Source organism: Amblyomma mixtum, chromosome 5 (assembly GCF_055824585.1).
Source record: "Amblyomma mixtum isolate Tamu chromosome 5, ASM5582458v1, whole genome shotgun sequence".
NCBI lineage: Eukaryota > Metazoa > Arthropoda > Arachnida > Ixodida > Ixodidae > Amblyomma > Amblyomma mixtum.
Window position 1 is genome coordinate 151796343 of NC_143016.1, and position 144179 is coordinate 151940521.

Sequence of the window (144179 nt, forward strand, 5' to 3'; positions counted from 1 at the left end):
GTCCACTGAAAAGCTTGCATTTTGCTGCGGCTCGGTAGTGTAGTCCCAGTCGACTTTTGTGCGCTGCAGCACAACCGAGAAAAAGGGAACCCTTGTAGCAACGTCTTCGAGGCCCCCAGCTTCGAGGAGCAGCACTGTCGATTTGCCATCCGCCGACAGCCGATTGGCCAGGACGCAACCAGCAGAGCCTGCGCCCACTGGAATCAATACCAGATATAACCACATGTCAACATCCACAAAAACCGCAAAAAAATATAATGCGAACAACCGAGTGTTCGTTTTCGGTTTATCGGAAGTTGTGATTAGACAGAGCTGTTCTTCCACCATTTGAAGAGGAAAACCTTTACAGTCACTTTGACTGGTAATCTATCCCAATTCTATAGAGAGTAGACACTACACTGTTCTGTGAAAAGCGAAACCAAGGATGGGTGGCGGCTTTGTCGATCTCAGAGGCTTGATGAAGAATTGAACGAATTTCAATACTGAAAGTCAATAACTACCTTATGGAGCAGCTCAAATAAAAATAAAGTAGGCACGACGACAGGTACAGAGTAAAAACAGCGCAGACTTTGAAATGTTTACTTTGCTGAAGAAGCAACGCACATATGTACAAATAAGAAGGGCCAGCAGTACATATGCATTTCATCTTCAGTAAAATAAACAGTTGGAAGTGAGCGCTCCTTTCACTCTATCTCTGTCGTGGTCCCTTTCTTACTTTTATTCGCGCTGTCTCACAAGGTACAATGAACCAGTTAGCCCAGCAAACAACAATTCTGTAATAACTGTGTTTCGCAGAAAAGCACCTTTCTTAAACGATCTTGCTTAGGTGAAAAACAACTGCTTATTCAGGAAAGATTGCTAATTTATAAAATTCGCTATGTCGTCATCGAGAGTAGATGTAGGCACGAAATGCACCGCATGAAAGACGTACAGGGTTGGTAAAAAGTTCCCAGGCCACACGGTCTGCTTTTCATCGGTATATCCTGGCCCTTCAGGTGCCGATAAAGTTATCAAGGTTCTGAGAGGTTAGAAAGGTGCTTCTTCTGCCCTCTGAAAATATTTTGAGCTTCGCGGGTGCCGTAACTGCCTGACTATACGGATCGAAAGCATATCGTGTGGCCTGGGAACTCTTTACCGACCCTGTACGTTAGACTGAGACGGCTCGCAAGACACTCATAGCTTTACACAAGTATTCTAACGTCCCTCATGAGCCAGCGTTCTTCCTTGACCTGCTCTTCGCGAGCGACAGTGTGCCCTGCTTTCTATGCAGCTTATCAAATATCGTGACGAGCGCGACCAGCGTTTGCCACGTTACATATAAGTGGGGATTATCGCTGGAAAGGCTAGACACAACGCTGAGACTTTCGTCTCATCCGGATACCGCTGTCGCCGCCTGCGTCGGCCCCCGCTTCGAATAACAGCAAATTAGAGCTTCTTACTGGCAAATCTGATGGATGGTGCCACGGGACCTGCGCTCTACGGTTCGCACGCATTAAGTAATAGGGAGTTTTAGAATAGGGGGCCCCAACGCTTGGGGGCCCCAAGGAAATAGCGGGCCCCAGCGCTACGTACGAGTGCGCCGGTGAGTTTTAGAATAGGGGTCTCCCCTACGCAGCGGAGCCAGGCTTGCGTTTATCGACTGCAGCGCCACTACGGCAAACCAAAAAGGTACTCTTAAAAAAGATTTTAAAATAGGCGTTCATTTCATCGTCAGAAACTGTTATTATTGCAGACATGCGATTTAATAGTAAAAATTATAAGTGTGTGTTTTTACTTAGTCGAAAAACTCCATTTGAACGTCCCACCAAGTCATCTCTACGGCAACCAAACGATGCGTACTCGCTTAGCCTAGCAGCTTTGTAAACACAGAAGCAATCTGAAAATATAGGGCATTTCATCGCTAAAATTTTGCGGTGAGGCCATCATCAGACAAAGCGATAGCTTCGTGTGACTTTTGTTTGCCGTTAACTTAGTACACAGAGTAGCGGCGACAACGAATCGGTGGTGAAGCGGAAGGCCCCGCTTCGACGGGTGCCGCCATGTTGCCTGTACGTAGAGCGGCGTTGGGGCTCACGCCTGTTTGAACCTCGCGCGCTCTCTGACGTCAAACGACGTATACTCGCTAAGCCTAGCAGCAATGTAAACACAGAAGCAATCTGAAAATCTGGGGTGTTTTGTCGCTAAAACTTTGTGGTGAATGGGCATCATCAGACAAAGCGATAGCTTCGTGTGCATTTCGTTTGCCGTGAACGTGGGGCACAGCGCAGCGACAACAACGAATCGGTGGTGTAGTGAGAGGCTCCGCTTCGACGGGCGCCGCCATGTTGCCTGAACGCAGAGCAGCGTTGGGGCGCACGCTATTTTGGCGAAATAGCGTTCGCCGCTAACGTTAACCCAAGACGCAGGGCGGGGCTTGCGTTCTGCGCATGCGCACTTCGACGCCCCAAACTTCTTGGGGCCCCCAAAGCTTGGGGCCCCCTATTCTAAAACTCCCTATTGACTACAGCTCACTCGGCGCATTCGGCTCGGTTATCAAGTGCCACCTGGACTGCACGTGCCCCTATCGGGCTACAGGGCACGACATAGGCTCTTTCGCGGCACCAAGTGGCTTTTACCACCACTATGAATACGCTGATGTTGACGCTAACCCCGCGCCGACGGTAGCGCAGCAAGTAGGCAGTAAGCAGTGAAGTGAAAGTTTCACCAAAGCTGGTTCAGGTTCGCCTCCGTGTTCTCCCTATTTCTTTGCCCCATGGTCAGCCAGGGTGCGCCGAAAACGGCAGCTTTAACCCTTTCGGCCCTGGTGTCCAAAAAAAAAAAGACACGAAGCAAAACGGCTATAAGTCATGATAAAAATGCCCGATAATCTGAAACAAGAACTGAGCCGACTCCCAATACATCCCAAAAACACAGCCATCACTTTCTGCTTCGTCTTCATCATCGTAGCGCCGAGAGTAAACAAACAAAATGGTGGAAGATGGGTACGGCGGCTGCAGTGCTAAGTGCTATTTTTGACATTTTTTCACTCCGTATTTAACAGAGTTTTCGTGATTAAAATTTTGCAGGCTTTTTCAAAGACACTCAAGGCTTCAACAGTTGCAGAACATTTTCTGTGTGGTTAGTACATTTGTCGCAGCACGCCGCGATGTGTGTGTCCTATATATAGGACGCCAGGCCTCAGTGGCTTAAGCGCCATGAACCACCACCTAACCCCGACGTGGTTTTCACGACTACGGCAGCTCTTTCCAAGAATCAGTCAACACAGCGTGGCAAAGCAGGTGACAAGACCTACGCAGATGCTGTAAAAAAGAAGCGTGGGAAGTCCGTTGGTTCTTCTCCTTCATTAAAGCTGCTGCAACGCACTGCACAAGACCCGACTAACAGCGTCGCTCGCTCTGAGCCTATGGCGCCACAACATGACAGGAAGATCAGCGACAGGCAGCAAACCGGAAGCTCTGAACAATATATCACATGCCTACTGATTCCAATGCTGTTTGCAGCCATCAAGGCTCGTATCCGTGCAAACCCCTCATCAGGAGGACTGCTAGAAGTAGAAGCTGTCCTTGCAATGGAGCCGTTGGTGTTGGTCTCCCACGCAGCGCAGGGACGTAATACCACACTTAAGTAATCATGGCTTCAACAGCGAGAACTTCGCCACAGCTGACAATCCACAACATCTTTCGTACATGCACCATTTTCCAGTGGAACGCTCGCGGGCTACGCTCTAAACTCTCTGATTTCTGACAGCTCGTGCGAGCGTACCGCTTCCCCTTCATAATCATCTGTGAATCACGCGTTGAGGAAACTTTCCGACTCCACGGATACCATTTCCATCATTCACAACGACCAGATAACCTCAGCAGATTGCTATTGGGCGTTCGCAAGGATATCCCGGCCTCATCGGTTGATGTCCCGCCTCACAGCGACAATGAATACGTGTGCGCTGTCACAGTTACTGCCGGATAACAGTACACTCTGATTGGAGTATATCTTAAGCCAGGCACGCAATTTGATGCTTTCAGACTTGATAACTTAATAGCAAGGACGCCCTCACCGCATATTATTTGCGCAGACTTCAATGCTCATAATGAAATTTGGAGCAGCTCACATACATGTGCCCGAGGTGCCAAGCTTGCAAAACTTCCCTCCAAGCATTCAGTTCAGCCATTAAATGACGGCAGCATCACCTACCTCCGAGGCCCGACGACTACCAGCAGCATCGACGTGACATTTGTCACAAGTTCATTCGCCCACAACTTTGGCTGGTGCACTGATTAGGAGACACGCGGAAGCGACCATTACCCAATCCTCACATCGGCTTTTCATGCGCAGAGGAACCCAAAGAAATTACTCATAAAACCTACAGACTGGGACGCATACAAGGACGCTCTAAGCAGAGGAGTTGCTGCAGCTACTCGCAATGAGGAATTAGCATCGACAATGGGGTATTGCCTGAGAGCGAGTACACAAATTACAGCTAAAAATGATAGTCTACCTTCAAATGATGACAAATTTCAAAGGCTCTGCTCTATACGCAGGCGAGCCGAAAGGAAAGCTCTGCGCAGTGACCTACGTGCATGCCGACGTGCACAACGTCACATTCGACGTTACATGGATAAACTCAGTCGGAAAAAGTGGCGTTACTTTTGTTCTACGCTGGATGTGCGCCAACCAGTAACCAATATTTGGCGGATAGTTAGAGGTATGCGCACGCCACTTCAACAACTCCACCCCTTCGCTGCACTCTCCCTTCACGAACAAAAATCTATAAAAGAAGTCTCAGAAGAATACTGCAGGCTACTGTCGACAGGGTCAGGGCATTCGACACTCTTCGCAGATTGGCAAACAGGCATCCCAAAGGCGGCAGTGCCAGCGTTAGACCTGCCTTTCAGAATGGACGAACTATCCACAGCTATCGCGGAGACAAACAGACACACGTCTCCGGGTCATGATGAGGTGACCTATGACGCCATGGCAAAGCGACCCCACACTTCCCGTCTTCGACTCCTGGAGTATTACAATTCTTCTTGGATGACTGGTGAGGTCCCCGGGGAATGGAAGCTGGCGAAAATTGTGCCCGTTTTGAAACCCTGTAAGCAGCCAACAAGCTACGCATCATTCCGGCCCATTGCCCTACTGAGCTGCGTAGGTAAGCTCATGGAGCCCATGATCTCCAAACGCATAACTTGGTTCCTAGAAAGCCGAAATGAGTTCCTCCAAGAAATGAACGGCTTCCGTCAAAACAGGTCTGCGAGTGGAAAATATCATCGCCCTCGTCTCATCACTTGAGGAGTACCTTCATGCTGGGTACATTCCGACAGCCGTTTTCCTAGACATGAAGGCCGCCTTTGACTCTGTCTTTCACCATGCAATTCTCGCAGCCTTTGCCAGTCTTGGCCTTGGAGGAAAGCTATACAAATGGATTGGGCATTATTTAAAAGAGCGGCAAATTTTGCGTCCACTCCAAACGGTCCAACACGCTTTCACGCAGTGGAGAGGGGCTTGCCGCAGGGTGCGGTGCTCAGCCCTCTCCTGTTTAATATTGTCCTTATACACATAAGAAGAAACCTTCCGCGAGGGGTCCGCATAACAATTTATGCTGATGATATCTGCATCTGGATCGCATCACGTTCGCGCTATATTACCCAGCAACGTCTTCAGAGAGCGCTATTGCACATTTCGATGTACCTGGCTTCCAGAGGTCTTCGTCTCTCACCAGAAAAGAGTGTTGCAATGGCGTTTACAGAAAAACGATGACCCGATATCCGCTGCTCCTAGGCGGACGATCGCTACCATATGTACAATCTCAGCGATTCCTGGGTGTTGTAATAGACTATAATCTGTCATTAGATCAAAAAACTCAGATCAAAAAACTCCGCGAGAGGATCACTGCAGCATCGCAAGTGTTCAGGTTCATGGCGGGAACAAGGTGGGGTAGCAACTGCCGGTCAATGCTTCTGCTTGAAAAATCATACGTTGAAGGAACCTTGCGCTACTGTCTACCAGTGCTTCAAAGATTATCTACATCAAGCAATAAGACTCTCGTTGCTGTACGGAACAACTGCCTGCGAATATGCCTTGGCCTCCAAAAGGGTTCCTCTGCATTAGGAACAGTAGCGGAGGCGGGATGTCTCCCTCTAGAGGTGATTGCGGCCCAGGAAACTATGCGTACCCATCTCCGCCATGTCCTGCAAGCGAAGAAGCACTTCTTGCACCGTGTCCACCTAACTCAGAGCAACTCTAGCTTTGGCCAGGCAGTGCAGCTCCTGCCCCTTCCTACTATTAATCAGCCACAGAAACTACTACCTCTGGCCTTTCCTCCATGGACACTCTCTCCTCTAGAGGTGAAGAAGTTTGTTCCAGGTGTGAATGCAAAGAGCCGCATGCCACAGGCAGCGCTTCTGCAAGCTACTCTCGCCTACTTAACGGAGGAATATAGGCAGCAAACCCATATCTTCACCGATGATTCAACTACTAAAGAAACCTCTTCTTGTGGCCTTTATGTGCCCTCAACAGGCCATGCCCTTTCTTACCGGCTGCAGCGGAGGACATCCTCTACGATAGCTGAGCTTCACGGCATTAAGGACGCTGTTCCTTACATCCTGCGCCGAACCGCCGGCTGTTGGGCTATCTTCACCGATTCAGAAGCATCTCTGCAGATCCTGGCCAACCTGCTCAAGAAAACGAATCACCAGCCGGTTTCCCTGGACATCGGGTATCTACATCATTTAGCTATTGCGCAGGCTACTACATAACATTTCAGTGGATACCTGCTCACTGTGGCATTGAGGATAATGAAAAAGCAGATTAAGCGGCTCGTAAGGGCCATCAACATCGGAGACACATTCCAACTTTTTTCACGAAATCTGATGCGTCCCAAATGGCTAAAAGTTTTGCTTCCGAACAAACGCATCGGCTTTGGAGTTTGCCAATACATCAGTACCAATTTCTTCACTCCTTCGACTCACATCTTAGATCAAGACTCTCACCCAGAATTCCTCGACATCTGGAAACACTTTATCATCGACGTCGTCTGAATGCTGCATATACAAACGGCTTGCGATACCGTTTGCACAAATGAACAGTCCGCATTGTGGCAACTGTACCTCGATAGAAACTGTGGAACATATCAGGCTTGAGTGCCCTGCGTATGCTAACGAGCGTGCGTACTATGAACATTGCATGCATAAGCTCTGCCCAGTGTCCCTAACAATGGACAACGTTTTAGGTCCCTTAGCCTGCCTTAGGCAACAGAGACTTGCAATGAACTTTCTATTTACATATTTAAAGACATTGGACATCTCGATCAGCTTTAAATTCACTTGCATGCTACCTTCATGCATTCTTCATGCAGTGAACTTCGTCAGCCCATTTGTCGGACTATGCACTCCATCATTCCATAGGTTACATCAATACTCGCCACTGCATCCTTAGTACCCATTTCATGGCCACATTTTGTCTTCCTTCTTTTTTTACCTCTTCCACACTGCTCTCCTTCTGTCTTTATCTCCCAAATTCCCGTCCCTACGCAGAGTAGCATGCCAGCGATTTTTAAACGCCAGGTAAATTCTCTGTATCTCATTAAAGAGTCTCTCTCTCTCTGAGTCGTTATAAACACCGGCGCGTGTTGCACTCAGGGCAGAACATTTTTTTGGTAATGCCTAATTTTTTTTTGTTTTTTTTATTGCAGAGGAAAAATTCCAACCAGAATGTTTTATTCAACGGCAAACCGGCCTCGATTAAGACATCTGCGTCTCGAGGATCCAGATATTTTTGCTGCACTGAAGGATGGTTGCGTGCCGGAGGTTGAAGACGCTGACGACGACGTGGATGTGAGCTCTCGGCTGCCTCCACCGATGAAGAAGTTTTCAAAGCAACATTGGAGGGCAGGTCGTGGTGCAGGAGAGCTTTCAATAAGCTAGCAGCCGCGTATCACTCTCAATAACCTGATAACGAGAATGAGAACGATCTTGATGGTCTGCTGACCCCGTATGCTGTTTTTCTCGGTACGTGCCGAAGAGTGTTTTTGCTGATCTTCCCGAGGAAAAAAACATGTATTCTGTTTATCAAGTGGGAAAATCCGCTGTGACAAACGAAAAAGAAATCAGAAAGCGGATTTCACTGCATTTAGCTACGGGTGTCTTTCGCTAGCCACGGCTGCGCATGAACTGGAAGCCGTCGCTCAAAACTGAGCTTTTCTCGACTGTGAAAATGTCATGAAACCAGTTCGAGAAGCTGAGAAACTGCTTGCACATTGTTGCAGCAATCACCCTCTCTGGAATGCCAGGACAGTTTTGGACACATTTCGTGAAAGATTTCTAAACCTCTCTTTGGAAGAGGATCTTTGCATCGATGAGCAAATCATTCCATTCAATGGACAGCTAGACATAAACCAATACATCAAACGGAAACCAAATACGTGGGGAGTGAAAGTTTTCATGTTGCGCGGCCCCTCAGGGACTACCTACGACTTCCTCGTTTATCAAGGTTCAACCACTGAACTCATTCCAGCAGACAAGAAGGACTTTGGAGCAACCGGAGCATTTGTCCTCCATCTTGCGAGACGAATACAGGATGCTGCTGGGCAAAAGCTTTTTTTGACAATTATTTTACATCTTCGCCAGTTTTGCGGGTGTTCATGAGAACACTTTATACGCTGCTGAAACAATCCGATCAAGCCGGACCGAGAAATTCCTGCTGAAGCCAGAAGGCCAAATCAAGAAAGAGGGAAGAGGGTCATCTGACTGCATAGTAAGCAGCGATGAGAAAATCCTCATCACGAGATGGCTGCACAACAGGGCGGTGACCCTAGCCTCAAATTTCATTTGAATTGATGACGAGGATGAAGTGTCTAGGAGTAAAGCAGGTGGGAAATCCGTAAATGTGAAACGTACCCCAGTTCTCCGCGAGTACAACCGAAGTATGGGAGGCGTTGACAAGACAGACTTTCTGACAAGCCTGTACCGAACGTTCATTCGCTGCCGAAAATGGACACTGCAAGTTATCACATATTTTATCAACCTCTTCGTGACTAACTCGTGGCTCGAGTACAGGCGTGACGCTGAAATTCAAGGGCTAAGAAAAGAGAAGATAGATTTGCTCTGATTTACTCTAAATGTCGTGGAATGTCCAGCAAAAGCTGATTCTGCTGATCTGCCACGGAAACTTGGAAGACCATCATCTTCTCCCCTTCAGTCACTCAAAAGGCAAAATTGCACAGCCCAGCGACCAGCGTACGGCGCAAGATATGATCAAATTGGGCATTAGCTGCTCATGACCGAAGACTAACAGCGATGAAAGTTGCAAGGATGCAAAGTGAAGCCAAAAACCAAGTGCGAAAAGTGCAACGTCCCACTGTGCAGATCAAGCACAAAGAACTGTTTCAAAACATTTCACACGCATTAATCAATGTCCAGTATTAATTACACCTCAAGGCAAGCAGCATGTTTGTTTTCAATATCTGAATTTTTGTGAAAGTTTGAAAATAAAGAGTAACGCCAAACCTTGCTTTTTTTGTTCTTGCAACCACTGAGCCCTGGTGTCCTATTGTATAGGACACGGCGCCATCTTTAAAACCAAGGGAGTCCTAGAGAAATTGTTTGCCTTAGTGTGTTCCTTGGGTGGCAGTGAAGCAAAATAACACTTTAGAAAAATTCCCGATGCGATAAAAAAAATTCAGGGCTGAAAGGTTAAGCATTTCATGGTTAATAAATATCGGTTTTGCTTTCGGCTTTGCCTAAAAATTTATGTTCTTCATTGAATTCGCTGGAGAGAGAGAGAGAAATAGACAGAAAGGCAGGGAGGTTAACCAGGCGATGCCCAGTTGGCTACCCTACACTTGGGGAGGGGAACAAAGGGGAAAAAAGAAAAAAGAGCGGCAAGGAAATGAAAATTTCAAGTCCATCGACCACTATGTGGAGGTGACAGAGGGCGCGCACTAAAAACTTATAGACGCGAAAGATTATAGACGGGAATACAAGCCCGAGTAATTTAAAAATCTCAGGTGCGCTTTCACCGCTTTCCTTTGTGAAGACGATTGTGTCCAAGGCCCCAGAACATTGGACTCTGTTAGAGGACGCGAGTCCAAGCGGTAGAGAGTAGCTTAAAGAAACCTCGAAACGAGGGCAGTCACAGAGGAGGTGTCCGATCGTTTCATCACATCCGCACTGCTCACACGCTAGAGAGTCTGCCATTGCGATTAGATTGGAAGAGGCGTTTGTGAACGCCACTCCCAGCCACAGGTGGCGCAGCAGCGTAGTATAATTGCGGGGGAGGCTAGTGAATTATATGCGGTGATAATAAAAGGGTGAGTACTTATCACCACGTATATAGATTATAATGAATTTAGACAGTTTAGGTTTGTCACGCGTATATCCGCTTTCATGCAATTATCCGAAATACTTTAGTAAGGGGATTGCACACCACACTATAGTATTCTTCTAAACATTTGGGTCAGTGTTGTCAGGCCAAAAAGAGGCGGATATTTTCAAATTGTCAAATATATTGGTGATACCGCCGTAATTAAACCTTATCCGATCCATTGCAATGTTTAAGTTAGGTGCACAGTTTGTAATTAATCTGAATGATGTCAGTTATGTCACTTGAAAGTCCTTACCTACTGTTTCTTTAAAGTTGTCAACGCTGTCAGAGCTTGGAATAGGGTTTGACTGCGAGTCAACAAGATGTATGATTAACTGGTTTCGTTCGCTATCAGTGCTTCAAAACTTTCTTCTGAAGAAATTTAAGTTAATTCCGCAAAAACAAAAGAATGTTACGGAGAGCCTATGTAAAACCTGCTAGGACAGCTTGAAGAGCTCAGACCCCCATGCGCACAGGGTAATACAGCTGCGTCCGGCTAACGTAGCCTAAACACTCATTTGACAACATAGCAGTGTTACTGCATCACTTTAGAAGCTAATAAACACAGAGGAGGTGTATGCGAAAGTGTCAACCATAGCACGAGGGATTTTGAAATAACAGACATTGTAGCACCGAGTTCTGAAGAAAAGAGGCTGGCTTCGGCTTAGTTCAGTCGTCATACCGCGTACGCCAACGCGGTTTCTGCGTTGCATTTACCCTTGCCACACTACGCCGACGCCGACGCTCAGCGGACATCTTTGTCGGGGGCCCATGGCTGACAGCCCGTCAGTCAGCCAATCCGCTGGTTACATACAGGGACACGATGCCTCACTGCTCATATGGACCAATACCTGGCACTGTCTTCACTTTGCTCGACCCGCGGGGCCGCGCTGCGGTGCTGCTACGGTCCTATGTCTGCTCATTACGATATCTGTTGCTTGCTTAGCCAGTCGGCGCATTCACTCAATAAATGCTACAAGAAAATTCTAAACGATCGAGCATTTACCACGCGTGTACCTAAATCCCCCAGGAATGCGCCCATGACGATTGCATCTCAGCGCTACTTTTCTTTCGTAGGGTGGACGTATGAACTGTAGTCGCCCGTGTCACTTATTCGTAATACGGAGAACGTGTAGACGAGAACAACTACAGTCATCGTCTTATCGAAGCGAAGGTCTCGCTCGGCCGCCCATGCTGGTGCCGCCTGGTGCATCAGCAAAAGTATATTCGCCGATCAGCACAACGAGCGACCGCCAAGTCGCCGATGTGGCGCCTGGCCGATGTCGCCGTTCGCCGTTCATAGTACGTCACATTATGGGGCTGTGATGTCACTACAGCTCTGCGTCAAGAACTACCCCGCTAGCGATGGGTCTCGACCGCGAGAGAGAGCATTTAAGGTCTCTTTGTACCTGAATTAAAATATAATTTAAGCGTTGTTCCCATCCAATATTTGGCAGTGGGAGACCTCACATGCAAAGGAACCGCATAAAGAGCTTGTTATATAAGCTCAAAATTTGGTGTACCAGCACCATATAATTCCGTCGCATTTTAGTTACTGTTTTCGATCGAGTACCAATAGCAGCGTTAAGAGGCTTCCAAACTTTTCCGCGTGTCCTTCTGTGTAATTAAACAGGTTGAATAGTATTGCCTCAAAGTATGAAAGTCTTTGCTGACTAAATTTAGATATTTTTGAATGCTTTCACAGTTTCAGGAGCCTTATTTTTTATGCATATCTAGTAGTAGGAGTAGTTCAATGCGCGTTCACCTCCTTGAAATGCAATACTACAAATATTACTGCCAGTGTGTTGTACCGACAACCGGACCTCAATGATGCGTTTGCTGATAACTTTCAAGCCTAATGACCGATGTGTGTACATGTTTTCCTGATCCTTTCCTCATTATCTTTGATGATTTTAATTTTGCTAGTATCAATTGGGGCATTATCTGTCCGAGCAAGTGATAATCTTGCGTGCGCTTTCCTGCAGACTTATCTTGGTTTTCACCTACTTTAGCTCACTGCTAAGCCTGCGCAAAAAGTAGGTGCCACTGCTAACATTCTCGACTTGATATCCCGATGCTTCTTCATAAATAACTCACCTTAATAGTCTTACTGACCATGACTTCATCGCTGGGTGCATCAATAACCACATTCTCGAAAGAAAAACCACCTCCAAGCTGATCAGGTGTTATAACAGAGCTAAATTTGAGCAGATTAATCTCCAATTACCTCTTTTTCTGGACGTTCTTAGCTGAATATTTTTCCCGTTCCATTGAACCGAGCTATACACTGTTTAACAAAACCCGAATTAACCTGATTATCAGATTCATACGGGTTACCACAGTCAAGTGGCGTAAAAGTGCATCTCGATTCAATGAGCGGCACTACAGAGGCAACAAAAAGAAAAAAAGACAGTTACATAGACAGGCGATTGCTATCAGCCTATTAACTACATAAGAAACCTACGGGAAAAGTGATAAAGATTTCCAAGGGATGCTTAAAGCTACCCACCACCAATTTTACAGTGACGCCTTGCAAATATGCTTTCTAATAAGACCCGAAGATTTTGGAGCGTATTTAACCCATATTGAGTCCTGATTACTCCCTGACAAATTCTAATATTCACTAGCTGAGCGACGTCCACTCTGCTCAACTTTTAAACACGCTTTCACATCTGCTTACACTCACGAAGTAATTACCTGCTCTCGAGTTAGCAATTCATTTCATGATTATGATATCCCTCCAATAGTTATAACCGGAGCTGGTATCCTTTGTTTGCTAACTAATATTAAAGTAACTACAAGCATTTATCCACTAGACTTCAACAACACAATACTTAAAAGCATGTCTGAAAGTATTATTCAAGCTGTATCTGCACTTTTTCTGTCCTTATCATCTGGCTCTATCCTCAAGAATTGCGTGTAGCTCAAGTCATAGCAAATTTCAAATCTGGTGTCCGCTCGGGCCCATTTGATTTACGTTGCACATTCCCCAAGCTCCTTAAACACGTCATACACACTCAAGTAATTAATTATTTCGAAAATCACAACATTATATTTCAATACCAGCATGGTTTTCAATTTGGATGACAGTGGCATTCTGGAGGTATATCTACTGTGCGATTTCAGTGCACGTTAAAGAACCCCAGGGGGTGGAAATTTCCGCAGCCCTTCACTACGGCGTCCCTCATAGCCTGAGTTGCTTTGGGACGTTAAATCCCACAAACCAAACCAATTTACTTCAATCGACGCCGTAATTCGGGTCGACGCTTTGTCTCTCGATTTTTTCACCCATTTGGTCAGGTCCGCCACCATAAACGACTTCCCAATTTATCGCATCTCAATAATCGCCCTTAGCTTTTAGCATTGATTAAAGACTTTCTGACATCTCGCGTTCAGTTCACCTCTGACAACGGTTTTAACTCTGCAGTGGCTCAAGTGGCATCTGGTGCACCGCAGGAGATTGCGCTTGGCCCTGTCTTGTTTCTGATATGTAATAATGATTTATCAAATCTCGTTTCTGCCCAAATTACACTGTTCGCAGACGATTCCGTTGTGTATAGAGACATTGAAACCGACACTGACTTCGACTCAAACAACATTTCCTCTTCATCCCGGCCAATGACCCTAAATCCACTCTAAGACAAAGCTCGTCTTCTTCACAAGAAATTCTTGCCGCATCCCTACCAAATACTCTTTTCATGACATAACTGCGGCGACATCTTCCACTTGCAAGTATTTAAGAATGAAACTACAGTGCGACTTAACCTGGAGCTATCACACTGACTTGATTCTAGCAGCCGTTAAGTGTTCTCATGGCCTCCTAAAACATGACCTTCGACATCCTCCTGCACAGTTGCAAAAATTTGCCCATACTTCGGCAATGAGCTGGCTCACCAGCTTGCCTGCGAAACTATACACCGGATGCCGGGGATCCCATGGACGAGCCCACCGACGGAGCAGACGGTCAGGGCTTACAAACGCACCGTCGACGAATACTACACGCAGCAAAAATTGCACTTAGCTGATTTACCACAGCCACACCCATCGTTATCGATCCGTGAATGTCGCATTATTCGCCGAATAGAGTTTAATCTCCTATATACACCAGCCAAACTTTATCTGTACCGGTACACTTCTACACCTCAGTGCCCAAACTGTCCACACACATATGCAGACATAGAACACTGCCTTACACAATGCCACGTAGCCTTCCAGTCCCCCGCCTATTCTTTCCCCCCACCCCCACCGTGGCCCATCTGACTTGCCTCCCTGGATCTGAAACTGCAACGCGCCCTCGTCACCTTGGCCCAGAACCTATCGAACGCCTAACATAAAGGCTGTTGATAAAAAGTGTCACACCACCTCCACCTTAATTCAACCTTAAATTAAATCTGCTACACCCATTAGGGACCCGGACCAAGCCTACCTCATTGATAGCGTCGATTCCGGCAAAGCCTTGCTGTTCGTTTCATTTTTTCCAGATTACTCACGTTTCACTTATTTCGGGGCAATAAAAGCTCGTACTGGACATGATAACTTTTGCCATCGTGGAAAACATGCTCGCTTAAGAATTTTTCGCCCAATTTACTGCCATTTGTTGCCTAATGACGATTTCTTTCACTCACCGCCAGCAGTTTTCCCACGCAGCTACAAATCTTTCAAAACCAAACGCATCACATGCCTTACTTCAGGTTTCGCTAAATCTTTCATTCCCACAACTATTATTGACTGCAACAGGCTGCCTTCTACAATCGCCACTGAAATTAATCCGATAGTGTTTCACGAACCTTTAAAAAGTGAAAGGGGTGTGTAATTCTTCTAGTTCTTTTAAGTTTACCGTACTGCGTTTGATGATTACGTTTCGCACTGCTAATTTTTATCATTACGCTCTCTTTGCCTGGTCAGGCTGGTGATGATGATGATCTATGGACCTTTAGTCGAAGTTTGCCTGATATTCGTGATGAGGTTGTCAAGTTCATCATTGATCGAACCATCATTGCCCTCAGCACAATCATATATTTTCTCGTGGCTACCCGATGCCTCGGGCAGGCAAGTTTCACGAAGCATATAAAAAGGATGATCACTTGTACCTAATCAATAGGTTTATGATACAGTATCAGAGTCTGTTGTTTCGTTTAAAATACTAGATGTTGAGCAGGTAACTCTCGAGGGCTGTATTCTGCGTGGGTCGATTAAAAGCTGAAACAAATATATGCGAAATTACAGGATTCAGAGGTACAGGTCACTGTGCGAAGCGAAGCGTTAAATCAGTTAACATCTGGAAAGCACTTGGCGTATTATAAGTTGGCTGCTAAATATAGGAGCCGTAGCGTAGAAGACGAACGATAACAAGTACAAAAGTAAAGTACAAAAGGTTTAGGTGTCCAATCCTGCTTTGCAACCAAAGAAACTCGAGCGAAGTGTGGATTTCAGTGTAAAGGTTGTTCAGATGTTCCAAGATAGTGATAAGAAAATCGTCATCCCCATGGTCTACGCGATGGGGTGATAATGCGCAGCACTTTTCTACGTGGCGAAAATTTCTGCGGCTCCTACAGTATCATTCATCCAGGCTTCTGTCCGCAGTTGTGTCGGCGGAATAGGAAAGGTCGACGCAATTGCGAGCTCTGCGTGTATTGGTGAAGAGAACTGAGGTATCATAGATAGGCTGCGCACATGGACACATGCGTTCGGTGAGCTCGCTCGAAACAAAGAACTATTCTTGGCGCTGAAATCAACACGCGAGGTAGTAGTATGCACACTAGTTTTTTCACATATGATATCACACGCAGCTCAGTTGGCTTAACATTTTTAACCCGGTAGCGTTAAGGTTACGATGTTGCAGAAAAGCCGGCGGCGCAGATGTCGGTGCGGGTGTGGGCATCGTTGGCCTTGAGTGAAAAATCCCGATGGATGCAAGAAATTTTAAAAAATGAGCTGAAAATAGCTTGAGTGGGAGTGCACCCAGGCTCTTCGGTTTGAGAGCCGAAGACGTCAACTACAGACCACGAACGATTTTTATTCCTTTATTTTACAAGACGCAATACCACGAAGACACTTTGGTTCTGGGTGATTATAGGTGGACCTAGTCAAGGCGTTGTGGACTTTAACCTACCCAAGTGGTCAAAAAAAAAGAACTGATGCGTATATTTACAGTCGTAACTATACTAATTAAAATTAGGTAATTAAGCAGTTGGTTCGAACATGACCCAATAACACTACTGCTTAAGCGTCCCCCAAGTTTTTGTTGATGAAAAATATTGCAAGCCTCGTACTAAACGTCTGTCAGGCGTATTTCCTTCACAAATTCCGTTGGCTTTTTACTGAATTAGTTGTTTTGTACGCGGCTTGCAGCCCTCAGACATCAAAGCATTTGCACTTTTAAGCTTAGACATAACGTTTAACACCATCTCCTTTGTTTTATAGTGTGAAAGCTTCAACAATTATTGGTTCTGTTTTGGTAGTGCTTGCAAACTATTCGGCGTACCCGGACAATACCATTACTTGAGACGGTTATTGAAAGCTTTCACTATAATATATTCCTATTGTTTTCTTCGCACTGGGACCATGTCTAGAACATATCTTATGGATCCTTTTTTCAGATTTTATTGAATAATCTTGTTTGGCTACTGACCGACCAGTTGACTTGACAGCAACAAGGTCCTGGTGAAAAAGTTAAAAACCGGCAAGTTCGGTATCACCAGCGATAAACCAGTTTTCCATGACAGTACCTTTCGCGTCTAGTTTCTGTCGACTGCATATAATAGTTTATGAGATCAGTAGTTTAACCTGCTGATGTTCAGTATTTGTTGAGCGGTTCTTTAGATGCTCAAGAAGGGCTAGTATAAAACCACTGCGAAGTGTTAGCATGGTTCCTCCACTACTGCGTTATGTTTGAACCATGTTTCAGTAGTGCAGCTTCATGGTAGGACATCGGTGTGTGCGGGTCAAATGCTATGATACAACAGCTTTGCGGCATTAAACGTTCAACTCACCTACGATGTAGTCGTACTCCTTCTCCAAGATGACAGTGTTGTACAGGATGGGGTCCGGTAATTCAAAGAAAACTAGCACTGTTACAATATTCAGGAGGAGGAGAAAGAAATTTGGGACTAGGCCCATTGCTACTGGCTCTAACCTTGATAGGTGCCTGTGCGGCTGAATCGCAGCTGTGACAGTTTTATAGAGGTGTGGAGGAAATGGTTTCGTTGTCTGTAGTAGTAAGCTCTAATTGCGGCCCTGACCTTAGTGGCAGCGCCGGAAACCAAACATCCTGTGCCGCGCCGCTAACAGCCAGGTGGAAAACTGTGTCGGTTAGTATTTTATGTTTTATTGGATTTAGATGTTTTAACCACTGCAGGCGTCATTCGAAGGACCTCTTTTATGAGACGCGTGGTTTAGGTCAGGACGTTTATGCAACGTCCCACTTTCAATGATATACAAGAAGGTTTCTCCAAATGCTTTACACAGTTTTTGAAAATAGTCTTTTTGAGTTAGGAGACCGCTTTTTGGCGATAGCAATGTCAGTTGTGTAGTACATCCCAAAAAAGATGAGACGTGCAGTCTAGCAGGCTGGTTAAGCAATACTGAATAGTTAACTTTATATTTATTACTGTTTGGATCCTGAGTTATTGAGAGATACGTAGCCCACTATAAATAATATACATATCAGTTTCTAGACGTTCAAAAACGCGGATACTCTCGGAGCAGTGGCCCAAAAATTTTGGCCATTTCGACGGGTTACATGGACTCGAGGGGTTGCTTTGCCTGCAAGCTTCTCGAAAGCACATGTATTTTGGCGCGATGTAGCCATAATTTGTTGGACTGCAGCATCCGCGGTGTCCGCGTTTTGCGGTTCGGTTTTGATGTGAAGGGCCCTCATAGTTTTGCGACTGGATGAGGACACAACATAATGACTCTATGATAGTCGAGATGTCTTCATAGACTACACCAAAGCATTCGATAACATTAATCATTGTGTACTTTTTCTAAACTTGAAAGCCATGTATTTATAGGTCTGGAGATAACTCTGGTCAAAAGTTATTTATCTTATAGCAACAGAGGGTGTGTATTGAAGGTTATCGTCTCATAGACTAATTTTAAATGATTGCCCCAAAATTCAATTCATAGGCCTCTCTTTTTTTTAACGTATCTTATTGACCTTACGTCCTATATAAAAACAGCCAAATGTCTCTTGTACGCCAACGACGCAACCGTCATTGGATCTGGTAACACGTCTTCTGAATTGATTGCTAGCCTTGACTCACGGCTACGATCCCGAGAAAACTGTAGTAGCGTTAACTACATTAAAGTTAATCCGTCTAAAACCCATTTTGTGGTGTTGCACGCGCCTCAAAGAAAATTTACTTCGGACCTATAAATACATATCAGTGATGCTTCCATACCACAATCACATTGTGCTATATTTCTAGGCGTGATTGTTGACACAAATTTAAAGTTTGATCATGATGTTGCCTGTGCTGTTATTTAAGTTGGGTTTTGAACAAGGGCTCTGGTCAGATCACGACCATATTTCAGTTTAGATACATAGCTTTTCATTTATTACGCATTTATACACTGCCATATCAATTACTGTATCATTTCAAAGGGTAGCACATACAGAATTCATCTATCTAGACTTATTTATACAACAAGTGTTTAGAATCATCACTTTTTCTTCTTTTACTCAACCATCGGCGCCTTTGTTCCAGTCAATGAATAATCCTGCCCCTTATCAGGTCCCAGTTGTTCTTTTTAAATTCATCGATAAGTAAACTTGTGTTAATTTTTTCCTTTCAGTTTAATTACTGAGAACAATATAACACGTTTTGCTTTGTCGAACAGCTTCCTATAGCCAAAATACGGACTAATTATGGCAAGCAAACGACATCTTTCTTTTTGCCATCTCCACTTGCGGCCTTCATTGAAATCCCCAACGTCAACGTAAAAATTTAAGCGAATGTAAAAAAACCACATGTTTGAATCCTCAGGTATTTAACACGTTTTGGTCCTTAGAAATTCTCTACCTTATTCATCTGATGTACATTTGTTTGTCGTTTGTTGTTTGTTTCTTCCCTTTCTCTTTTTCATCTCGGATAGCTGTGCATGCATACTCTGTTCATGAAGCTATAGGAAGCCCTATTTCCGGTTTAGACTTTGGGCCTCGTGCTGTATATACCCCCTATAACCATGTACAGTACCACAAATCTGAAATAAAAAATGGTCAAAAATCTGTAAAAAAAATTGCAATCTTCACCGAAGCGGAGGCGCCAGTAACTTTTCACTAAATAATGACCAATCTGTGAGAGGTAAGGAAAATTTCATTGCTCTGTATCAAACGGTTTGTCATGCCGGAATTTATTTTACACTTCTGTGCGAAGACAGGTGCTGCCTCAGCCGTGCATCGCTAAGTGCCCCAGCGTAAGCAAGTTGACATATCCTCATCATGCAAAAGCGTTGGCTTTTAAACCAGAAGAATCACGCATGCATTTGGCGCTTACTAATGAACGCTCTAACGCGTCGCGTAGATTAACGAGTACAGGGCCACAGCTTCCAGTGAGCTTTCGGAAATTCGGAAAACGACGCTGTTGTTTAAAGTGGAATGTTTTCGTAACCCCAAGATGTCTCGTTTGTTTTTTGTTAATTACAGATAAAGTCAAGCTTTAAACACTGACTTAATTATTGCATTGGAAGAGAAGAACACTGTATATACCCAATTTTTCGCTACGGCTGTTATTTGCGGCGTCTCGCAGTTAGATGCTGCCTCGCGGCGGAGGGGAGGGGGGTGGGGATCCAACTCCTTTCTGCTTCTTCTTGGGGTGAAGCTTTCTAGTTCCCAGTGGTCGAGGCTGTTCAGAAAGGGGAAAATGGGCCCATTGTGAATAGAAACCTTTCCGACTGGAGAGTAGAGAGCACGCCGTTCGTGCCATTCAGGAGAAGGTGTGGCTTCTCACACCGTCTGCCCGTGAATGTCCGTGTTCCCTATATTTTTTTGTTTTCCCTCTATTAGTCCTTTTCCAGCATTCCAAGGTTTACCGTACCATTCTTCTTCCTTTGTTCCCGTCAGTCACGTTCGTTTATTGATCCGAGCTTAGCCAAGCACTGTATACGTGTTACTGGCGGCGGGCGTTACTGGCGGCGGAGGTGGTAAATGCTGGCGTACGTCAGCCATTGCGCCGCCTTCGTCGTTTTAGTCTGCACCTCACGCGCATCCTGATGCACCCTGAGCTCTTTTCGAGGGCAAACTTGCCCCGGAGAACGCTTCACATCGTCTCCTGTAGTGGCCCGAGTGGCCTTCTCTCTGCCATGTGTCCTCGGGCTGCTGCCCAACTCTACGACGACCATAACGGTGCGTCTCTCGAAGTGCTTTCCTCCCTCCCCACGACTCTGCAGTGGTTCTTAGCGCACCGTTCTGCTGCTTTGGATTTTGCCCGCGCTGTGCTTCGCGCGCACCTTAGTCTGCCAGCTCGAGGTTCAGCCGGCTTCCGCCATCGTCACCGGGATCATCGCCTTGCGGCATGGTTCCAGGCATTGTTCGGGCTCCTTTCCGTTTCTTGTGCTCCTCAGTGCGCCCGTTGCCAAAATCTTAGTTTCTTTTGGAATGTTGCCTGTGCTTGACTTCATCTGCTTTTCGCACACTTGGATACGCTTCTCGCTTGTGTTTTTTTTTTCAGCATCGCGCACTTTCTCAAAGCTGTACGAGATCTAACAGTTCACATTGACTGGCGGCCCAGAACAGAGCGCCCGAGAATCGTTTATGTTAAAATGATGACGTGTAACCTAACACTTCGCATCTTTGCCATTCGAGCCCCAGTGTGCTTGCTTCTTTCTACTGGGAGGAAAAAATTTTTGTGGAAGTCGTAGGATGAGACTCACCTTTGATTGGATCAGCGGCAAAGGTTGACCGCTGCTTCGCAGTAAAGCACTATCACATATCGCGCACGAAAGCATTTAGACGGGCTTTACAATACCACTTTCAATGATCGAGCCACTGTTGAGTCACATGTCTGGTGTTCGGGCTTTCAGGTCTTGCACTGTCACCAAAGGTTAGCTTCAATGCAGCTGTATTTCTGTTCAATGTAAAAATAATCTGTGATTATGCTAGGTAAGCAGCTTAATGTGGGTGTGAATAGTATTTGTCACTTCAACAAGATGATGCTGCAAGATGAACACAAGCCACAAGTGAATGCTGCTAAAGCCTTGGCTTCTATAAACAGGTGTGAAGTGAATGCTATTATGGCAGGGAGTCTTGCACTCCACCTCTCAAATGCCGTCATCTCATGAAGAATAACAAGCGGCTGTATCAGTGACATCTCTATTTCTTTGCTCGCTCAGAGAAAGCGTTTATCTCAAATAGCCGCAATTTTTTATTGTTGTCCACGGCGTTGCCATCATTTTTTTCTTGGTGTTTGGGCAGCACACATTCTTCTGCCTATAGACTGCACTCTAGCAAGTTGTTTTTTCTTCCAAGTAAACTTTAGGTGACAAAATTCAAAAGGCACCGTGTGTGGACTTTAAATGGTCACTATTATTGTAGAAGTATTTATTTACCATGTAAAATTTCAAATCTCAAATTTCAAAGTGTGCTCAGAATATTGTCTGCAAAGGCTCTTGCCTTCATTGAGTGTTTGGAACTTTCACATATATTCTTGGTGTTGGAAGTAGACAGCCTTCATAGATAGTAATATTCATTGAAACGCTGTACATATAGTCAGGCCGGAATGGAACGCGAAAACACATGGTGCACTTTTCTACTTTACAGCGACATATTCATTTAGAAAGCGTTTATAAACGCGTACTTCGAAATATCCTTTACCCTGTGAATGAGAATAGCTGCATACTGCAGCTGCAAGCATTCAGGTAAAATATTTTTTGTTCAAAGGCGCTGTCCGTTTTTCCTTGCTGTCTGACTCTACACTACGGCCCCAGCAGGTACCCAAATTGAAGCAGACATTCTCTTGTGGCAAATCATGGACACGTGCTTGACACAATGTGCATGACACAATTAGACACGTGTGCATGACACATGTGCATGACACAATTAGACACATGCGTGAAACAATGTGCAGCTGCTAGCTTTGCGTACTTGTTTTCCTACATCTATTTTTCTGAGACCTCATGTTGAACTGAATTATCAATGTGCTTCCCACAACAAAGAAACAAGCATCACGCCCAGGGCCAATAGACTGCACCTCATCCTTGTTTTGGTTTCACTTGGTCAGTTATAGTATTCATTGTCAATTTCAGCAGAAGTATGCGTGAGAACGCATTTTATGCTAAATAAAATTAACAAGAGTTTTCCACTCTGCACAAATCATGTGACTGGCCCTGTAATCTTTACTGGTGTTCTTTATTCTTTATGCAAGTCTTTGCTGCTTATTGTATCTTATGTCCTTCTACGCCTAGCTTCCTTCCAGCTGGCTCTCTCTCTCTCTCTCTCTAGTCGTTCTTCCAGTTTCCTTTACACTGGCCACTGGTCTGCTGCCTGCTGTAAGAACAGCCCGCACTGGGCCCCTTCGCTTGTTTTCATGAAATTTCCACTGCTACTAATAATACTAATAGTACTATATCAGTATATTCGTGAGAATGCATTTACTGTGATGCTAGACTGGTATTGCATAGTGAAGACATTGGCAGGGGTGCACTCAAAAGTGTCTGTAATTAGATGGCGCGAGAACTGGCAGACAACGATTCAGAGTATTGGTGAGTACCTTCGTGCTGCGCTTCTGGCGTTGCTTATGTGACCAACTTTTGTTTTCCATCTAATAAGAGCCGTATCTCTGAAAATATAAGTAAAAAGTGAGGGGAATTTTGATATTCTTGCGTGAGATACCACTGTGAGCATTACAAAAGAATGACGTGTGTCTCACATGTACACACTTAACTGCTGAATACAGTCAGCGTGGTTTGATAGCTAAGTGCCTCTCATGTATGGTGTAGCTTTACTTTTGCGTTCTTATCTTAGATTTTCTATATTTCCTGCTCCTTGCAACACTGAGTCAGTTTGGTGGAAACTTTATTTAGAAAAACAGACTGTTATTATTGGCGTTTTTTACCGACCCCCCGGAACCTCTGCTGATGTTTTGCACTCTGTTGGTCAGTTCATACACAGCTTTTCAGTATCAAACATCATCTTTATGGGTGATTTCAACGCACCTGGTATTCACTGCCCATCGATGTGTTATTCTGGCCGTGACGATTCTCTAGCAAAAGAGTTGATTGATCTATTGCTCTCTCTTGGACTCACTCAAATAGGTACGCTTCCCACCATCAGAATTCCCTGCTAGACTTAATCTTCTAAGCCCCAACTTAATAGAGACTGGGTTTCAGTGTATAGTTGTCGATGGTATTTCTGACCATGAAGCAGTTCTCCTTACCTTGTCCCGCTTCTCTAGTAACCCACAGTACACCTTCAAGTCATTTCCGGATTTCCATCGCTCTGACGACAACTCCGTAATGGACAAACTAGCCGAGTGCTTCGACGCCTTCTGCGCGCTCAGCCGTGACGGCGACGTTTATGACCTTGTTGAATATTTTGAAAAAATTGTTAGACTGTGCATTAAACTGTTTGTTCTCGTCCAAACAAAAAGAAATCCTACCCTCCCTTGGATTAATCGCGATGTTTTGCAGATGTCACGTCGTGTGGCCCGGTGAGGCGCATGACACGTAACAATAACCCTGATGTTGTTGCTCGATTTCAAGCTGCGAAAAAATAACTTCGAAATAAAATGCACTCTGCTAAACATTTCTATTTCCGCGTACAGCTCCAAGAACTGCTAATAGATAACCGTCGTAAATTTTCGCGCTCTGTTCTACCCTCAAACACTTCATCCACCTCATTCGTTATTAATGAAGAAATTGTGACTGACACTGTTCAAATATCTGATGCATTTAATGCCTACTTTCATTCTGCCTTTGCACGTGATAATAACATGATTCCATCTTTCAATCTTCCTAATCATGATCATTATATATCAGATATCACGGTTAGCACTCCGGGCATTTGAAATCTAATCTTGTGCCTTGACACAAAAAAATGCGCAGCACAGGACTGTATCTCAAACACCTTCCTTGCACGTTATTCCCTTTGGTCATTTCGATATCCCTCAATTATTTTTAAAAAATCTCTTTCTACTGGCATTGTCCCTTCCTCATGGAAACTCGCCAATGTACTCCCTCTCTATAAAATACGGAAACAAAGAATTTCTTTCAAACTATAGGCCGATCTCTTTAACTGCGCATTCATGTAAGATCCTAGAGCACATTATTTATAAACACATTATAGAATTTCTTGAAGCAAATAATCTTCTGTCTAGAGCTCAACACGGGTTTCTTAAGGGGTTTAGTGCAGTGACTCAGTTAATCGAATTTGCACATGACATTCTTCTCAGCATATATGCCGGTAACCAAATCGATACCATATTCATCGATTTCTCAAAAGCTTTCGACACCGTCCTTCACACTAAATTGTTATGCAAACTAAAGGTAATTCTCAGTAACTCTCAACTCGCTGATTGGATTGTTCATTTCCTCTCACACCGCTCCCAGTCGGTTCGCTTCAATTCCGTCGATTCTTCATTAGCCGATGTAACCTCAGGTGTTCCCCAAGGCTCTGTCCTTAGCCCTTTGCTATTTTTGCTCTACACTCTACACTAATGATTTACCTGACAGTATAATCTCAAAGATCTGTCTATACGCCGTGATTGCGTACTGTACCACACTATCAACTCTGTCAATGATCACCTCCTTCTGAATGAGTCTTTTGGTATGTTCCGTGACTTTAGCAATACGTGGCAGTTGAACATCAATTTCAGCGAAGCAGTGGTCCTGTCTTTCACTAACCGTCTATCACCTTCTAATTAGGACTATGCATCACTGCAAAGGGTACATGAATATAGATATCTTGGCGTCGTTTTTTCTTACAACATGACATGGTCAAAACACATCGATTACATCACAGCAAAAGCTCTTAAAATCTTAGGTTACTTGCGGCGCACAGCACGGGATGCTCCTAAAGAAGCCAAATTGCTCATGTAGAAAACGGTAATTCGCCCCATTCTTGAATACGCTTCTAAAGTTTGGAATCCATACAAGCAATTGAAATCGATCAAATAGAATCTGTACAACGTAAAGCTGTCAGATTTATTTTCCGCCGCTACGACTTTCATTTTTCACCCTCATCTGCGATGTCTTCCCTAAACCTAAGCCCGCTCGCATCCCGCCGGAAAACTGAGTCCTTGAAACTTCTTCACTCAATAGTACATTCTGCTAATTGCCTTTCAGAGGGTAAGCACATCTCTTTTTCAAAACCATCTGCAACCAGGAGCCATCGCGATCTTAATATTGAACCTTTGTTTACCTGCACTAATGTTTTCAAATACAGGTTTTTTCCACGCACTGTGGAGAGTTGGAATTCTTTGCATGGTAACATTCATGCGTTATCAATCTCTGATTTTGCGCCGGAAAATGATTCGTAGCATTGTATGTTGTTGTTTTAAGCGTTTATATTTGTAATGCTTGTATTGTACCCTTGTATGCGTGGAATTGTTCCACATTTTATGTACCCACTCCTGCTATAGCCCCTAAAATGGGGCTGCAGTATTTTGAAATAAATAAATAAATAAATGAGAAAACAGCCAGGTTACTGCGTGACGTGTGGAACAGCCCAGTTTAGCACTTTCAGGCGTCATGAAGTAGAGAATGAAGGTGGTAAATACTTTAAGAATAGAAAACGGCATGAACCACAGGACCAGGAAGAAATTGCTGACACAACACACTGAGCTCGATCAAACCGTGTCGATGAAAAACCTTATGACATTGCCTGTCATTTCACTCAAGAAGGGCAGAACCTTGAGCTTTCCTCCGCAAACAATCTGGAAGCGCAGTCCTGGAAAACGTTTTGTGCTTTCACTCGCAACATGCATTATCGCAGCACGTGGCAAGGAAGGGTGCATATCCTTGATTTTAAGTGACGGTGCACTCACCGGTTCCGGTAACCGCCCATTGAGGTATTCTGATACATCTACAGGGCTTCTCACGAGGAATGAACTCTCAGGCTTCGAAACAGAGTACTCTTCGCAAAAAGTGCCCAAAAGTGCCCCATGCAGCTTCTTGAAAAGAAGACCCAAAAGGCGAGCCTTGCTGACTTTTTTTGCAGTGAATAAAGGCCCAACCCATAGGTCTCTGTGCTTTTCCATGAGTGCTTATATGTCTGTGAGAGAGATTTTTAGCACATGTGGAATGTTTCCACAGAAAGCTTTTTAAAAAGGGACTGTGAGGCTGCGCGAATTAGCGGGAATAACAAACGTTTCACATTTCTTCAATAAGCAAGGAGACCCATATCTTAGGCCCTTTTTCACAACAGACATATGAGGAGACAATCTTTCTGAGTCATCATTTCGAAAGGTCCACATGGCAACTCGTTTAAACTTCCGCAATGAGCGCGTTCTGAAAGCTTGAGAATCCGTTCCTCTCTAGGCGCACCGCGGGGGTATCGGAATAACTTAGTGAGCTGTGACCGGTACCTGTGGCTGCCTTTCCCCTTGTCAAGGGTCTGCACATTTTCTTGCGTATGCTGAGATAATAGAGGCTGTGAGCAAACGCATAAGGATTCGGTTAAGTGCGGCTTTAGACTGCTTGTGTGCAATATGCATGGGTGAAATTTATTTATAATTAGCATTTTTTTTACTACTAAATGAGGTCTCTTTTATTTTTTTCAGATAAATCCCATTTCCACGTGCATTAATACTTCGTATGCAGTTTGTCATGAAAAAAAAAATGTACGTGCCTTTACTCACCCAATCACACTTCTTTCATTCTGAGCTACATGCTTTGTATGTATGCAACACACAACATGTGCCAGGTAGGAAAGAAGGCTGGGCAAGTTGGTTACGACCCATTAAACACAACGGCGCTGAAGACAAGGCACAAAACGAAGACGGCATGAGCACTGTTACTTTTAACTGAATTTTATTACACGCTTGTATACATTTAAACCCCTCCTGACGAGATAAAGTTAAAAAGAACATAACTTACCAACACATATTGCCACCTATGATTCCGCAAAGGCACCCTCCCGCAAAGTCACCCTCCGTCATGAACATTTCCTTATAGCCAACGTCTCATGATTTTCTTGAATACTGGTGTTTTTTACTTCTTCGTGCTTTTCGTGTCTTTGAGAAACAAAGACACCAAAAGCACGAAGAAGTAAAAAACACCAGTGAGAAACAAAGACACCAAAAGCACGAAGAAGTAAAAAACACCAGTATTCAAGAAAATCATGAGACGTTGGCTATAAGGAAATGTTCATGACGGAGGGTGACTTTGCGGGAGGGTGCCTTTGCGGAATCATAGGTGGCAATATGTGTTGGTAAGTTATGTTCTTTTTAACTTTATCTCGTCAGGAGGGGTTTAAATGTACACAAGCGTGTAATAAAATTCAGTTAAAAGTAACAGTGCTCATGCCGTCTTCGTTTTGTGCCTTGTCTTCAGCGCCGTTGTGTTTAATGGATCGTAACCAACTTGCCCAGCCTTCTTTCCTACCTGGCACATGTTTTGTGTTGCATACATACAAAGCATGTAGCTCAGAATGAAAGAAGTGTGATTGGGTGAGTAAAGGCACTCAAATTTACGCACTTGTGACCGTCGATGTTCGCAAGGCCTTTGACGGTGTTTGCCACGATCACATCCTTTCTCAACTCGCCTCTCTAGATTGTGGCTCCCGCATGTACTCCTATATCCGCTCATTCCTCTCTAAACGTGTGGTTCGCTTTCGAGTAGATACCCACTTGTCTAACCCACACCACCTCACCCGTGGCACTCCTCAAGGTGCTGTTCTCTCTCCTACCCTTTTCAATCTCCCTATGGCCTCTCTCGCCTCCCAGCTAGCTGAAATTCCCGACCTGCATCATATATTTTACGCCGATGACATCACACTATGGTATTCATCTGGCTCTCCCGGTCACGTACAGGACACCCTGCAACGTGGCCTAGATCTCATCGACTCCTTTCTCACCACCGCTGGCCTCTCTTCTGCTCCTGAGAAATTCGAGCTTCTCCTTCTCAACCATTCCTCCTACCAGCGCTCACACAACCACTTCGTCTCTCTCCACCTTTCTGGCTCTCCTATTCCTGTCGTCACACAGTGCAAAGTTCTTGGCTTCCCTTTGCATGCGGCTAAGAATGTGCAAGCCCTCCACCGCGCTGTCAACACCTGCCACTCTGTAACTCACCTCCTGCGGCGCGTGGTCACTCGACGCTCAGGTCACCACGAGGCTCACGCGTGCCGAGTTGCCCACGCGCTGGCCCTCAACAAGGTCTTGTACTTTGCACCCTACGCTTCCTTCACTCAGACTCAACTTAACGCTCTCGAGACTGCCCTTGTGGGCCTCTACAAGGCAGCTCTCAACCTCCCTATCACTACCTCTACCACTAAGCTCTTTGCCACAGGCCTCTTCCATCCTCTTCGTTCTCTTCTCAGTCTCCATCGTGACTCGCAGCTTGCCCGGCTTTCCCTTACCCGTCAGGGTCAGTGGTTATTGACTCAAGCGGGTATCTCGCCCATTCCAATCTCCCCGTTTACCTCTCCTATTCCCACCCCCGCTCCCAATCTTCGTATCCTTCCCCTCACGACCAACATGTCCCCCGTCCTGCACGCCGGACGTCGTCATGCGGCCGCACAGCACCATTCCCCTCTCTTTGATACCCAGGGTGTAGCTTACACGGATGCCTCTTTCGTGGCTCCTCGAGGTTCCTGCGGCTACGCCCTGTACCATCCACACCTCCCTGCTCCTGAAACCCACACCAGCGGGCCGTATCTACACCCTCCAGACGAATTGTCCCTCGAGGTTCTCGCCATTGCGCATGCCCTTCAGTCATATGCTCTCCTTCCCTCTCTCCAAGAGCACACAGTCTATTCAGACTCACAAGCCGCTATACACCACATACAGAAACGCACCCTGACCCCTTCTCTGCAACAGGAGGTCGAACGAGCGGTCTCCGCACTGCAGCCTTCCATCGTTTTCCTCCGCTGGGTCCCTGGGCATTCAGGGATTGACGGCAATGAGCTGGCCCATCAGCTCGCCCGCGACACACTTTTCCGGGCACCGTTGATCCCCTGGCCCAAGCCCTCGGAGGACGGTGGGAGACTCACTCTTCGCCGCACCATAAAAGAGGTCTACCTTGAGCTCCGCCTCGACAAACGCCTTTACCCTCCCCCTCATCCATCACTCACGGTGCCGGAGTCTCGCCTTCTTCGGCACATTCAGATGAATGCAGTTATCACCCCGTCCCGCCTCTTCCTCTATCGCTATCGATCGGACCCTTCCTGTCCCAACTGCCCCTGTATCTATGCGGACCTGGCCCATTGCCTCTTCTATTGCCCGGCTGCTCAGCAGTCGGGTTCCTTCCCCCCACCCTCTCTATCCATCACCACCTGGCTCGACTGGCTTGGCGCTGAAGGGGAAGAAGAACAGCGGCTTCTGGTCGCCCAGGCGGTCGAAATGCTCAGCCTATAAATTTTGGTCGAATAAAAGTCTTTTACTACTACTACTACTACTTGGTGTCTTTTATTTTTTATTTGTGCTTTGTTTTTTTATAAAATGCCTTCCAATTCTAATAGCAATGAAGGTTACGTTTTCCAGAATTCTAAAAACTTAAGTTTATTAAACTCGATGTGTTTCAATCTGAATGTGTTTTAAATTTTACTATGTTTAAAACCTGGTGTGTTTAGAATGAGTGTGTATATAATGTACTTCTAACTGGGTGTGCTCTGAATTGTTTTTTTCTCTAAAGTGCTAATTTTAGGTCGGTGAACTGAAAGGCGAATTTAATCTGGTATAATGTGTACTAGCACTACTGCCGAATTGTACATAGTGGGGGCCGGGCTTTGTCAAGCCCCGGTTATGCGGCTTTTACCTCTCACCCCCTTTTCTGCCCGATAGAGAAAAATAAAGTTGATCTGATTTGATTTCTCTGCGCGATAGAGACAAAATAAAGTTGATCTGATTTGATTTCTCTGCCCGATAGAGAAAAATAAAGTCCTGATTTGATTTCTCTTTTCTTTGTTTTGTGCCATGTGTTCTGCGCTGTTGTGTAATGTACCAGGTGTTTCAGGGAAGACAAATTAATTCTCAAAAATAGGTTTTTTGGTGTAAAATATGGCTGTTTCAGCGCAGTATTACCAGTGTTGGCGGACATCAGAAAACCGGTGAGTTGTCTTAAGCAGTAAGATGGCGTAACTAATTTTTAATAATTAACTTTTTGACTATTGGAGAAATAGATTTGCCAGATTTCTAGCAGGCGGCTAGTAATATATTGTGGTTTGACACAATTTGGCTTTTTCGACAAGTTACGTACACTGGAGTGGTTGCTTTGGCTGCATGCTATTTCGAAAGCGCGTGTATTTTGTCACGACGTAGCGAAAATTTATTGGTCCACAGCGCCGAGGATAATAGCGTTTTCGAAATTCGAAAAACTCATATTGCTAGCGACTGGCTACAAATTTGTAATTGCAACCACTTCCCTAACTGTGATAGTTAAAACGTTACCAGGAATTGGTTAACCACCGTACTACTTGAGACGATCCGCCGGATTTCCGGCGGCCGCCAACACTGGTAATGTTATGCCGCAAAAGCTATATAATCCATTTCTCCGGCATCGAGATTGCTGCTGTGCATGCTTGAACGCGTGTCAAGACACGTTGATCACTCACATAAACTGCGAATTTGGGTGGGACTGAAAGCTTATATTCAACATGACGTCCACGTCGTCATTTTGGCTGCACCTTGCATCAGCAGTATCAGTATGACTGAACAGTACTTGCCAGTATGGTCATCTGGGACCACGCACAGCTCTTGTAGCGTTTTCTACAAGGCAATTTCGAAAATGCGCATTACTTGAATACACAAAGAAGACTCGGAGAGAAGTTAAACAGCAGATTACGTGAGCCATTTTTCGCGGTTAGCTTCCTTGCTAAAGTGCACGCAATTTTCGTGATTAGGAACACAGAGTCCGTCTTATGGATTTGCCGTGTTTCTGAAGGTGACGTTTTAAGAATTACAGAAAGTAGATGGCAACGCATTGCCTCGAGGTTTGTACTTAATCTCGAGCAAAATTTTTTACACTTGAATGCAGCCCTAATTGCTTGCGCTAGGCATAAACTTCCCGTAAATTACCGAGAGGAAAAGCTAGCGCCATAGTCTATACGAGTTTTTTAAAGGGCACTTCATCCACTGCGTGCAGGCTAGGAAGCGGAGGTTTCATACTTGGCTTGTGTAGTGTTAGCCCTAAAGCACAGTTACAACTGCAGAAATACACGTTTCTCTCAATAAAATATTGCAAAGAAGCGTTCGTTTACAACCGTTATGTCCTGCATTAAAACATATTTACTGTGCATTGTAATAGACGAGAAGAAAAGCAGGAAGGTATAAACGAGCACCAAAGCTGCCCATAGTGTGAGAGAGGGTTTTCTCTTCATGTCGCCAAATATAGCCCACCGTCGAAAATAATTTTTTTGTTTAACAGGAACACTTTTCAGAGCAAATTTTTATTTAAAAAATTGTTCGCGTTTAAAATAGTACGTTATAGATGCTTCCGTTTTCGCAGTGGAAAAAATAGAAACGTTTCCTCGGTGTCGTTTAGTGTTGCCAGCTCGCGCCCCTCTACGGTGCGTGCCATAAAGAACTTGACTAAACTCTTCTGTGCGAAGCTAGCTTGCCCGCGATAAGGGCCGGATGTCATGATGCCCTTGCACTACACTTACAGATTTTCTTCGGTAAAACATAAATTAATAAAAGGGAACAGGGTGCCGGGGTTTGCTTTCGGGGATGCGGTTCTGTGCTTTAGGGCATAAGCTCTGTCGAGATGACCAGTAAATCAGAGAGCAGTTGGAAGATTAGCACTAGCCGCCCACCGCAAAGCTACAAACGAGACTGTACCGTGGGATATGGGCTCGGCATCGTTCGAAGCCCAGGGAGAGCAAAGTAAAAAATTCAGCGGGAACTTTGGCTCTCTAAAGTGCTGCAAGGCGAAAACCTTTCCTGGCGCACTCTTTGCTTTTATGCGAAGCATACTACTTTAGCTACCACTTCAGCCCTTCGCCGTGGTTATGCGCCTCCAAATCACGTGATACATGACGTCACACCACGTGACACGATGACGTCACGACAGTGGAGAAACGGGGGCCCACCTCGTGCCGTCGCTGTGGTTGTGGGCCTCCAAATCACGTGACACGATGATGCCACACCACGTGACTTGTTGACGTCACGGCAGTGGAGAAACGGGGGCCCACCTCGCGCCGTCGCTGTGGTTGTGCGCCTCCAAATTACGCGACACGACGATGCTTCGCATTCTCCAGGCTTAACCAAGTTAAGCCTCAGCCATTTTTTTATTTACTTTCTACTTTTCAAATTTTATTTTTATTTTAGTTTCTTTTCCTAATTTTCCTGTTTTAATTTTTATTTTTCATTTTATTTTTATTTTCTTATTTTTAATTTTATTTCCTTATTTTATTCTTTTCTTGTTTCCATTTTCTCTAATTTTATTTCTTACTTTTGTTCTCTTTCTTATTTTTCTTTTCTTTTTTTCTCACCTTATTTTTATTTTTACTCCTTTTATTTTACTTATAAAGCCCATGCATTCACTAGATGCTCAAATACTGAGCCTTCGTGGCGGAGTGGTAGCGTCTCCGCTTCAAATGCCAAAGGCCCTGGTTCGATTCCCAGCCTCGACGCAGTTCCTTTTTAAATAGTGACACCGACACGCGGACATATCTGCCGACGCGGCTGCCGACACGGCTGCTAACGGCAGTATGAGGCATTAAAGGCTATCGCCTTAAAATATTGATACATGCCATTGTAGAAGCAGAAGTAGGACATGCACTAGTAGAGGCTGAAGTTTGTTGCCTCTCGCTCGCGTGCTCAGAACACTTAGGGAACGCCGCAGTTTTTCGTCTCGACTCCGGTGGTTCTCCTTCGCGTTGCATGTTAGTGTAGTAAACGAAGAACAACTGCGATAATTGGTTTATGGCAGGTGGACTGCTAAAGTACTTGCTGAAAGGGAAAGAGCGTTGACTCAAAGTGATGGAAAAAAACTAGGAAACTAAACAGTGAGTATGCAGGACACAAGGACGGAGGAATAAAGAGCATTAAATGACGAAACTTGAAAATTTGAATTAACGCAACCGAGAACATGCATGGTGTAGAACTATATCGGTACTGGAAAAGGCGGGTCAGGAAGGAATTCTTCTATAACTAAAGAGGTAGTGCTCTACTCCGAGGCTAGATCAGGATGCGTTGAACGCGCAGCTACAAAAAGAAATTTAACTAAGAAGACGCATTTGTTGTGTGTGGTAAATCTGTAAAAGCAATTGAACACCTCATAGCGGAATAGGGTGGTATCCACCGGGATGTCGATGCAGGGAAAGTCACTCTCCCTGGAGGGGTCTAGTGCTTAGAGATAACAATGGTCATGTAAACAAATGTGCGACAGGATGGTAGCAAAAAGTGATTGGAAGATTGGTGACGCAAAATTACAGAGGTGACATAAGGTAGGAAGAGCAGAATTCAAAACGTATTTAGATACATTTCCGAAATTTGAGACCAATTTATAACCCAGTTAAATGGAACTAAACAGGCGACCATGAGGCAGCTGCCACCATCCAGTATAAAAGGGTATGCTCCCATCTGCCATCCGTCCATCCATCCGTCCGTCCGTCCATCCATCTATCCTTCCGTCCGTCTGTCCATCCAAAGTGCTTGACTGACAGTGCCAGATTGCCTAAAATTGTACTCAGGTCCCAGAAAACCGTCTTCTTTAGCCAGTTATGGAACCGACCGTTCAAGAGTAAATTTTCTGCAGCCGGAGCGGTTCGGAAATGACAACGTTGGTTGCGCCACTTTATTCAACAATATGGGGTAAAGCAACAAGATGTGCATACACCCCTACCATATGGAAATAACCTTCCACATTGTATATTTTTTGCAATCCCAAACGATTATCTGAAGTAGGTTTAAAACCTTGTTGGAAGTTTTTTTGGCCGGATTACCCCGGTGCGAGCCCCACCGTGGAGGCAGTGTTTCGAGGAGCCTAAACTCAAAACGCACCCGTGTGCTGTTCGACGTGAGTGCATGTTAAATACCTTCAAACGGTTGAAATTACTTCGGAGCGCTCCACTACGGTACCTCTTTTTCCCGTTCTTCTTTCTCTCCCACCTTCCTCCCTTTCCTCACGAAGTGGTTCAGGTGTCCACCTAGAAGCGAGACAGTTGCTGCCCCGTTTCCTTTTTTCAATAATCATTAATTGTGATTTCTTTGTTGTTTTTGTTGTCGTTTAAATCAGTGATTTCTTTGCTACGGGAAGGCAAACAGTGCGTGGAATCCTTGAAAACTAAATGCGGAATTTTATCTGTTGTATTTTTAATTTTTCTTCTTGCCTGAAACTTACTACAATTTATTTTTTTTTCGTTTGGCGACGTTGCCGGGCCTAGTCCTGTGAGCCTCACTGACTTTATGAATTCACTGTAATATGGAAATAAATGTTTGTTATTAGTATTACTATACCCGGCTATATTACATTCGATGGCGGATGAAAGACCCAACAACAATCGCATTGGTGTGCTGTGCGCCTTCCGCTGCGAGAGTAATTTACAAGGCGTTGGGAAGGCGAAGCGCCACATCAGCGGTTAATAACGGATGCTGAATGAGTAAGTACAGTCGTACAGTCGTAATGTACAGTCGTTGACACACCTCTTTAGACCGCACGAACGTTGCGCTCTGTTTTGCATTTATGGCAGGCGTCGCTCCCTGGCGGTCGCGAAATAAATTTTAAAGTCATGAGGAGTTAAACACAATTCAAGGGAATATGCATGCACAGTAAGGTCACGTTGTCAGCCTTAGAGGCCCGGCTCGTAAAGTTCTCTATCCCCCCGATGCGTTGTTCGAGCGCTCTAGGCAGGTGCGTGGACACCTGTACACGCTATTATTGCCCACGTGGGGAGTAATTTGGGCAAAAAGAAAACGACGCTGGCAATGCGTGCGGCAACCCACACGTGTCATATCAGGAAAAACAGCAGCTATGCATTTGCATTCAAAAGCCGGAGATGATTTTTTTTTTGCTTTTTCTGTACGCTTCTCTGTTTTGCTTTTCCCGCCGCCACTTACAAGATGCCGCTTGCACCTTTTATAATCAACAACGCATATATTGGTTTATCACTGGCAGTATATTCTTACTGTTCTGAGTACTTGCGCTGTTTCTTACTGCTTAAGTAATAGCAGGTAACAGTATGTGGAATTCACCGCTTCGGACCGACACGTGAACTATGACCGTTGCCATAGTGGAGGGCTTTGGAAACATTTCGGCCACATGGGGTTTCTTTACCTCCACCGAGATGACATAGCACCACAGCATTTTGGCATTTTACCTGTATGAAATATTCGAAAACGCACCGCTCTTAGAACATTGCATCTCCTCAATAAGCTTCGCAAACACGTCTTAAGAGTTTCCCGTAGCTCCTTTTGCTACTAAATAACTGCCAGAAAAAGGACACTCTAAACAATAGCCTTGTAACCCTGTCCTTTGCCATAGGCGGAAAAACCACTCCTTTGAAGTTCTTAATCTCATCCGCCCACCTGATAGTCTTTGGCCAACTTCTACACCTTCCTTCTTTTGGAATTCGCTCTGTAACTATCACAAACCATCTGCTGCTTACCTTCTGCAAATCATGGCCTGCCGATGTCTATTTCCTCTCATTCATCTCAGTTAGGACTTCATACTCTCGCGTTTACTTCTTGGCCGCTGTTTTCCTGTCGCTTAGGGTTAAAAATTAATCATCATGCCTTCCATAGCTCGTTGCGCTGCGCTCAATAGAGAGTTTTAGTATAGCGTTAGCGTGATAGCGGACCTAAGGGAAATTACTTTAGCGTGCCGCAAGCAACTCATCCCCTCAGAGAGCTTTAATACAGCGTTCTGAAAACGTTAAACGTGATATGCATGACATGAAGGCGAAAGGTCCTTCTAAATGGTGGCCACTGCGGCTATATTGCCGAAATATAGTATTTCACGGTCTTTTAATCAATTATTGCACCAGCGCTTATTGTCGCCAGCAAAATGACCCCGAAATTGAAATGAAATGAAATGAAATAAGAAAAGTATCATAGTGGCGCCGTCAAGGATATATCAACTACAAACCGTTCGAGCAAGAATATTTTTCATTACATGGCGTTTAATGCTTAAAAAACTTTTGTAAAATGGTATAAAGTGTTGTGTTACATTATTTAAATACGTAAAACACCGCGACAAAGCTCGAAATTATTTTCTTTCGTTCCGGATGTTTTTGTTATGTTCCAGGCAGTTGCATACGGTTGCAATGCAGCTTGAGGTCCCATTAGGCTTGAGTCCTCCAGATTCGAGAGCCTATCTCAAAAATTGGGCTGAATTGCAGCTTAAACTTTTTCCTCGAAGCAAGGTAAGACATAGCGAAAAGCAACAAAACCAGCAGTTGCCGGTAAACACACCGACCGAAATCGCAATGACTGCTGAATCGGCTAAATATGGTGGCTCTCGCCTGGAAGGAGGGCGCCATATTTTCACGCTAAGGGCGCAAAGGCAGCAACTGCGGCAACGCTAACTTCTGAAACTTTCGTGCATACACTAACGCTATTTCCCCTTGGCGCTGTGCACATGTGCACTCTGGGCTCGCAATTCTCTATGCACACAATTACGCAAAGCCCGCAGTACTAAACCTGTCTAATTTCATTTCAATCCGGTCGGCTAGGTTTCAAGCTTCTGTTTCCATGGGCGCCAGAAAAAATAAAACGAATATGTGCTTGCGCAGTGAGGGATTCACGTAACCTGTTATTTATTCCTTCATTACTTGTGGTGAAGTTCCTCTTAGCCTGAGGGTATTAGTTCGAAAGCATATTACACCAGATGCTTGAACCCCGGGCAAGTTTGCTGTATTCTTCTGTCGTGCTCGGAACTAAGCTGCGCTTACCCGGTTAGTTCAGGTAAGTTCGGAAGAGTATCACTCCAGCTGTAAGCAACGGGAGGCAGATGGAATTTAAATTACTGATTGGCCGCGAAATGCCGCTCGGAAAGAGCAGACTGGGTACCACAAGCCCAACCTGTGGCAGCGTCTGCCATAGTAGGGCAGTGGTGCATTGTTTAACCACTGCACCGTTTTGCCAGGAGTCGTTTGAGAATTCCCAGTGATGTACGAGTATAAAGTAAAGAATCACGTATTACACATATGTGAGCATTTATGCATAAATACTATAGCGTGACACCCTTAAGGCGGAGCTTCACTGACTCCTGATTTCTTGCTTCAAAATAAAGTTGTTGCTACCACCAGTAATCCAAGAAGACAATAAGAAAGACTAAGCGGTCAATTCCAGTCAGGTGTTTTCTTATCCGCACGATCCGCATTTCCCGTTCTGCGGCGAAGGCACTCCAGAGTATAGGCACTCCAGGTAGACCCAGATGTTACGAGAATAAATCGCCCAAAGGCGGAGCACTGGGAGTCGGCGCTGTCGGGCTCAGACCTGAAGGCAAGATTCATATAGTGAACCGGGTAAGAGCGGCGGCAAAAGGCACTCAACTAACCTCGACTGACGCTGTTCGTTAAACCGTTTCGCATACACACTAACTGTCCTTTGCGTTGCTTGCAGTTTAGGTTTTCCTTTTGTGTTTAGCTTTTCCTAAACAGCAAGCAACGCAAAAAACAGACAGTTTAGCTTTTGCTTATCGTTCAGCTGTTTAGTCTCGCTCCTGTCACACCGCCACCAACCATCGTTTGCTCTGGAGTTTTGCGCCAGCGGGATCCCGCTGTCTTCAGCCGTTCCTGAGTACACGACGTCACCGGGGTTGGCTTCATTCGATCGGGTGACAACGAGTAACGAATGAGATGACGCGCTCAAAATTGGGAACGCCATATTATATCTTGAGGGTGCTGCAAACTTGTGGTTTCATAATCACAAGGCCGACATCCCACCGTGGTGAGGCTTCAGGACGAGCTTCGCGGATATATTCTGTTGGACTGCGGTGCGTAAGCTGCGCTCATAGCACAGTCAGCGTGGCCAAGCGCAGATGCCTGGTGAGAACATCCCCAGTTATACCGAAGATATTGTCGACGTCGAGCGCTCACAGCAGGTTTTGGTTGGCCTCACTGACGCCGGCGTGCACTGAATCTGAAGAAGGGCCCGCAATTTACCCTCCTGGGGCACATTCTCTCTAAAGTAATGCATTCTCCCTGATCCGGCCAAGCTCCGCGCTTTGGCGGGGTTTTGTAAAGCGGTTTCGATCCAGGAACTTCTCGGCGTCATAGGTCTTTGCTCCTATTTTTGGCGCTTCTAACACAATTCATATATACCAATGCGCCCCTGACGAAGCCTTTAAAAGCACCACTCACAAGCTTGACTGTCGGCCAAGTGCGGAGAAGAGTTCAGTAACCTGTGCCATTTTCTGACCTCGCCGCCAATACTCCGACACTGTGATCAGACTGCACATACCGATGTGCTTACATACTGCCACGCGCCTAGCTCCGGCGGCTCCGCCGTTATTTGTTACCTTTATTTCAAAATATTGGAAGATATCTATATCGGCTCCACAGCTGCCATAGTCCTTCATAACGTTAGCAATAAAATTCCAATGAGGAGCGGTGTCTTACAAGGAGGCACGATTTCCTGTTCATAAGAAGCATTCAGAGGTTTTGATTCGAAATAGTTTATGATAACAGTTAATGAAGATAAATAGGTCAGTAATCGCAATTCGCTGATGACATTGCCTGCCTAAGTCATTCAGTGGTTCAATGACAAAACATAATCAATAACTTAGATAGGCACAGCAGAACGGCATGTTTGAAAACCACTCAGTAGTACACCAAAGTAATCTCCAATAGCTTCGCGAGAGAACTGCCGTTTACAATTGGTAGCGAGACGCTAGAGGATACCGCAGATCCGGATCGCGATAGGGAAATAACTAGAAGAATAAGAATGCGGTAGAGCGTATTTGGCAGGTTCTGTCAGATCACGAGTGTAAGTTTGCTAATATCCGTCTAGAGAAAATATACAACGGCTGTATCTTACCTGTACTCACCTACGGTGCAGAGACGTGGACGCTAACAAAAAGGGTTCAGCTTAAGTAAAGGACAACGCAGTGAGCTACGAAAAAAAAGGATACATGTAAAATTTGGAGGTCGCTAGCGGGCACAGTGCATTAGGGAACAAAGGAGGGTAAATGACATCCCTGTGAAAATGAAGAAATGGGCATGGGCAGGGCATTGCCATTGTCATCGCACACCATTCCTATAGAATGGAAAATAGCTAAAGTGACACCTATACACAAAACAGGAAGCATATCAGATCCCTCAAATTTCAGACCAATTTCACTAACAAGCACTGTATGCAAGTTACTAGAGCACATTATCTTAAAGCCCATAACAACCTACTTAGAGGAGAATCAAATTTTAACACGGACATGTCAAATTTTAATTTCAGCACGGCTTTCGGAAAGCAGTTTCTACAGTCACACAAATAATCGAACTTACACATGACATATCCTTCCCTATTAATCAACAGAAACAAATTGATCTCATTTTCTTAGACTTTTCGAAAGCTTTCGACCGCGTATCACATTCTAAACTTATTATGAAACTTAATGCAACCCTTGGAGCTGGCCCTATAGTAGATTGGATCGTTGATTATTTGACTGACCGTACTCAATTCGTCGAAATTAACAATGCTAAGTCCGAAACAACTAATGTTACATCCGGCGTGACACAAGAAAGTGTTCTTGGCCCAGTATTATTTTTAATTTTTATAAACGACTTACCTACTAGTATTTCTCACAATATTAAACTGTTTGGCGATGACTGTGTACGTTGCCAGGAAATTAACTGCGTCAATGACCATATAGCTTTAAATAACGATTTAACAGCAGTGACCAAGTGTTGTGAAGAATGGCAGATGACTATTAATGTTAAAAAATCAGTTGCTTTATCCGTAACCAGAAAGATACACCAATCAAATTTCCAGTACACATTAAACAACATTCCTCTTGATTCGGTGTCCGAATATAAATATTTAGACATAACACTGACCTCTGACCTCAAATGGGATTCTCATGTTAACAATGTCACATCAACCGCATTAAAACAGTTATTTTTGATTAACAGACGCCTCAAACTAGCACCATCAGAAACAAAGCTTCTTGCGTATTACACATATGTCAGACCAATTCTAGAGTATGGTAATGTTGTTTGGTTTCCTTTAACTAACAAGCTTACTAAATAAATAGAAGCAGTGCAGAGGAAGGCGGTCAGATGTATATTTTATAAACACAGGTTGACAGACTCACCAACAGACCTACTCAAACAAGCAGGGCTACTAACCCTTCAAAACAGAGCAAAACTAGCGCGCCTTAAAACCATGTACCAACTCATACACAATCAATTAAAAGCCGACAATTCTAGATACATATCACAATCACAAACGCGACAAACACCTATTAAACACATACACACTCTAAACGAGTTTTCATTCCGTACTGACACTTTCAAATATTCATACTTCCCTCGTGCTATACGCGAATGGAACACCTTGAACACATCCATTGTTAGTAATCCATCATTGAATTCCTCTAGCACACGTGTGGAAAATCAACTACTTATATCTTAGTATTTATTGAGTTCGTATATGTCATTACGAACTTATTCCTTCCGTTTGTGTTTTCACTTGTGGTATCATTGTCCGCCAAAATCATGTCACATGCTCCTCATCTCTGGTTTATTTGTTATACGTATCTTCTAATGTATAATGTCGTGTCATATTTTTATGTACTTTGATTAATTACCATTGCTATTTTTTGTGTGCCTCTGTACTTTTGAATGCCCTCCCTGTTACGATCCCTGATGGGATTGAGAGTATCGAATAAATAAATAAATGAATATAATGCGAAGGCTGGATAACCAGTGGTCGTACGGACAAAAGAACGGATACCTAGAGAAGCCAGGTAGAAAGGGGCTACAGAAAGTGGGGGCGGATGAGACAGAGTTTGTGGGGGCAAGGGGGCCACAGCTGGTACAGCATGGGGTTAATTTCAGAGACATGGGAGAGGCCTTTGTCCTGCAGTAGATGTAGTGAGGCTGATGATTGTGATAGATTGACTGGGGCATTTTGTGAGGGCACGAATAATTTTCTTTGAATATTACTGATATTACTGAATGCTACTTTGATGTTGCTGATGTAAACTCATTATCATATATTTCGCATTTTATATTTGGTGCATGTGTTGCCCTTTTTCACGCAGCTTTCACTAAGCTTTGGCTTTGGCTGTGTGTAATATATAAATGTTATGATGTGGATAAAAGATGGTGATAACGAAGACGACCTGACAATGCATGACACGCTTTGAGAAACGTTCTAGCAGATTCGCATTCTTTAATAGGGTCATGTGATTTTGTTTTGAGTTAAATAAATTTTCGAAACAGCACACGTCCTTCCTCCACTACGGCGTCTCTCATAGCCTTAGTCGCTTTGGGACGTTAAACCCAATAAACCAACCATAAAACAACCATTTTTTTAAGGGCATTTGTAAGCATTTGCTATGTTATAGTGTTCAAACAAGTTATAGCGAGTTCTCCTTATAAGAAATGTTTGGTAATATACGGAAAACGTTTTTTTCCTGCATTAGGAACAGTTTCTTTGTGTTTGTGTCAGTTGTGATTCAATAAACACGAAAACCGCAGTACATGTGCGGTAGAAACAGTGCATTGTATACTAATTTTTTGATTGGTGTGGGTAAATTATACATATTACGGTCTAGCACAACAAAGTTTTGAAGTACAAAATTCACATGTTCATCCCATTGTAGTGTGTTTTCAAAAGTAATTCCTCTCACTTTTCTTTTGTTCCCCTCTATTTTCCTTCATGCTGATAATGAGGTGTGGTCAGCGGGAAATATATACCTTTTTGTATGAACAATGTGACTTTAGAATGCTTTCTGTTTACATTTAGGGCATTTTCCCCTCTCCAAACATCATGTTTATGTATAACTTATTTGCTTCGCTGGTCAAGTTCGAGTAACAGTGAGGCAAACGAAATGGGCTAGTACCATCACCACAGATTATAAACTTCGTGTTCAGATTTATAGACACAATATAATTTCCATGAAAAACAAAAACCAGGCGCCCAAGCCTACTGCCCTGAAAGACGCCGGGTACTCTTTCTTTCGAATTGGAGGTTACATTTTGAAAAACAAATTGACACCTTCTCCATAGATACGACTTGAATAAGTGAAAAACGTTTTCTGTTGGGGTTGACGTCCCAAAGTAACTAAGGCTATGAAAGGTGCCGTATTGGAGGGCCCTGGATATTTCGACACCTGGGGCTCTTTAGCGTGTATTGACATCGCGGATTACATGGACCATTTCGCTCACGTCTTAATGCGATCACCACGACGGGATCAAAAACAAGTCTTTCAGGTCAGCAGCCGAGCATGGCAACCTCCCAGCCACCATGGCAGCTGAATAATTGAAAATGTGGGCCTCCATAACCATCAGTATCGTGCTAGAAACCGGTGATTCATATGATCGAAAACCCGACTGCAGTTCACAAGTATACATACAGTAAGCAGCTTCTTTTTCACAATTACGAGGTGTCGATATGTTCTTATTCATCGAATAGGGTGAGATCTGTGGACTTGAAATATGGAACACCGTACTAAGATTTGTCTATCAGTTTGTGGCAGCATGGATATCAAGGAGTCAAAACTGTTTTTTCGAATCCTTAAGTGAGAACACGGAGGCATAATATGAGGCAATAAATTGCAATATACACCCTGTCAGCTTCCTTGAAGCATCCCATCACTCTGGCAGCCTTCATCTGTTTAGGAAGCACACCCGATGTTATGCACAGTGTTATAAATCATAGCTAGATCTGCAGAAAATTCATCAATTACACATTTAACTGGTCTTAACTGTATACCAGGACAGTCAAACCTACTCGAGTTGGGAAAATTTATACATATTGACTGATTTCCCAAGAAGATAACTAAAAAATTGATGTCGCGCTCTAAAGAAAGAAAATAGGGTGAATTATAGTAGTAAGACAAGAAACTCGGAGAACTATATACTCGTTAACGACACCTGCTACGAATCCCTCCCGCTATTTTACAACCACCATATTCAGGTCCACCTACCTTAACCGGCTTTTTTTGTTTTGTCAGTAAATTATTAAAATTCGCCCGGACCATTTCTGGCTGTCTAGTGCATGGAGACGAAATGTGAAAGCAATATCTGTGTTTGAAATTTATAGCGAAGGCATTTACACTATCGTCGTGTAGTTTCCTGCTCCTCCGCAACAAAATTTCATGATTGGCCGATTCCCGGATGGCGTCATCATTGCCATGTGACCCCAATTCACAAAAGAGGAGCGAAAAAGTTGAAATTCCTTACGAAATTTTCTGATTTGTCGAGAGACGTCACATGTCTCTGAGACGTCACCACACCCTACCCACCATTGCCAAATTCCATGCAGTGCCTGCCCATCGTTGCTGTGCGCATGAGCCTTAGGTAGGGTGCCTCGATGCAGCTTCCTTTCCGCTGGATCGAGAAATCCTTGCCTTACAATTGCTCGGGCAGAACAATGTGGGTCCTACTAACCCCACCGATGGCTCTGTGAGTCACCTGTGGGTTAAGTGGCGGACTGGCTCATCGCTGCACCATTGAGTCAGTAGAGGAAAGTAGACTCGCCACGATCTATAAATGCGACAAATATTGTCGTGACATCAGCAACATCCTGCGACAACCAGAGGACCGCGAAATTTGAAAAGGTGAGATCCCCCAAAATTTGAAGTTTGCCCGCCTCCGAAAATTCCTAACCCTATATTCTCTACATTCTCTTCTAAATTCCTCACACTATAGTCTCTATATTCGCTTAAAGAGACACCAGTTCTCGTTTTTTTTCCACGTACAATAACTAAATAGAATCAGATGCCTAAATTGCTCCGCGAGGTCCAACCAAGAAGTGCCAGTCGCGGCTTTTTTTTTTTTTTGCAGTGCTGCTTCTTTCTAATTTTCCTAACTTTTACACCCACCCTGTTTAGACCGCAGTATTTTGTAAAAAAAATAAATAAATATTATTTCTGTTACTGATCCCGCTGTTAACTTTATTTTTGTATTTTTTTCTGTTCTTCGAACTGTCTGCTTTTGCAAAATATGTTTGCCAAACATTCCAGCCATGTGTTTTCTTATTCGCACGATCCGCATTACCCGTTCTGCGGCGAAGGCACTCCAGAGCGTAGGCACTCCAGGTAGACCCAGATGTTACGAGAATAAATCGCCCAAAGGCGCAGCACTGGGAGTCGGCGCTGTCGGGCTCAGACCTGAAGGCAAGATTTATATGGTGAACCGGGTAAGAGCGGCGGCAAAAGGCACTCAACTAACCTCGACTGACGCTGTTCGTTAAACGTTTTCACATACACACTAACTGTCCTTTGTTTTGCTTGCAGTTTAGGTTTTCCTTTTGTGTTTAGCTTTTCTTAAACAGCAAGCAACGCAAAAACCAGACAGTTTAGCTTTTGCTTATGGTTCAGCTGTTTAGTCTCGCTCCTGTCACACCGCCACCAACCATCGCTTGCTCTGGAGTTTTGCGCTAGCGGGATCCCGCTGTCTTCAGCGGTTCCTGAGGACACGACGTCAATGGGGTTGGCTTCATTCGAACGGGTGACAACGAGTAACGAATAAGATGACGCGATCAAAACTAGGAACGCCAGGTTATATCTTGAGGGTGTTGCAAACTTGTGGTTCCATAATCACGAGGCCGACATCCCACCGTGGTGAGGCTTCAGGATGAGCTTCGCGGATATATTCTGTTGGACTGCGGTGCGTAAGCTGCGCTGATAGCACAGTCAGCGTGGCCAGGCGCAGCTGCCTGGTGAGAACATCCCCAGTTATACCGAAGATATTGTCGACCTCGAGCGCTCACAGCAGGTTTTGGTTTGCCTCACTGACGCCGGCGTGCAGCTGAATCTGAAGAAGGGCCCGCAATTTACCCTCCTGGGGCACATTGTCTCTTAAGTAATGCATTCTCCCTGATCTGGCCAAGCTCCGCGCTTTGGCGGGGTTTTGTAAAGCGGTTTCGATCCAGGAACTTCTCGGCGTCATAGGTCTTTGCTCCTATTTTTGGCGCTTCTAACACAATTCATATATACCAATGCGCCCCTGACGAAGCCTTTAAAAGCACCACTCACAAGCTTGACTGTCGGCCAAGTGCGGAGAAGAGTTCAGTAACCTGTGCCATTTTCTGACCTCGCCGCCAATACTCCGACACTGTGATCAGACTGCACATACCGATGTGCTTACATACTGCCACGCGCCTAGCTCCGGCGGCTCCGCCGTTATTTGTTACCTTTGTTTCAAAATATTGGAAGATATCTATATCGGCTCCACAGCTGCCATAGTCCTTCATAACGTTAGCAATAAAATTCCAATGAGGAGCGGTGTCTTACAAGGAGGCACGATTTCCTGTTCATAAGAAGCATTCAGAGGTTTTGATTCGAAATAGTTTATGATAACAGTTAATGAAGATAAATAGGTCAGTAATCGCAATTCGCTGATGACATTGCCTGCCTAAGTCATTCAGTGGTTCAATGACAAAACATAATCAATAACTTAGATAGGCACAGCAGAACGGCATGTTTGAAAACCACTCAGTAGTACACCAAAGTAATCTCCAATAGCTTCGCGAGCGAACTGCCGTTTACAATTGGTAGCGAGCCGCTAGAGGATACCGCAGATCCGGATCGCGATAGGGAAATAACTAGAAGAATAAGAATGCGGTAGAGCGTATTTGGCAGGTTCTGTCAGATCACGAGTGTAAGTTTGCTAATATCCGTCTAGAGAAAATATACAACGGCTGTATCTTACCTGTACTCACCTACGGTGCATAGACGTGGACGCTAACAAAAAGGGTTCAGCTTAAGTAAAGGACAACGCAGTGAGCTACGAAAAAAAAGGATACATGTAAAATTTGGAGGTCGCTAGCGGGCACAGTGCATTAGGGAACAAAGGAGGGTAAATGACATCCCTGTGAAAATGAAGAAATGGGCTTGGGCAGGGCATTGCCATTGTCATCGCACACCATTCCTATAGAATGGAAAATAGCTAAAGTGACACCTATACACAAAACAGGAAGCATATCAGATCCCTCAAATTTCAGACCAATTTCACTAACAAGCACTGTATGCAAGTTACTAGAGCACATTATCTTAAAGCCCACGACAACCTACTTAGAGGAGAATCAAATTTTAACACGGACATGTCAAATTTTAATTTCAGCACGGCTTTCGGAAAGCAGTTTCTACAGTCACACAAATAATCGAACTTACACATGACATATCCTTCCCTATTAATCAAAAGAAACAAATTGATCTCATTTTCTTAGACTTTTCGAAAGCTTTCGACCGCGTATCACATTCTAAACTTATTATGAAACTTAATGCAACCCTTGGAGCTGGCCCTATAGTAGATTGGATCGTTGATTATTTGACTGACCGTACTCAATTCGTCGAAATTAACAATGCTAAGTCCGAAACAACTAATGTTACATCCGGCGTGCCACAAGAAAGTGTTCTTGGCCCAGTATTATTTTTAATTTTTATAAACGACTTACCTACTAGTATTTCTCACAATATTAAACTCTTTGGCGATGACTGTGTACGTTGCCAGGAAATTAACTGCGTCAATGACCATATAGCTTTAAATAACGATTTAACAGCAGTGACCAAGTGGTGTGAAGAATGGCAGATGACTATTAATGTTAAAAAATCAGTTGCTTTATCCGTAACCAGAAAGATACACCAATCAAATTTCCAGTACACATTAAACAACATTCCTCTTGATTCGGTGTCCGAATATAAATATTTAGACATAACACTGACCTCTGACCTCAAATGGGATTCTCATGTTAACAATGTCACATCAACCGCATTAAAACAGTTATTTTTGATTAACAGACGCCTCAAACTAGCACCATCAGAAACAAAGCTTCTTGCGTATTACACATATGTCAGACAAATTCTAGAGTATGGTAATGTTGTTTGGTTTCCTTTAACTAACAAGCTTACTAAATAAATAGAAGCAGTGCAGAGGAAGGCGGTCAGATGTATATTTTATAAACACAGGTTGACAGACTCACCAACAGACCTACTCAAACAAGCAGGGCTACTAACCCTTCAAAACAGAGCAAAACTAGCGCGCCTTAAAACCATGTACCAACTCATACACAATCAATTAAAAGCCGACAATTCTAGATACATATCACAATCACAAACGCGACAAACACCTATTAAACACATACACACTCTAAACGAGTTTTCATTCCGTACTGACACTTTCAAATATTCATACTTCCCTCGTGCTATACGCGAATGGAACACCTTGAACACATCCATTGTTAGTAATCCATCATTGAATTCCTCTAGCACACGTGTGGAAAATCAACTACTTATATCTTAGTATTTATTGAGTTCGTATATGTCATTACGAACTTATTCCTTCCGTTTGTGTTTCCACTTGTGGTATCATTGTCCGCCAAAATCATGTCACATGCTCCTCATCTCTGGTTTATTTGTTATACGTATCTTCTAATGTATAATGTCGTGTCATATTTTTATGTACTTTGATTAATTACCATTGCTATTTTTTTGTGTGCCTCTGTACTTTTGAATGCCCTCCCTGTTACGATCCCTGATGGGATTGAGAGTATCGAATAAATAAATAAATAAATATAATGCGAAGGCTGGATAACCAGTGGTCGTACGGACAAAAGAACGGATACCTAGAGAAGCCAGGTAGAAAGGGGCTACAGAAAGTGGGGGCGGATGAGACAGAGTTTGTGGGGGCAAGGGGGCCACAGCTGGTACAGCATGGGGTTAATTTCAGAGACATGGGAGAGGCCTTTGTCCTGCAGTAGATGTAGTGAGGCTGATGATTGTGATAGATTGACTGGGGCATTTTGTGAGGGCACGAATAATTCTCTTTGAATATTACTGATATTACTGAATGCTACTTTGATGTTGCTGATGTAAACTCATTATCATATATTTCGCATTTTATATTTGGTGCATGTGTTGCACTTTTTTCACGCAGCTTTCACTAAGCTTTGGCTTTGGCTGTGTGTAATATATAAATGTTATGATGTGGATAAAAGATGGTGATAACGAAGACGACCTGACAATGCATGACACGCTTTGAGAAACGTTCTAGCAGATTCGCATTCTTTAATAGGGTCATGTGATTTTGTTTTGAGTTAAATAAATTTTCGAAACAGCACACGTCCTTCCTCCACTACGGCGTCTCTCATAGCCTTAGTCGCTTTGGGACGTTAAACCCAATAAACCAACCATAAAACAACCATTTTTTTAAGGGCATTTGTAAGCATTTGCTATGTTATAGTGTTCAAACAAGTTATAGCGAGTTCTCCTTATAAGAAATGTTTGGTAATATACGGAAAACGTTTTTTTCCTGCATTAGGAACAGTTTCTTTGTGTTTGTGTCAGTTGTGATTCAATAAACACGAAAACCGCAGTACATGTGCGGTAGAAACAGTGCATTGTATACTAATTTTTTGATTGGTGTGGGTAAATTATACATATTACGGTCTAGCACAACAAAGTTTTGAAGTACAAAATTCACATGTTCATCCCATTGTAGTGTGTTTTCAAAAGTAATTCCTCTCACTTTTCTTTTGTTCCCCTCTATTTTCCTTCATGCTGATAATGAGGTGTGGTCAGCGGGAAATATATACCTTTTTGTATGAACAATGTGACTTTAGAATGCTTTCTGTTTACATTTAGGGCATTTTCCTCTCTCCAAACATCATGTTTATGTATAACTTATTTGCTTCGCTGGTCAAGTTCGAGTAACAGTGAGGCAAACGAAATGGGCTAGTACCATCACCACAGATTATAAACTTCGTGTTCAGATTTATAGACACAATATAATTTCCATGAAAAACAAAAACCAGGCGCCCAAGCCTACTGCCCTGAAAGACGCCGGGTACTCTTTCTTTCGAATTGGAGGTTACATTTTGAAAAACAAATTGACACCTTCTCCATAGATACGACTTGAATAAGTGAAAAACGTTTTCTGTTGGGGTTGACGTCCCAAAGTAACTAAGGCTATGAAAGGTGCCGTATTGGAGGGCCCTGGATATTTCGACACCTGGGGCTCTTTAGCGTGTATTGACATCGCGGATTACATGGACCATTTCGCTCACGTCTTAATGCGATCACCACGACGGGATCAAAAACAAGTCTTTCAGGTCAGCAGCCGAGCATGGCAACCTCCCAGCCACCATGGCAGCTGAATAATTGAAAATGTGGGCCTCCATAACCATCAGTATCGTGCTAGAAACCGGTGATTCATATGATCGAAAACCCGACTGCAGTTCACAAGTATACATACAGTAAGCAGCTTCTTTTTCACAATTACGAGGTGTCGATATGTTCTTATTCATCGAATAGGGTGAGATCTGTGGACTTGAAATATGGAACACCGTACTAAGATTTGTCTATCAGTTTGTGGCAGCATGGATATCAAGGAGTCAAAATTGTTTTTTCGAATCCTTAAGTGAGAACACAGAGGCATAATATGAGGCAATAAATTGCAATATACACCCTGTCAGCTTCCTTGAAGCATCCCATCACTCTGGCAGCCTTCATCTGTTTAGGAAGCACACCCGATGTTATGCACAGTGTTATAAATCATAGCTAGATCTGCAGAAAATTCATCAATTACACATTTAACTGGTCTTAACTGTATACCAGGACAGTCAAACCTACTCGAGTTGGGAAAATTTATACATATTGACTGAACTTCCCAAGAAGATAACTAAAAAATTGATGTCGCGCTCTAAAGAAAGAAAATAGGGTGAATTATAGTAGTAAGACAAGAAACTAGGAGAACTATATACTCGTTAACGACACCTGCTACGAATCCCTCCCGCTATTTTACAACCACCATATTCAGGTCCACCTACCTTAACCGGATTTTTTTGTTTTGTCAGTAAATTATTAAAATTCGCCCGGACCATTTCTGGCTGTCTAGTGCATGCAGACGAAATGTGAAAGTAATATTTGTGTTTGAAATTTATAGCGAAGGCATTTACACTATCGTCGTGTAGTTTCCTGCTCCTCCGCAACAAAATTCCATGATTGGCCGATTCCCGGATGGCGTCATCATTGCCATGTGACCCCAATTCACAAAAGAGGAGCGAAAAAGTTGAAATTCCTTACGAAATTTTCTGATTTGTCGAGAGACGTCACATGACCCTGAGACGTCACCATACCCTGCTAACACCCTGCCCACTATTGCCAAATTCAATGCAATACCTGCCCATCGCTGCGCTGTGCTTGAGCCATGCGTAGGGTGCCTCGATGTAGCTTCCTTTCCGCTATATCGAGAAATCCTTGCCTTACAATTGCTCGGGCAGAACAATGTGGGTCCTACTAACCCCACCGATGGCTCTGTTTGAGTCACCTGTGGGTTAAGTGGCGGACTGGCTCATCGCTGCACCATTGAGTCAGTAGAGGAAAGTAGACTCGCCACGATCTATAAATGCGACAAATATTGTCGTGACATCAGCAACATCCTGCGACAACCAGAGGACCGCGAAATTTGAAAAGGTGAGATCCCCCAAAATTTGAAGTTTGTCCGCCTCCGAAAATTCCTAACCCTATATTCTCTACATTCTCTTCTAAATTGCTCACACTATAGTCTCTATATTCGCTTAAAGAGACACAAGTTCTCGTTTTTTTTCCACGTACAATAACTAAATAGAATCAGATGCCTAAATTGCTCCGCGAGGTCCAACCAAGAAGTGCCAGTCGCGGCTTTTTTTTTTTTGCAGTGCTGCTTCTTTCTAATTTTCCTAACTTTTACACCCACCCTGTTTAGACCGCAGTATTTTGTAAAAAAAATAAATAAATATTATTTCTGTTACTGATCCCGCTGTTAACTTTATTTTTGTATTTTTTTCTGTTCTTCGAACTGTCTGCTTTTGCAAAATATGTTTGCCAAACATTCCAGCCATGTGTTTTCTTATTCGCACGATCCGCATTGCCCGTTCTGCGGCGAAGGCACTCCAGAGTGTAGGCACTCCAGGTAGACCCAGATGTTACGAGAATAAATCGCCCAAAGGCGCAGCACTGGGAGTCGGCGCTGTCGGGCTCAGACCTGAAGGCAATATTTATATGGTGAACCGGGTAAGAGCGGCGGCAAAAGGCACTCAACTAAACTCGACTGACGCTGTTCGTTAAACGTTTTCACATACACACTAACTGTCCTTTCTGTTGCTTGCAGTTTAGGTTTTCCTTTGTGTTTAGCTTTTCTTAAACAGCAAGCAACGCAAAAACCAGACAGTTTAGCTTTTGCTTATGGTTCAGCTGTTTAGTCTCGCTCCTGTCACACCGCCACCAACCATCGTTTGCTCTGGAGTTTTGCGCTAGCGGGATCCCGCTGTCTTCAGCGGTTCCTGAGGACACGACGTCACCGGGGTTGGCTTCATTCGAACGGGTGACAACGAGTAACGGATGAGATGACGCGATCAAAACTAGGAACGCCATGTTATATCTTGAGGGTGTTGCAAACTTGTGGTTCCACAATCACGAGGCCGACATCCCACCGTGGTGAGGCTTCAGGACGAGCTTCACGGATATATTCTGTTGGACTGCGGTGCGTAAGCTGCGCTGATAGCACAGTCAGCGTGGCCAGGCGCAGCTGCCTGGTGAGAACATCCCCAGTTATACCGAAGATATTGTCGACCTCGAGCGCTCACAGCAGGTTTTGGTTTGCCTCACTGACGCCGGCGTGCAGCTGAATCTGAAGAAGGGCCCGCAATTTACCCTCGTGGGGCACATTGTCTCTAAAGTAATGCATTCTCCCTGATCTGGCCAAGCTCCGCGCTTTGGCGGGGTTTTGTAAAGCGGTTTCAAGCCAGGAACTTCTCGGCGTCATAGGTCTGTGCTCCTATTTTTTGGCGCTTCTAACACAATTCATATATACCAATGCGCCCCTGACGAAGCCTTTAAAAGTACCACTCACAAGCTTGACTGTCGGCCAAGTGCGGAGAAGAGTTCAGTAACCTGCGCCATTTTCTGACCTCGCCGCCAATACTCCGACACTGTCATCAGACTGCAAAAACCGAGGTGCTTACATACTGCCACGCGCCTAGCTCCGGCGGCTCCGCCGTTAATTGTTACCCTTATTTCAAAATATTGGAAGGTATCTATAACGGCTCCACAGCTGCCATAGTCGTTCATAACGTTAGCAATAAAATTCCAATGAGGAGCGGTGTCTTACAAGGAGGCACGATTTCCTGTTCATCAGAAGCATTCCGAGGCTTTGATTCGAAATATTTTGAGAAAACAGTTAATGAAGAATAGGTCAGTAATCGCAATTCGCTGATGACATTGAATGCCTAAGTCATTCAGTGGTTCAATGACAAAACATAATCAATAACTTAGATAGGCAGAGCAGAACGGCATGTTTGAAAACCAATGAGTAGTACACCAAAGTTATCTCCAATAGCTTCGCGAGCGAACAGGAGTTCACAATTGGTAGCGAGACGCTAGAGGATACCGCAGATCCGGATCGCGATAGGGAAATAACTAGAAGAATAAGAATGCGGTAGAGCGTATTTGGCAGGTTCTGTCATATCACGAGTGTAAGTTTGCTAATATCCGTCTAGCGAAAAATATACAACGGCTGTATCTTACCTGTACTCACCTACGGGGCAGAGACGTGGACGCTAACAAAAAGGGTTCAGCTTAAGTAAAGGACAACGCAGTGAGCTATAAAAAAAAAGGATACATGTAAAATTAGGATGTCGCAAGCGGGCGCAGTGTATTAGGGAACAAAGGAGGGTTAATGACATCCCAGTGCAAATGAAGAAATGGGCTTGGGCAGGGCATTGCCATTGTCATTGCACACCATTCCTAAAGAATGGAAAATAGCTAAAGTGACACCTATACACAAAACAGGAAGCATATCAGATCCCTCAAATTTCAGACCGATTTCACTAACAAGCACTGTATGCAAGTTACTAGAGCACATTATCTTAAAGCACATAACAACCTACTTAGAGGAGAATCTAATTTTAACACGGACATGTCAAATTTTAATTTCAGCGCGGCTTTCGGAAAGGAGTTTCTACAGTCACACAACTAATCGAACTTACACATGACATATCCTTCGCTATTAATCAACAGAAACAAATTGATCTCATTTTCTTAGACTTTTCGAAAGCTTTCGACCGCGTATCACATTCTAAACTTATTATGAAACTTAATGCAACCCTTGGAGCTGGCCCTATAGTAGATTGGATCGTTGATTATTTGACTGACCGTACTCAATTCGTCGAAATTAACAATGTTGAGTCCGAAACAACTAATGTTACACCCGGCGTGCCACAAGAAAGTGTTCTTGGCCCAATATTATTTTTAATTTTTATAAACGACTTACCTACTAGTATTTCTCACAATATTAAACTCATTGGCGATGACTGTGTACGTTACCAGGAAATTAACTGCGTCAATGACCATATAGCTTTAAATAATGCTTTAACAGCAGTGACCAAGTGGTGCGAAGAATGGCAGATGACTATTAATGTTAAAAAATCAGTTGCTTTATACGTAACCAGAAAGATACACTAATCAAATTTCCAGTACACATTAAACAACATTCCTCTTGATTCGGTGTCCGAATATAAATATTTGGGCATAACACTGACCTCTGACCTCAGATGGGATTCTCATGCTAACAATGTCACATCAACCGCCTTAAAACAGTTATTTTTCATTTACAGACGCCTCAAACTAGCACCATCAGAAACAAAGCTTCTTGCGTATTACACATATGTCAGACCAATTCTAGAGTATGGTAATGTTGTTTGGATTCCTTTCACTAACAAGCTTACTAATTAAATAGAAGAAGTGCAGAGGAAGGCGGTCAGATGTATATTTAATAAACAGAGGTTGACAGACTCACCAACAGACCTACTCAAACAAGCAGGACTACTAACCCTTCAAAACAAAGCAAAACTAGCGCGCCTTAAAACCATGTACCAAGTCGTACACAATCAATTAAAAGTCGACACTTCAAAATACATATCACAATCACAAACGCGACAAACACCTATTAAACACACACACACTCTAAACGAGTTTTCATTCCGTACTGACACTTTCAAATATTCATACTTCCCTCGTGCTATACGCGAATGGAACACCTTGGACACATTCATTGTTAGTAATCCATCATTGAATTCCTTTAGCACACGTGTGGAAAATCAACTAATTATATCTTAGTATTTATTGAGTTCGTACATGTCATTACGGAGTTATCCCTTCCGTTTGTGTTTTCACTTGTGTTATTATTGTCCGCCAGAATCATGTCACATGCTCCTCATCTCTGATTTATTTGTTATACGGATCTTCTAATGTATAATCTCGTGTCATATTTTTTATGTACTTTGATTAATTACCACTGCTATTTTTTTTGTGTGCCTCTGTACTTTTGAATGCCCTCCCTGTTACGATCCCTGATGGGATTGACAGTATCGAATAAATAAATAAATAAATATAATGCGAGGGCTGGATAACCAGTGGTCGTACGGACAAAAGAACGGATACCTAGAGAAGCCAGGTAGAAAGGGGCTACAGAAAGTGGGGGCGGATGAGACATAGTTTGTGGGGGCAAGGGGGCCACAGCTGGTACAGCATGGGGTTAATTTCAGAGATACGGGAGAGGTCTTTGTTCTGCAGTAGATGTAGCGAAGCTGATGATTGTGATAGATTGACTGGGCATTTTGTGAGGGCACGAATAATTTTCTTTGAATATTACTGATATTACTGAATACTACTTTGATGTTACTGATGTAAACTCATTATCATATATTTCGCATTTTATATTTCGTGCATGTATTGCACTTTTTTCACGCATCTTTCACTTTGCTTTGGCTGTGTGTAATATATAAATATTATGATGTGGATAAAAGATGGTGATAATGAAGACGACTTGACAATGCATGACATGCTTTGAGAAACGTTCTAGCAGATTCGCATTCTTTAATTGGGTCATGTGATTTTGTTTTGAGTTAAATAAATTTTCGAGACAGCACACATTTAATTAAGGACATTTGTAAGCATTTGCTATGTTATAGTGTTCAAACAAGTTATAGCGAGTTTTCCTTATAAGAAATGTTTGGTAATATACGGAAAATGTTTTTTTTCTGCATTAGGAGCAGTTTCTTTGTGTTTGTGTCAGTTGTGATTCCCTAAACACGAAAACCGCAGTACATATGCGGTAGAAACAGTGCATTGTATACTAATTTTTTGATTGGTGTGGGTAAATTATACATATTACGGTTTAGCATGACAAGCGTTTGAAGTACAAAATTCACATGTTCATCACATTGTAGTGTGTTTTCAAAAGTAATTCCTCTCACTTTTCTTTTGTTCCCCTCTATTTTCCTTCATGCTGATAATGAGGTGTGGTCAGCGGGAAATATATACCTTTTTGTATGAACAATGTGACTTTAGAATGCTTTCTGTTTACATTTAGGGCATTTTCCTCTCTCCAAACATCATGTTTATGTATAACTTATTTGCTTCGCTGGTCAAGTTCGAGTAACAGTGAGGCAAACGAAATGGGCTAGTACCATCACCACAGATTATAAACTTCGTGTTCAGATTTATAGACACAATATAATTTCCATGAAAAACAAAAACCAGGCGCCCAAGCCTACTGCCCTGAAATACGCCGGGTACTCTATCTTTCGAATTGGAGGTTACATTTTGAAAAACAAATTGACACCTTCTCCATAGATACGACTTGAATAAGTGAAAAACGTTTTCTGTTGGGGTTGACGTCCCAAAGTAACTAAGGCTTTGAAGGGTGCCGTATTGGAGGGCCCTGGATATTTCGACACCTGGGGCTCTTTAGAGTGTATTGACATCGCGGATTACATGGAGCATTTCGCTCACGTCTTATTGCGATCGCCGCGACGGGATCGAAAACGCGCCTTTTAGGTCAGCAGCCGAGCATGGCAACCTCTCAGCCACCATGGCAGCTGAATAATTGAAAATGTGGGCCTCCAGTACCATCAGTATCGTGCTAGAATTCGGTGATTCATATTATCGAAAACCCGACTGCAGTTCACAAGTATACATACAGTAAGCAGCTTCTTTTTCACAATTACGAGGTGTCGATATGTTCTTATTCATCGAATAGGGTGAGATCTGTGGACTTGAATTATGGAATACTGTACTAAGATTTCTCTATCAGTTTGTGGCAGCATGGATATCAACGATTCAAAATTATTTTTTCGAATCCTTACGTGAAAACACGGAGGCATAATATGGGGGAATAAATTGCAATATACACCCTGTCAGTTTCCTTGAAGCATCCCATCACTCTGGCAGCCTTCATCTCTTTAGGAAGCACACCCGATGTTATGTACAGGTTATAAATCATAGCTAGATCTGCAGCCAGTTCATGAATTACGCACTTAACTGGTCTTAACTGTATACCAGGACAGTCCAACCTACTCGAGTTGGGAAAAATTTTACATATTGACTGAACTTCCCAGGAAAATAAGTAAAAAATTGATGTCTCGCTCTAAAGAAAGACAATAGGGTGAATTATAGTAGTAAGAGAAGAAAGTCGGAGAACTAAATACGCATTAATGGCACCTGCTACGAATCCCTCCCGCTATTTTACAACCACCATATTCAATTCCACCTACCTTAAGCGGCTTTTTTTGTTTTGTCAGTAAATTATTAAAATTCGCCCGGACCATTTCTGGCTGTCTAGTGCATGCAGACGAAATGTGAAAGTAATATTTGTGTTTGAAATTTATAGCGAAGGCATTTACACTATCGTCGTGTGGTTTCCTGCTCCTCCGCAACAAAATTCCATAATTGGCCGATTCCCGGATGGTGTCATCATTGCCATGTGACCCCAATTCTCAAAAGAGGAGCGAGAAAGTTGAAATTCCGCACGAAATTTTCTCATTTGTCGAGAGAGGTCACATGACCCTGAGACGTCACCATACCCTGCTAACACCCTGCCCACTATTGCCAAATTCAATGCAATACCTGCCCATCGCTGCGCTGTGCTTGAGCCATGCGTAGGGTGCCTCGATGTAGCTTCCTTTCCGCTATATCGAGGCATCCTTCCCTTATAATTGCTCGGGCAGAACAATGTGGGTCCTACTAACCCCACCGGCGGCTCTGTTTGAGTCACCTGTGGGTTAAGTGGCGGATTAGCTCACCGCTGCACCATTGAGTGAGTGGATGAAAGTAGACTCACCACGATCTATGAATGCGGCAAATATTGTCGTGACGTCAGCAACATCTTGCGACAACCAGTGGATCAATCATAGGGCGCCGCGAAATTTGAAAAGGTGAGATCCCCCAAAATTTGAAGTTTGTCCGGCTCCGAAAATTCCTAACCATATTTTCTCTACATTCTCTTCTAAATTTCTCACACTATAGTCTCTATATTCGCTAAAAGAGACTCAAGTTCTCGTTTTTTTTTTTCACGTACAATAATTAATTAGAATCAGATGCCTAAATTATTGCTCCGTGATGTCGAACCAAGAAGTGCAAGTCGTGGCTTTTTTTTTTTGCAGTGCTGCTTCTTCCTGATTTTCCTAACTTTTACACCCACCCTGTTTGGACCGCAGTATTTTGTAAACAAATAAATAAATATTATTTCTGTTATTGATCTCACTGTTAACTTTATTTTTGTATTTTTTCTGTTCTTCAAACTGTCTGCTTTTGCAAAATATTTTTTCAGCTAGTGGTCGTGACTAGCGTTTATGCCTTGTACTAGGGCCGGCTTGGATGAGGTTGGGTACAGAAATGCTTACCGTGATCTGTTGGGACGTTTAGTGCGTGGAGCGTGATAGGCTGGCTGGTCTTGGGGGCTGACTTTCACGGTATAAATAAAAAAGTAGAATTTATGCTCTGAAAAAAATTTGACCTTTCCTTACTGCAGCCGTCTTCACTGGTGATAAAATTGCAAGACGGGAAGGACCAAACTTTTCAAGTAGCTAAATCTCGTAACACCTTCACATGAGAAAGTATGCAGGTGTATACGCATTCACTAATATCTTTGAGCGAGTGTATAAGTTTCCACTGAAACCACGTTTCTGATTATCACGCTGCCAGACCGCGGAGGAAATTTGGCATTACAACGCGTGAAGTTTCGAAGTACCTTTATTATGAGTCACAGACATGGTTTTTAAAATCAAGCGGTCAGCTTCAGTAAGCTTTTGTACCCCAGATAATTTTTTGCGCATGCACGCGTATTGGTAAGAAAGGAATCATGTCGAAAACTGCATTTACGACTCACATATTTTGCTCCATTAGCGGGACTTTAGGTCGATTCTTAAGCCATGAAATTTGTTCCTATGTCCGTTACGTTTTAAACTGTGATCATCATGCGATTAGTGTTTCCTCCTAATGTCATTGCTCACAGATAGGTGTGCTGACAACCGGCAGAGAACAAGGCATTCTAACGCTGGTTTGACTACATCACCTAAAGGCCTGCGAGTGCGTCTGCCTATACTGCTACATTTACCGTTTGCTTGAGTTCATGAAAGCAATATAAACGGTTCAGATCACGCGATAGAATGAGTACTTGCAAGAAATTACAATACATTCTAATCAATTATCTTTCAACGACAAAATAATTACCCTTTTGATTTTCCCTTGATTAAAATTAGAGATTTGATGTAAATATTTATTTTCTTTGGACGGGGGGAGGAGGCCGGAGATACTCCAGCTGTTCGGTAACCTTTTTCCCATACTTCCCTCTTAACCTTGATGGAGATAAAAGTTACCATTAAAAAAAAGATTTCTAAACTTTCCTCTATACTATTTGGTTTTGGTAACTGTTCGCTTCAAAGCTAATCGAACTCAAAAGTGATTAGATTTCATACATCACTACTGTGTAGTCTTAAATTAAGAATACTTACGGCAATAATTTCACTAAATTCGTGTGCATTTCACAGGCCAACGCGGTATCGCTTCAAAAGATGCTGTTGTGTGGAGTATTTCACTTGGGGCCCTCTCCGTCATCACCGCGAGCCCACAATGAAATTTGCTTTACTCCCTACACTCTCTACAGACGTCTCCCTCTTCAACCCATCAGATTTCCGGCTTGCAGCCTGTTCGTTGAAATGTCAAGCGCACTTTAAAAAACTTCTGCTACCATTTTATTTAGCCGCCGCGGTGGCTCAGCGGTTATGGTGCTCGGCTGCTGACCCGAAAAACGCGGGTTCGATCCCGGCCGCGGCGGCTAGAATTTCTTTGGAGGAGAAATTCTAGAGGCCGGTGTACTGTGCGATGTCAGTGCACGTTAAAGAACCCCAGGTGGTCGAAATTTCCGGAGCCCTACACTACGGCGTCTCTCATAGCCTTAGTCGCTTTGGGACGTTAAACCTCATAAACCATAAACCATTTTATTTACTTGCGAATGTTCGCGTTCACCATCGTCTCCAGCCTGACGCTTAGCTTACAGAGGGTATCTGTAGGCGCAATTTTTCGACATAAGGGCGACATTACAGATTAGAACTGAACGATGCCCAGTCATAAAAATTGAGGAGCGGTATTCACATTGCACACAAAGTTATCATTAAAAAAAAAAGGCGTCTTGTTGCCGAAATTTTTTGGCTTCTTTATAATTTCTTCAACTACCCAGTTTTGCGAAAAGTGCATAGCTTTCATCTGCAGGCGTAAGGCTCCGTATGGGTGGTTGATAATGAGTACTTTGTCGCCATCATCTTGAGTCTAATTACTTCCACTAAAGGACAAATGCTTCCCTTATTCACCTATCCTGCGCCAGTCACATTTCTTCTCGACAACTCGGAGCCCTGCCCTCAGCTTAGTTCCAACTCCTTTCGTTATTGTAAAAGTTTCTGCCGCGTAAGTGAGCGCTTGCATGATACTACTATTATATAATCCTCTCTTTAGTGCATAACAAGAAAGTTCTCCAATATTTCAAACCTACTCAACATTGGGCGATTTGCCTAAACACATACAGTGTCTGTTCTGAAAGTAGTAGGCCTGGCTTTTTCCTGGGTGAAGGGGTGGACGGGAGGCGGTCTACGCGTGCAGGATCATTGAAGGTAGATTTTGGGAATGCTGGGGAAAATCGGCAGTCGGCTCTCGGCCGTTGAAGAGAGCAGGTCGCTTGTACTGTGAACCCCTGTCGAAACGTCTCGTCACGCAGAATCATGGTGCGTTTACTGGGTCAGCGATACGCGATCAAATTTTGTGTAAATCTTGGTAAAACGGGCAAAGAGACTCACGACATGATTAAGGAGGCGTACGGTGAAACTGCCAAGGGTAGATCAGGTGTTTTTTGAGGGGCACAAGCTGTTCCGAGAAGGTAAGGAAAGAGTGGAAGACGACGACCTCTACGGACGCCCTTCGACCAGCAAGACCAACGAAAATGTGTAGCGAGTGAAACATTTACTGAATACTGATCGTAGGATGAGTATCATAATGATTGCTGAGAACTTAAGCATTCCTCAAACCCAAGTTTTTGAGATCGTGACAGAAAACGTAGTCAGGAGGAAAGTGTGCGCGAATTTGGTGCCGGGAGCGTTGTCAGGAGCAAACGGCCAACCGCAAAGGGATCCGCCAGGATCTTCTTCATCATGCGAATGAGGACCCCGATTTTTTGCCCAGCACAAGGCGGCAACGCTGCCTCAGCCCCCCTACAGCCCCGACTTGGCCCCGCCAGACTTTTTTCCATTCCCGAGAATGAAATCGACGCTCAAGGGGAAACATCACGGATCGGTAGAGGTGGTTGAACAGGCCGTGACGAGGGAGCTAAACAGCATTCCGGTCCAGGCTTTCCTGGAGGCGTACGAAAACGGGAAAACTCATTGGCAGCAGCGTGTAGGTGCGGAAGGATGCTACTTTGAAAAATTATAATCGTTTGTACTATTCTCATGAATAAATTTTATTAAAAAAAATAACTCCTACTACTTTCAGAACAGACCCTGTAGGTCTATTCCTTGTATATGGCCTTATTGTTCAAGCATCCTCTCAGGCACCGACAGGCGCAAATGCCCTTGAATAAACAACATAGTTTTTTTTTTTAAGTATGCACGTTTTCGCAACGAAAGATTCAACCAAAAGTACATCTCCGGCTTCCAGTTTTCACAAGAAATGGATTGCTGGTGATAATATTGCATCGCATTAAGCGCGATAAGTACTCAATGAGTACTCGTGATGCTAGTAGAACGCGCGCGTATCATAGGCGGTACCATCCGACAGAGAAGGATGGCAGTGAATTGTCTAGGAATTTACCGCAGAATATGGAAGACTGTCGAAATCCCATTGTCTTGTTTGCAATAATTTTATTTTTTGAGGTCAGCGCAGGTGAGCACCACTTAAATCATCTTTTTGTCACCTTGCACGTCATCATCAAGAATGCCTTGCAGCTCGCGCACAGCAGATGCGCGGCTCGCTTGAGCTGCAGGTAATATATTTATTTTCGCCATTACTACTGATTGTCTTCGATAATCATGGCAGCTGCTTTGTGTCCCATCATCATAGTGGGGAAGTTGAGGTTGCCTGTCGGGAGGTACGGCATCGCCGAAGCGTCGACAACACGCAGTCTCTCCACACCACCAAGAACTCTGCAAGAAACAACAAATACCTCACTGGATTTGTTTTTTCGTTCCGTACATTCATTAAATTTCTGTTCTGGTCCCTTTCTGTTCCGTTCAAGAGAGCGAAAAGAAAACCTAATGTTCTGATTTAAACGGGGTATGCATTTTACGGCTCCTTTAGCGCACATTTAAGGCAAGCGTATGAGCAAGTAAAGAGACTAGTGAAACCCCGCACGTTTCACCTAAAGTGTTGGGGAGTTGAAAAGTGAGCTGTCGGCACATGCACCTGCAGTGTCCCAAAGCTGATCTAATCGCCTTCGTCTTTGTAACTGCCGAATGCTCGCTCCAGATGCGTAGAAAGAGGTTTTTTCACCGCTAGTACGAAATGGAAGCCGCCGAAAAGCATGAAGTTCTCGTTCTCGTGACTTTTTCGGGGGTATATGCACACGTGACAGCAATTTGTAAGAACACATTCATACAGCTTTTCCTTTGGAACTGCACGTTCATGCTTCGAACTGGCACACTGACTATGGAATTATCAGAAAAAATGTTAATAAATACTCAGCTTTGATTTTTTATACGAAATTTTACGCATAAAAAAAATGTAGGCATAGAAAATAATTTTTTTTTACATCCTTAAAGGTGTAATGCTGTCACTGCTAGGGCTAACACCCTGTGAGTTTTGTAGCCTTTCGTTACGATGGAACGTCTATATTGAGTGAATGCCCTTGTGTTTGCCTACGAAGGATGCGTGCCCTGTTGTATTGAGGCCGCAGCACTCTGTGGCCTTCACAGTGCGCAGGCACTGTTGCAGTGGCCTGTGACTTATAGACTACACTTCTCTCTTTTTATTTTGCGTCTTTCTTCCCTTTTCTCCAGTTCAGGTAGATTACCGGAGCACCCTAATGGTAAATCTCCTCGCCTTCCCTCTACCTCTCTCTGCCTTTCTCAGAGGGTGTAGCCCTGGGACAAGCTAACACGCTTTTCACATTTATTAGGGTGTTAAAATATTGTTAAGAAGAAGACAAAGGTGGCAGTGGCGCGGGACGGAGCGCTGGCGCTAGGCCAGCGGTCATTAAATCATCTCTTGTTCTTGGTTCATCACGCCTCATTCTTCGGCTGGCCACCACGTTACATTTGGTGGAGGTGCTGGGTGCCTTTATCGCCATCCTGGTCCCGGAGCTTCGGTGCCCTGCGCCTGCCGCGGACGTCGGCCGTGAGTACCTGGTTCGCGCCGCCCGGCCGTGCCCCAGCCCGCCCGACCTGAACCGACCTCGCCGCTCACCACAGCACCGTTCCCCGCCCGCACCACAGGACACGATGCACTGACGACAGCTACCTTAATGACCGGACCGACCCAAGACCGACCCAAAACCTTATCAAGACCGACCCAAGACCGGCCCAAGACCGACCCAAAACCTTCTCAAGACCGACCCAAGACCGGCCCAAGACCGACCCAAGACCGACCCAAGACCGACCCAAGACCCGATACCCACACGTGAAGACATCGCCCCCCTGCCCCGCGTCCAAGGACCTCGGCCGTCAGCTCCTGGCACCCTCCGACCCGGATGCTTCGTGGACCGGGACTCATCCTTCGATCATCTCATCCACTGTGGCGGCCAGAACTTCACCACTTTGCCACTTCTTTCTAACCTGGAAGCCCATCACCGTTTTGCCCATCCCTTCATTGATGTCTTCTATTTACGATCGGGACGATCGCTCGGTGGCCCCGGGTAATGTTAAGAAGACGAAGCTGGCAGTGGCGCGGGACGGAGCGCTCGCGCTAGGCCAGCGGCCATTAAATCATCTCTTGTTCATGGTTCCGCACGCCTCATTCTTCGGCTGGCCGCCACGTTACAATATTTACAGTGAGAACTAGCGCGCATGAGTCGTAGGGCAGGCTTCACATTAATTTAGTCCGCCTAGAGTTCGTCAATTTGCAAAGCAGTCTCAGTAAACGGAAGTTCGGTAGCTATACGTTCACTAAAATGCGGTTTCCACGGCCGAATTTCCACCTACTAACTTGTACTGTGAAGCCCAATTTCATATCTAGAGAGCCACCGTGTTGGGCGGAAATTCCAATGTTGATATAAAACATAAAAGAGGCTCCAATCTTTGAGTACAAGTGAGCAATGTGGTGAACAGAAACTTTCAATAAACGACAAACCTCTAAAATATTCCTACTAAGCATGGCAAACATCTGTACTTTACGATTGTACGAGTATATAAAGCGAATATGTGATTAAAAATTAGCAATGTGATGTAAAACAGTACAATAAGCTGCACAATGCTACTTCAACAACGTTATTGACTCTGCTGAAAAAAAGTACACCAGCAAAGTTAACGCTTAAGAAAACCAATTAGGCGAACAGCTGTCATCGCTGAGGCATTCCAGCTGTAGTGCGTGCTGACGCCAACTCATCATCGGCAGCTTACGGTGGTCATGTAGGTTTCCACACCCCTAAAGCTTCGAAAATGGCAGAGACGGCTGCCGCTCGCTACGAAAAGCTAGGAAAAGTGCCTCATGACGGAGACTGTTAGGCTTGAGGATGGCTACAATCATTATTTTTGAACCGTCTTAGAATGCGCTACGCATTTCAGAACACTTCATGCTTACACCTCCTCGCGGCACCACAGGGACCGTCGTTTTTGTTCGTCAGCATTCTTCCTCCAACACTGCGGTTGTGCCTGACAAATGAGTGTCTGGGCCATTTTTCGATGTCACCTGTTCGACGTTTCGGCGGGTAGCATCTGACAACAGACGAGCGAAGCAATCTGGCGTAAGGCGAATAATTTGCCTTGTAAAGGAGGTAATGTTTTGGGTGGGAGTGAGTGGTTATGAAAGCGAAGTCGTTAAACGGAGAATTGTGTCAGGGGGTAGTGATTGCCTCTCACTGAGGACCCAAGAACTTCTCCTACCACGCAAGTAACGCCGGTGGGACATAAGACATTGCTATTAAAAAGAAAGAACAGCGGAACATAACTAACGTCGGCTGGTCCGCATCGGCTTGCGGCTTCGAGCGCCTCCGGTTTCTTGAGCGTGCATGAAGTGGGTGTCGCAGCAGAATTTCACCGCAAAAAGTTGCTATAGAGAGTTTAACCACGATGATGTTTTGTTGGCATGGGAGCAACCACCCATCTCCAGCGCAGCACGACCGCTCCTCACTCGCCCATGGCCGCCTCGTCTTTGTGGCTCAGAGGGCAGTTCGCTTCGGGATTGCACTTCCTATACCATGGCAGATGCGGGATCGTCTGATCGGCCGCATTCTGCACCCAACATACGGCGTGTTTGCGAGCATCGGCAACCGAAAAATCGAGCCGAATGTGGGGCGGTAGACATCGATGTCAAACCATAGTACATAGTCGCCGGTTGAACGCAGCATGTATTCAAGAATATCTAAAGCGTAAGAGGAAGAATTCGAGATAGCTGCCATCAGGGACGTGCCCGGACCGTCGACGGAACCATCGCGTGCGAAACCTGCGCGAACTTATTAATATATAGCATGCTCGCCAACTCGAACAGCAGCGGCAACATTGCTCTAGGGAGAGGTTTCCGCCGTGTAGTTGTAATAATAACTTCCAATAGTTTAACATTTGCGCGAGCTGCACACGTCTGCAAGAACCAGTGACTGCGTCTTCGTGATGCCTGTAGGGAGCGAACGATTGTGGGCGAATTTTACTTTACTGCGAGCAGCGAGAACCGCCGTGGGAGACATGGCTTGAGTCATCTTTCCCATGCCACGATGAAACAAGAGGCGCCTGTCAATTTTGGTTGGCCAGATGCGATAATTCTCGGTGACAGCGGTCGTTCTTTTCTCCGCGCTTAGTCGCGGAAAGAGGAAGGAACACCAGGGCCGTGCTATGTATGTGATATGCAGCAAGGCTTCTGAAACTTCTTTTAGGTTATCTAGCCCCATTTCATTTAACCGCTTTCTGCGCCAGTCGGTGCTGTTGTTTCCACTATGCGGCTGCGGTGGCTCATTGGCTATGGCACTCGGCTGCTGACCCGAAAGACGCCGTTTCGATCCAGGCTGTGGCGGTCGAATTTCGATGGTGACGAAATTTTGGAGGCCCGTGTAATGTGCGATGTGAGTGCATGTTAAAGAACCCCAGGTGGTTGTAATTTCCGGAGCCCTTCACTACGGCGTCTCTCATAACCTAAGTCGCTTTGGAACATTAAACCCGCTAAGACCCAAACTCTTTCTCCTTCTTGTTGCCCACTTACCCGTCGAATGCTACTGAGCGTGCTCCTGAGCATTCGACGACTCCTAAGGGATCGCCTCTGGCAGGCAATGGTGGGCGGGCACTGTAGCACTTATGCTGAGCCGAACATTGTACCCGCCTCGCTCATCCCGTGTGTACCTTGCTCGGGTCTCCTATTCGCCGGTTTTCTGCTTCAAAGGGCTTATTGGCAGCGCTCACCGTAGCAGGCTAGTTTTCATTTAGTGCGAATATCTAGTGCAAGCATTCACAGCAACGGTGATAATCGTGATAATCACAGGTGATAATCGTTTTGTGTAAGGCGTTTGTGATTGTGAGCGACTGCACCTCAGTGGGACTTCCATAGAGGGGTGACCTCCAAGACCCCGTTAACAAGATCTTTCTGTGTTTTCTCCGGGTTCAGCAGCAGTTGATTCCAGCTCTCTTCGGAGGTGGCTGGCAGGAGCATACGAGGTGGAAGCTTGAGCTCACATCCCCGTATATGTGATCTTGGGTTGCTAATTCCTGGTAATTTAGGCATACGTGATTATACCCTCCGTTCGTAATGAACGATAACCTGTGAGGCCTTAGGATAGATCAACTCTTGATCCTTCTTAGCTTCGCGGCCTGTTCTTTGCTAAGGGCCGCATGCGGAGGCGGATAAATCCATCTTGTACCCTTGTAATGGTTATGTCATTATACGCGGTCAGTGCTTCACCCTGAGGGCCCAGGTCTGAGAGGCTGATCTTCCGGTTTGTCACGCCTTGGGCTATACGATCTGACTATTCATTCGCTGCAGTCCCCGAATGAGCTGGGACCCATACCAATAGTATAAAATTTTGTGGAGTGCAACCCCACAAGATGCAGGCTGCCGTCTTGCCTAACGCGCCTTTACAGAAATTCGTAATCGCCAGCTTGGAGTCACTTAAGACGGTGTGCGTCGATTTATTTGTGTTGACTAGCGCCACGGCTGCCTCTTCTGCTTCTACAACTGAGGTTGCTTTAACAATAGCTGTGTTAATTATTCTTCTTTCCCTTATCCTTGCACATACTGTGAATTTGTGGTCGGTTTACTTAGCTACGTCTACGTATACTGCATGGGGATTGAATCAGCTCGACTTTCCACGCATCAGCTCTCGCTGTTCGTCTCCCATTGTGTCTACCTCGAAGCATATTTTTAAGCGTTCACAATTAAGCGTTCACAATTAACTGGTCTCGGAAGACGTCCGGAAGTGGTATTCAGCTCTCCGATTTCATTACAGGATTAATGTTGAGTTTGCCTAGTATACTTGTCTCTGTCTCAGTACGAAAAAGCCTTTCAATCTATGACGCCTTGTGGTCCTCAGTCAGTGCATGTAGGGTATTATATACTCCTGGCCCGACAAGCCTTTCAGTGCTACAAAATTTTGGTAGTCCGAGAGAAGCTTTGTACGCCTTACGTATGACACTGTTCTTATTACCTGCTCGCTAAGACCAAGGTGATAGTATGGGAAGGAGTAAGTTATTCGACTAACAGTAAAACGATTAGCGTGCGTAAATCCTTCTCCTTCATTCCGCGATGCTTTGAGTGGCTGCGACACCGCTCCTCCACTTGACGGCCGAATTGCGGCGCCGATCACCTTGGCTTGATTAGGCCAGTAAAGCTTTCGCTTGAAAATCACGAGCATGCCTCCGGCAGGTGGTGCCCCCAGAGCAATCTAGGAGGCCGGTGGCACGGCTAGGTGACGTGACCTCACGGAGTCATCACAACCTGGTCATCGCAAAGTGAACAATCTGCGCACCGTGGCAGGTGGCAGTTAATGATTGGTCGCTCTGGAAGATTAATTTGGATCGCACACGGACCATCGCTAGGAGCACCTCCCATCGCAGGGCAGTGGAGCATCGCTTAACCGCCGCACCATGCGCCAGAAGACGCATGGGGACTTCCTCGGATCCATGAGCGTAAAGTAGAGTCGCATTCTGCATATGTGGGAATTAACCCATTACTCTACCGCGTTGGACTAAGGCAAAGCATAAGCATCCCTCCCATTTTTATTGCGCTCATTTCTTCTAATGTTTCTGCACCACTGGCAGAAATAAACTGGCGGCTCTAGTTTTGGCGCTCGCCACCATCGGGTCTCTTCACAAGCCCCGAAGATAAAACAACTGAATGAGAAATAAGTGTTTACCGTTTTTACTGGCCTTCGAAGAATGGCTTTAACAACACGCTCGAGCACCCATGCTCACCTGAGTCTGGCGTCGAGCACGGCTTGCGGGTGCGTCCCCATAGGAGCAGTGCAGCACGGGTGCCACCCACTCATCGATGTATGCCGCACAAAGCATCGCAGGTAAGAGTCGCTCCACAGAGGACCAGACGATTCGCACGCAGGCAAAGGTATGTCCCACACGGTTACGTTAGCTCGCTTCATCGCTTCGCTTTGTAAGGTCTTCAGGGCGATCTTGGAGCCTAAAAGAATACCCATAATTAGAAAAAATCATGCGACGACCGAAATCAAACATAAATGCGCGCTGAATCCGTTTTTACCGTGATATTGATAGAAAATTCTATGTGCGGAATTCTCGTCATGATAAATTGCCTCCGATCCTTGAAGTGCGGATGGCCATCGCGCCGACGTCAGTCCCTTGCGGTAATCGCATCATTTGTGAACACCTAACAACGATGACATTCCCAAAAAAAGCGCATTTAAGGACAACATTTCTAACGCTCAGATTCTTTTGCATCTTCGTCTTTGATTGCGATTTGATTTATTGATTTATTGGGGTATAACGTCCCAAAGCGGCTCAGGCTACGAGGGACGGCGTAGTGAAGAGCTCCAGAAATTGCGACCACCTTGGGTTCTTTAACGTGCACTGACATCGCACAGTACACGGGCCTCTAGGATTTCGCCTCCATTGAAAGTCAGCCGCCGCGACCGGGATCGAACCCGCGTCTTTCGAGCCAGCAGCCGAGCGCCGTAGCCACTGAGCCACCGCGGGGGCTCGTCTTAGATTTGGATCATCGTGGCCTTGGCGAAAAAAACCGCGATTATCTGGTGCACTCTAGACAAAGACGCGAAGATGGCACAGCTGGGCGTGTGAAAGATCTCACCGGAAAAATGTGCCAAGTTTTGCCGGTGTTTCCTTCTCCCCCATTTTACGACACATGCTGACAAGATGCGTCCGCGTGGCACTGTTTTTGTTTCTTTTTTAAAACTGCGCTGAATTTTGTGACACCCGCCCACAGCCGCGTGACTGCTTTCGGCTCTGTGGCTGTACATTTCGATACCCGCTGCTCGCTTTTTTTTCTGATGTTTGTTTAGCAAATAGCTCGTGTTCTCTTTATGTTAGTGCTTGAAGATAATAATAGTACACGAATGAATATTTCCCCAGGCGTGCGCCGATGAGTGAGGACGACTGCACTCATACTGTCGTTTACATCGCTGCGTACAAACAGCTATGGTCGTTTTCATGACATAAAACGCTAACTGCGCTTTAGTTCTATTAAATAATCTCTTCTCTTTTGTACCGGTTGTACCCGTGCTTGTTTACGCAGCGTGACAGTCTCTGGGAAGCACCGATGCGACCACTCGCTTGAGAGCACTTGACTGCCGGGTCGCTGAGATCGCCTAACACCGGCGGTTCTCGCTAATTCTCCGGAGTTCCTCCGACGTGACGAGTACTTTATTTTAAACTACTTTATCCAGAAGTAAGTTTGGTTCCCGTTCGCTTTAACTGAAACGGCCTAACTTGTCATCCACAAGCTAGCGATGGCGACGACTGCTGCTGGCTGTAAAGCACTGCTTGGCAGTCTGGCTCACACCGGCGCTTCCCGTCTATCGTACGCGCGCCCTGCGATGTAAGCAATGGCTGACTTCAGGTAACTGTTGCCAAAATATACACTCGTTGACCATTTGCATTGCGTGAAACTTCTGAATTCGCTCTTGACAGCTGCCGCAATCACAGATCGAACCCTGCGGACTCACTGGGGCGTACAGTCGTCGAGCAAGGGAAAATAGTCGTCGCGGAGTAAAATTAATTTGGTGAGCGCTTAACACTGATGAGTGTTCAAGTGTTCACGTGCGAAATATAGACGTTTTCTTCGCTTTTTTCCAACGCGGAGAATGTTGAAGCGCCAATATATTCACACCGTCGCCTCAACAGCGTGTGTTCCCTCAGCCGGCGACCTGCCGAGGACATGAATGCTGACCGTCCGCCGATCGGTTTCGTCGGCGTCATAGGCCTAAAAAAACTTGTCCCACTACAATCATATTTTATTGAACTAGATAGGTCACTATAATCACGTGCTGCTGTTTGCCATGATAGTTCCGCTGCCGGACTAGTGTGACCGCAGTGACCGCCGTCGTCGTCGTTGTACACTGAAAACGAGCTGCGGCTTTAGAATTCGTTTGGAAAGTGTCGTGTAGCACCACGGGAGTCCGCCGAGTCCGAATGCCATTCCAAGTCTTGAATGTCATTCGACTCAGATGACATTCGAACATAACCCGTGTAGCACAGGTATAAGTCTATTAACACGGTACCCTCAGCGCCGCCTAGTAATAGGAATCTTTGTTGCGGGCTGAGTGCGGGCTGAGAGACAAAGGACAGGGTTAATTGGAGAGACATGGGAGAGGCCTTTGCCCTGCAGTGGGTGTAGTCAGGCTGATGATGATGATGAGTCACAGTCATGTGCCGCGCGAGCACGACAGCGATGCTGAACCGCGAACGCGTCGATCTTAGCAGAGATGGCAAAAGGGAAGTTGTACTTCCTTTAGATTCCTCAAAAGGAATGGGACTACGGCGGAACGCGCACGCGATGATTAACGCACGTTCGTTTGCTTAACTGATTAGCAATGATAGTTTTCCTTTTATTGCTTTTTTGATCCTGTTCATTTTCCCACTTGGAAGCGCAAGACTGTTTACCAGACATGTGAAACGATTGCCCTGTGAGTATGAAGGCGACTGCGCCGGATTGGCAATTTCTTGCGTCCGTTGAGCATGGCAGCCGGCAGCATGCTGAGAGATGCTTCAGTGTCACGAAAATTAGAAAGGCGTGCCACAGGGTACGGAAGTGGCATTGTCACGGCCCCCTTGCACTTATCGCAAATCTCGGTTGAGTCATGGCGAAGGAAGCACTGACTTATGACTGGCGACCGGTCGGTAGATTCCGCTTAGTGATATTGGAGGACGTTATGGCAACATGCAACGCTGTGCTTCTTCCCTTGGACAAATAAATGGGTGGCAAGAGGAACTTGTAAGACGTGAGTTGACCGAATGAACCTAGAAACAAAGTGAAAAAACGGACGTTGTGAAGAATTTACTGAAGTTATTTTGTTCCAAATACGAAGACGAGCTTAAATTTCTAAAATCGTTGGACGAATAAATAAAGGCTCTCAGGAGAAAAAAAACTACTTATTCGGAAAATCTGGTGGGCAACAAAAAAAGAACGTCAATTTCTCGGCAGGAAATGATAATGTACAAATTGAAGCTGTATGCAGGGAAAAACAAGTTTGACAATGATGGTGTGAAAATGGGTCAAAATGAGGATCTAAGTGCAGATGCCGGATTTATCGCGAAACCAATCGACCTGGATGCTTCCAGTTATGCCGAAATTGAGGCTATTCACCGAGAAAGGCAATGTACACAAAGTTTCACCGGTGACGATAAAGTTCTCAAGGCTGGAAACAAATTAGAAGTGAATGAAAAAAAAAAGTGCTCTAAAGGATGAGATAATCTACCTGAATGCGATTTCAATACCTCCTATGAAAAAGCTTGTGTGCTGACGAAATAGCGAGCAGAGAAAGAAAAGTATACTTTTGTCTTGCTTCGAAATCAGTCTATTCTTGCAAGAAAGTTAGAAGTGCCCAGCAGTTCACGTGATGAACAAATTTTAGCAGAGCAAGAAAACAAAAATTCAAACGAAAACTACTAGCCTTTGTAACTCTCGGTCCGAACAGTGTTTGTGCATATCTCTTGTTATCGCAATAAAGTTCACATTAATAAAAAAGCATGCTATGACGCAGCAAAAAAGAGCTGCTTCATGGCGACGCTGGCTATTTTTCAGCAAGAGATGTTTGAGATGAAAATGTTACAATTTTTCAAGAAAAGAACAAGAAGTAAAGAAGTTTTTTAATTGTTACTTATTAAGCATGGAGCTTATATATCACGCATTTCCTGGAATATTTTGCGGAACTAATATGTTCGACAGAGGATTTCTCGCGCATCCGAGAAATAGCAGTGCTTTTTGCTGTGTTCAATGTGAGACGACAGAAATATATCGCAATACAGGCCGATGTAGATTCCACTCGTCCTCTTTAAATGCTCCGTGAAAGTATTGCAAGATGGGTGAAAAGTTTTTTCATTAAGCAAATTTTAACGTCCTTGGAATTCATATTTCCTGACCTTCAAACCATCATGAAACCGAAATCACATAATTATTAAAGAATGAAATTATTTTCAACTATTTCGAACGCATATACTACGGATTAGGATGTTCGCCGAGTTCTCGAATGCGTTGAATCGAGTTACGCTACTCTCATATCGAATCTTGCACGCTCAGTTTTTGAGGAATGTGCTGAGTCGCTTTGAAATTCTAGAGTTAGTGCATGCGAACATTTGCACATCTATTCTCACCTCTCTCCAACGTGGTCTCACTCATGGGAGCGCTCTCGGGCCATTACTGTTCAACATTTGCAAAAATGTCATAGTAAGCACTATTCTAGACACTGAATTCGTAATCTATGCTGGCGAACACAGTTTGTTCTTTCCAGGAAGAAGTTTTCCAAGCCAGAATTGAAAGCAAATAATGTATTATAGCCTAGAAAAGTCATTTTCTATACTACGCATAATTTTAAAATGAAGGAAGTTGTAATCTGCCCTAAAACAATTGGATAAATTAAATGTTTAAACTCAGCCATGCTGGACTAAACAGCAGTTCATCATTGGTGTTTTCTTTTTCAAGAGAATATTCTGTGGGACTCGCATTCTGAGAGGGCATGATGCGCCAAACAAACTCGTAGTGTCGGGCTCTTATGAAGTTTGTGCTTATCTTGCCGAAAAACACAAAAAGACTGCTGTTTAAATGTCGCTTCTTTTTTCGTACAATGATATCGCCTTACATCTAGGGCGCTACTGCTCCCAATCCAGATAAAATTCAGAGCTTATAAAACAAGTCACTACGCACAGTTACGCAAGTTGGCTACGATGAACGCTCGAGGTTAATGTCTGACAAATTCAACTTGTTCCCATCAGCTAGCATCTAAAGATCTGCGTTAGTCTCATGCTATCCGATGTTCACAAAAAGTTTCACCATTATACCAAGAAACTCCCCGTTCTGAAAAAAAATCCATTCCACTGCCTACTACACACGGAACAAAGGACAATAGTCGTTTCTATAGAATGTCCAAGTTGTGGTAAACCGTTGACTCTGTACACCTTTCTATTGTAAAAAAGTGTAAACCCTCATTCATTAATTTAAAGCTGTGCTATTCATTGGTCAGCCGATGGTAAGAAATTGACTTTTATATCTATGGCTATTTATTTCTGAAGGTGTGCTGTCTTTTAATAGCGAAAAATTAAAAAAAAAAGTTTTTTGTCAACAGTGTCAACAGTGCGTATGAAAACAAACCAATTCCGAGACAACACCGAGCCAACTCCGGGCGACATTTCGTTTTACTCGTGCGAGGGATGAAATAACACTGCACATGAAAGTGGACTCGTTACTTCCAGGACACGTGCCATCCTAATGTTATTGTTATTAATACTATTTATACAACCAAGTGTTACTGTTATTCACCTGTGCGACGCTTTATGAAAAGCACAGGAAATAACAATGAGTATAGTATTTCCTTCGTAATCAACCAGAGATATGTGAGTCGAAGTCTGTTCTCCAATAAAACATTTGCGTTTAGAAAATTGATCACTCTGGAAACCATGTTGGTAATAAGTAGAACCAGATGAAAGAAAGAGTTGCTTGACAAAATATTCCAAGCACACACACACAAGACAGGTTACGGGAGGACCGCAAACTTACAACTGATTTTATTCAAAAAACCCAACACATATTTAAAAGAAGAAAATAGAATGCACTTCGAGCATGCGCATCGAAATTATACATCATGTGGCAATCAGTAGCATACCAAGGCCTGAACTTACATCGTCTTATCGAGAAAGGCTACCTCACTATTGTACAGTGGAGCCGAAGAATCACTGATGCCTGCATCTCCTCTTTTCTTTATGAAATACGCTTCAATCACTTCACGTGCGATTGGATCTCGACTCTTGCCCAGAACTCTAATCTCGTTAAGCCGTGGCCGACAGTGACTGCAGTACAGGCAATGCTTTGCCAAATTAGATCCCTCCCCCGTTGTTAGCGATAACCCATGTTCCCGTCCACGATCGTTCAAGCAGCGTCCAGTCGTTTTTCCACAAGTCAGTGGTATTTCGTATACAACTCCGACGGCGCATTCCGCAAAGGGACTAGCGTGCTTCTTGTCACAACCACTTTTCTTTGTTCCTTGATTGGTGATGCGGGGGCATAGCTTTGCCAGTTTGGACGGTGCTGTAAACACCATTGGCACATTTTACTTTCCCGCCACCTTCTTCAGGTTGTGACACTGTGCACGTACGGCATGACTACTGGTCTTGCTTTGCTTTCAGCCCTTTGCCGCGGTTTCCCTTTCATCTTTTGCAGTAACGTCTCAGCCACAGCCGCCGCAATCTCACAGGGGAACCCGGAAGATAAAAGCCTGCCGACCTCATCATTAAAACTTTCGTGCATTCTGTGAGGACACAATTACATGAGGGCAAACTCTAGACACAGAGCAGCAATCCTTCTCTTAACAGTTTTTGAGTGCTCCGAACTATAGGGTAACAAACCTTTTTGGGCTCTGGGACGGTACAGCCAGCACCAACCATTGTTTGAAAAGATCATGTGGATATCTAAAAATTGCAGGCAGTCCCTCGAAGGCATTTCATGGGTAAAAGTTAGACCTTTATCATGTTGCCTGAACTGAAATAAATGGTGAATGAGGTTTTATTTCAGTTCAGGCAACATGGTAAAGGTCTAACTTCAACTCATGAAATGCCTTCGTTGGACTGCCTGCCGTTTTTAGATATCCATATGATCTTTTCGAAAAATGGCGTGTGCTGGTGGTACCGTCCCAGAGCCCAAAAAGGTCTGTTACCCTATAGTTCGGAGCACTCAAAAACTGTTAAGAGAGGGATTGCTGCTCTGTGTCTAGAGTCTGTCCTCATGAAATCGTGTCCTCACAGAATGCAGGAAAGTTTTAATGATCAGGTCCGCAGGCTTTTATCTGCAGGGTTCCCCTGTGCGATCGTGGCAGCTGTGGCTGAGACGCTACTGCAAAAGATGAAAGAGAAAGTGCGGCAAAGGGCTGAAAGCAAAGCAAGACCAGTAGTCATGCCGTACGTGCACAAAGTATCACGCAACCTGAAGAAGGTGGCAGGAAAGTACAATGTGTCAATGGTGTTTAGAGCACCGTCCAAACTGGCAAAGCTATGCCCCCGCATCACCAGTCAAGGAACAAAGAAAAGTGGTTGTGACAAGAAGCAAGCTAGGCTCTTTGCGGAATGCGCCGTCGGAGCTGTCTACGAAATACCACTGACTCGTTGAAAAACGTACGTAGGCCAGACTGTACGCTGCTTGAACGATCGTGCACGGGAACATGGGTTATCTCTAACAACAGGGGAGGGATCTAATTTGGCAAAGCATTTCCTGTCTTGCAGTCACTGTCGGCCACGGCTTAATGATATTAGAGTTCTGGGCAAGAGTCGAGATTGAATCGCACGTGAAGTGATGGAAGCGTATTTCATAAAGAAAAAAGGAGATGCATGCATCAGTGATTCTTCGGTTGCACTGTACAATAGTTAGGTAGCCTTTCTCGACAAGACGCTGTAAGGTCAGGCCTTGGTATGCTATTGATTGCCTCATGATGTATAATTTCGATGCGAATGCTCAAAGTGTATTCTATTTTCTTCCTTTAAATATGTGCTGGGTTTTTTAATAAAATCAGTTTTAAGTTTGCGCTCGTCCCGTAACCCGTCTTGTGTGTCTGTTTCGTGCAACTGCCATGTCTGAAGTATTGAACTAACTAGCCCGACAACACGTTCTACTTGTACATACCTTCAACCATAGTGTCAACGTCACTGCTTTCTGAGAAAAATTGAGGCTGAATGATGGGGTATTCATCGGCGTCTGCGCTCTTCAGCCGAATGTAGCCCGACGATTTTGGATGTAAAAGTATAGGCACGATCATTAGGACATATTCTCCCCGTTTTGGCTTGTAGTAGGCATCATAAATCTGAAACATGTGTTGTGCACGTATTTGTAAAGATGGTGCCGACATTCGATTTACATCCAATTGCACTTGATTTACGATGAATAGTGTATCACATACGAGGCAGAATTGTAAAGCGTGGTGTCACATAGTTTAAGTGGCAATCAATATTAGCACCTGAGCACGATGCCTCGTGCAATGAACGCACAGCTCGGCACCAGACAGCTGACATCTCATAACAAAATAGAGACGGAGATGGTATACACGGATTGTGCCTCAGGGACAGCTGGGGGAGCTGCCTCAAGCCCTCTCAGATGTGTGGAACCTCTTGAGAGAGAGAGAGCGAAAGGCGTGGTAAATGCAACTGATGCTAAGTAAGTCCGAAGAGTCCTAGTCACACAGCTATAATTTAAAACGTATGCTTTGGGTGTACTTTAACGCAAATTTCCTGTGCCGCCAAGTGTGTTTCTCAGCCGAATGTGCTGTGTTTGACAGCGTTTTGTTTAGAGGGCTACGGAACATTTATATGCCTGAATTGTGAGTTGATTTTAAGGCGAAAGTTTTTATCGACTCATCATTGTCGACAGAAGGTTGTCAGCAGAGGTGTCAAGCTTCTGGAATCGTGCCACCTGTGGCCTCTCCTCCGCGCAACCTCCTCCATTCCTTAGCAACCGGCGCGCCGGTGGGGGGCGCAGCTGTGCATAGCAACCGTGACGTCACACAGTAGCGGTCGAACGAGCGCGCGCGCGTTGGTGGTGGCGATGGCACCGCCGCTCCTTCGCCAGACGTCTCGTTGCTCTCGAGTGAGTGAGACGCATGGCTTCGAAGCGGCCCAGTGATTCCGCGCCAAGCGGTTCGGGGAAGCGGCAGTGGGTTGATCACAAGGTTTTCGCCAAGCACACTTTAGAATTTCCAAAGTGTCTTCGGTAACTTCTTTGTACTGTTGGTTTGTTGTGAATTTTAATTTCTTAAATTCGCCGGTATTATACAGTTATGATATTTATGAGGTTCAATTTTGTGACCACCAACCCCATGCCAATCAGAGAATGTGATAGAAGATCTCCGAAGGATTGATATTCACAAAGCTACAGCTGAACACGAGAGGTCTCTGAACACAGTTGAAGGTCCTCGTAAGTTTAATGGAACAGGCTGCTCACGATATCGGGATATTGGTTCCGCTAGTTCTATATTTACAGCGTATTGTACAATGGCCTTGCGTATTGAGAGATATAAAGTACTATAATAACTTCCTCACTTCTAGAAACTCGACTAGGGCTACTGTGGTGAGCTCGACGAAGCGGCATAATGGTCAGAGACGCCATACTATAGTAGCGCCAGTCAACATTAATGTAACAGTTCTTGCGGGCACTTGCTTGTCTTCGACCATCGCCGCGGATCCAGGGCTGGCGAAAAGCGAGTGATGCATAATGAGGATACTTGGTTAAATTGGAAAATGTGACTGGTAATTCGATTCTTCGGCCATTTCGCGAACATTGTGCTTTAAGACCCCATTCCAAGTACCATTATTTGTCTTGATTTGTAGTCTATGCTAAGAGTCTCAGAATTTTATAACCCTATTATTCATCCGGTGCACAATCTTCCATCTCTTGAGCAGCGTTAGTTTTCAAAGGCTTGTTATGTGTAGATGGCATCCTTGGTGTGAAATGATATTATCATCACGAGAGCCGCAACGTAAAATGTCATCCTTGGCGCCATACGCCCTCTTCACCACTCCCGAGAGCTCTTTTTGATCGCCTGCATGTAATGGCGTCATTGTATAGGAAGCTTATAGCGCCGTTAGTAGCATGACACATTTTAATAACTCATGACAACCCATTTTAATGCGTCATGTGGCCCACAAATCAAGCCCCTCTATTCTCACATGGCCATCACACGTACAGCTGAGACTGAAGCACATGTGAGTCTACATGAAAACCCTTCCAACACTTTTCTGGTGCAAGCAAATTTGACAACTCACCTGCGAAATACCTATTTGATCAGCAATGTACCCCGCTTCAAGTGTAGTCGGATTAAGGGTGACGAAAAGAAACTGAATGTCGGGAAGTGTGGGATCAGAGCCCGGTGTATTGAGAAACGCCACGCCTTCGACACCGTACGCGTGAATCAAAGGACCTGAAAGAAGAACAGCACCGAAAGATGAAAGCACTGCTTACAGTGCTCTTTTTTATGTGTGGCTGCGATTTCTTCCAGTCAGCAAGCGCAAAGATATTTTTTAAAGCATCGCCGCGCTTTGGTAGATGGCCTCACCTACAGCTTCCTGACCATCTGGATATAACAGCTTCTCCGCCTCACTCCGCCTTAGGCAGCTTCTTCACCGACAAAGTGTAACTAAAACAATTCATATTTTATGTAGCTTCCCGCGCCAAAGATTCGCAAGAACATGAGACCACGGGAAAGGGCTAATCACTTTCTACCCTCGCAATGGTCCTTTAACAGGTACCAGAACCTCAGCACATGGGCATGCCACATTTCATGTTTATGGAAGTGGTGCCACATGATTGTAAATAACAACTTTCGAACTAGTACTGTACAGTTTAGTGCCATAGCCGCTGATTCAGATGAGAGGTTATACAAGTGAAGGCAGTAATTTTTAGTCATTTTTCCTACTTTTTAGGCACGGCAGAAGTCAACCTCAGGATTACTGTTTTTGAATGACACCTTTCAAGAAAGCGTAGGCTAACGTCGAGTCACGTCTGCAAGCTTCAGTGGCAGGCATGCCTGCAAGAGTGGTGCCGCATGTGCAACCACTTGCTCTTCGGTGTTTTGTGGAGAGCCTAATCGCTCTGGTGCCTCGCTGAGCATTGCAAGGTTTTGTGATAAATAAGTATTACTTGCAAAGCCTGCTTTCTATAATAACGCCATAGAGTAAGGAGCTAGTGTAGAAGAAAATCTGGAGTTGTCGGTGTCGTTGACCGTGAGGGAGGGATCCACGAAAAATTTCCATAGAAGCAAGCTAGGCGGCAGATGGTCCACATAAGTCACGCAACCTTGTGGCGTGCTCACAATCTACCGATCGGCTTGTGAGCAAACTGATCACAGTAGCATGTGGCAGTTAAATTAATGATTGGCAAGAGCAACATGGTTCGCACAAGCCCCACCGGTGGTAGCACCTGCTATCGCAAGGGCTGTGGCGCGTTCCATAACCGCGGTACCAGTGTGCCAGGAATGGTATGAGAGCCCCCAGGGATCTATCAATATTAAGTAGGAGATTACCAATTCTGCATATATGGGCATTACTCGCTAAAGCTATAACGTCATACTCTTCCTTAAGGTGGAGCTTAGTGTGCCCTCCAACTCAGTTTCATTTCATATGTCAGACTAAAAACGTAGCTCGTGCAGATCGTGCTTCTGTGCGCCATTTTTAAAACTAGGTCAGTGACTAAGGTAGTGCACACGGCTACAAACGGGATATCAGTTAATGTTTTAGAAGCAGCAATAATCCGACGTCTTCATAAATTTGATTAAAAACCTTCGCACCTACCTGTCCGGTTCAGTGCATACGCAGGAATTGTTGATGGATCATAATAGTTTAGCTCGATATTCTCTTCGCTCGTTGCCGCTATTCCATTTACGGTAACGTGATCGAACAACTGTTCGCCGACAGGAAGATCGGCGATGACATCGATCTGGAAAATGATGTAAGCGCAAGCTTAGTGCAAAAAAAATTGCTTCATACAGGCTGCCGATGTTAACAGTAACCAAAATACCGATGGGGTTTAGAGAAAGCATCTATTCTGCCATAATGGTCACGTGGCAATTTCAAAATGAGAGCACCCTTAATTTCGTTCACGTCTGCGTCTGTGACCGAAAAGTGTTGGCTAAAGACCGCTCAGTCTCTCAAGAGCATCTAGAAGAAAATTTCAGGTATACCAAGTGAATGCAAGGAGAGGGCTGAGTCGGGCTGGTTGGTTCAAGTTGAATGGTACGGCAAAACAGCGCTGACGGACGGGACGGAAGAAGATGAGACAGACACATGCGCTGAACTAACAACCAAATCAGCGCATGTGTCTGCAACAACCAAATCAGCGCATGTGTCTGTCTCATCTTCTTCCGTCCCGTCCGTCAGCGCTGTTTTGCCGTACCATTCATACCAAATGAGCCTATTGGATACTCAACTAACAGCCAAATCTAATCTTTGAACTAACAACCAAATCAGCGCATGTGCCTGCCTCATCTTCTTCCGTCCCGTCCGTCAGCGCTGTTTTGCCGTACCATTCACACCAAGTGAGCCTATTGGATACTGATGATCGCTCCTGCAGCGCTTTTGGCGCTATTTTATGGAAGCATAGTGCGCGAAGTAGACATTTTTGCATCAACAGCTGGTTTGCGAGAGATGAAAATCACCTTTCGAAAAGTATTTCTCTCTGCGGTCAAGGCAGGATGGCAGTTCGTGCACATTAGATTACGAATGTGGCCGCAAACTGGTTTCTCGTGGCTATTATTGCCATTGGGAATAAGGGTTTGTGGGTAAGCAGGCCCAGCTTATTTAGTGTTTAAAAATGAGGAAACGCATTTTAAGGTTGCAACAGGAGTACCAGCCTGAATTCAACTATTCGCGTTCACCTATTTGCGGAAGCTATGAAATTAACTGTGATCGTTGGTTCTAGGGCACACGCATGGTGACGTGCCGCAGAGATAACTTGATTTCTCTGGCGTATATACCTTAAATATTTTACCTCCTGGCTACACTGAACTCTCGAACAACTAAAAAATTGCCAGGGTAATTGTTATCGATCACTAGAATATGAGACAATGTCCATACCCCAAGGGATTCAAGATGCTCACGCGGTCCAATGCCAGACAGCATGAGAAGCTGCGGGGTAGCGATGGCTCCAGCGGAGAGGATAACTTCCTTTGTTGCCCGGACAGTGTGAGTTGTAAGGTAGCGTTTGTACTCCACTCCGACGGCGGTTTTTGCTTCGAAGAGTACCTGCGCAGGGAGTACATCTCAAGTTGGTCTCGATCAGTTTCAAGTTTTAGATGCATCAAGCCTAACAACAGCAAAATCAGTACAGCTGCTTAGGCATACTTTACTAAGTGTGTTTAAGAGTTGAAAAATTATTTCTAAAAAAGAAGCTGCATACAACCAATACCTTAGTCACGTGTGAGAAAAGTGCAACGTCTAGGTTTGCTCTCTTCCGGACCGTTTCGTTGATGAACGACCTGCTCGAGCTCCACCGCTCTCCGTTCTTGATGTTGTTCTGAACGAGTGAAAAACCTGGAACGATAAATAATGCACCGGAAATATTGGACATACCTCGGCCGAGAGAAGCAACGACGCGCCTTTTTGTAAGGCTTGGAATGTAGCTAAAGTGAGGCGCTTGATCAACACTCAGTAGCGCTGATAATATCTTTTTATCTACACTCTATTAAAATATACTAAGAACACTGCAATCGGATCATATGCCACTTGTTTCAGCTAAACTGTTTATCTGGCTTAGCTCTTCTCTTCTGTTAGACTCTCGTCACTCCTTCTTGTAAAAGTGCCATAGCCTTTCACATGCCATCCTCTCTTCGAAACTAATGAAGCATATCGTTTATTCTAACCATGTCAAATCTCGTATTTTTGTTCAATTCTTTCATCACAACCTCACGCCTTCTTAAAAATATTCCTGAGGCGCCCAACTAATCTTGTTTTCTAGCGTTCTATGCTCCAACTTTGACCTGAACTTTCTTTCTGACTCTGTATTTGTAGGTGATCAAAAGCATTACAACATTATCTATCTCTAAAACTCCCGCGGTAAACCTCGGTATTCAGTAATAGAACAGTTTTAAAACGTTTTGACCAGCAGAAAGCAAGAAGCAATTTGTGCGTGATAAGAAGTGTTCTATCCCTCATTCTTCAGTTACTTCTGGTGTTCCTCAAGGTATGATTCTTGGGTCCTTCCTTTGCCTCATTTACATTATTGATCACCAATACTAGATCTGCATAAATTTGCCAACCGAACTCTAATGGCGCTCATCTCAACATCTTTCAACAAATTCCTACGTGACTTAAACTTGATAGAGACAAAACTTAATGTCTGTTTATATTACAAAGACATCTTGCATTTTTGCAGCAATGCCTGTCAGACATTCTTTGTAAATGCGCTCCCGTCGATTATAAAGTGGAATTCGTTTCTTCCTCTAACGCACATTCTAACATCGTCTTCGCATATCATAAACGTCCCTATTGAGGTCAACCGCACCTTTGGTTTTTTACGCCGAAATTGCTACCACAACCATCAACGGTTTTGCATATCTCACTTTCGTTCTCCTAAATCAGGGCATTCTAAACTACGGCCCACAGGCTACGTCAGGCCCGCGGAGTCATTCTGATCGACCAGCGTTGGGACATCATCTCCAACAAGGGCGTCCGTACACCGGTCGGCCGCTACCACGAGGCCCGGTCACGTATCAGGTATCTTGTGGAGTGTTCTTTCTGGTCTGTACACCTGGCAATTTGGCCCCTTCCATGCATCTTTTACTCCTAAAGCACAATTCCAGACGCACCAACCCTGAGTACGAATCTTTGCTTGTGGACTGTCTTATCCAGTCCAGAGCAAGAATCTTCCTTGTTAGATTCCGGTGCTTGGTAGTAACCGCAGCTTAAGCGTGTTCCTGTGCACTGTCTTCTCGAACCCCGAGAAAGACCAGAGCTCGAACGAGTTACTCAGGAAAGCTCGGGTTAGTCGGAGGAACGTCGCGCAAGCTGCAGCCACGAGAGGAAGCTCGGGTAAGCTTGGAAGAGGGTGTCGCCAACTTTAGCCAATAGGAGTCAGGTGGCAGTTAAGTTAATGATTGATTGCAAGAGCTAGTTCGCTCGGGAAGAGCAACATGGGTCGCACAATTCCTATCGGGGGCTGTGAGGGAAACAGCCACCCGCCAGTGCAGTAGCGCATCGCTTACCCACTGCGGCGGTAGTTGTACAAGGAGCCGGCGCGATCTATGAATATTAAGTGCAAAATATGATCAATTCTGCATATATGCGCATTACCCCACTAAAGCCGTTGAAGTCGGAGCTTAAGTGTCTCCTGCTTTTCAAGTGTGCTCGGTTTAACTAAGCTAAACCCCTATTATATTTTAATGTTATCAAGGCTACAAAACTGGCTAGTTGGTACAGTATTGCTCTGCAGCTTCAAGGCGCTGAGTGGTCACGAGGACGAAACGAAACAGCGACTCTACGTAATTCGCTTGTTCGAAAGGATTGCACCTGGAATGGTTACCAGGGCACGGTCAGTTCCCAGCGTCCGAACTCTGGCTGAGGACGAGACAGAATGCGGTCTTAGCTAGCTCTGCTTGGGAGCCTAGTGAATTTCAGTGCCGGCGGCAGATATTTCTTGCGCACGTGCTGTTTGCCTGAAGAATTTACAGCATAACAACAGGATGCAAGAGCTCGAATTCCCGGACGATGCTGATGATAGGATGATGAGTAAAATCACTCTGATCGACGACAGCGAGAGCGGCACCGAATAAATCGCGGCCTTCACTGAAGGTTTTTTCCGGACTGCACATGTGCGCCTGCGGCAATGCTGCGACATTTTGCCGCCTGCATGCTCATTTCCGCCTAAAAACGGGTATCTGGCGAAACAGAAATAAGCGCCGAGAGCTCTTCGCTGTCGGAAGCTCAGTGCGGAGGGAACCAATGAAAGCCAAGATAAAATGTTAAAAAACTGAGAGGTAAGGCATAAGAACAATCTGCAGCCATACAAATGGCGTTCATCACGGCCCAAGCTGTGGCCTCTTGGTTCCGGCATCCGCCTCGCAGGCGGGATCCCGCAGATCATCGACCAGTTTTTTAATGAGTACACGCTTTCCATCGGCCTGGTGTTTGGCTTTTCTGAAGTGAAGAGCTTAAAAAAGCGGCCACGAAAAAAAAACAGCAAAAAGGATGCGTTCAGAAGAGGAAAAAGTAGTCTTATCCTTCCAGTGTCATCCTGCCTACAGGCATGTATAATAATAGAACGGTGAGAAATGGCTATGGTAGTCACATGGCCACTCACTGTAAAAGTTGTAATTGTTCTCCGATCTTCGAAAAAAACAAACTTGATAGGTAGGTCCAATGGTAGATTGGGAGAGGAAATAATTGAATATTATTTTTTTCAAGCAAACAGGCCCTTTCTGAGTGAGCAAACTATGCCTGTCACTTTCAGATCAAGAAATTAATTTGTTTAATGAATCATTACCCAGGTTTTAATCTCGGCTCATGTTACTTTGCGATTGCCGCTTATAATTACCCCCCCCCCCACCTTTTTTCTACAGATTTTGTGTATTTTTGTGCGGTTTATTAGAGGCTTTTTCTGAAAAATAAACTCACTAGGTAGTCGGCGGCAGCCTTGTCTCCATGTCTTCGTCCTCATGTTTTCGCACCGGTTTGCATTTGCGCAATAATGTCTCTTTACAGGAACAGTGCTATTCGCGCCGTAGTAGAACCAGTCTTATTGAAATATACCTGCGCTTAAAAGACACGGACTGAAAGATAGAGACACACACACATAGCCGGACAAATTGGAAAACTTATGCAATATAGTAACGTACCCAGAAAGAAAAACTAAGGGGTGTAAAAAGAAACACCAAGTCCCCATGGTCGCATGCGCAGAAGGAGTGGTATACAGGTTGCCGCTTACATGTGGCAAAGCATATGTAGGCCAAACGGGGCGATGTTTGAATGAGCGGCTCCGGGAACATCGGAAGAACATGGAACGGAAAAGCGATGGGAATTTGGTGGTTCATTGTCAAGAGTGTAAATGTGTACCTTCCTATAACGAGACGAAGATAGTAAGCAGGAACCGTGACCAAACGGCGCGTGAAATAATTGAAGCCATGAGCATAGCGGACAGTGGGGATGCATGCGTGAGTAGCACGTCCCTTTCACTACTATCAAAGGAAAGGGCATTTTTGCAAAAGGGAAGGTAGGACTGGACATGTGACGAGACAGTTTGTCGATTTTTTATCATCCGGGTGTTACCATTTTCCATTTTTATCAGCTGCTGGTGTGCATAAAGAGCAGTGTTTCCCGAATAAAGATTCAGTTGTAAGTCCAGCGCTATGTGTGTGTGTCTCTATCTTTCAGTCCGTGTCTTTTAAGCGCAGGTATATTTCAATATGGCAAACCAACTCGCCCAACAAACCACTCTTCTAGAACCAGTCGCATGCGGTAGTCGTCGGCGCAACCGGTGGTGCATTACCATGGGAATCTCCCCGAGGGTGTTAACCGTGGAAGGAGGAGGGTATAGCGTGACTGGACAAACCAGTGGGTGGTTACCACCGGAACTATCACGAAGGAGATATCCATAGAAAGAAGAGGGCATTGCTAAAGTGGAAGGATCCTCACCCTGGTGATGTTTACTGTGGACAAAGGAGGGTAAGGCGAGAGTTTTAAGGCGGAACTGGCGAGTGGTTGGGACAGAAACTAGCCGGTGGGTAGTAAACCGGCTAGGAGGAGGACAGTTTCCCTGGAAGGAGGTGGGTATGGCGGGAGCGTAAGGCGCGACCTTTGTGTGGTTGCCAGTACAGCCACCAGGACGGCAGTTACCCTGGAAAGAAATGGAGGACTGCCGTCCAAGGAGGACGGAATGGCAAGAGGGTAGGGCAGGTGTTCAGTTGTTCAATGCAGGTGTTCAATTGTTGTACAGTTTTTCCTTTGTTTTTTTTTCTTTTAACATACCAGCAAGTGTAATGGCGACCGCTACATTTTTTGTATTTGTATATTTTGTGTATTTGCCGAATGCAGTTTGCTTACCCCCAGGGAGGAAGGCCCTCGTCAGGCACCACGCCTTTTGGCCTCCTTCCTGATGTGTATGAAACACTTCAAACAAATACTTTTCAAACTTCAAACTAACCGGAAGGCAGTTACCCCGGAAGGAGTAGTGGGCGGCGAAAGCGGAGGAGTCCCCAACTGGAGGATGGTTACCATGGAAGGCGGAAGGTACGGCGAAAGCGTAAAGCGCAAGCGAAGGGTAGCTGCCACGGGAGCTATGCTAAGGGTAGATACCCTGGAAGTAGGAGGGTAAGGGCTACTGCGGAAGGAAAGGGGTATAGCGAGAGTGCAAGAATGCGCAACGGAACGGTGGTTACAATGGGAACCATCCAGAGGGTGGTTACGGAGGCAGGAAGATGGAGAGAATGGCGCGAACGGAGGAATGAAGCATGTTCCATTTGAGGCAGCTGCTACCAAACGCGCAGCTTGAGGAGAGGGTCATCCGTGGCTCGGCGGTGGCTAAAACTAAACACTGCGCTTTGAAATATACAGATATAGAGACGCCCTCATGTTCGCTACATGAACATATCCGAAAATATAATTACCTTTAGAGCTGTCGCTCAATCTCACATTTCACAGCGGGAACCATCCTGTGACTTTTTCTTCGAGCAGCATGCGACTCGAGTATCTTTCCCCACCTGGGCTCAGCCATCATGTGGCCTCTTGAAGTCTCCCTGAGCCTAATCGAACACCTCGTATAGGGAGGACTTTAAGGAAATAAGCTGAACTGAAATGCCCTGATCCTATAACACCCAAAGGGGGTGTTATGTTATGCCAATAATTTAGCGGCACGCAAAAAGGGCAGCAAGGTATAAACAAGCGAATAGACAAGAATAGCTAATTACAAAAAGGGCTGCTTGACGCTGCGAATGGTGGTGGTAGCCACCCACAGCCTCGATTGAAAAAAATGGGTTTGGTGGCTTAAACGTCGCAATATGTACAAATGAAGATCTATCCGTTGAACAGGCGGCCAACATGAAGACGACAATGTCGTGATGGTGTCAGAAACAGCAATTGGTTTTCGGCATTGTCCTTTGGTAAGATAATGGAGCAAAAATTTGGTCGTTTTGGTTTCTCGGCTTCCACCTCATTGTCTTTCGCTAGGAACAAGAAAGGAAAAAAATCTGCGCCGTCTTACTTGTTTGGTTCGGGCCGTTGTAGTCGTCATTGCTGTAGCCAAGCTCTCGACCAGCCTCTAGGAATACGTCGGTTGACTTTGTATGAGACGTCGGATACGACACAGGTACTTCTCCGCTTTCACCGTGGTAGCCTGTAGAATAAAACGAAAGCTTCACGTCAACAATGACACAAAGCATCACGATAGACTTGCCGCAGTGTGAGCAAAATCGGGGTGGAGGCGTGAAGGAATCTGAACAGCTTACTCCTGATTAGGTGCACCGGCATGAATAGAGTTACCATATCGTCTGACAATACGTACAGGCTGAAACCACTGCGAAGTTCGCCAGTGATATTCTAAGCCTATACCGTAGTTTCTCTCTAAGACCTTCGGTGAGTGAGTAACTTCCTGTACAGGTACGGTTGCAAGTTTTATATCTGATCCTGGTTTTCGCACAGTCGTTTTGTATCACCCTCGAAGTTATTCGTTTTGGACAGCACACATTCTAATCTGTTGAAGAGCACTTACGAATTATTGTCATCTTTAGCGGGAAGACCTCGAAGCAGAAGTAGCCCGCATGATTAGCCATGACTGTCCGAAGGCTTCTATTAGCTGTCACTAAAGCGGGCTAAAGAAGATGAAAGGCACGTTTGTTTAGTTGGGCTATAATAAGAATAAGAAAAGATTGTTCCATGCACGCAGAGCCGACGGCACACTTAAGTGAGAACTACGAAGGACAATGAAAAGGCACCTGTGCATGTTATTGCGTATTTCACCGATTAACACATGTCTCGAAGCTGGCCCATGAACACAATGTTAAGATTTGCAGGACGCTCGCTGGAGGCAAGCGAGATTTCTTTTGTAAGTAGCATGGTGTAAAGCATGCCAACTGCAGATGTAAAGCTGTTTTAGGGCCAATAACATCCATATAGGACTAACGGAACGGTGCTCCAATGACCGAGCTAAGGAGGAATTCACGGTTGTCAAGAACCATTCTGGCGGGTTTCTCGCAGAACATTGCACATCCTTTGAGTAGGAACCTAATGGGAAACCTGTCCTTGAAAACACTTGGTGCTTAGCACTATCCGACAATGGGTTTGAAAGCGCGATCATTGAAGCATGCTTTGTTACCGCGAAATCAGAATAGAGCATGAGCACACCTTTGGTTTGACTTTGCAAACCGCACTTTTTTGTTGAGACTGACAAACGTCGGTCAGGATTTAATTCCGCCATGTTTTCGTTAGACTGCTGCGGTAGTCTACTGCTTTTTATTACAGCATGCTCGTTTTTTCCCCCGTCTTTTGTCGTCCCCTGACATTTAATTCACAGAAAGGTGGTCGGAGAGAAATCGCGTTGCAGGCTTCTCCGCATTTATTAAAAAAATCTATTGTCGGTTTTGCATTGCTAACCAAGAAATATTGCTCAAAAAGATAGTTGTTTTACAGGTGAACACCATCGGCACGTACTTGAAAGTGCGCTTGGGGTGTCCTCTGACCAGTTATGGGCGTCTGCAACTTTTTCATCGTCAATGAGTACTTAGCCAAAGTTCGCCGGCGGCCTGTGCCTCAGTGCCACTGTTCTGCAGCAGTGTTGTTAACGCCGACGGGTAGTACTGTAGTGCTGCGTTTCTGACGCAACCTTGCCCACGCCAACACACGCAGCGCACATTTTTCTGTCGTTACCACCACATCGCTCAAAGCGCGAATATTAGTTTGATAGTTGCATAAGCTGATGAAGACGGCAGTGTGCAATGAACTGTGCGAGAGGGTTTTGCAATTTAACGCGAGGCGTGCGCGGCTGCGACGATAGCCTAGCGTTCTTGCGCAGTAGTCAGCAAAGGTGACCTGTTCGCGCCGCCCTCGGTTCGAATCTCAGTCGCGGCAATATTTCTCTTGGTAATTTATGGTTTGGCCAATGTCACCCTCAAGGTCAAGCTTCACACAAAATCGGTGAGCCAGTTAGATCTCGCAAATTACTGCTTTCGCCCTAAAATACCTCCTTCTGTATTACACCAGTGATCATCACTCATTACCGTTTCCAAAGCGCAAATATGATTTAGAAGTTGTCACAGAGCACAATCGCTCTGCGAAAATTCTACGAACTGAAGTGGTTCACGACTACTACCACTTCTGAGCTTGTAATGTAAGATGCACGCTAGCCGCTGCGAATAAAAGATCTGTTAAATAATTTTACGTAATTAGGATTTCGAGGCGACAATTACCATCGCACTTTGTGTCAGGTTGATGCCATAAGGAACATTGAAAAACACTTTTCGTTTACTAATCACATATTTTGTTGAACAGTTGTGAAACGATAGTTTTGAGCACCCGGTACGCATTCACTGCCATACAATGTAGTGCAAGAGTATTTGTGAAAAACACTGCTGTTTTTTTTTTCAACTAACATACTTTGAACGCAGTGCGATATTTTTGTTCACAAATGTAAATATTGCTATTCTTAGACTTCATACTTTAACACTAACGATTGCACTCATTGCTCTTAGAGCCTCTATTCATGAACTCGTGCTGTAGTTATTGGCACATGCTTCCCGTGGCATCAGAAAATAAATAAATAAAAATAACAAGCAAAAGAAATGAACACTTGTGAGCGGAGGCACGCACCTTATTTTTAATGTCAGCGCTTATTATACGAGCGCTTTGCTCTTCGCGCGAAATGGGTTTTGGCTTAAAAGATGACCAGAGCTTGATAGAAAAGGCATGAGTTGCGACCTCTGAGCTGCTGCTGTTGTGTAGCAGGTCGATGCTTGATAACTACAAAGCGAAGGCACACAAAGAAATTGTACGTATTTAAAGAACAAGTAAGTTAACCCTGAAAGAGTAGTTTGACGCCATCCTTACCGTTGTCAACTCCGAGGTACGACGTCTCGATAGTTTTGAAGTCTGGTAGGACAGCATCGAAGCCCCATCCCTCGGCGCCAAACTCGGATTCCCATCTGTCGTAATCTTTCTTGTTTCCACGAGAGTAAATCATGTGGTTGATTGAGCTTGAGCCACCCAGAATTTTACCTCGCGGGAATCGGTTTATCTGCAAATAGACATTACACGTGGTCACTACCGTAATTGTAGATGTGACCTCTTGGCGTAAGAATGTCGTCCGCTTGAAGGATGTTCCTTTGGTAGTGTTCTGTATTTGCCTGTATGCATAGCGAAAAATAAATACGCCTCTACTATTCTACATAGACGGAACGCAAGGTATACGCCTAGAATTGCTCACGTATGCGGGCCATTCCCGATAATATTTATTTCTGACCGACATGATTTATCTGCAAGATTTTAGAAGGTTTGAAGATGTCAATTTTTGAAATTCTATGGCGCCTCCGAAAAATAGCGCAAGAGAATTACGAAACACTTCTGCACTTCCCAGTTTAGTCTGTCATAATTTTGATATAGTATGCCACTTCAATCTGCTCACGGATAGTGGTTTTTCCTTAGTTTCTTGCGAGAAGCTTATATTGGCGAATTGGACATCTGTCTTCGGCATCGCTAGATTTAAAGCCAAATTTTATCCATCAAGGAGAACAGACATCGGGACTATGAAACTAGTTCATCCTTGTTGATTTCTTGTTCCATTTGGTCCTTTGAACATATGCCCACCCCTCGGGCGGGGACTGGCCGTAGTGAAGAATTGTGTGGCTCACGTAACACAAGATGAAAACTTCTATAAGAGCGACATCCAGAAATTTCTGTAGAGAAGAAACCATGGTGAAATTTACAGACCGTGGCTTGAGGGAACGAGCAAAGAGGCCTTTGGTGAAGGCGAAAGATACGAACCTACCAAAGAAACGAAAGTTCGACGAGCCGTAAAATAATGCAAACAAAAAAAAAAGGATCCCCCTTGATATACGCTACTTCACTGCTTTCCCTTCCTTTTTTGTTTTGTCCGTGCAACTATTCAGTAAGAGTTCCTTCTGAAGTGGCTGACGGTCGCCTGCGTTGTAGTGCCGGAGCCCCTATTTCGCTGGCGGGCCTGTCTAAACCAGCGCTGCGCGCCCGCCGGCGCTCAAAGCAGGCCCAGACTTTCTCGGACAAGTCGCGACATGCAGCGTGACTCACCTCGACGCCGCGGCGCCGACACGGACCCTTCCTCCTCTCCTCCTCTCCGTCGGTGCGAACTCCTCCGCCGCTCGCCGGCTCTCGACCATTGGTCTAATTTGAACGGTGGCCAGTGATTGGAGGATTTGAACGGCTGGCTGCCGTAACCGTTACCAGCGGCTATAAAAACGGAGCCGCGCTGAACCCGAGCAGCAGACGGGCAGCAGAAGAGCCATCACGCCGGAGCTACGCTCGCCGCCGGGGCCGCTCTTAGTCTTTGTGCCAGCCCGTGGTGCTCTTGGCCCTTGTATCATGTAAAAGCCCTTGTACATACTGTACATAAACGTCCTTTTACTCACCGTCGCCTCGACCGTTTCCTGGCTCGGACTCCCAGTCCCAACAGTGGTGGCAGCGGTGGGATGCCCCAAAACCCAACAGTGGATGGCAGCTGCGGGATCGACCGGCGTCAGCTACCTCGGCGCGGTGAGTGCCTGATGTTTTCCCCTCAATTCGCCAGACTGCTCTAGCACACGTGATTGTAGTCTAGAGTAGGGCTGTGTGTGTAGCACTGTAGGAGAGCTTTGCTGTTTCGAGCCAAGTCGGAGCGCTTTGAAACGAAAGCTGGTGCAGAGGGAGTAAACGAGGCGTTTTGGAAAGAATTACTTGCGCGTGTCATACTAGTAGCGCTATAGTAGTGAACGGCAAGGGAATTCTAAGAAAAGGGCAAACTGCAAGAGGCTATTGTGCGCGATGGAGAACTTCAAAGTGAAAGAGCTCATCGAAATTTGTGAAGAGTTGGGCATTGATTTGGGCCCCGCAAAACGAAAGCATGCGATTCTTGAGATCATGCGGAAGGAGAATGTAACGGCTGAGGAAGCCAATGAGGCCTGGGAAGAGATCACTGAACGCTGTGATCGCGAAGAGGAGATAAAACGGCGTGCTAGGAAACTGAGGGGCCTTGAGCTTGAAGCGCACGAGATTGATTTCGAGAGATATAAAACATTGTCCGCTCTGCATGAGACTAACGGTCAGCAGCTGAGAAACAGGCCGCAGCCCTTCGTGATCGCCGAAGATATGGCGAAATATCTTGCGGAGTTCGAGCGCGTCTGCGAGAGAAAGCGCGTTGAGCGGAATGGTTGGGCACAGAAGTTGGTAGCCCTGCTTTCCAGTGAAGCGTATGACGTTGTCAAGCGCCTGTTGGACGGCGGCTTGGCGGACTACGATGAGCTGAAAAGCTTCTTACTGACGAGATATAACGTGTCACCGCTGGACCTTCGCCAAAGGTACCTGCGAGAGAATAGCACCCCATCGTTCTACGATTTTCCGTACCAGTTTAAAGCCGACATTTTAGAGTGGCTCGAAAATGCTGAAGGGTCGGATGATCGTGACACAAAGGTAGAGTGCGTAGCTGTAGAGCAGAGCTGCCAGTGCGGCACAGAGGAACGTAGTCCGTGCTTGGCAGATGTAACTGCTGCTGTAACAGTGGGAATTGTCCCGCATTCGCCAACCGAGAAAACCTCTATGCCATCGGATAAGGTAGTCACAGCATCGGACGATGCATTTACAGAGGTCTCGCCCATTGAAATTGTGGCGGAGTTACCGGAAAGCGAATCTCCTAGCGTGTCGAAAGCAGGAGAAGTTGCCGAACAGGGCAGAGAGGACGTCCGTCTGGACATGAATGAAAACGCCTGCGCCGACGCAAGCGAAGTATATGAGGTCGGCACACCGTGTTGTGCAGCGCGTTCGGCAGAAATGCAGAAACCCGACACTTACGATCAACGAAAGCAGGCGCATGGAGAGTTTGCGGACGCTGAGTGGTGCGTTAGTGTCTCTGGCGAGGAATGCGAAACGAGTCCCGTGCTTTCGCACTGCTCTGAGCTTTGCGACTTCCCAGAAAGCAGCTGCAGTAGCGGGAACACCGCGACTGAGTGCAGAGCCGACCCTCATCCGAAATTGGCTGAAACGCGTCAGGAGCATGACGAGAGCTGCGTGTCAGCAGTAATGTCAGTAGAAAATACTGGTTCGTCTGCGCCTGAAGAAACTAAGGTGCTGGGCGACAGTGGAGAACAGAACGTTCCAGACGATATAGGGGCGGTAGACGTCAACCCGTCCGGAAAAGATGAGGACGAATGCGCACTCAAAGACGCTGAGCAGGAAGAGCGTAGCTTTGAGGGACTTAGTAAAGGCGCCAAAGACAGGCCTGATCTAGGTAGCACATATGAATCGGCTGACAATCTGAGTGATATTGTCAGAGAGCAGAAACCTAGGCGACGGAAGCAGAATGTGCTTCCACAGGCGAAAAAGAAAGGAAAGCTCACGATAAAAATCTGCAACCGGAAGGAAAGGCACCGCCAGTTCAGGAATGTGAGCTATCGCCACAAGGTGATAGCGAAACAAGAGAAACAGTGCTGCCATCGAAAGGAGAGGAAAGGCAAACTCAAGAGAGAGAGTTGTCACCGAACGACAATGAAAGGCAGGCAAAAGAAAGAGGGGTGCCGCCGAAAGATGAAAGGCAGGCAGAAGAAAGACGGGCGCCGCCGAAAAGAGAGAAAGGGCAAACGCGCGAAAACAGGTTTCCACCATCGGAAGCGCCAGCGTCGCCGGCAAAATGACTTCAGTAAAGTCAGTCACGTTGTCAGCCCTGTAACTAGCGTCAGAACCAGAGCTAAAGAAATGTGCGAGGCATCACTATCGCGCAAAGCGAAGCGCATAAGTGTGCCGAGGCTCATGGATCTGGGCAGTAGAATAAACTGCAAAAAGAAAGCATACAAGCATTCACGCGAGACGGAGTATCAAGGGATGAAACCGAGATACACGAGAGCGCTGCTCAAGAAGCTCAAAATAAAGGAGCGAGGCAGGGGTGAATCTTGCCGCGAGCACAGAGAGAGCAAGACACGCAAAGGCACGTGCTCTCATGCGGGCTCTCGCTTTCCGCTGCAGTCACGGGAGAAACCGCGCTCCCACAGAAAGCGGCACGCGCGCGCAAGGAAAACGCGCGTACGGCTCAAAAAGTGCAAGATTGTACGGGGCCGTAGTGACAGGGGCAGGAAAGTTAGAGAGAACAAACCGTCTAAGCGCTCGGCCAAGTGCAGTTATCGCGATAGAAAGCCGCGTGTCAGGATAACGCCATTTAGTAGGCGTGAAATCAAAAGGCCGTGTAGATGCGAACCTGACCTCGAGCGGAGAGGCAAACGGGTGCGCGAGAAATTAAAGACTCGTGGAATGTCTCACTTGCCACCACGAACAGAGAGAAAGAAACAACGGTCCCATCGGAAGCGTTGCGCACTCGCTATGAGACGCCGCGACTGGCTCACGAAGTGCAAAGAAAGGGACAAGTCGCTAGTGAGTGAAAGCGAATCGCTCTCGTACTGTAGCTCCCGTAGAAACTGGAAAGACAAGTACAGAGAGAAAGAAAAGCGCGTATACCGCGAAAGAGGCAGAGACATTAGCTACCGCGGTAGTAGAGAGAGAAATAAAAGCGCGTCTGCCGCGAAAGAGGCAGAGACGTTAACTACCACGGTAGTAGAGAGAGAGAGAGAAAAGCGCAGCACAGCGAAAGAGGCAGAGTCACTAGTTTCCGCTGTAGCGGGTGTCGTTTACCGTCCGCTAGAAGCGAGGAAAACGCGAACGTAGACGCACTAAGCCGTGTGTTCTAAGCAAGGCTGGCTTCGCCTCCTCGTGACCTACATTTTGTCTCTTCGCGAACAGCTGTTAAGTTCGCTCGTAGATCGGGGAAAAATTGATATCCTCATTTGTGGCCTCAGCTGAGTGTCTTCTGACCGAGTGATCTCAAGAGAGCGAATTTTTTTTTGCATTCATTTCATTCCGAGTGTTTCATGTGTTTGACACTTTGTCTGAGTTTATTACTTTCAAGTTCTTGTATCCCACATGTGTCTCTTGTTGAAGAGGGAACAAAAAGGGGGCAGAACTATTGCTAACGGAGTTTTTGTGACTTTAAGTCTGGTGTATTGACGGGTGCCGGAGGGCACTTGCTCGTGTTGGGTGTTGCCTGTTGTCGGTCGGTTCTTGGCAACATGCAGAACGATCAACGACCGATGCTGAGAAGCAAGCTCTTCCGAAGGACCGAGTGAAGCTGGTCCCGGCACCTGGACGACAAAGCTGCGGAGCAGTGATCCTGTCCTGACGAGCGGGACCCGTTCTCGGGAAGGAGCCTGGAGCTACCTGCGGCTGAACACCGGACGAGAACTTGGAGGAGCCTGGCGTACGAGCGCGCCCCGCATCCGAGCCACGCGGAAGTAGCTCGTCTTCGAGGCGCATTGTCTGGCGGCGGTGGTGCTGTAGTGCCGGAGCCCCTATTTCGCTGGCGGGCCTGTCTAAACCAGCGCTGCGCGCCCGCCGGCGCTCAAAGCAGGCCCAGACTTTCTCGGACAAGTCGCGACATGCAGCGTGACTCACCCCGACGCCGCGGCGCCGACACGGACCCTTCCTCCTCTCCTCCTCTCCGTCGGTGCGAACTCCTCCGCCGCTCGCCGGCTCTCGACCATTGGTCTAATTTGAACGGTGGCCAGTGATTGGAGGATTTGAACGGCTGGCTGCCGTAACCGTTACCAGCGGCTATAAAAACGGAGCCGCGCTGAACCCGAGCAGCAGACGGGCAGCAGAAGAGCCATCACGCCGGAGCTACGCTCGCCGCCGGGGCCGCTCTTCGTCTTTGTGCCAGCCCGTGGTGCTCTTGGCCCTTGTATCATGTAAAAGCCCTTGTACATACTGTACATAAACGTCCTTTTACTCACCGTCGCCTCGACCGTTTCCTGGCTCGGACTCCCAGTCCCAACAGTGGTGGCAGCGGTGGGATGCCCCAAAACCCAACAGCGTAGAGCTTACCCCAGATCACGACGAGTTTTCCATGTTCAGGAAGCATGCGCTGACACACTTTCAAAACTATACGCTGAGAGTGGCCACGAAATTTCATTTGAAGAGTAAAGTGAAGTAAAGTGAGTTGAAGGAAAAGTGAAGGAAGACTCCATTGCTCTCAGACAAGAAAAAGCTGAATTAAGCAGTCAACAAAGTAAAACAGAGGACCGGACCGTGAACTTGGAGCGGGATGGCTGATTAAACAGTGTTGAGATGAAGAAACTGTCTGTGATTCTCAAAGACAGAGCAGCTGAGATTGCTATGAAAGTAGTACAGGTGGCTAAGATCGCTCTAAATGAATCGGAAATCGACATCGCGCCGTGCCCCGAACAGAAAAGGCAATGAGACCAACATGATCATCAGATTTGTTCTGCAGCCAAGCGTGTTTCGTATCTGGGTGCTGCTAAGAAAACGAAGCTTCCTTCTGCACTTGTTGGATTCACTCGACTTCACCAAAATATTTTCGTTGATCGGTATCTCACGTTGGATTGCTTTTGTTTTGATTTTGTGAGGTTTAACATCCCAAAACGAATCACGCTATGAAGGACGCCGTAGTGGAGGGCACTAAAAAATATCGAACGCTTGGTGCTCTTTAATGTGATCTGATATGGCACAGTACACAGACTTCTAGAATTCCGCCTCCATCAAAATACGATCACCACGGCGTAGATCGGAACCACGTATTTCGGGTCAGCAGCCGAGCACAATATAACGACTGAGCCACCGCGGCGGCTCCTCGCAAGCTAGAAACTAAACGCTTACTTTTTGCTAGAATAAAACAGACCTAACCTCCTTCCTAAGGGCATGTCGGGACAATTTAAAAGGTACTTGCTGTGTTTCATCTTAATTAGTCATTTTGTAATTACACGTACTTATTAGCATTTATCACAAGGCGTACTAGACCACGCGATAAACCAAAAGACATACTAGGTTTCCCTTAACCATGTTGAACGAACGTGCCTAAGTGGTTAGCCTTCGAAGGATGACGTGTTCGATTCCCAATAATTTCCCGAACTTTCGTTTCAGCGCAAGTAATTTACATTGCACCACTACATGTGATAACGGCATTTCAGTGATGCTACTTCCTCATAGTTAAAATTACCTCGAATTTCAATCGTTTTCATTTCAAAGCTAAACGTGTCACGTCACAGCCCTCTCGACCAATCCTGATTTAGTGTGAGAATGTGCACAGGTTTTGGTTCGAACGTCCGCTCTAAGGCTCTCGCGATAAAACAAAGAATTTAGGTGGAAGCATGTGCGGACATAAAATAGCGCCGTCCTTGTTCGAAAGACAGGTGCTTAGAATGTTATTTTAATTTGCTTTCCAGCTGATAATTCAAGAACGGGATGAGCCGTCCCACTGATCTCGGCATGCGTGTATTATTTTTTGTTGCATTGTAATGGAATAATGCCAGCTTTTCATTCCCTCTCATTTGAATAGTTTTCTTAGGCTTGATAAAACAAAGTTCCTTACAATCATAGAATGCGGGGTAACTGACCTGCTTTTTGCACATGTCTTACCTTTTTCGGATGTTAACTTATTATCCAAACCTGATGCCACTCTGACCTTGAATCCAGTTGTAGCTACAGTTCACATTTTCTTAATAGTAGCATGAAACTTACGGCGGTGTAACTGTATTAACCTCAACCAAGAACTGCAGTGCTAAAGTATTCGACCACAGGGTGTGCTTTTTTTTTCCTCCTTTAAGGAATAATTGCGAACGCTACAAATTACGCAATTAATGGAGAATATTGAGCCCAAAATGCCAGCGTAAAGCACTACAAACGACTTTTGTCAGCATGCATCAAAACTTTGATGCAGGCCTGTATCTGGAGCTGCCGACGACGGCGCACTAGCAGATGGGAAAAATGGATGGCAAAGTGGAGAATTAAGGTGGTGATGTAGCTTTTTTATGTCACATTCTGCTGATAGATTTGCAGCTGGTACTGAATCCTGTCCAGAGCGTCCGAATGCGCCACAGGTCGGCTCATCCTCATCAAGCAGCGAAGCACGAAACAACTACAGCCGGAAGACCGAAGGACGCTGTCTTGCGCAACCGATTCCGCAGGTTGTGCCTACCATCTGGCCTCCAAATATTATAGCGCTTCATGGTGACAAAGATCAGCCGTATCTTGCTACTATCCCGTTATGTTGTCCGTAATTTTTAAGGCTCTACAGACAAGAACTATGACTCAACCATCGGAATAAATGCATTTCCAGGTACGTATTTAATAATTTTTTTCTAGCATAGTTGTAGACTGTGGCGTAAATATACCACGCTATATTCAGCTGTTTGCGCGACGGTTCAAGAAGTGTTTTTTTTTCATAAATATTTAGTACACGTACATTTTATCGTCATATCTGCTGGTGTTCTTAGGGCTAAATAATTCACTAGCGTAATAAATTTAGACAAGGAGACTTAGTACTTGGTACGACGACATCCTGTCATTATAGAAAACAAACTCACATCTTTACCTGTCGATGTTGCGCCAGAGAAGCTCATCTAAACTATATAGGCAAACCAATTTAAAAGTGACGGCAGCGCATCCTAGGAGTTCCAGCGAGACTAACTCTGCTGGGCGGATAAAGCGGAAAGCTTCAGTGTGGAACGAATGACTGAGAAACGGCCACTGGAATCTAGAGCCCTATCGACATCAACCGGTGAAGTTAGTGATTGATTTAGTCAGGCCATTTACATGTAGCTATTTCGCGGCGCCACCTAACAGCTTATGCGAGTAGAGTAGGAATGGGAGTCTGTGCAGTGCTAAAGCACAAGTAGCCACCCGCTGCGTGACTGGGAGGTGCGGGCAGGAAAGCCTTTAGCGCGCAGCATTGTGACACCTCGCTCTCGATCACAAATGGGTCTGACACATCCATGCGTGACAAGTACAGTGTGTGTAGCAAATTTATTTATTTATTTACCCTAAGGGCGGCTGACACATTCTAAAGAGGAATCGGTGCGTAATAAACATTTGTACAGGTTACAAATAAAAGTCAATTCATGGCAACTCCGGAATGCACAATGTTAGCTAAAAAAATATCAAATCGCGCATTATCATAGAAGGAACAGCTTTGTTTTCGGCTGCAGGAAGTTACACGTAGAAGTGTAAGGACGTGTAGGCTAGCTGAGGGCGGAGCTGAAGTTACAGAGCGGCACTCGCCTGTGCGGGTCGTAGCCAATAGCATGATACCGACCGCCTTCTCTTTCGAAATCAGACGACAACGCGAGAGCCTTTAAGCATCGTGCTATGATATAAGACTATATGAGAAAATATCGACTAAGCGATTGGTTCGCGTGGACGCGAAAGTAAGTAAATACAGGAGCCTTTCCTTCCCCACCCGCCGAGCACACCATATCGACTTGATCTTCTGTTCAGCGGATACAAGAAGCGGATCTATGAGTCATCGCTAAGTTTCTTGCAGAGCCAAAAGGTCCGTGCATCATGGTGAAGCACACAGCATGCCTTCGTCCGTCGCGGCTAGAGGAGTTACGATCTACTCTTCGTCGAAAGCGTCGTTGTGCGCAATACGGCGTTTGACTTTCTACGTCTGTTTCGGCTCTCTCCAGAGGCAGCCCGCGAGCTCACTGACCGCTTCGAGGTGCCACAGTACGGGCCCATGGGGAAACGTTGAAGACGCAGCTGTGGGCGTAAAAGGCTATGGGCTAAGATACTTGACCGTGCAGATGACCACTATGTCCTTAGGGCTACTAATTTTACACGGTTAACATAGCACAAACGGTACCGAGGAACCGAGCACGCAGCATGTACATGAGATGGATTGCAACGGACAGCTGCCTCAAATACCGATTCTTAATCGTGTCGGCGAACTTATATTCGTAGAATATACGTTTACAAGTGTCTGCGAGGAGCGGGTTCACTGCCAAATTGCTGCCGCTGTCCCGCGGAAGCCAGATTTATAACTTCTGAGGCTGCAATTCATTCCATTCTTCATGCTACCGTCTGCTGCTGAAGAATGGCGTCGCGCGTATGAAATGCCCGCCTTCTATTTTCTACTGCCAGCCCATATCTCCGAAAATTTAGTAATAAATAAATAAGTGAATAAATAAACAATAATATATCAACAATAACTAAATAAAGTAACTAAATACTTCTGCCACCTTATGCGTAAAAGAAATGCTTCCGTGTAGGTGGGCGGAACTCAATAGTTTTAACAAACTGGAAAAAATGAATGGTGTGGCAGCCTTGAAGCATGAACAAATAAACACAACAAACAAACACTACAAAGATTCGCGGCATTACTCCCATCTCAAAGAAGCATCGACTCGATGCTTCAGAACATAATTCGGCTATCAACAATCAAAAACGGATCGTGCAAAAATAAACACCGAATGTGGAAACACGGCGTCCTTTAGCGTGCATGATAGGGCTTTAGGCGTACGACATGGACTACTTCCGGTCGTACGCGACGTCGCTGGGATGCAGTCATTTGGACAGGGACGAATTCGTAGTACAATTCACCTAGCCGACGAAGAACCTTGTACGGGCCGAAATAGCGTCGCAAAAGCTTTTCGCTCAATCCTCGGCGGCGAATGGGCGTCCAAACCCAGACTCGGTCTCCTGGCTTGTATTCCGCGTTGCGTCTTCGTAGGTTGTAGCCTCTGGCGTCGGTCCGCTGCTGGTCTTTGATCCTTAATCGGGCAAGTCTTCGGGCTTCTTCTGCGCGTTGTAGGTAGGCGGCGATGTCGACGTTATCTTCCTCGGTAACGTTCGGCAGCAGGGCGTCCAGCGTGGTGGTGGCCACTCTGCAATGGACGAGCCTAAAAGGCGTCATCTGGGTGGTCTCCTGTACTGCAGTGTTGTAGGCGAAGACTACGTAAGGCAAGATGACGTCGCAGGTCTTGTGTTCGGCATCGACTTACATGACGAGCATATCGGCGATGGTTTTGTTGAGGGGCTCGGCCAGTCCATTGGTCTGCGGGTGGTATGCAGTTGTTCTGCGGTGGCTGGTTTGGCTGTAATGGAGGATGGCTTGCGTCAGTTCCGCCGTGAATGCTGTTCCTCTGTCAGTGATGAGCACATCGGGGGCGCCGTGTCGCAGAAGAATGTTCTCCACGAAAAATTTGGCGATTTCTGCTGCTGTTCCGTTCGGTAGGGCTTTTGCCTCGGCGTAGCGGGTCAGGTAGTCGGTCGCTATGATGATCCACTTATTTCCAGATGTTGATTTCTGGAACGGGCCAAGCAAGTCCATGCCGATCTGCTGAAAGGGCCTTGAGGGGGGTTCAATGTGGTTCAGAAATATTGCAGCTCGGGTTAGAGGGGTCTTTCGTCGCTGACAATCTCGGCAGGTTTTCACATAATGTGCGACATCGGCAGACAGTCGGGGCCAGTAATACTTGTCTTAAATGCGGCGGAGTGTGCGAGAAAACCCGAGATGTCCAGCTGTCGGCTCGTCGTGTGAGGCCTGAAGAATTTCTCCGCGCAGACTTACAGGTATAACAAGGAGGTAGCTGTCTTGTTCGCTGCAAAGTTCTTCTTCATGAGGACATCGTTCTGTAAACAGAACGAAGACAATACTCGCTTGAACGAGGCGGGAGGTGAAGAAACCTTGACTTCCAAGTATTCGATGAGGCATTTTATGTCGGGGTCAGCGCGTTGCTGTTCTACAAATGAGCTGGAGCGGATGGGTCCCAGGAAGGCGTCCTCATCGTCGTCCGGGGGCGGTGCGTCTACAGGGGCTCGTGACAGGCAGTCGGCGTCAGAGTGCTTGCGTCCAAAGTTGTAAACGACGGTTACATCAAACTCCTGGAGCCGTAGGCCCCATCGAGCGAGGCGGCCGGAGGGGTCCTTCAAACTGGCGAGCCAGCTCAGTGCGTGGTGATCGCTGACCACCTTGAACGGTCGTCCGTACAGGTAGGGCCGGAATTTCGACGTAGCCCAGATGATGGCAAGGCACTCCTTCTCAATTGTGGAATAATTAGTTTCGGCTTTGGACAGGGAACGGCTAGTGTACGCAATGACCTTCTTCAGTCCGTCAATTTTCTGAATGTGGACAGCGCCTAGGCCCACACTACATGCGTCGGTATGAATTTCAGTCTCGGCGTTTTCATCAAACTGCGCAAGGATCGGTGGGGTCTGTAAACGGCGCTGAAGTTCCTTGAAGGCTTCTACAGGGTCTGTTCTGAAAGTAGTAGGACTGGTTTTTTCCTGGGCCAACGGGCGGACGAAAGGTAGACTGCGCGTGCAGGATCGTTGAAGGGGGATATTGAGAATGCTGGGGAAAATCGGCAGTCGGGTCTCGGCCGTTAAAGAGAGGAGGTCGCTTGTACTGTGAAGCCCTGTCGAAACGTCTCGTCACGCAGAATCGTCGAGCGTTTACTGGATCAGCGATACGCGATCAAATTTTGAGTAAATCTTGGTAAAACGGGCAAAGAGACTCACAACATGATTAAGGAGGCCTATGGTGACGCTTCTATGGGTAGGTCATGTGTTTTCGATAGGCACAAGCTTTTCCGAGAAGGTAAAGAAAGAGTGGAGGAAGACGACCGCTTCAGACGCCCTTCGACCAGCAAGACCAACGAAAATGTGTAGCGAGGGAAACATTTACTTAACAGTGATCGTAGAATGAGTATCAGAATGATTGCTGATGACTTTAGCATTCCTCAAACCCAAGTTTTTGGGATTGTGAGAGAAAACGTATCCATGAGGAAAGCGTGCGCGAAGTTGGTGCCGGGAGTGTTGTCAGAGGAGGAAAAGGCCAACCGGTAGGATCTTCTTCGTCATCTGAATGAGGACCCAGATTTTTGTCCAGCACAAGGCGGCAACGCTGTCTGAGCACCCCTACAGCCTCGATTTGGCCCTGCGAGACTTTTTTCTATTCCCGAGAATAAAATCGACCCTCGAGGGGAAGGATCACGGATCGGTAGAGGTGGTTCAACAGGCCGTGACGAGGGAGCTAAACAGCATTCCGGTCCAGGCGTTCCTGAAGGCGTACGAAAACTGTAAAACTCATTAGCAGCAGCGTGTAGGTGCGGAAGGGTGCTACCTTGAAAAATTGTAATCGTTTGTACTATTCTCTTGAAAAAATTTTGTTTAAAAAATGAGTCTTACTTTTTTCAGAACAGACCATGTATTTGCGGCGCTTCCCATTTAAATGGCACGTCTTCCTTTGTCAGGTGGATCAGTGACTCGGCGATGCGCGAATTGTTTTTGACGAAACGTCGGTAATACGCGCACAGTCCGAGGAATCTGCCCACAGCTTTCTAATCGGCCGGTGGCGGAAACATTGCGATAGCAGCTGTTTTCTGCGGGTCTGAGCGTACTCCTTCCCTGCTAACAGTGTGGTCTAGAAACAGCAGCTCTTCATAGGCAAAGTGGCACTTCTCTCCTTTCAAGGTTAGCCCGGACGATTTGATTGCGTCTAGTACTGTTCGAAGCCTTTTCAGGTGCTCCTCAAAGCTCGAGGCGAAGACAACGACGTCATCTAACGACGTCATCACCACTGTATCCACTACTCGTTGAAATGTCGCTGGTGCGGAACAGAGACCAAACGGCATCACCTTGAACTCGAAGCGGCCATCTGGAGCGATGAATGCGGCCTGCTCGCGATCTCTTTCATCGACCTCAATTTGCCAGTAGCTGCTCTTGAGGTCCATCGATGAGAAATATCTGGCGTTGCAGAGCCGGTCCAGTGTGTCGTCGATGTGAGGAAGGGGGTAGACGTCCTTCTTTGTGATATTGTTCAAGCGCCGGTAATCAACGCAGAATCGAAGTGCGCCGTCTTTCTTTCTCACTAGAACAGGTGCCACCCAGGGGCTCTTTGAAGGCTGGATAACGCCGTCGCGCAGCATTTCTTCCTCTTGGTCGCGGATGGCTTGTCGTTCTCGAGGCGACGCTTGGTAGGGGCTCTGGCGGAGAGGTCGGGCGTGCTGGTCGGTTATAATGCGATGCTTGGCAATCAGCGTTTGTCGGACCTTCGGCGATGACGAGAAGCACTCGCTGTAGCTTCGAAGGAGATTGCGGATCTGTTCTTGTCTGTTCCGGTGCAGGGCTGGATTTATGTCGAAAGTGGTCGAGTTCTATTGGTCAGGCGAATCTGCGGATGGGTCGGAGAGGGCTAAGAAGTCCCGTACGTCCGATATTTTGTCGAGGAAAGCAATCCTCGTTCCTTTGTTAATGTGCCGGTATTCTTCGCTAAAGTTAGCAATACTTCGGCTTGGCCTTTGCGGAAATGTGCGATGCCTCTTGCGATGCCGATTCCTCGGTCGAGAAGCAACTGCATGTTTCCCTCGATAATGGCTTCAGTGTCACTCGCTTCCGTGGCGCCTACGGTGACGATGACGCTTGAGCGGGGTGGGACACTCACTTGCTCCTCCAGGACACTAAGCGCAACGTGATGTTCCGGAGTTCTCGTCGACGGGATGGCCTCGTGCGTGGAAAGTGTGATCATCTTGGATCGCAGGTCGATGATCGCTTGATGCTCATTAAGGAAATCCATGCCCAAGATCACTACGCGGGAACATTGCCGTAGCACTACGAAGGTCGCGGGATAGGTATGTTCCTTGAGAGTCACTCGCGCTGTACATCGTCCTGTTGGCGTGATGAGGTGGCCCCCTGCGGTGCGAATTTGTGGGCCGTCCCAAGCGGTCGTTACTTTCCTCTCTTGCGCAGCGAATGGTCCGCTCATCCCCGAATGATCGGCTCCTCTGTCGGCTAGAGCGGTGACTTTCCGGCCGTCGATAACCACTTCTAAGTCGGATGTCCTGGCTCTAGCGTTGCGCGTCGTCTTCGGCGTCGGGTCACGGCTTCGTCGGATATGTGAATTGTGGGTGGGGCGTGTGATCGAAGCTTTTCCTGATGACGGCGACGTTTTGAAACTGGTTCGCGTTGTGGTCGAGGTTGTCGTTGTATGCGGCGTCGGCGTAGCGGGTGCGACGCCTTCATACGGTGTGGTCGCTGGAGGATCTTCGTCGTTTCCTCGGCAAGCAACCTGACCCTCACAGGTTGCTTGGTTTAGCTTCCCCTACTTGGGCTAGGGGACCTTCGTCGGACAGCCGCGGCGTAGCTGCGGCCCGGTGATGCAAAACGTGCGGTGGACGGCGACGGCGAGCGGGAAAGACGGCTTGTCGACGCGTACTCCCCTCTGTGCAGGTAGCCGTCGATTTCCCGTGGTCGCTGGCCGAGGAATGGTCTTGGGGCGTCAATGGCGAAACCACGCAGGCCGATGCGTCTGTACGGGCAGTGGCGAAGTACATGACCGGCTTCGCCGCAATGGAAGCACTGCGGGCGTTTGTTGGAAGTCCTCCAGGCGTCGCACTTCCTGGGGCTTGGGCGTCGGTCGTAGGGTGGGCTGGCGGGCGCAGGGGGACGGCGTTCGGGAACAGCTGTTTCACGGTGAAGAGGCGGAATGCAGCTCTCGCGTTGGGGCTGAGGACTGCGTAGTGCAGCAGCGTAGGTTCATGCTGGAGGTTCAACTGGAGGCGAAGATGACGGAGTGCCAAGAGCATGCTTCACTTCTTCGCGTAAAATTTCCTCAAGGGTCGCTACTAAGGCTGGTTGGAAGATGGTAGCAGGCGACGCAACTCTTCTCTTACAATTTCGCGGATAACACCCCGCAGGTTGCCCCCGAATGCTGTGCCATCCGAGAGGGCAGTTGAGGGCACTAATGGCTGTCGAGGAAAATGACGCGCTCGTGCTTCCAAGGTTGTCTCTATGGCGGCTGCTTCACTGGTGAATTCCGCGACCGTGGTCGGTGGATTGCGGGTGCGACCGCCGTAAAGTCCCTCTTTAGCACCACGCATCAGAAGCTCCACTTTCTTATCTTCTGTCATGTCAGGGTCAACTCTTCGAAAAAGGCGTTTCATATCTTCTACGTATGCGGTCACGGACTCGTTCGGGTGTTGGATGCGTGACTGCAGAAGCAGCTGAGCTCTTTCTTTCCTGATGATGCTCGTGAAGGCCTTCAGGAACTCCCGTTTGAATAATTCCCACTTCGGTAGAGAAACTTCGTGGTTTTCGAACCATATTCTCGCTGGTCCTTCCAAGGCGAAGAAGACATGGCTCATTTTAGTCTGCTCGTCCCCACTGTTGAACACGGCGACACGCTCAAACTGTTCTAGCCATTCCTAGGGATCCTCGCCCGGTGAAGCGTCGAACATGGGTGGCAGTCGGGGCTGGTGTAAAATAACGAGGGCTGGTGTCGTAGCCATGGCTGAAGTCAAAATTGATGGGTCCTTTTTCGCTCGCGTACGGTCCGGTAGCAGTCCAAATTCTGGTGGACACCTCTGGAGACGACGGCTGCTTCGCCCTTCGCCTTCGGGGGGGACGGCGCCGAAGGCTTTCGCGTGATCTTCTTCGAGACGGCTCGGGCTGCTTTGACGGCTCCCAGGGGTGAGGGCGACAGGGACATCCGTCAGCACCTCCACCAGATGTCACGTAGTGGTTACTGCAGTACGGCGAACAGGAAAACAGCGAGAACGTCTTCGAAACGAAACTCTATTCGGGCTGACTTGCGCCCGCAAAGAACTGAATCACACGGCGGCGGCGTAGCAACAAGAATGCTCGGCGGTTGTCGAACAGAATGACCGCCGCTGTCGGCCGTGCTCTTTCTAAAGCTGATAGCGAACCTTGGAGATAAAGCTTTAAAAGTTACTAGAACATTCTGGCGCAAACTAGAATCGGCTCCGTCCGGATGCGATCAATCGAGATAATTCTAGGCGCGTCTTGCGTCACAAACGAAGCGATAAAGCGGCGTGACGGCAGCTTTGAAGCATGAACAAATGAACACAACAAACAAACGCTACAAAGATTCGCGGCACTACTATAGCCCGCGTAGGTTAAAAAATAGCCCTAGTGTCAGAGGGATGGCGTTTCAAGTTGTTATATTCGAGGCAAAAACAGTGTAGAAATGCCTGTATGTCACATAGCTAAATTAAACCTATAAAATGGCTTGCAGCATGATGAGACACACAATAAGGACAAAGAATGAATTCAGTATACACGTAGGGCTCTCTTTAATAGAGTCTATGACTGCAGCCAATGAAATATGAGGTGCAAAGTCATCGGGCTTTCTTAAACGTCATGCAGTATGTCTCAGTTTTCACTCTGAGCGTTTGAATTTTCTCGACGGTGAGAGAAGCTCACTTCCTCACCATTTTGATGTTGAGTACTTCCAGGTGTTTTAAAAAGCTCTCCTACTCGGCTGAAAAACAACCCGCTTGGTTGGAAAATGTCTTACAAAGCATCTATCACAGCTTCACCATCATTTCAGCCCGATTCATAGCTTGCCACACAGAGTGGTTGAAGTGGCCACAGAGAATGCGAAAGTTAGAACAGACCATCTTTTCTCTCGATATTCTGATCTACCAGAGATGTAACGGTTTGAACCCTTCCTGCGTATCTCGACATACATAAGGATGCCTTATGTCATTAGGTTTTATCAGCCCTGTCGACGAGTCCGAGCGTTGTGTAGGCACCTCAGGTTCCACATGCTGAAAATATCGCCTTTCTGTTGACTTCAGTCTATTGCTTAGACAATTCGCGCAGGGGCATTCTCTAGAGGGTGGATAACATACGGAGCGGTAGAATGGTTTTAAATGGCTAGAAAAAACTCACAGGACGCTTACCACACTGCAATGCGACAGTAAGCTCCAGCTGTAGAGGTATTTCCATTTTACGATATATTGAGCTAAAGACTTTGATAGCGATAAGCGTATACGCCCACTAACAGACCGGTCTTCATTTCTCAGACAAACGCGATTCCAGTAGCAGTTCTCTCCTAGTCCCTAATTGTTATGAAGGAAGTCTTGTGATCTGAGCAGAGGCAGGAGATGTGTTAGAGGTGTTGGATCAGTCGCTGATTATAAAAGGCAGGTGTAAGCATCTCTTTCAGGAGGTCGTCACAACAGCTGGAGGAATTGAACTGCTACACGTGACGTCACTGGGTTCGAACCACTCAGCCCGGTGCGTTCATTCGGAATGGAGCAATCCAGTGACGTCATTTCTGATCTCAGTACAGCCCTACTCCACATCCTTCAAACAAAGCCACAATCCTTATGGCTACCTTGGTTACGTTTTCAGGTTACACTAACGACTACTACTAATTCAACGACGCTCAAACGAAGCGATTTTTTGGCATGCGTTCTAAAAGGGCATTTGCTCTCAAACATTGGGCACAGACACTTCGGATTGCTTACTTGTGACAACGCGAACGCATTATATGTAGAACTGCACAAGGTAGATGAACTGATTAATGTTCCGCATGCTTCCGATGCTGCCGTGCGCAGTGACATCAAACCGAGCCCCAGGCCTATTTATAGCTTAATTGCACAATCTCCCAACCTTAACCCCCCCCCCCCGCCCCATAACCCTGCCTAGCAACTGTCGTGGCTGACCTGTCCAAGAAATATACAAATCCAATCCCGCGTGACACGGCCGCGTGACTAATTAGTGGTTTCGTATACACAGCCAGTTCAAAAGGGTGGAAATTTGGGCTGGTTGTCGCATGATTTGAGGCTAAAAAACAGCGCAAACGGGGACGAAGCAGAGAGAGGGACACGACGCTGACTAAAAACCAAGTTTTATTGCACGTTCACCGGTTAAATACCACTCGTTCGGGCAAAAAAGCAAGGAAAAAGAAGAAAAAAAAAAGAGAAAGAGGGAAGGCGTGATAGACGGAAAACCACGTGGCATGAGATTACGCATTCATACATAGATAGTTAATTTCGCTGTCGCGAAGTGAAATGGAAGGGATGCTGACGCACTCTTCACCATTTTGCCGAATGTTGATGGCTTCAATTTCTCTCGTCCGTTGGTCTTGGTAGGTAGATATAATTGTGGTGTTGCCAAGCTGGGGAGCACATTCATGCTCTCGGCAATGTCTTGCCAGTTCACTGCTGATGGCGCCTTTCAAAGATCTTTTATGCTCTTGCAGCCTTTCATTTAAACAGCGCCCTGTTTGGCCGATGTAGGTGTTCCCGCATGACAGTGGTATCCGATAGACGACGTTCTTAATACATTTCACGTGCATGTTCTTGTGCTTCTTTTGGCACTGCTTCCTTCCCGTTCGCTCACTATTCACCTTGGCACACATGCTCCTTAACTTGTTAGGTGCTAACATCAGCACTTTTACGCCAACGTTTTCGCCTACCTTCTTGAGGTTGTGTGAGAAGCCATGAATGTACGGAATTACTGCATACAGCTTCCTTTCTTGTGATGTGGCCTTGATCTTTTTCCTGCCTCTAAGCTCTTGCAGTACACCTTCTGCGACACTGGACAGTAGCTGCGTCGGGTAACCTGCTGCTTCCAGCCGACAAATTTGGGCGTCGAAACTAGCTGGTACATCATGGTGGCAAGATCTTGTCAATGCGGCTTTCATTGCTGTTTTCACTATTCCCCGTTTGATGATCTTGGAGTGGGCTGAGGTGTAAGGAAGCAGTGCCTTTTTGCTTCGTGGTCCGTAGCGCCAATAAACATGACTGTCTAAAAAGGTTAGCGTCAAGTCAAGGAATCGCAGAACGTTGTTTTCTGGGAGTTCGCTCGTTATTTCAAGTCCTTTTAGTTCTTCTTTATAAAGAGGACGAGACAGCACGACAGCAACGGCACGTTGGCCAAATCATTGACGTTTTCAAAGAAGAACTAAAAGGACTAGAAATAACGAGCGAACTCCCAGAAAACAACGTTCTGCGATTCCTTGACTTGACGCTAACCTTTTTAGACAGACATGTTTGTTGGCGGTACGGACCACGAAGCAAAAAGGGACTGCTTCCTTACACCTCAGCCCACTCCAAGATCATCAAACGGAGAATAGTGAAAGCAGCAATGAAAGCCGCATTGACAAGATCTTGCCACCATGATGTACAAGCTAGTTTCGACGCCCATATTTGTAGGCTGGAAGCAGCAGGTTACCCGACGCAGCTACGGTCCAGTGTCGCAGAAGGAGTACTGCAAGAGCTTAGAGGCAGGAAAAAGATCAAGGCCACATCAAAAGAAAGGAAGCCGTATGCAGTAATTCCGTACATTCATGGCTTCTCACACAACCTCAAGAAGGTAGGCGAAAACGTTGGCGTAAAAGTGCTGATGTCAGCACCTAACAAGTTAAGGAGCATGTGTGCCAAGGTAAATAGTGAGCGAACGGGAAGAAAGCAGTGCCAAAAGAAGCACGAGAACATGCACGTGAAATGTATTAAGAACGTCGTCTATCGGATACCACTGTCATGCGGGAACACCTACATCGGCCAAACAGGGCGCTGTTTAAATGAAAGGCTGCAAGAGCATAAAAGATCTTTGAAAGGCGCCATCAGCAGTGAACTGGCAAGACATTGCCGAGAGCATGAATGTGCTCCCCAGCTTGGCAACACCACAATTATATCTACCTACCCAGACCAACGGACGAGAGAAATTGAAGCCATCAACATTCGGCAAAATGGTGAAGAGTGCGTCAGCATCCCTTCCATTTCACTTCGCGACAGCGAAATTAACTATCTATGTATGAATGCATAATCTCATGCCACGTGGTTTTCCGTCTATCACGCCTTCCCTCTTTCTCTTTTTTTTTCTTCTTTTTCCTTGCTTTTTTGCCCGAACGAGTGGTATTTAACCGGTGAACGTGCAATAAAACTTGGTTTTTAGTCAGCGTCGTGTCCCTCTCTCTGCTTCGTCCCTGTTTGCGCTGTTTTTTAGCCTCAGACACAGCCAGTGTTGCATCACTGTGGCAGCAAACTCACACGACCATCCATTGACAAGCTTGCGGTTTGCTGCGGCTCGCTGGTGTAGTCCCAGTCGACTTTTGTGCGCTGCAGCACGACAGAGAAAAAGGGAACCCTTGTAGCAGCATATTCGAGGCCCCCCGCTTCGAGGAGGAGCACTGTCGATTTGCCGTCCGCCGACAGCCGATTGGCCAGGACGCACCCCGCAGAACCTGCGCCCACTGCAATCAATATGAGATACAACATGTCAGCAATGAGAAAAACAGTAGCTAAAAAAACGCCTATGAGGCGAACGACCGAATCGCTGTTTTCGGTATATCGGACGGTATATTGGACGTTACGATTGGACAGGGGTGTTCTTCCACCATTTGAAGAGCAAGACCTTTAAGGCTGTTTGAGTTCTTTATTTACCCAACATTTTTGGCTTTTTAGATGTTTTAAATGTTTTTAATGGAAACAACGTGAAGTTGGTTTCAGTAAACTTTCCTGGAGATATGCCATAGGCTCTGTCAGGGTCGCTTGCTGGGACACATAGCTCCAGTTAACTCTAGTAAGGCAGTTTCGAAATGCGGATTCGGTGCTATGGCTAATCAGTCGCTCAAAAGAGGCTATACTTGTTTTTTTTTATGTATTAATGACCAATTGACACAGATAAAAATGAGCAAGTGGACCAGCTTTTACAGGAGACACATCAAAATTGGTTATGAAGAGATCTAAAAGTGCCGTTGATTGCGGAGTGATTCGGGTTGGAGACGTTATAACGGTCTGGCAAGTATGTTCGCTTCTAGTTCGAACTTCATACTACTACCAACTAGCATACTGGCTTTGAAATCACCGCCAAGAATTAGGTCATATTTTTTTCGCTGAAAAATTCTAATAATCTAGAAACGAAAAGAACAAAATGGCGTTGTAAGAAGGGAGGGCGACAACACGCACAGGCCACTAAAGTACCATTTCTAACAACAAGCGTTTCAAAAAAGGGACCAACATAAGAATTTGCGAACAATAGGTCAGACCACATTGAATACTGATTACCACTGTACGCCACACCCATTTTGCCACTGCGCGTCATGTAGTACGATTTGTACGTCGAAAATGTATTAATATTGTAACAGTTGTTACACTGAAAAGGAACAGCAGCGGCTGAACGAGGGCACCAGAGAAACGGACCTACACTTCAGCGTCGTCTACTTCTAGCGGATGCGATCTCTTTCTTCTTCTACTTCCAATCCTCGTGTCACTGCCCCCTCTTCAGGAGCATCGCCCCGATGCGGTGTTACCGTCAGACCGAATAGCGAGGAGAAAAAGTGTTCAGGAGTTACACCACGAGTCTGACAGCTCGGAATATGACTACATGCAGTCTGAAAGTCACTCGGGGGGTCGATCGTAATACGGCTTCATTCGCACCACATGCACAACGTCGCGGCGCTTGCCGTTGTGCGATGAACGAGCTGGCGAGGCTGGTGCAACTTCGTACGTTACGTCGCTGAGGCGGCGGAGAACAAGGTAAGGGCCGAAGTAGCGGCGCAGTAACTTTTCGGACAGCCCGCGGCGACGAACGGGCGTCCAAACCCACACATAGTCGCCGTGGTTGTAGGTAACGTAGCGGCGTCCAAGGTTGTAGCGGTCAGCATCGATCTGTTGCTGACGGTGAATGCGGTGTCTGGCCAGTTGCCGCGCTTCTTCCGCGCGCTGAACATAGGTGGCGACGTCGACATCAAGTTCACTCTCACTGTCAGAGGGGTCCACGGGTAGCATAGCATTCAGGGGGGTGGTAACCTGTCGACCGAAGACTAATTCGAACGGAGTGAATTGCGTCGTCTCTTGCTGCGCGGTATTATACGCGAATGTTGCGTATGGAAGAATTTCGTCCCATGTCTTGTGCTCGATATCAACATACATGGAAAGCATTTCGGTCAATGTGCTGTTGAGGCGTTCCACCAAGCCATTTGTCTGCGGGTGGTAGGCCGTTGTACGTCTATGGCTGGTGTGCGTGAGCTTGAGTAGAGCCTGAGTGAAGCGGACCGTAAATGTAGCTCCACGGTCAGTAATGATAGCTGCAGGAGCGCCATGACGAAGGACGATGTTGTGGACGAAGAAGTCGGCGACTTCAGCAGCAGTACCGTTTCCAAGTGACGTGGTCTCAGCGCATCGGGTCAAATAATCTGTCGCGACCGCAATCCACCGTTTTCCTCTGGTCGACTTCGGAAAAGGGCCGAGGAGGTCTATGCCAATTTGCTTAAAAGGGGTCTTTGGTGGTGCTATGGGCTGCAGAAAGCCGGCTGGCTTGAGAGGAGGAGATTTGCGCCGTTGGCAATCCCGGCATGTTGTTACGTACCTACGCACGAATGGTAGTAAATTGGGCCAGTAATACTTAAGCCAAATCTTGGCCAGTGTGCGACTAACCCCCATGTGGCCGGCGGATGGTTCATCATGACAAGCGCTTAAGATTTCGGAGCGTAACTGGGATGGCACAACAAGCAGAAACGTCTCCTTGTTGCTGTCAAAGTTGCGCTTGTAGAGGACTCCACGCCGCAGAATGAAGGACTGTAGTCCACGGCGAAACACACGAGGTACATGAGAATTCAAACCCTCCAGATACTTAACGAGTGCCGCCAACTCAGAATCTGCTCGTTGAAGCTGCGCCATACGGGAGATGCTAATAGCACAAAGAATAGGGCAATCTTCGGTGATGTCTTGCGTAGCCGGTTCCACGGGCGCTCGTGATAAACAGTCGGCGTCTTGGTGCTGCCGACCCGATTTATAGACGACCGTAACGTCGTACTCCTGTAAACGGAGGCTCCATCTGGCCAACCGGCCAGAAGGGTCTTGAATGCTGGCTAGCCAGCATAGCGAGTGATGATCGCTGACAACACGAAACGGTCGGCCGTAGATGTAAGGTCGAAACTTACTCAGAGCCCAGATGACGGCAAGGCACTCTTTTTCGGTCGTCGAATAGTTCCGTTCCGATCGAGAAAGTGTGCGGCTCGCGTAGGCGATTACTCGCTCTGCGCCGTCCTGCCACTGTACGAGGATAGCTCCGAGGCCGACATTTCTGGCGTCAGTGTGGACATGAGTCTCTGCATTCTCGTCAAAATGAGCTAGTATTGGTGGACTTTGAAGGCGGCAGCGGAGTTCCTCGAAGGCTGCGTCTTGGGCACTTCCCCATACGAAGGGTGTGTCTTCTCGAGTCAAGGCAGTCAATGGCTCAGCTAGGCGAGAAAAATCTTTAAGCGGCGGTAATACGAGCAGAGGCCCAAAAAACGTCGGAGGGCCTTCTTGTCGGTTGGGCGTGGGAAACTGGAAACGGCGGAAGTCTTGTCGGGGTATAGAAGAACACCTTGTGCGCTGACAACATGTCCTAAGAAACGGAGCTCCTCCAAGGCGAAATGGCATTTCTCTGGCTTGATCGTTAGTTGTGCAGACTGGAGAGCTTGAAGGACAATGCGCAATCGCTGCAAGTGTTGTTCGAAGCTAGACGAAAAGATGACCACGTCGTCCAGGTACACAAGGCAAGACTGCCACTTCAAACCAGCTAAAACAGTGTCCATCATGCGTTGAAATGTGGCCGGAGCGGAGCAAAGTCCAAACGGGAGCACCTTAAATTCGTACAGACCGTCAGGTGTCACGAAAGCCGTTTTCTCGCGGTCTCGCTCGTCCACCTCGATCTGCCAATATCCGCTTTTCAGATCTAAGGTAGAGAAGAACCTGGCGTCACGGAGTCGGTCAAGGGCATCATCGATCCTCGGGAGTGGGTATACGTCCATTTTGGTAACATTATTCAGTTTCCTGTAATCAACACAGAATCGCAACGTGTTGTCTTTCTTTTTCACCAGGACCACCGGCGACGCCCACGGATTGTTGACGGCTGTATAACGTCGTCTGCAAGCATTTCATCGACTTGCGTTCTAATAGCTTCGAGCTCCTTAGGCGAAACGCGGTATGGACGCTGACAAACTGGTGGCGTGGCCGAATCGGGGACAATGCGATGCTTGGCTACCGGCGTACGTCCGACCTTGGAGCTCGCCGCGAAGCAATCTTTAAAATCAAGTAGCAGCGACGACAGAAGGTTCTTCTGATGAGGTGACAACTACGGGTTGATTTTAACCTTCTGAAGGGCGTTACTTGGTGCGGCATCGTCTTGAAGATTCACCTGTACGGGGCACAGATTCGGCAACCTATCCATGTCGTCGAGGAAGGTGACAACCGTTCCCTTGGCGAGGTGCTGAATTTCATTCGTGAAATTCGTCAGAAAAACTGTCGCACAGCCGTCATTCAGTTCAACAAGACCGCGCGCGATAGCCACACCCTTCTCGAGCAACAGCGAAGGGTGGCTGTCCGCAATACCTTCGTAGTCGTGAAACGAGTCGTTCCTCACTAACACCAGCACACTGGACCATGGTGGCAGCATTACGTCATCTTCGACTATACGCAGAGCGTTGACTCCTGGGCCTTCTGTGTCACTGTGCGCCACGGCTTGCTTCGTCGAAAATGTGACTCGCGCCTCGTGTAGATCGATCACAGCACCGTTTGCCTGTAGAACGTCGAGGCCCAGGATCAAATCTCTCGAACACTAGCTCAAGACTACGAATTCACCCACGTAGACGAAACCGCGGATGCCGACTCAGGCTGTGCACCTTCCGACCAGGCTAATGAGGTGACCTCCAGCCGTGCGAATGCTAGGGCCCAACCATGGTGTCAAAACTTTGATCAATTCCTGGGCGAGGGTGTGGCTCATCACTGAATAGTCAGCACCAGTATGAAGTAAAGCGATGGTGTCAATTCTGTCAATCGTCACACAGAAATCAGAAGTAGCGCGTCGTATGCTGTCGCTACCCTGCCCCGGTGAGGAATCAGCGTATCGGTATATCGGCGGCGTAGGATCTTCAGTTTTCCCGACAGCAGCGGCCTTGCCTCCGGAGACCGCTGGAATTAGTTTTCCCGTGGACTGGGAGAACGCCGCTCAGGGCAGCCGGCGTCTCGGCGAGGGCTTGGGGAACGGTAACGCAGCGGAGATAACGACCTAGGATCCTAGCGACCGTATGTCCCAGGCCTCTGACTGGCCGACAGATGAGCTTCAATTTCGAATGGTCGTTCGCCATTCGGGGGGCAAGGGTCGTCGGGCGCGAAACCACGCAGACCCACTCGGCGGTACGGGCAGGCCCTGTAAAGATGTCCCGCCTCACCACAGTGGTATCAAAGGGGCCGCTGGTCCGGTGCACGCCACACATCACACTTCCGTGGCCGCTGATAAGCTGGTCGAGCAGGCACGCGGGAAAGACCTGACTGCTGCGCTGCGCGAGTCGCGGTATTCACGTCGTAGCCTGGCGTTGGGGCCCGGCAGAGGACAGATGCATAGGTAGGTTTGACCTCAGTCTGTCTGGGGATCTCAGGCAGTTGTTGCTGCTGTGCTGCTAGGCGCACCTCGTCCCGGACGACTTCAGACAGCGATGTAACAGACGGCGCGCTGGGAGGCAGCTGGAGGGATTGTAATTCCTCCCTGACGATCGACCTGATTAGGTCCCGTAAAACGGCCGTATCACTCCCTAGCGGCATCGAAGAAGCAGCGGGCCCAAGCGTGCTTACATCCCGATTGTACTGCCGGGCTCGTTGCAGGAGCGTCGTCTCTATGGTAGTCGCTTCCGTGAGGAATTCGGCAACAGTACGCGGTGGACTGCGCACAAGACCGGCGAAAACTCCTGCTTGACCCCACGCATGAGGTGGCGAAGCTTCGTCTCCTCCACCATGGATGGGTCAGCACGCTTGAAGAGGCGCGTCATGTCCTCTACATACATGCGGACGCTTTCGTTAGTCCGCTGGTTACGGGAGCGAAGCGCAGCTGCACCTTTCTCCCGGTGGTTTGCGTTGGGGAATGTAGCTATGAGATTTTGGCGAAATGTCTCCCAGGTGGACAGGTTGCTCTCGTGGTTCTTGTACCATGTCCTAGCGGAATCCTCGAGCGCAAAATACACGTTACGGAGCTTACGGTCGTCGCTCCACCCGTTGTAGCGGGCGACCCGCTCGAAGGTGTCCAGCCAGTCTTCCGCATCTTCGTACACGTCGCCGTGAAAAGATGGCGGTGTTCGCGGCGTGTGGTAGAGGATGGGCGCCGGAGACCTACTGTCTGTAGCCATTTCCGGCGGGACCGTCGGTCGAGGCTGCGTCATCCTCGTCGGGTTGGCAAGAGGCCCGAACTCAGGTGACTCACCGCGGAGGCGGCGGCTTGGGCGCTGATGGACCGGGATGAGTTCCGTCTGACGGAACTCTCTTCTGATGGAAGCCATATTTCGGAGAGGAGCACATCAAAGCGTCCTTGCGCTTCACGGAGGGGATAATTGAGTTCATCCGGCCGCCGCGGTGGCTCAGTGGCTATGGTGCTCGGCTGCTGGCCCGAAAGACGTGGGTTCGATCCCGGCCGCGGCGGTTGAATTTCTTTGGAGGAGAAATTCGAGGCCTGTGTACTGTGCGATGTCAGTGCACGTTAAAGAACCCCTGGTGGTCGAAATTTCCGGAGCCCTCCACTACGGCGTCTCTCATAGCCTTAGTCGCTTTGGGACGTTAAACCCCATAAACCAACCAATTGAGTTCATCCTGCCTATTTCTTCCAGGTCCAAGGTAAAAACAAACGCAGATAAGACAACGTCTACCATCAGTACCGACGAATTTCTAAGGTTTTTAAGGTCTGTCTGCGTAGGAGTGACTGGAGGCATGCTTAAACCGAAACACAGAGAAATACTAGGAACTAGTGCTAGCGGCGTCTGATCACAACCTATCTAGGACGGCTATGTCATGAATGACAACGGCGCTATCACCCTCGCTTTTCGTTATAATAATCTTGCCGTTGGCAAGCCATGAAAAACGGTAGTCATTGTCTGTTGCCCAATCTCTCACGCGGCGCTGCAACTATGTGTTCTCGTCGGTCATGTTCTTGAAGACCGAAATATCCGATGAAGAATCTGTGATGGCTTTTCGTTTTTCCTTCCCTATTCCACGAGTAGACTGCTGTGCAAATCCGACAATAATCCAGGCGTTTTCTTTTTCTTTGATGGCAGTCTGTGAACAGCGGTGATATCGTTGTCTGTTAACTCTGGCAAGTTAATAGTCTTGGCCACATCATTGTTTACTCATTCAGTTTTCACCCCGTGTTAAAGATATGCCGTGAACTTCAACGTTTCATTTTCTGCTGTACCATTCAAGATCTTTTACCGTCGTTTGTAACTGTCCTGTCATATGCTGTCGAGCCTGCTTCAAGCTTGCTACGCGTCTGTTAACGCTAACAATATCCTTCTCTGTTTAACTTGTCGGTTGAGGATGCCAACATACTAGTATGGTATCAGCTCAATTTAAGGCTTGAATCTCCCCAATTTCAGTAGGAAGCCTCGCCAAAGCATCAAGTCTTCGAATTATATCTGCCAGACAAGTAGCGAGGTAATTCAGAGTCCACGGTAAATTTATCACTAAAACTTTTAGTTACAAGCGTTAAAAATGTGGCAATAAACTAGTTGTGCTTAAAATTTTAAGAGCTGTCTTGTTTTAACAATATACCGCAGTGCGGACCAGTGCTCACTGTTTCGAGTGAGCGCTGAAAAGCTTTACGGAAAACTTATTTTACTGTTTCCGAGATGTTTTAGTGACTAGACCATAGAAAGTTGCCATTAGTTAATTTTTTAGGCTTATACAACTGTACCGGCTTACAAAGCTGTTTCATTAACATATACCTATTGATATCTTGACACCTTTCGTCGAAGTTTGCCATACATTCGTGACGAAGTTGTCACGTACATTACGCATCGCTGGATAATTGCGCATAGCATAATCATATATTTACACGTTGCTACACGATGGCTCTAGCCGGCAATATTCACACAATATATAATAACGGATGTTCGCTTCTGCCAAATAAACAGGCATTATGACGAAGGGCATCAGGGTCTGTGGTTAACAAGTTTAAAAACCTTGGAGGGGTCACTTAAGCTGCGCCTTAAGCGTGCGACGCGACAGCGGAATTCATTAATTAGTGCCCATATATGCGGAATTGGTCACTCTAGACTTTGCACTTGTAGATCCCGGGGAGTCACCGTACCACTCTTACGCAGTGGTGGAGAGGTTAAGCAATGCGCCACCGCCTTGCGATGCCAGGCGCTGTCAGCTGCGGGGTCTGTGCAACCCAGGCGGCTCTTCCCAAGCGATCAATTATTAAGGCGAAAGCCTTTAATGCCTCATACTGTCGTTTGCAGCCGCGTTGGCAGCTGCGTGGGCAGATTTGTCCACGTTTCAGCGTCACTACTTAAAAGGAAACTGCGTCGAGGCTGGGAATCGAACCAGGGCCTTTGGCATTTGCAGCGGAGACGCTACCACTCCGCCAGGAAGTTTTTTTCTTTATTGCATTTTCACAACGGGTACAAAGAAGTAAAACATGTCAGCAACACTTGCACTGACAAGGCAGGTTAAAATTTTTTCAGTTCAACGAAGGCTGCGGGTTTAAGCATGAATAAAGGTGCATCTAGTGAATGCATGTCTCTAGTAAATGAAATAAAAATACAAAAACAAAAATAAACACAATAAAAATAAGCAAAGAAAGAAAAATAAAAACAAAATAAAATGAAAATATGCAAAAAATAAATAAAAACAATAAAAGTAAGAAAAGACACAAAGATAAAAAATAAAATGAAAAATAAATGGAAAATAAAAAAATAAATAAAAACCAAACAGTGCGCCAGGAAAAGCTTTCGCCTTGCAGCACTTTAGAGAGCCAAAGTGCCCCTGAATTTTTCAATTGCGCTACCCCCTGCCATTGTGTTCAGTTTCCTCTCAATCCGGGGGGCAGGTAGTGAACGACAACGCCAAAATGTAATGTAACGCGACCTAAGTGGCCACCCATGTTGCTTCTCCTGGAATGTTTTCACTCTCCAGGCCGACGACCACGACACCGATGAGCACGCAAATATGTGCGTTAAACAAAAGTCGAAACAAATATATATGGCATTAGAGGACTGACAGGTACAGTTCATTGTGCGGAGGGAATCGCTGAACCAGGTAACATCTGGAGAGCACCAAGCGCATCATAAGTTCGCTGCAAAAAACAAGAGCAGTAGAGGGACATTGATAATACGTAGAAAAGTGGAGTTTTAGTTAGTCCATGGTACTTTTCACGCAAACAAACTCCAGCGCAGTGAGAATGTCAGTGTAAGGTCTATTCGGATGTTCTGAGAAGGCGATTAGAACACCGTCACCTCGTGCGCCTGCGCAATCTCAGGATAATACGGAGTAATTTTATGCGGGGCGAAAATTTCCGTGGTTCTATACACTATCAGTCAACCAGGCTTCGGTCAGCAGATGTGATGTCGGCAGGGTAGGAAAGGTCATCGCGATTACGAACTCTGCGTGTATTGGTGGAGAGAACTGAGTCATCACAGATTGGGTACGCGCGTGGACACATGCGTGTGGTTAGCTAGCTCGAAACAATAGCACTATTCATGGCGTTGAAATGAACACGGGATGTAGTAGCATGCACCCTACTTTGTTCTTATATGTTATGACATGCATCGCGCTTGGCTTAACATTTTTAACCCGGTAGCGTTAAATGTACGATGTTGCAGAAAAGCCGGCATCGACTTTTTTGGTGCGGGTTTCAGCGTCGGTGGCCTTGAGCGAAAAATCCAAATGGAAATAAACAAATGAAAAAAGTAAGCTGAAAATAAGATTGGTTTAATTTGGTGTTGGGTGGGAATCCTACCGAGGACCTTCGGTTTGCAAAACGGGCACGTCAGCCATAGAACGCGAAGGCTTTATATTATTTGCCTTTATTTCACAAAACACAGTACCACGAAGGCCCGTTCGTTCAGGGTGGTTAGAAGCGGATCTAGTGAATGCATTGTGGACTTTCACTTCGTCAAGTGCCTCAGAGAAATGCACTGATTTGCAATCGTAACTATGCTAGACGCAATTTAGGTAATTAAGCAGTTGATGCGAACATCACCCGATAGCAGTATTGCTTAAGCGGCCCCAAGTTTTTGTTGAAGATAAATATTGCATGCCGCAAATTAAAACGCCTGCCAGGCGCATTCCTTCACAAGTTGCGCTGGCTTTTTCCAGAATTAGCTGTTTCGTACGCGGGTTGCAGCTTTGGGAATAAAAGCATTTGAGCCTTTAAACTGAGATCGAGCATTTAACACCTTCTCTTTTGTTTTATAGTCTCTAAGCTTCAACAATTATTAGCAGTGTTTTGGTAGGGTTAACAAAAACTATTCGGTGGGCCAGGAACATATCATTTCTAGAAACGGTTATTGACAGCTTTCGCTGTAATATATTCTTATTGCTTTCTTCATACTGGAACAATATCTAGGACATATCTTATAAATCGTTCTTTCATACTTTTATTGAATAATCTTGTTTGGCTACTGGCCGAGCATTTGACTTTTGGTATCACCAGCGTTAAACCAGTTTTACATGCCAGTAACTTTCGCGCATAGTACCTGTCGACAGCATATAAGTTTTGAGATCAGTATTTTACCTCCTGATGCTCAGTTTTTGTTGACCTGTCCTTTAGGTGCTCAAGAAAGGCTAGTATAAAACCACTGCGAAGTGTTATTACCGTTACTGCAATACTGTGCTATTTTTGAACCATATATCAGAAGTGCAGCTTCGTGCTATGACATTGGTGTGTGGGACATAAGTCATGCTGAAACTCCTTTGTGCCACTGAACGTTCAACTCACCTACGATGTAGTCGTACTCTTTTTCCAAGATGACAGTGTTGTACAAGATGGGGTTCGGTAATTCAAAGAAAACTAGCACTGTTACAATATTCAGGACGATGAGCAAGAAGTTTGGAACTAGATCCATTGCCATTGTCTGTAACTTTGAATAGACGCATCTGCGGCTGATGAATCGCGGCTGAGGAAGTTATACTGCCGCATGGAGGAAATCGTTTCATTCCCTGTAATGCAAGCTGTTGAAGTAGCCCCGATTTTAGTGGCGGCGCAGATGGCAAACGTCCTGTATTGCCCGCTGACTCCACGATGAAAAACTGTGCCAGTTACAATTTTATGTTTCTTTTTTTTATTCGTTATAAGCACAGCATGCGCTTTTGGAAAGGGTCCATCGATGGGCATCATGGCTCAGAAAAACGTTTCTGTGACGTCCCAGTATGAATGATACACAGGGTGTCCGAGATAATTTTAGTCTGGGTTTAAAATTATACCGAGACACTCTAACACGACGCGACCAAATGCATGTTGCTGGCTATTGTATGGAGCACGTCAAACGATTGTTTGTATTCTTCTTAATCTATTAGGGATCAAGAAAAATCTAACGGAGATATTTTCATCACTTTCGGCATACAATGCTTCCTTATAAAGAAAAACAGATAACTGAAATTCCGTCATGATTGTTTCTTTCGTTCCGAAACTACATAGGTGTACTTTTTGTAGTACGCTGGGTCCTCTCCAGAGCACATGCTTCTACTTCGTTCCACTTCTACTTGGTGGCGTGAATTTTGTTATTGTACCCGTGATTTTTACGCAGGGTGATATAACACTTCTTGCAGGACCTCATGAGTCTTTTCTGGCTATACTGGCACCGCAGTTGTTCTAATTTGCACGAAAAGCTTTCTCCTTTTCAAAGAGGCATCATACACGTTTGAGGCAGAGTGCCTGCGAACCGCTGGTTGCTGCATGTCAAGGCGTAGGTTATGACGAGCAACGTTCTTAACAAAGCAAAAATAGTCAGCAGCCTTCTCTCTAGCAATTAGGTAGATTGTTCAGGCGTCCACAGTTACAAAGTTGAGCTTCTGTGACAAGAGCCTACCCACTTTTTGCCCCTCATGCCGATGTAGTAGCAGTTGACGACTTAATCCGAAAGGTCGACACCTGCCCTACCACTGTTTCAAAAGGAAAAGAGTTTTGACTTCTAAAGTTCTGTTTTTCGTGCGGTCTTGGCAACCATCGCTTCATAAAACATGCAGGGCAAATTCTTTTATAGTTTCAGGCCATAGTGACTCTGATGTTGTCCTTAGACTGCAATAAAAGCACGTAACCTACACTACTGAAGCAAAAGCCCATTTTTCCTCGCTGCTTCTATTCGGTGGCTTTCTTTGGGCCGATTGGACACTTCTTAAACCTCTTTCGGCGATTGGTTCCTGTAGCCTAATATTTCTGCCGGCGAAACGTTACAAGTGTGTCGTGACTGGTAAAAAAACTGCCAAAAAAGACGAAATGATCACTGAGCGTTGAAATCAACTCAAGCAACGACAGGATAACAAGCGCTTACAAAAGTTGCTTTTCCGAACTTAAGCACTTTCCACAGTATGTGTGAAATGCATAAGAGTAACAGTCTGCTCTGCAACCGTCCAGTTCTTATAACCAAACTATTATTATAAGCAATTACAATCATACCATGGTCATATTCAGGATAGCTAGCGACAAGTACAGCAGTATCCGAGTCCTCGCTGAGCAGCAAAGTGTTTTTTTTTTTCGAAACATTGCAAGAAACCGTAAGAGTTATGACATGGAATAAATAGGCGCCGTTGTGCAAAGAGGAAGACCCAGCGTACTACAGAAAGCACAGTAGCATATCATTCATCATACTGGAAAAAAGCCAACATTACACGGCATTCAAAGCATCCTTTGTTTACTTTATTCTTTCGTGCGGCTCTATACTTTTAAATAGCAGATTATGCACATAAACGCGGCCGCGAGAAAACTATAAGCTCGCGACTGCCGGTGCAGTTTGTAAAACATCCTGAAGTTTCACCATGTAAAGATGACATTCTGAGAAAAGGAAACCCGTCATCTTAGTTACAAGGCTTCGACCGATCCCCTGGTGAAAAAACCTACTTGAAAAGACAAATTCGATCTTTGGTGCTGAAATCATAAAAAATTTAACTATTCTTTTAAAAGTATGCTGAGCGCTAATGCGTCAATTGCATAATTATTCGAGATTAATTAAGCAGCTTCGCAAGCAACGAAGTCAGGCCAAAAATAATAAAGAGAAAGTTGTAGATTGGTCCGGAAAACACCCTCTTCAACAGTTCCTAGCTTTCTATTCATTACGTAGTCATTTTTCCCGCTCACTGCAGATACCCCAAAATACAAATAAATACCACGGGACATTCACGCGATTGCAGTGCTCTCAAAGCTTGTATCTGCAAAATAATAGGTCTTTTAGCTTCCTATCTGCCTCTTAAAGGTTGACAGGGGAGCGACGCAGGCGCCGGCTACGTGTTTATTCCAGCGATATGCTTCCCTTGCGGCGGTGCAGGATAGCGACACGCAGACGCAGTCCCACTGACCTTTGCCACCGGGCAGTTATTCTCTGAAAAATACTGCACCTCCTTTCGGAGTTCTAAACAAACTGCCAGCAGATGATCTTGCTCCCGTAGTCTTCAGTTTCAAACTCAAGAAACCACCAGATCTTGATGTCAGTGCGTTTTCTTCACTTCAAAGAAATTTAGACGTTTTTGAGAAAAGCCTACTTCTTGTTTTTAAAGGGGTTTTAGAAACTTCCTCAACACCGACTGAAAGCACGTTCGTGAGGTTTGTGCAACGCTAGGAAATGTGCGAATATTGAAAGGTGCAACCTCTGTAGCTTTAACATGCACTGTCCCAATTTTATACACAAAATTCCTGAGCGCGTCACTTCATTTCTGAAAAATAAATCTGTTCCATGATTCTCTCGTCAGTTGCGCAGGTCATTTGATCAGATTCGGTATTCCTGCTAGATGAATCATTCCAATGCGACAGCTTTTTTACGCGGTCTACCAAGAACTATTATTGTCAAAACGGTACATATCCACTTTTAGAGGTTTTGTGACCTATTGAAAAAGTACTTTCAAAATCATGCTCAAGTCGCAGCCCTTAATAGCAGCATAGTCGTTAGCAGCCGACTGAAGTCTGAAAGGTGGCGCGCTACCTGTATCCAATTGTTTGGTCATTCATCATGCAGGCGGTATGGTTGTGCTCAAAAACGCATTTCCTGCAGAGCGTTTGTTGCTTTACCCCAAGAAAATATATGTTGCAAAATGAATTGGTTTGCTATGGAGGACATTTTGGTTAAACTACAGAAATCTAAGCTGGTCGCTTCTAAAAAGCATTTCAAAATACCTGCATTTACTCTACCTATTTTTTACATAGTCCTCATTATAAGAATTGTCATTGTATTCCATTTTAATGCCTCAGTTCTACAAAATATCTTGCTGCGTACTTTGAGTGTGATCTCTAGTAGCGCAGTCATCGTGCGTGAATTTATTGCAGACTGTGCAGCGCTGCCTAGCTATTGCTAATGTCAAATTTTTCTTCCCATATCCGCGAAAAAGACAACCATGCATGCTGTTGCATACAGTGTTCTACGGAATGAAATTTGACTTTTTACTGATTGTTCTAATAAGTGGCACTCCCGTAAAGACACAATTATAAAAACGATGTTAAAAATTGTTGCCTACGGTCATTCCTCCGCCATGGATGTCAGTCTGTTCAGCGCACTTGGTCTTGTATGTTTGGGAGTTTATACAGACTGTACAGTGTCAGTGTTTACAAACTGCTTAAAGAAAGCAAAATACAGATTGAAGTACTGCCAAAGCCTCAAAAGGGCTTGACTCGCAGTGCCTGACAGGGCAAAGAAATAGGTTTTCTTCGCCACTTAAGGAATTGTCTGTTCAAGACTGAATTTGTTGCTGCCAGAGCACTACGGAAATGACAACGCAGAGTTGTGCAATGTTATTCAACAAGATAGGGTAAAGCAAAAAGGCTTGTGTATGTTCGAACCATTCGTAATAACCTCCTAGTTGATGTATTTTCTGCTGCGTCCAAAACTAACCTGAAGCAGATCTTAAGAATCTTGTTGTGATTTGTTTGCTTTAGCCGAAGTACCCGGATTCGAACACGACCGTGGCGGCCGCATTTCTATCAAAGCGAAACGCAAAGGGCGCCACAGTTCTGCAAAGTCAGCGCACGTTAGTTACCCATCTGGTCGAAATTACTCCGGAGCGCTCCACTATGGCACCACATTCTCTCTTTCGTCTCTCACTACCACCTTCATCTCTTTCCTAAGGCGCGGTTGAGGTGTCCGCCTAGAAATGAGACAGTTACTGCGCCATTTATTTTTAGCGCCGAAGTGCATAGTGCCTGTGAACCTTGTCAACTGAATGCGGTACTTCTCTTTTGCATTCTTAATAAGTGTGTAAAAAGACTGCAATTTAATTTTTTTCGCCAGCCAGCATTGCCAGGCCTAGTCCTGCAACCCTCACTGGCTTTATATATTCACTCTAAAGCCGCAATACTTATTTTGTATCAATATTCTCATCATTCCGGGCTCTATTCTATTCGTTGTGCGCCAAAGGCATCTTCCAGCGACCTATTTGGTGTGCTGTGCGCCAGCCGCTTCAAGACTGACTAAAGGTGAGACCCAAGCGACTGGCTAGGTGCGGGACCCTCTCATGGTAAACATCCAGCAAACCGAACCGACTGCGAGATGAATTTACAATGCGTTGGGAAGGGGAATCGCCTCATCTGTGGCTATTAAACGTTGTTGAATGAGTGAGCAATATTAGGTGCAGTCGTTCACAAACCTGTCTGAAGGGCTTGAACGGTGCGCTCTCATGTCATGTATGACAATCGCGGATGCCTGACGGACCCGAAACCCCTTCTAATGACGCGAGGAGTTAAACACAGTCCATGGGAATGTGTATGCACGGTCCACGTTGCGACTCCTAGGCGGTCGTAAATGATACAAGTGTACTGCCTGGTGCGCCGTTCAATCGCTCTAGTCATGTTTATGGACGCCTGTACACGCTATTACTGGCTCATGTGGGAAATAACTAGGGGAAAACAATCTGTGCTGGCTTTGTGTGTGTCAGCCCATCTGTGTCATGTCAGAAAGAATAATGGCTAAGCATTTTCTACTGAAACGCTGGCGATGCGCTACTTTTCCCCTTTTTTCCAAACTTCTATGTTTTTGTTTTCCCGCCTCCTTTTGTAGGACGCCGCTTGCACCCTGTAGAGTCATAACAACGTGTATATTGTTTTTTCATTGCCGGTATATCTGTCCGGTTCTGTGTACTTTTGTTGCTTGCTTCAGCTCTGCTAATAGCATGCATTAGTGTGTGGGATTCAAAGTGTCGAAGCTGCATGTGCTGTGACGATCACCAAAGTGGAGGGCTTTGGAAACATTTTGGCCACAGGGGGTTCCTTTAAGTCCTCTGTTCTCACCTAACAAAACGGCATTTTGGCAGTTTACCTCCATTGAATACTTGCAAAATGCAACACCATGCGGTATGCGCTATTTCAGTATTGTATCTCCTCAACAAACTTCCAAAAGACATCTTAAGAATATCCCGTAGTGCCTTTTGCTACAAAATAGCTGCCGCACGAAGGACACTTTCAATGACAGCCTTGTAACCCTTTCCTTTGCCTTGGGCGAAAAAAGCGAAGGCTATTCTCTTTAAACTTCCCAATCTCATTCGCCCTTATGATAGTCTTTCGCCAACTGCTATGTCTTCGGTCTTTTGATGTCCACTCCGTTACTCTCAGCGACCGTAGGCGTTTGCCCTCCGCAATACGTGTCCCGCCGATGACTTTTGCTCTTGTTTATCTCAGTTAGGTTATCACACTGCCGCGTTTGCTCCCTTGCTGCTCTTTTCCTGCCGTTTAAGGCTACGAATGAATCGTCATCCCTATCGTACCTCGCTGAGCGGCAATTTGATTTCAAGCTTTTCTGCTAGCCTTCAAGCTTCTAACCCCCGGGTGGGTAGTAGAAAAATACAACTCTGATATACCTGCGTCGTGAGGGATTCTGGACAGCTGCTGATGTTTTTCTCGGTATTGCGTTGAAGCTGCAGTGGCCTAACAGTATTTTTCAAATGCATTCTACCACATTCATATCCTTGTAGCTATTTTTGTCTTGTGGCTGGATTTAAGACATCACCACAAATGCTAGAGTGGCGCTTATTTTTAGCCTTTTGTTGTTAATGGGCGTCGATACTGTGATAGAACACGCGCGAATCGGGTGTTGCCAAAGCGCATCGTTTTGGTAGCTAGGTATTGCCCGTAAGGCAACATTGTCATGATTTGGTTCTGTTTGGCTTGCCTTCTCATCTACTGCGGGAACGTTAGCACAAATCCGGGTCTCAATAAATTTGAACAAATCCTACAAGGGTTGAACAAAGCGGCGTCATCACGAGTGCTACTTCGTGATATGAAGGCTCTATCACCTCCTATAACACAAACAAATAAACTCATTCAAAGGTTAAGGAAATCATAAGAGCTCGGAAATAGCTTCGAAACTGTCTGGAATGTTAAACGCACTCGATCGACAACACGAAAAGACATGTATTAGCCTTTCGTCATTTTCATGACGATGAAAAAGAACTGACCGACCTTGCGGACGACATGAACAATCCTACGTGTTTCAAGAACTTTGATTTTTCAGAAAGACAAAATAAGTTACTTAACCTCAGAGCACCTTATTGTTGACTTTGGCAATAACCGGACTGGTGTGCGACCTCTCACATTGAGCCGACCCATGGTTTCGGTGCTCGAAAACAGGGTAGACAGCACTCCAAAATAGTTAAATCTTTCAGTTACGCAACTATAAGCATGCCATCTGCTAGTGCATTCAAGCTCATAAACGTTAAGAGCCCCGGGTTCGGATTGCAGAACACTTTTCAACGCGAATCTAATTTCTTTCCAAAAAACGTCGAGACTTTCTTGTGAAATCCATGACCTAAACAAAAACTTCACCGGTCCTTTTGAGAAACTTTCTCTCTTAGACAAACAATATCACTATAATTCTGTAAGAGACCGAGTCTGCATTTGCACTACGCGAAATCGCCGGTCATTAGACGCTAAAGTTGGACGAGAGGCTACTAAAGCAACTCCCGTTTTTTTAAGCAAAGCATATTTTTGTAGCAGTATAAGTAAACAAGACCAGCTTGCTTCCTTCGTCCATATTTGGGATGATGACGCCACCATCAAAAAACAAACGTCGTTTACTTCTGAAACTGACAGCTGAAAACGTCAGATTTAAGTGATGTTTTTCATTTCCTAGAGACAGACCAGATGAAAGAGGTGATGACATCATGATTATAGTTACACACATACTACGACTATCGTATATTGTGCACTGCAAAATATATGAGCTGCTTGCTATTTCCTGATCGTTACAGTAGCTGTAACTGGGTGTAGCAGACAGCCAGACAATTTCGCCGACTGCTGCAGAAATAACTTACGTTTTGTCACATGTTCACAATCCGCTCGCGCACTCGACTATCATCCTCACACCTGAAATTAATTTCCCCAATACTTGTTAGTAATCTGTTTCACTTGCTTATGCTTGTCTGAGCTGCACTGCTGTTCAGTTTTTTGATTTGCCGTGTTTCTTTCAACTGGCGCAGATTGTGTGGTTCGCGAGACGAGCTGATGCTATTCTTGGTGGATATTTTTTCTATCTTTCCTAAACGTGTCTATAAATGTGCACGAGTGTTTTAACGACCAGCCTGTTCATTGTGTGTTTGGATAAGCTATACCAAAGGTTTCAGAGCCTGAAAAATCTATTTATGGCTTTGTACAACATACTTAGACGGTATTAAACAACTGCCATGAGCGCTTGTGTTCTTCCTTTGAAGTGACATTTCTAATCGCACTGAGTTTGAAAACTGTGCAGCTTTTTATGATCTGTTGAAAACGATGCTGGAGAAATACTTTCCCAAATGTTTCTTTCGACCCCAAAGAATAAACCATGGTTCATAAGTGACACAAAACGATGTTCAAGCAAAAAGGTACCCCTGTGTGAAAAAGATGCGCGCTCAAAAGTGTAGGAAGAGTTGATGTCTTATAAAAATTTTGCTGTCATGAAAGCAAATAACAGGAACAGAAATTTCGACCACCTGGGGTTCTTTAACGTGCACTGATATCGCACAGTACTCGGGCCTCTAGAATTTTGCCTTCCGTCAGCAGCCAAGCGCCGTAACCACTGAGCCACCGCGGCGAGGCAATATAATCTAAGTACACCTGGTTAGAACATACATTATACCCCTTGCCTTTTACGGTTATTTAAATACAAGCGGCCAAATGAATTTTTCTTCTTCAAAAGTGTTGAACGTTGCCGTGTTGTTGCTTGTTAATCAATGGCAATCGTCAGCACAGCCGCGAGGCGCTCGTTTTTAAAAAGTAACACATCGTATGAATAGGCATTGTGATCTCACGGGTGTATGTATTTATGTCGCAAATATTTCCAAGTCAGTTTTTTCTGCTGGAGCGTGCAGAAGATCTCAACATTTAACGACAAATTATTGTGAAACGAAGAGCTTATTGCTCACGGTCGGGAGAAGCATTAACCAACAAAAAGAAAAAGCCACCGCCAAGGCTAGCATACAGGTTATCATCATAGAATGCGACAGTCATTATATCGTGCAACGCTGCAGCTGCGCAAAATTGCGAGCTAGCAATTTAGTTGCACAAAAGACGCTCGTAAATTAACGACAAACGTCCCCACTGCAGAAGCTCCGACGTTGCAAAGCTGGGACAATTGCACAAGTTTACGCGGCCGATGGAAACTGCGCTCGAGCATTTGTTGCAAGAGTTCACGAAACCAGGTTTCCACTTTCCGCTGCGGCCGTACCGTTGTCGTTTACAAGGGCGAAGCCGCGCTGTAGAGCTCCAATTTAATGCTGCCACAAAAATCGGGTCCGGATCAAGTATAGAGATGTTGAGCAGGAGTACACTGAGTACGAAAAAAGAATACCTGAAGGGGTCAACGGCTGGAGTGAGAAAACTGGAACACATGGTACTTGTATATTATTAAGAAGCTAGCCAAGGATGACCAGATCATTTCAGCTTTTTAGGAGGAAGTGACGAGGGTCGGGTTTTGGACCGACAGCTATTTTTAAAAATGCTTACACGAGTGACCCGCTCCTCTTTTTATCAGGCCACGAGTGAGGCCGCGCTTTCCTTTAGTTGGATTCTCTGCCTTCTCGGAGATCAAATACTATTGCATTTTTTCGCTTTTGTTGCCGAATTTCCTATTGCATCAAGGTCTCAAAACTCTTCAAAGTCATGAAATGTAGTGTTCGATGAGACAAAACGACCAGGACACCACATGCGCTTCGTTTTCCTTTCGTCCTGTCTGATCCAGCGCTACTTCTCGTCGTGAAGCACCAACTCGCTCGACCTGCTACCTTCATCTTAAAAACCATCAGCGCAGATGAAACACTAATTATGAAAGTAGTTCCTGCGGATCTCTACAAGCAAGCAAGATGTGAGGTTGTGTGCTTCTAAGGCATGGCCAGATATTTCAGCACCTCGATGACGTTAGTGATGGATTCTTCAAAGTACAATCTCAGAGTCCTATCATCCTGATCAGGGTATCTTGGTGCCATTCTATGTTGCCAAAGGATCTATAGGCAACACAGTATTGCCATAGCTATGGTCATATCGACGCAGTGCCTCATGACCTCGAGCATCTGGTACAACGAGCATCTGGTTATCTGGTACAACGTAGCTTGAGAGCCAGTTCTTATTCTGGGTGGCCTGACAGAGGCCTGACTGATTCTATTCGTGAGCAAATACTTTGTAGGCAATAGACAATAAGCTGATCAGTCTGTAATTTTCAAGCCCTTGATGTGTCCTTTCTTATGAATTCAGATAATGTTAGCGTTCTCCCAAGCTCCGGATGATAACTTCTCAGCGAGAGGAACTCAGGCGGTTAGAAAGAATTTTCTTCCAATTTCTAAAAAATCTAGAAAAGTGAAATCGTCCGCGATGGCCTTATGTGATCGTCTGGAGTTGAGCATCCTTACCAACCAGATTAGAGATAGCAAAAAGAGCGCGCTCAAAGTTTTCTTTTCTGTCAGAACTCCCACGCAAAGCATGCCGTTTAGAACTATTGTAACTGAAAAAGTCACGTGGCAGAAAAATCTTAGCATGTATTTCGCTAAGCACTTGTCTAAGCTGCATGTAAATGATCCTTTTTTGAGGAAACGGTCAAATGAAATTTGTGCCTTTTTGAAGCCAACCCTGATGTTGGGGGTGCTTTTTCAGTGGACGTTGTAGATTTGTTCTATTCAGTTCCTCATGGCCCTTTGTTCTCCGCTGTTAGGGAGTGCATTGAAGAAAACGACCCGATTTCTTTACAGAACTCAGCCGTTATTTCCATAAATGACTTTTTAACCTTATTGCAGTTTTACCTGGAATCTGTTTTTATCACTTTTGTCCAGCATTTTTTTCTGCACAAGTCAGCATATGCATTGGGTCCTGTGTGGCACCGGTGCTATGTCACATCTTTTTATCTCATATTGACCAAGCTCTCCAGCAAGTTTTACCCATTGACAAGGTTTTTAAAGTTTTTAGGTATGTTGATGATTTTATGATTGTTTTAACTAAAGAAGGTTTTTACAACCTTAAGGAAACAGTGGACAGTGTTTTATCTGCCTTTAGAGAGCATGGAAAAGGTCTGGAGTTCTCACACGAACCACCTGATCATGATTCATTACAGTTTTTAGATTTGAAAATAGAGTTCTGTGGTGATCGGGTCTGTGGGTCCTATTTTCCGCGTGCAACGAAGCAGCTGCAACCTTTTGACTCCTGCCATTCTAAACTTGTGAAACGCGGGATTGCTTCGCTTTGCCTTGAATCGGCACTCAAAAAGTCATGCCCTCACAAAATGCGGGAAATTTTAATCACCAATCCGCTAGACTTTTTGCAGCCGGGTTTCCCCGTTCGCTCATGACTGAGGTGGTTGAATGTCTCCTAAAGAAGACAAAGAATAATACTGGTGGAGCTAGGCCAGAGGTCCCTCGAGAAGAGGTAAGACTAGTGGTGGTGCCATACGTGCATCGTGTGGCCCATAATTTGAAGAAAGTTGCCAGCCGCCATGCTGTACGGCTCGCCTTTTCGGCACCGAGAAAGCTAGGTGGCCTTTGCTCCCGTACCGATAAAAACAACAGCAAGGAACGAGGCTGCGGAACAAAATACAAGAGCCCGTTCGTGAAATGTGCTGAAGGGGTTGTCTACGAAATCCCCTTGTCTTGCGGGCACTTCTACATAGATCAGACAGGCAGATGCCTGAATGAGCGAACTGGGGAACATGAGAGAAACGTAGAGCATAAAAATGAAGGCACAAATCTAACTAAGCACAGTAGTAAGTACCCGTCCCGCAATTGTGATCTATGCTTCACTGATGTGCGCATTGTGGGCAAAAGCAATGACACTACGGCTAGGGAGTTGATAGAAGCGTTTTTTATCAAAAAAGAAAGGCGACATGTGCTTAAGCGACACATCAGTGGTATTGTTTAACTGCGAAAAGAAATTCCTGGAGCGAGCCTTATCATGCCGTTCTTGAGCTTAAGGTGACCCTCTTGTGCATGTGACGACAAGCATTATAAGTACGTTTCATGCATGCAATAAATTCAGATGGAAGTTGGCGCTTCGTCCTGTTACCTTCCTATGTGTCTTGTCTGTTTTTTGCGCCTAAAACCTATTTAATTATGATTTTGTGTCTTGTTTCATGCATTTTATTTTCTTTTTATTCTGCGCGTGGGAATAAGCTGTTTTTGTTGCTAGTAGACGCTGGTCGTGAGCACCTTCCGTGTGCTCATCATTTTCGGCTTTGGTATCCATTATGAAAGATAATTCACTGGAAAGGGGAAGGGAGTGGCACTAATGAGCACACTCAAAGTTAGGTTACACGCAACTTAAATACCCCCGAAAGCACAAGGGAAGAAAGCCGCTGGCTGAGCTAAGTTCGTAGAGCACCGGTTGCAAAATTCGGATGTCGTATGCTCACATCCCATCTCCAGCATGTGGCTGTTTTTTCGTATACTTTATTGGTAATTATCCTGGCGAAATAAAACAATTACTCTATTAATTTACCTTTTATCTACACCTCACAAATTAAGAAAGAATAATTCCCTTATCCTCCCTGGTTTCGGGGACTATTGACTTCCCTCATATGTTAGGTCATAACGGGCCCCCTTTTTCTCTTTCCCTTGTCTATGCTGTCCACTTATATGACGATATAGGTGTTCATATGAATGGCCTACAGTTCCATGTTGACGATCCAATAGAATGGAACACTGGTCTTCCTAACACTAGCTTGACCTGTGTATTATCAGCCGTTGGAAACCGTCGCAGCACTCTCACAGTTGTAACAGAGTTCAGCCGTGGCCGAAGGAGCTGAATTATTAGTGCACACAACGTCACAGACAAGGTGCAAGAATAATAAGTTCAAGAGTGACTGGGCTTGCCAGCAGAACAGGTACTGCAGGTCACGTTTTGATGTCCTGCTTAGATATTCAGAACCAGGCACTTCCTACAGTGCGATTGCACATGATATTCTTCAAACTATGGCCTGAGCGGTGTTTCAAATCGACGTATGTAGGCCACTCTTCCACATCAAACTTTTTAATCTCATGTAGCCTTGTTGCACACGTGTCGCTGATTTCTGTATGCAGAACGCGGTTCCACTAATGAAGGGGAACTTTTTCAAAACGTGCAATATTGGGTTGACCCTACTAGCTTCTACGCAAGCAGAACAAGATTAAGAGCGATATAAATTTGCCGTTTTGCGACATTACGTACGGTTAGGAGGAAGAGAATCTGCCCTTGGTATCGATTTATTTGTCTAGGTTTCAGTTACATTCACAAAATTCTGCTCACTCTCACATGAGAGGTCAGAAGTGCTTAATGTCCAATTTTCTTTTAAAGGCCGGCTTGCAGTGACACATCTTATCCATGTGCCCCTCCCTCTCCCCCACAGCTTGGCAGCCAACATCAACGGTGCACAATCAAGAGAGGAAGACACCACGCACACATTCAAAAAAGCTACAAGGGCATGCAGAGCAATGGAGGAGAAAATGTTTGGGTTTATGAGTTTATAGGTTCTGACGTTCCAGACGTACTCAGGCTATGAGGAGCGCCGTAGTTGAGCGCTCGGGCTAATTTCCGCCACCTGAGGTTCTTTAAAGTGCCCTGACATCTCACAATAAAGGGACCTCTGGCATTACGCCTCCATCGAAATGCGACCGATGCGGCCAGGATCGAGCACGTGGCTTTTGAGCCAGAACCCGAGCGCCATAACCGCTCAGCGACCTCGGTCGTTCAGGAGGAGAAAAGTAGCACTAAGAGTAAATTCACTACGTTAAATAAGATGATAACTGCGAAGAATCTGTATAACTCGAATTGTAAACGTGGGCAGGTCTGCTGATGGGATAACTACGGTTAGTGTGCGATTTGGGTGTATGCCATCCGAAGTCCTCTCCTTTTAGGTGAACGCGGCCAGGTAGGCATGAAAACGGCAGAGACTGAGCTAACGGGGTCATCGTCGTAACATGGCCTACCTGAACAAAGCTTCCTCCACCTCCTAGCCATTCAACATATAACCCAGGTATAGCTGGGTTCCTACAGTGATGGTCTCTGCCTTTTAAAGTTGATTCACAGGTACGAGGACAATGCATAGCTCGGTAGTCCACTGTAGTTCGTGTAAAGTCCTTTATACGATATATTTTTTCGTCTGAAAAAGTCTTCAGCATTCATGCGTTCTCGTTGATTAATTGTTGTTTTCTTTGAGTACAATTTTCTTCAAGAAAATATTGACTTTCTTAACATTCACATCAAACATTTAAAACAATTTTTTTTCCTTCATGATATTTCACGACACTATTTTTGTAATGTCCTTTATTAGTTTTATATCTTAAGCAATATGCAGCTTTACTATACTTTTGTGTCCTTATCGCTATTTTCAATGCTCAGCGAATAAGAATCTGACCGTTTTTTCCTTTGTTGTCGAATTATGTGCTAGGCATTCTTTATGTGCCTTGATTGCTTCACTTCATAATATGCTGTGCTACTCATGCTCCTTCGGTACCCATAATTTTTTCATTGTGTACTTTGTCGACTTTGGCGCAACACTGCATTTTGTGTTTGCTCCTAACCGACAATTTGTTTTTATTTTGCGCAGATACTTGAATCTACTGTACATTTGTAACTATTGTTTTCATTATTCCTCATTACTTGGTTCTGATCGGTGTTCGGTCTGTGTTCACTGCTGTTTTGCCTTTGAGGGGATAAGGCCTTAGTCAAGATGCGTACGTACGCAGCTTTTTGCCTTATCTCCTCCATTATATTTGGTGGAAAGAGAAATAAAAAAATCCTGCCAGAGACACTCGATCGAAAATGTCAATGGGAGAACGACACCAGGTAAACATCGCGTGACTAGAAAAGGTGGTATCACATGTGTTGGTATTTATATCACGCATCTTTCTAAGCCGCCTTTTTTGCGTAATACACAGAATAAATGTCTAGTGGCAAAAAAAACACCTCGTAAATTGCTCGCTATAATGTGTAGCACTGAATTATTAGAACAAAATTGCCGCCAAGACTGATATGACGGCTTGCAGAACATGACAAAAATACTCATCAATCTCGTTTTACGTAACAGCTGCGCAACATTCTGCGCTAGAAATGTGCTTGCACGACAGGAAAACGCAAAAAAAAGGACATTCGCACGGCAGAAGTTTCGAGGTCGCGAAATTGAGGCCAGTGTTTAAGCGGCAAAAAGGAACAGCGGTAGAGCGGTTACTGCAAGCGTTTCATGCAGCCAGATGTCATATTTCCGCTGCGGCTATGACGCATCCGCTTTCAAGGGCGCGGACGCACTGTAGTATTTTTTTCTTGAAGCTGCCATCACCACTAAACAGATTGTAGTGTTCTTGTGTGTCACAAGTGATCGACGGCCGAAACTAGGAAATTACAATAATCAGCGCTACGATAATACGTGAACAACGATTCGAGGGTAGCCGAGACCTTTTTTTTTTGTTTGCAAATGGAAAGGGTTGTGGTTGCAACAGACAGCAATCATTTCCAAAATGCTTTCAGGAGTAGCCTGCTTCGTTGACTGTCTGGTTCCGCGGGTTAAATCTGTCGTAATGCGAAGCGCCCTCGGCCAGAAATTGTAATAATATTCTTAGACTATCGTCCGCGGATGCTGCCTCGCTTCAGAGAAGAAGGTTCAACGTCTTATATATCGTCAGCTTAGGTGGAACTGTCACTGTGAAAGTATATACACAGCGGCTGCCTACAGCAGGCAGAATGTAAACCAAATTGACAGGGTACCCATGCGTTCTTGGCAGTGCAGCATATATACAGTGAGGTGAAGCCGCCAATGTGAAGGCTGTCATAATCTCGTGGCAACAGGGATGAATCCCAAAGGATACATTTTAAAACATGCATAAGTTACCTATTCCAACTCTTGTGTACGTTAAACGTCTCTTAGGCGTAGAAACCCCTGTGCTGTTGGAAGATGGACCACCCCCAATTATAAAAACTTATTATTTGTCAAAGGTACAAATACTGCCTTATTTTGGCTAGTAAGGAAGCAAATAATTCTGATCCACCGTAAAGAGCGACATTATTAACTCTTTTATTTACGTATCCTAAATGCCCTCTGTAGGCATTACGTGCGACAGGAGGAGTATGAGTATAAAAACGAAATTTCTAATTGTTACTCACAGATCTGTTAACGCAAAATTCCCCGTACTCAAGAAACATCGTGCGTATAAAGAGAGTTTAATGTCAAATGTATAATCTTGCGAGAAAATTTTTATTAAATATGACAAGGCATCAAGGGCGTGAACACACGGCGAGTCATCAGAGATTGTACCTGTCTCTGTAGCAAAGCGGCTTCAATTTCTCATAGAGATTGAAAGAGTTCAAACTACAGTTCATGATAGAGCAGCGTTCATAGATTATAAATACAACCTCCATCAGCCGGAGATCGAACATATTGCGCTACTTTTTGTTACGTGCGAACTTAAAACAAAATTTGTAATAGATTACCGCCAGCTCATCGCCTTTTTCTGTGCAGCACCGCGAGGGACAGAGACAACGTACCTTGGGTAGGCTATCTAGATGTGACTAGAGTGTTGACATGAGATCCTGATCTCGAGCTTGAAATTCAATGTTCTCAAGACGACTATATAGAGGGGAACACTGACTGTTAAGTACATTTTGATTATTAAATGTAAACTTACAATTTTTTTGAAATTTGAGCTCATTAGGGGTGGCGGATATCTTGACAAATTAATGTTTTTCCTTTCTTTTGCGAATTTTTAGCTGGCTTCGTAGTATTGATCACTGACGTCAGAAGGAGATATTCACCACTCGTCGTCTACTGTGCGCTGCTCGCCCTTCTGAGCTGCTGGCGCGCCGTGGACGGTAGCCGCTCGAAAATGTCCACAGTTCAACTATATTTCAGGTAATTGACAAAGTTGTATGCGAGCTAAGTTACCACTTAGAAGCGTTAACTGTTGTGCTGTTAGTAGTGTAGATTTAAGGTCATATTTCTAACATAACAATGCACCGGTCCGCGGCCAAAGAAAAAGGCAGAAGGAACAGCAGAAAGGACGAAGCAGTAAGAAGGAAGTTAGTGACGAGGATGCCACTAAGCTCGGAGAGATAGGGCTTGACCACGGCGCCCATTTTGAAACCATCGCAACAGCAGAAGTCGCAGTTATGGTGTTGTTATAAAGCCTAGATTCAGAAATGCGGTATTCATGTGCCTTGACAGAAATACTTTTTAGTATCCATGTATTCCGCATATGTGTCGAGGACAGCCATTGCTGCCTCCGGTACTGTGCGCCTCGAAGAACGTCGCGGGGGCATTGAGTTGTGGACTACGAAATTCTTACCCTTTACTTCATCTGCCTGCCAGTTACTGTCAAAAGAAACAACACTCAACACCATTAGGGTTACTGTTCCATCAGGAAAGAAGGTGAAAAAAAATGATCGAATGCGGAGTATCCGCTGCTCCACGCTATAGAAGGCGTGTGCTTGTTAGTCGAAGGGGACATCCTTATCCGCTGGCGGACCATTATTGCAAAGCCTAGTGCCACCTTCAGCCAGTGTTCCAAAACAATATCTCGTTACGGGCGAAATACGCTGCTCGAAACTGGGATGCGGCGTACCGGAATCCTGGCTACTGTTTGTAAGAATGATAACACTTGACCCCCGTGAAAAAACTGTCACAAACACAAAATTCGTTTATGGTTTATGAGAATTTTAACGCCCCAAAGCTACTCAGGCAATTGGGACACCGTAGTGAAGGGCTCCGGAAATTTCGACCACCTGTGGTTCTTTAACGTGCACTGACATCGCACAGTACACGGGCCTCTAGAATTTAGCCTCCATCGAAATTCGGCCGCCGCGGCCGGGATCGCACCCACGTCATTAGGGCCAGCAGCCAAACGCCACAACCACTGAGCCAACGCGGGGGCCAAAAACAAAAATTAAGTGTGGTAATTTTATGTAAAAAAGTGTTAACAAGAAAATTGGGTGTGATAATTTTTGATAGAATAAAACAAATTCAAAGGTAAAAAGAAACCTCCGGGTCTTATCGCTAACGGCAGAAATCCAGGATGCATTTCTATCGCACAATTTCAAATTTAGAAAGAAGAAATAATGTACGTCAGAAAAATTCCACACAAAGTGTTACTCAACCTAAGCTGTAGAAATAAAAACAGGTCAATTCGTTTAAGGCCTCTGTCATGAAAGGCATTTGGCATTTGGCTTCAGGTTACTGTATCTCCAGGTACTGTATCTTCAGCAGTCGGGGGGGGGGGGGGGGGTCAGAACACGCCCTGAAATTTACTGAGCACTGCATATACCCCCCTCCTCCCTCCTAGCGGTCTTTTTTTCGCCCATACCATTTATTGATATATTTAAATGTGAAAACGAAAATAACAACAGTGTTGGTTTATTCCCGAGATGATCGATTTACGCTGACGTGGCTCTAAATAGTAAGCGGAAGTTTTTGCTGAAAAGAGTCACTCTTCGCCATCGCGCGACGTATGGCACTGCTTTGAATTGCATGTGCTGTTCAAGCAATTAGAGATACTTGTTCCTGTCAACCTACTTTTTCATATTTTGCATCTCCACAAATGGTCACAAACTATCGCGAAAACGAAAAGTGTTTTTTTTAAGCGCCTCTGCTGCCAGGCGTAGGTTCACTTGAATGGGGTAGAAGTTTTGGCAAATGCCACCCGTTCGCAGTTGCTGACTTTGTGGTAGAGCAGAAGCTTCTGTTTTGTATGTTATGTGAAAATATTGCAAACAGCCGCGATATTTCGTTCGAGTGTTTTTTTGAGAAAATAAATGTTCTTTACTAATCAAGTCCATGGAGTCCTGCGCGCACTCTTACTTTTATGTAGATATTACAGTGAACGAAACAACTAAACCTTCAGCTTCATTAAAGCAGAAAATGACTATGATATTGTTTGGGCACAGGCTTTCTTTCAATATTTTTGTTTTACCGGCGACGTATAAGATCTCCTGAAAACTATTTCTGGCTGCGCCACTGTTCATCATATTAATTACGTTGCTCATGGATTATTCAAAGCGTGATCGCAAATGCCTAGCATTGTCAGCATGTCTAGCTGCCGTTCGAGATCGCCAAAGGCTGTGTGCGCCCACCAGCATAATCCTATTTAGTCACAGGCCGTTCTCACTTTCCACTGGCGAAAATGTGAAAATGTGAGTTCAGACGTCTTTCTTCAGTGTCCGTTGGCGAATATCCAGGAAGATAAACTCCCTTCCAACAGTCTAGAAAAACACGATCAATGGTTTGTGACTCAAGGCAAAGAAAATTATGCTTTGCCTATTGTACAGTCGCCCTCGTACTCTCTAGAGAGCTCGAATGGCGAACTCTGTCCTGCAATTATTACGATGGCCGCTGCCTACAGCGCCCAGAAAAATAACTTTTAAAGACATGGAGAGCTTAACACGATTCATGGGAATGTACATGTACGTTAAGTTCGGGTTTCGAACCCTAAGCAAATCGTGAATGAGAGAAATTCGCTCCGTGATGCCGTTCGAGTGCTATACACAGGCGCGTGGAAGACTGTACAAAGACGCTCTTTTCCTGGAGGTAAGTTTTTGCTTTTGATATATTTATGTGCAATCTAAAGAAAACAAATTTTGCCCCACCCGGCTCAAACACGTTTTTCAAGCGCTTTAAATCATTCTGAACTGAAAGTTCACAGCGTACGGACCTGTACAACGGCACTAGCATTACAATATCACCCAGATCCTCATACAACCTTTTTGAGGGAAACACTGCTAAGCTACTGAAAATATAAATGAGTTACATGAAGTTATCTGAAGTAACCACTACAACCACCGGGCATGCGCTCTGTTGATTCATCCTAGTTGGGTAAATACCTCGCAAACCTACACTGACATACCCTCCGCAACAATGGGTGTGTGACATCATGGAAGGAAAAGAAATCTGCTCATAAGCTGTCGCAAGTAAACTTTAGCCAAATTCAGTCCACTATATTAGTCTGGCCGAAGAAGACTTATTCTTTGCACTTTCTCTCATGTAAACCCCCAACTGAACACTACAAATACATGATGTAATTCCTGCGCGATCACTTGTGAAGAATAAATGACCTTCAGCACATACCACAGCTTGCTCACCAGAAAACATTGAAGCACAATAGCACGTGCATATATATGCAGAGCAACCCTGTGGAAGTTCGTTTTTTCGCGCAGTTCGGCCTCGCAATGCAGTAAGCTTCACTGTTTTTGGAGTACTGCAACGGTACTGTGTATTATTTAACGCTAAAGCCACGTTTGCGGAAATGCCTGGAGTGGCACCCAGTCACCGGGCTTCCTCTAACACAACATAACTTTTTCATAATTTCTACAGCGTTCAGGGTACTGTCGTAATAGGTACAACAAACTGGAAGGAAATCTGAGTACGACATGTTCGGTTATTTGAATTTAAATATACAACATAGAGCTGAACAACGCAGACAACAGAGAAGAGGACAAGAAGGTAGCTACTGTCTTGTTCTCTTCTTTGTTGTCTGCTTTGTTTAGCGCTATGATGTATAATGTCAATAGCTCTGGCCAAAGGCGAACTTCCATGCCGAGAAGATGGAAGTTTCCAACACTGGCGCTGCTCATAGCTTCGGAAAACACGATTCTATAACTAAACAAAATAATATAGCCGAGAGAGGACAACCTTGAAGCACCGATTGTTCTAGATTAATGCTTTTTCCTGACACTTTTCCTTCAATGAGTCCTGTAGCTGGAGACGATGACCTCGACGCCGAGCCAATCATAGTGTCTGATATATCACATGTACCATTGCGGCAGGCTAGTAAAAACGCTTTAATTAGCGCACTTTACCTGAAGGTATAACGAGAGGCAAAGTTGTGGTTATACATAAAGGAGGCCGGCGTGATGATATATGCTTGATAAATCACGTGTACCATTACGACATGTTATTAAAGACGCTTTAATTAGCGCACCTTACCTGAAGGTATAACGAGAGGCAAAGTTGTGGTTATACATAAAGGAGGCCCGCGTGACGATATATGATTGATATATTACGTGTGCCATTACGGCATGTTATTAAAGACGCTTTAATTAGCGCACCTTACCTGAAGGTATAACGAGAGGAAAAGTTGTGGTTATACATAAAGGAGGCCCGCGTGACGATATATGATTGATATATTACGTGTTCCATTACGGCATGTTATTAAAGGCGCTTTAATTAGCGCACCTTACCTGAAGGTATAACGAGAGGAAAAGTTGTGGTTATACATAAAGGAGGCCGGCGTGATGATATATGATTGATAAATCACGTGTACCATTACGGCATGTTATTAAAGACGCTTTAATTAGCGCACCTTACCTGAAGATATAACGAGAGGAAAAGTTGTGGTTATACATAAAGGAGGCCGGCGTGATGATATATGATTGATAAATCACGTGTACCATTACGGCATGTTATCAAAGACGCTTTGATTAGCGCACCTTACCTGAAGGTATAACGAGAGGAAAAGTTGTGGTTATACATAAAGGAGGCCGGCGTGATGATATATGATTGATAAATCACGTGTACCATTACGGCATGTTATTAAAGACGCTTTAATTAGCGCACCTTACCTGAAGGTATAACGAGAGGAAAAGTTGTGGTTATACATAAAGGAGGCCGGCGTGATGATATATGATTGATAAATCACGTGTACCATTACGGCATGTTATTAAAGACGCTTTAATTAGCGCGCCTTATCTGAAGGTATAACGAGAGTAAAAGTTGTGGTTATACATAAAGGAGGCCGGCGTGATGATATATGATTGATAAATCACATGTACCATTACGGCATGTTATTAAAGACGCTTTAATTAGCGCACCTTACCTGAAGGTATAACGAGAGGCAAAGTTGTGGTTATACATAAAGGAGGCCGGCGTGATGGTATAAATAACTATCAACCTTCCTCAGTCTGTCGTGCCTTTTGAAAACTTGTAGTTTTTCCTGAAAATGCGATTCATTAGGTTCATTGAAAAGATAGTCTTCGCTGAAGAGCAAAACTGTTTTCGTGGAAAGAAAACCTACTGAAATTGCATTACACAATGCTAAAGAAAAGTACTTAATAATTTTTACAAAAACTGTGTACAATTCAGTTGCTTTTAATTCCAGAGAGACCTTCACTTTATTTAATTATGGTATTCGGCTCCAGTAACTCCAGTTCTATGGAATTCGAGGCGTGGCAATCAGGTTCATTCGCACCTACTTATCTGGAAGATTGCAATACACGTGCCTCAGTGGCTTCCTTTCCTAGTTGGAAGAGATAACATATGGAATTCCGCGCGGTTTCATTTGGGTGGCTATATTTTTTATTCTTTACATTATTGACATTATACGTATACCACTCACCCCAGACATTATTCTCTACGCTGATGAGACGATTTTTTTTTTCTGGTAAAAACGAAGATGACTTGGTTTGCCCAGCTAATGCATGGCGGAATGAATTATTCACTTGGCTGAGCGTAAATCAACTACAGTTAAATGCATAAAAACGAAATACGTCAACTTTAAACCAAGAAATAAACCTTGTGGTGCAAATATCAAAAACAAATTTAATTTGACGACTCTGTACAAGATTAATGACCCTGCAAAAAGTTTAATGACTGTAACAGACAGGTTATCTGCTTTAAAATTTTCTGGTGTTCCTTTAAAAAAAATTCATGCGGATGCCTCAAATAAATAAGATATACCAGAGTGTACGCAGATCTGTGGAAATGCTGTATAAAATGAGGTGAGTAGTCCCTATCTGGTGAAAGCGTCGGTTATTCTGTGTGATTGTTCAATTTCACCTAAATTACGGCAATGTGAAATCAGTCCATTATACTTGTGTAGC